Below are 140,268 nucleotides of genomic sequence, written 5' to 3'. Positions count from 1 at the left end.
CCTGAGCTTGTGCTGGCAGCAGGGCTGGTGAGCTCCAGCGCAATGTTTAATGCTGGGATGGGCCTGATGACCCTGAGCTGCTCCAGCTTCCCTGTCTCCTCTGTGACATCTTTGCCGGGTATTTCTCAGATTCTTCCCCAGCCCCTCTGACTCCGGGAACAAATAAATCCTTGAACTCCCCAAGGACTGCATTCTTGCTGCAGATGGGGGGACACAGACCCCCAAAACCTAATACCACTGTGAAAGGAGGAAACACAAATATTCAGACAGCTCCTCTGTAAGATCCCAGTCATCTTCCCAAAATATTCAGACCCCTCCTCTAAGATACAAGTCCCCTTTCCAAAATATTCAGACAGCTCCTCTGGAAGACCCAAGTCACCTTTCCCCCTGCAGTGTTTGGGATTCAGCTGCTCCAGGCACCCCCTTTCCACAGCAGCCCCTCCTTCTGCAGATAATGAGGGTTTGGGGGATTTTGAGGATTTTTAGAGCGGCTTTGACAGCTTTTCAACCTCCATCCTGCCAAACCCCACCTGCTGTGGGAGAGGCTGGATTGAATGGGCGGCACGGAGGGAAGATCCCCGGAGATTCGGGGAGCCCCCGCTGGCAGCGCCGCGGCCGGGGGAGGGTTAACAGGAGCTTTTCGCAGGCTCCGAGCCGCCGTGTGGGCTCTGCTTCTCTCTCTGCGTGTCCTTGGCGCTGAGATGAGCTCCGGCACGGCGAGCTGCGCCGCCCGGAGCATCCCCCCGGAGCATCCCCGCATCCTCCTCCTCCTCCTCCCGGCCGCGATGGGATGCCCCGCTCGGCGCTGAGCGAATGAATGAACATCCCCGGCAGCAGAGGCAGGTAAGAGCCGCGCTCCTGCTGCCCGTCCCTGCGGGAGGCACTGCCGGAGCGCCGGGAGCCGGAGAAATGAGGGGAAAATCTAAAGTACAAACCTTGGGGACCGTCCCCTGCGGAGGGTGCGGTGTGAGCCCGGTGTGGAGTTTGCTGGTAAAGCTATTAACATGGACCGAGGACACAGGCTGTGATGGGGATGAGGAATTCCGGGACTTTTTTTTTTTTTTTTTGGTTCGTCCCGCAGGGTTTCGGTGCCTCAGACAGGAGTCAGAGCATCCAAATCCTCCCAAGGCAGGGCTGGCACAGGGAGGATGGGTGTTGGGACAACTCTGATAACACAGTGGGTTTTTGGACCTCCTGGATATCTCAAACCACTCGTGCAGCTACTCAATTTCAAACCCAAACCTTTCTCTCTGCTCTCGTTTCTTAAATTCTGTGGCTTTTTTCCTCTGGTTTTCTTTCCTCGAGCAGCTTTTCTGGCTGTCAACAAGTATTCCCAGCTTCCTCATGGAAGTGATTGCCTTGGAAATAGCAGCTAGATGGGAGCTGGCAGCCTCGGGTGGGTCCAGAGCTCTCATCTGAGTTCTCAGCACAGCTTTTGCCACAAATTAGTACAAATTTGGTGTATAAATTAGTATAAATTGCCACAAATTAGTATAAATGTAGTAAAGCCAGTTGTATATGTATAGCCAGTTGTTTGTGTGCTCTCAGAACGAACTCAAATGTCTGATATAATTTGCACAAATATCGAGGGGAGGCATCACTCAGAGCAGTAAACACTTGCCAAAAATCCTGCTTGGCTGGAGCGCGGGCTGAGCTCGCCCGGGGTTTTGGCCACACGTTGATTATTCTGTGAGCACACTCAGCTCCGAATGCACACCCAGCTAATCTCATTAACAGCCATCCTCCTCAGGAGCAGCGCCGGGCCTTGAATAAAAGATGACACGGTTAATCTGGGGGGTTTGGGGCTGGGGTTCTCCGGGTGCCTGACAGAAAACCTCAGTAAAACGTGAGCGCTGTGCTGTGAACGCACGGAGGGGATGCAGGAATTGCAGAATTCCCTCACTGCTGGGATCTGGATCCAAACGTCAAACTGAAAGGAAAAGGCATGACTTGAGGGCTAGGATTTTTTTTTTCTTTTTAATCTTTCCCACAGCTTCATGTCCTGTTGCTCAGAGCAATTGCAGGCGTGCAAATGGAATGCAAGGACACTGATTGGTGACCAGAGCTTGTCTTTTCTTTATCTTAACCCAAAACCCTGTCTGATTTCATATCTAATCCATCGTGCTTCTGTGCATTTTTCATGAGAACACGCTGAGGCAAAGAGGGAAAAAGAAATTTAAGATCAATATGGAGATATCAGGTGCTGTTAGCAACATCTGCTTTTGACCTTTCCCGTAGAAGCAGCCTGAAACTATTGGGTAAATGTTAAATAAGTAAGAGCTTTCTGCAGAATTTCATTTATTTATGAATGACCCCGATCTGCATCTTGCTTTATCTGGATTAGATGAGCTCTGAATATTTATTGTTTTTCCTCTTACAACCTGGATTTTGTGAATATTAACAACAAGGCTGGAGTTTGGTCATGGAAAACCAGAAGTTTGAGCCTTGAAGCTCCTGTTGCCCTTTTTCCTCCCTAAACATGGAAGCAGCAGAGTTGAATTATTCAATTTTTAGCCTGTCCTGGAAAGAACATGGTGTCAGCTCCTCAGAGCACCAATTTTCTTTTGTGAATGGGGATATTAAAATTCATCTGCCCATTTGTCAGCTCCTGGCTAGGAAGGCAGAGATCAAGGGCTCCCAGGCAAAAGAACATCAGGAGGGAGAACAAATCCAGCTCTCGGAGGTTCTGGGTGTGCCAAGGAGCCAGGGGGAGGTCAGGGGGAATTCTTGGCAGAGAGGGTGGAGGAGGAAAATGATGGAAAAATGTGTGGATGAGGCAGCAGCAAGGACGGGAGCCTTCAAGGGGTGGAAAAATTGAATTACTTGGGAATATGTGAGGTTTTCTTCACTCACCTTCCAAACACCACCCTGTGCTGTTGGCTTAGAGTCTTCATTCCTTTTAATTTCCCAAAATAAAGAGGATTCTGATTCTCCAGTTGAGGGGCAGGAGTGTATTTTGACCCCTGATCAAGACCAGAATAACCAACAAGTGATTTTTAGAATAGTATTTTGGAAAGGTTTGGAAAGCAGCAAACACAGGAGTGATTCCCTGGTGTCTCCAAAAAAATCCTGAGGCTTGACGGAGACCCTCAGGAAGAGAAGGGAACACAGTGCGGCACCTGAGAGGGAATAATCCTGGTGTGCTTTTGCCCAACTTCCTGCAGAGCTTCCATTTATAAAAGACAAATAACTGGCAGCTGAATTGCCTGTGAATAATGTGGGTTTAGGCAGTGATGTGCACGTGTCAGAGGGGAATTTCAGCACCGAGTTCGAGTTTGATCCATTTCACAGACAACTCAAAGCATCTGTTGCTCTTTAACAACATCAGTAACTTATAAATACATCTTACTTAACAAAACTCTAATTATTCACACTCCACTGGGGTTTTGGGATGTTTTCTCAGTGATTTTTGGGTTTGGTGGGATTTGTTTGTTTGTTTGTTTGGGTGTTTGGGTTTTTTTTTTCCCAAACCGACTTTCAAGCTTTTCTCTTGGACCAAATTTGATTTATGCCATAAGGGCTGAGGTTGCTGGAGTTGTGGTTAAGGAAAAAAAACTTCAATTGGTTTGGGGATGAGCAGAAATATGAAGCAGCAAAAAGTAAAAATCACAGTAGGGAAAGAGGAGGGATAAAGCACAGACAATCCATAAGGAATTGTCACATTTTCAATGTTTTTGCCTGTCCCAAAGGGTTTGTGGTGAACGAGTTTATTCCAGAACTGCCCTGGAAGCAGAGCTGGAGCTGCAGAGTGCAATAAACATCCCATGGTAATGAGATGCAAATCAGGAACTCTCCTGTGCTTCTATGCTCTGATAAATCTTCATCGGAGCAGCAGGTGCAGAGTGAAGTTAAAAACATTGGAATTTAGTCCTGGAGTCTCTGAAATAAATGATTTTACAACAAAACTCGAGGTGCGCACTCGCTGGGCTGGTGTGGGGAATTCTCCTTCTCTTTCACACCTACAGATCAGAATAAACACACCAAGTGTTTACTTGTAATTATCTGAAGAGTTTGTTTGAAACTTTCTGGCCTTGCTCTCCCAAGCCTGGGGTATGTCTGCTGAACCCCCCTTCTGCTAGAGGGTGAGATCTGTATTTTAAACTTGTATTTAAAGATAGAATGACTAATTAGAGAGCAAAAAAAGGAGACTGGAGTTCCGTCCCTGCTCCACCACAATCAGTGACAGGAGATGGGTCATTTAGGGTCAGGCACTTGGTGATTGTGTTGGTGTTGGTTTTGGGGCTTTGTTTAGGGTCAGACACTTGGTGCTGGTGCTGGGGCAGATTTCGGGGCTATCCCAGTGCTGAATGAAGGGAGCTGTGTCTGTGGCTGCCAGCGGGGTCCTGGAGGACTCTGGAATGACAAACGCAATGTTCTGTGGTTGTAGTGGGAACCAGACTGGCTCTACAGCTCTTCCCTTCTCCTGCTCCCCTCCAGACTTCCTAAATTTGCCTGTTTCAGGCACATTCTCTCCTCCTACTTGCAGCTAAACCAAGGACAGCCTGCCAGACCTAAACCCTAAACCCTTTTCCTTACCTTTGGGTGCCTCGAGACCTCTGGCTGTGCCATCCCCGTGTCTGGCTGTGGGATTTATGGCTTGAAACCTCGATGGGAAATCCCACAGGGGTCCCGTAGCCTGTGCAGGTGCCTGCTGCTCCTTTTCAGGGAATTATTGTGTCCCAGTTTCTTTTCAGCCCTGGGTTTGTGGGTATTTCCCTGGTGCTACCCCGATGTGCCTGAGGGTTCTCCCGAGGTGCTGCATGATCCAGCTCCAGAATTCCAGCCCCAAACCCGGGGGCGGTGTGTCCCACGTGGTGTCTCCTGTCTGCAAACCCAGCAGAGCTGTTGTGTTTTTCAGCCCCTCCAGCTGCTGTGGGGGCAGAGTTTTATTTCTGTTCTCGGCTTTGTGCTGATCCCAGCGCTCCTCACACCTGCCCACGCCTCTCCGCATCCTCTTCCTCCCCTCCTCCCCAGCAGGACGGGCACGAAGGAATCGGGATTTTATAAAATCTGCTGATAGCCGGCTGTCCAAACCAGGTGAAAATGGAGTAACAGTTGTAGGGGATGGAAAATGTGCCGTGGCTGCTGCTGACAAGAGAAGTTTAAAAGTTATGGCGTATTAATTTACGGTGTATTAATTGTTTTAGCAGCTCCTCGGGGCTGGAGGGGCTGGAGGTCTCAGATCTGCTCCCAGATGAGGCACGGGGGAGAGATGGGGGAGCCCGTGCTGGGTTCTAGGTTTGGGTTCTGGGTTCTCTGGTGTTTTAGGCTTTCCTACAATGTGGAAAACGAGGTTTACTTTTTCTGGTAAGTTTTAAGAAATAGGTTTAATAAAAACCCAAGACAATTAGGAGATAGAAAAAAAAGCAAAGTACTACTAGACCAGTTGGCTTGACATTCAGCCAAGTGCACACTCTGCTTTTTTAGAGGCCTTTTTTAAATACTTTTTTTTATTGCATTAGTTTGTTGCATATTCAAACTTTTTTACAAGTTAGTTTTTATATTCTAGAAACCGTTTAGTATAGTCCTTTCTTTGGGTTCACTTCTTTAGAGCACGGGTGTTTTTTGGCTGGGTGTTTGTTATCTTATTACTGTGTATAAGCTTCGCCAATAGCAGAAATAAAAACTGCATCTTTATACATTTATAACATTCACTTTAATATTTGCAAGAAGCCGATTTAATAATATACATTTATAACACATTATATTAATACACCATAACTTTTCAACAGAACACATACAGTATTAATTTCAAGATTTGCCAATAGCCAATCATACGATGTGTATTTATAACACACAACCTCAGCCAATCATATAACATGTATTTATAACATACAACTTTAGCCTATCGTGTAATGTGTATTTATAACATACAACCTAGGCCAATCATATAATACATATTTATAACATACAACCTGAGCCAATCATATAATATGTATTTATAATATACAATCTAAGTCAAACATAAAATATCCATTTATAACACACAACCTAGGCAAATCGTATAATAAATATTTATAACATACAATCTGAGCCAGCCATATAATGTGTATTCATAACGCACAACCAACCCCCAAATTCCGAACTGCTGCCTTGAGTTTTTCCACCTCCCCTCCCTCGTGAAGCAATCCTGCTGCCGCTCGTGCCCTGTGCCCTCTATTTAGGGACGAAGGAAGGCTGGAATTTCTGTTTGGAGATAACTGTGGCCACCTCCAGCCCTTGTGTCTGCCGGGAAAAGCTGATGAGGGCGAGCAGGGTGCCCGTGGTGTGACGCTGGTGGCAGTGACACATGGCACAGAGGGAAGGGCAGCCAGCCCGGGGCTGCCGAGCCTCCCTGCCCTCCTGCCCCCCGCAGCAAGGAGGGGACACATCCACCCGGGCACGCTGCACTGATGTGACAGGGCTGCTTCCCAGGATAACTGCACGAAATGTGGAAGGCAGGACACGCAGGGGAGGAGCTTGGATCCTCCCCTGAGCTCGGCTGGACAGTGCCCAAAACTGTGGGAAATGGATTTGTACAGAATTTTTAAAGTTTGATAGAAGGCTCACACAGCCTTGTGTATTTGCAGGCAAACTTTGAGATGGAAAATGTTGACTTGGAAATGTTGTAGAACAGGACAGACGTTGTTGAGAGAGAAATGAGACTGGAAACAAGCTTTAAATGATGGCTTTGCAAATAGACTAGGTAGTTTGGAGAAATAAAACTTTGAAAGATGCATTGTAGTAAGACCTATGAGGGGTAATTTTAGATGATTAGGCCAAGAAACGCTGATCTGTCTAGAAATCCAGTTAGGGTTCTGCTCCTGAGAACTTCTATGTGTTCAGGAGAAGCATTCCTTTTAGTCAAAAAAAAACCCCAAAAAACAAACAAACAAAACCCCAACAACAACCAACACCACTAAAACAAAAATCCACTTGGGAAAACCTTTGGATCACAATGATGAGGATCAGATCCCTTCCTCAAGTGTTTGCAGGCCTCTGACTGCACACAACCACAGGTCTGCTCTATCCCAATTCTCCCTCGGTGAATAAACTGTTTATTTGAAATTCTCTCTCAATAAATAAAGTGTTTGTGCGAAGTAACCCTTGTGAGAATCTGCAGGGGGAGGTCAGGAAGGAGGGACTTGGCTCAGTTTATACACTAGGTTATGTGATGACACCACGGGAAAAACTCACTCCTGGAACTTCGTGCTGCTCTTCGTTACACTTTTAATTAACTCCGTGGGCATGGGAAATGGACAAATAGCCTCAAACACTAACAGATAATCTGTGTTGAAATAAAAGATTAATCAAGAAGCTGCTCTGGTAGAGCTGTGGAGTCCAGCTAATGACTTACTCCTTGCCTGGGGGCACGGTCCCAGGAGGGAGCACTGCCGGGTTAATATTCTTTATGTACCCAAGTGATTAACGATCTCTCAGCTCCCAGGGTTCGCTGGCGGAGCAGTTGGAAGCACCAGGAAGGGAGGGAGCTGAGTGAGGAGCGCTTATAACACCTGGAGTTCTTTCCAGAAACTCCCCCGGCACAGTTCGTTCATTATTGCAAGGGAGGGCTCGAGTTCGATTGAGTAGATGGGTCTAAATGTGGCTGCTTCTAAAACGGGATCTGAATTTCAAGGTACATGGGGTGGGTGCTCTTCCTGTGGATATAAATACCTACGGAATTTAAATATATATATACACACACACACATACCCCTATGGAATTTTTAATATATATATATATATATTATATATTCTATATTTTATATAGAATATATATTTTATATACAAATACTTATATAGAAAAGATATAACCTTTCAGTGGTGCTGCTTTGTCCTAGAATTTATGGTCCTGATGCTTTTTTAATGCATTCCCACTTTTACAGGTGAGGAAATAGGTGGAGAGGGCATTTAGTTTGTGTAATTTCATGTTAAGGGGTCCAGAGTCTGTTCTCTTTGAGATGCGTGTCCTTCTTTTTGTGGATTCTCTTGGGATTTCCCTTGTGGGGCTCTTCAGGAGCTCCCAAAAAGGAAAAAAAAAAGAAAAAGTTAATTTAGTAATTCTTACCTGCTTTAGTGAGAGTTCTGAGATTTCATTCAGGAGGGAACTGAAATGGGATTTGCTGTAGCCCCATTCTAAACCTTCAGAGCATAAATACTGGTAGCTACAGAGGGCCTAATTTAACTAAAGAGCAGGAGATTAGTGGGATTAGCAGAGATAAAAACGAGAAGCTGGGTGACAGCAGCGTGCTCCAAACCCCTGAGCCAACCCAGGCGGGTTTGCCAGCAGCCGTGCTGGGGAGAAGCTTTCAGGACGTGGTTTCAAGGCCATGGCAGGTCTTTGATCATCACCATTAGGACTGGGGGACTCTGTGCTGGAAAAAACAGGACACCTGGAAAAGTTGGGAAAGGAGGATGGAGAAAATCAGCAGCTCCTTCGTCCCAGCCATGTGAGTGTTTGCTGTTCTGTAGGGTAGCGGTAGGACTGGCCCAGCCCTAAGGAGGATCAGGGAATAATGGCTCTTTCCACAATCAGTGCCACCCTTGGTGCCGGGAAGTGGTTACAGCATAATGAGTTTCAGATCGCCAGGCTGGGAATTGCAGCTTTTATCTGGGTACAGGTTTAACGAAATGCCTTTAATCCCAGTTTGTGTCTCAACCCACGCGCCTCGCCTACCTTCCCACCCTCCACTTGAGCTGTGTTGTGACTGAAAGAAACATCCACGTAATTGTCTTGGTTCCTTTTTATTCCCTTTTTTCCCCCTGCTTCCCTCCCTGGAGACCTCCTCAAACAACTCCATTGGCTGGGTGATGTTTTATCTCATGAGTCACCCAGCTCAGATGTACACACATAAACTTTTTATCCTAACCTAATTTATCAATTTCTGCTTGACTCTTCCTGAATTTTTCTTTCTTTCTTTCTTCTGCCATTATTCTTTTCTCTACTAATATTTAACTTTCCCTGCCTCTGGGGTGCCCAGTAATTAATTAGGATTTTACACTTTGGTTTCTGAGTCTTATGAGGGGCTGGCAAGGTTAAATCAATAGTGTGGAACCAAATTCCTCAGGCTAAGGTAATTTTTGAAGCCAAATTCCTTGGTCCTGGTGGTAAATTTGGCCAGTTTCTTGTCACTTTTAGCAGCAGAACCAATTATCAAATGCGAGAACTTTTCCCTTGACTTCTGTTTTAGTCTCTACCTTTCTCTTTTACAGGACAGGGGAGCCAACATGGGACATTTCCCTTTAATCTCATCTGAACTGAACATCTGCTCTTCCTTGCCTTTGCCAGGGAAAGCTTTGGGGATCTGGGCTGGAGAGAGGAGGGGGAAATCCAATTATTTAGTCTTAGAGCGGCCCAAGTGTTGAAAGAATCCTCCCCTGTGCCACAAGGAAGGGAAAGTTGAAGGAAAGCCTGGTGTGTGCAGAGGCTCTGGGCTGCCTTGGTAGCCTGACAGAAGCTTCTAATTTTATTTTAACGAGACCTTGGGGTGCAGAGGGAGCTGGAGCTGATCTCCCCCCTAGCAAACCTGGGCGAGAGCGGAACAAGGCCGTGACCCTAAAGCTTCTGGCTCCAAACCTGTGTGAGGCAGAGCTGCTCTGGGCTGGGAATGTTCCAGCCTCTGCCCTGGTGGATCGCCTTCCACTCACGGCTTTTGGCTGATTTTGAGCCGTCTGTGCCACCTCAGATCTGGAAATGCTCCGTCCCCATCTGCACCAAGCGCTGCCCCTGAGAGAAGGAGACCTCAGGGAATTCAGGGTGACTTTGTCCACCTTTTCCAAACCTCAAAGAGCTCAGGGTGACTTTGTCCACCTTTTCCAAACCTCAAAGAGCTCAGGGGTGACTTTGTGTTCCTTTTCCACACCCTCAGAGATCTCAGGAGTCTCTGTGCTCCCTCTCCAAAACCCTCAGAGATCTCAAGGGTGACCTTGTGCTCCTTTTCCAAACTTTCAGGGAGCTCAGGGGTTTTTGTGCTCCTTTTCCAAACCCTCAGAGAGTTCAGGGACACTTTGTGCTCCCTCTCCAAGCCCTTCCCATCCCCTGGCTGGGTAAGCAGCTCAGGCCAGCTGGAAGTTTACTATTTGTGCAGATAAACCTTTTATCTCCTAACGTGCCTTTGAGGAAGGGCCAGGCTTTAAGGAGTCACTCACATCTGAAAGCGTGAGGCCCTGCCCTGGACAGGAGCTCCTTGTCACCAACCTGGCTGGTGACATCCCTGGATTAGTCACCGAGGGGGGATGGACACGAGGAATTCCCCGGGGAACAGCACATGGGAGATAAAAAGGAGCTTTTTAATCTCATTAACGGTTCTGTGCCAGGCTGTTGTGTTTTTTCCAGGGGAGTGCACTCGTAGCCGAGCACAGCAGATCTGGATTGCAGCTGGGGGGCTGCCCTGCGCCTGCATATAAATATATATAGATAGATGTTTTACAAATATATTGATATTTATAAATATAAATCAATGAATAATAACTAAATATAGAGATGTTTTATAAATAAGGGAAAAGGTTCCAGTTTCACCTCAGGACTTCTAAGGGAAGAACACCAGAAGTTTCTCTGCCCTCCTGGCAGTAATTGGCCCAATGGCAAGACAAAAGCACTGATAGGTCTCTCCAGCTCAGAAATGTAATAATTCTCTGTTGGGCTGTTCATCAAACCCCCACCTAAACCATTCAATACTTGAGGAAGAGCACGAGGCTCCTCAGCACATTTTCGATGTGTGGTAGCAGCTCTGTGGGGCCCGTCCCTACACTGTGCACGGCTTTTTGTTCTTTTGCTTTATATTATTTTCTTCTTTAATTAAAACCTTTTTGCTTTCTCAAGACACACTCGACCATAGCGTGTCACAAAGTTATTTAAGTCGTTTTCTGCGAGGTGCTGAACACCTTCAGAGGGGTTGAACCCTCGCAGAGCTGAACACATCTGGCTCTTCCAGAAATTCAATACTGGAGGACACAAATCCCACCTCCCCACTGTGGGCCTGATATTTCTGGGTCTGAGAGATTTCAGCCTGCTGGCAGCTGCTGACTTTTCCCCAAGGAAAAATTTCTCAAGAAAGCTCCTTCTCAAAACAATCCTGGCAAACAACTCTCCTTTCTCCAAAAAAATCTTTCTCAGGGTGGTGTTTTGCTGTTTCTCTAGTTTATCAATGGGATCAGAGAGGTGTCGTTCCTATTCACCAACCGTGTTAAGTCTGTATCAGAACACCTTATTAAAGGTAGTAAGAATTAGACAATAAACGCCTTTTTTCTGTGCTCTTTGCCTTCTGAAATATTTGGAGTCTCTCATCTTTCTTTCGTGTCCTACAACGACACACCACTGCTCACCACCCGAGGATTCGCTTTTTAATGTTCTCCCGCGGGGTCCTGTCCCTGCCAGGCTGGGGTTTTTGTGTGACTTTATCCTTCCATCCACTGTCTGCCCCGGCTGGAATTCCCGAAAGGGAGAGCGAGCCCAGCCCAGGTGCATTCCCGGCAGGACTTTATGGGCTGTGAAGAACAGAACGAGCGTGGGAGCCAGATAAGGGGCACGTGCCCTGCCCTGCTTCCTGCTGAAGGCAGGAATCGTTCAAAAATAGTTCTAAGTGCTGCTCCTAAGTTGAATTTATGTCAGACTTGTTGAGATGGCGGCTAACAGCGAGCAGAGCCTCTTGAATTTGGGTGTGAAAGGGGAGACAGCTCAAGGTCTGTTTAAACACTGAGTGCTCAGTTTAAACACGGATTTAGACTGGCACTGTAAGGACAGCACGAGAAACCTTCTGGATGTGGAAAACACCGATCTGGAGAGGTTTTTGCAACTATAAGGACAACACAAGAAACCTTTTGGATGTTCAAAAACACAAAAACGGAGAGGTTTTTCTAAAGCTGGTGTCCTCAAGGTACCAAGGTACCAAGTTCAAACTCCAGACCCCTGAAGCCCGTTTCTAACGCAGAGCTGCTGATCATTTCTGAACGTATCTTGGTTTCCACATTTGTTTCTGAGATCCTGCAGTGGCTGCTTGAGGCCGGTTGTGTTTCGGAGCTCTCCAAGCAGGGCTTTTGCAGCTCCCCTTGCCCCATTTATGAGGCTTTGGTGGGGAGCAGGAATGGAAGGAGTCAGCCTGTCGTTCCTCTCTGATGTTTCTTGATGCCTTTTATTTCTCCTGTTAGTCAGTGAGGGCCTAAACGAAATTATTCTGAGCTTAAGTTATTATTTGAATGCCAAGTGTAATTACAGCTGAGATGATCTGCTTACTAATGCTCTGCTCCCTCTGGAGACATCCCCTCTTCCTGAAGGGTGGGCAGGAGCTGAGATCTGCTGGAGCCCAAAACCTGTGAGCCCTGCCCACCAGGGAGTGTTTCCTTTTGCTTTTTATGAGATGTGATAAAACTTTAGATAAACGAATGACTTTATATAAAAATGAACGACATTTTTACATAAATGACTTGTGGCTGGAGGGATGTTTGGGGTCTGGCAGTAACTGAGTCTCTGGTTTTTGGCATAAACCTCGCCCACGAGGGAATGTTTTCTTTTGCTTCTTTTTTTTTTTTTTTTTTTGAGACGTGATAAAACTTTATGAAAATGAATGATATTTATGTATAAATGACTTGTGGCTGAAGGGACTGTTTGGGCTACGGCAGTAATTGAGTCTCTGATTTTTGGCATAAACCCTGCCCACCAGGGAGTGTTTTCTTCTGCTTTCTTTGAGATGTGATAAAACTTCATATAAAACTCCGTGATTTGTGGCTAAAGGGACTGTTTGGGGTATGGCAATAAAAGAGTCTCTGGTTTCTGGAATAAACCCTGCAGGAGGGCTCAGGTGAGCTCAGTGCAGCTGGGGTTTACAGCAGCAGTTTGGGAGTCAGCATCTCCTGGGTTTGCAGCAGCAGTTTGGGAGTCAGCATCTCCTGGGTTATTCCCCTCTGAAGATGAGTGCTGGTGACTGAAGGGGATGATTTTGCGCAGCTCTGGGCTCAGAGCAGACGCTGCTGGGTTCTCTTTGGGATAAAATTGTTTGATGAAATCCAGAAATTCACATCTCTGTGTCCTCTCCCTTGCTGCTGTGGCAGCTGGTGGCCTGCCAGCTCTGCTTCCTCAGTGAAAACCCCACTGTTCATAAAACCTGTGAAATGGCTTTTATTTAATGAGCGCATTTCAGTACTCATAAATCTGATGTATTAGTGCCAGGAGTGGGATTGTGCTGCCTGCAGAACTGCCAGGGAGGGTTTGAATCTGATTTCTGAGGGGGGATCGAGCATCTTCATTTGCTGCATGGGCTGGGAAGAACGAGGATGGCAAAAAAAATCTCTGTGGTGAGCAAAGAAAGCACAGGACTGCTGGGTCTGTTCTTGCAGAGCTTTAACAACTTGGCAGAGGCATCTAAAAGTCACTTCAGTGATCACCTCCAGGAATAAAAGGAGTTTCTGAAGGGCTCTGATCCTTTAGGTCTCCCCCCCATGGGTTTACACATCGCTTTCCTTTTTCCATTGGCTTCTGGCTCCCTCCAGACTCGAGAGGGAGAAGCAAAGTGATCACAGCAACATCCAAATCCATGTTAATAGTTTTACTACTATAGCATGCTCAAAGGTCTGTGCTGTGGGTGCGTGGAAATGTGAAAATAAACGAGGCAGAGTTTTGTTGGTGGCAAAAAACAAAAAAAAGAGAAAAAATAAAAAAAGCTTCTCTGAGTAACAGCTTGGGGCGTTCAAATCCAAATGTGCTGCTTCCAAAATGTCGCGAAACGTGTGTGTAGCATTTGACTGTCTGTGTGCCATCTGTGTGTTGGCTGGGAGAGCTCTGCAGAGCCTGCTAATCATCATTGTGTGTTGTTCCTTTCCTCAGCACCCTTGGACCCCAAGCAGAATTCCTCAGATGATTTTTTTTTTTACTCTTAGTTGGGGTTGGTTCAGCTGATTGTTCTGTTTTACTGGAACTCTGATCTGAGGAGGAAATGAAGTCAGGAACTCCTACACCTCCCTGAGTGTTTTGGATTGAGGAATGAGCCCCTTAAAAAAAAAAAAAAAAGCCAAAGGTTCTCATTCAAAGGGGAGAGCTCAGGTTTTACAACATGAGCAAGGAAAGATGCGAGTTCATGTATCAGCGTCAGAGGGAAATGGAAATAATGAAGTGATTGAAGGAGAGAAATGAGGAGATAACTCGGTGTGGCAGACTGGAGAAGATGGATTTGGAGCAGAACAAATAAACACTCCCATGGTCTGTCGGGGTTACTCAGGGTTGGAAATGCAGCCCTGGGGGGTGGCTGCTCCTCCTGGGCTGGAATTCTGATTGTCACTGCAAACCTGGGGACAGCGTCCCCTGCTTGTGCTCCTGAGCTGCCACCTCCGTGGTGAAAATGGCATTTTAATGGTAATTGTGCAATTGAATTATCAAATACCTGGGATTGCAGAGCTAGCCCAAGGAACATGGGCAGCAAACTGATACATTTGGAATAAAACAGGGGATTTCCCCTTAGGAGAACTGGGTGTGTCTCAGCTGTCAAAGCACTGGCTGGGAGATGAAGCTGTGCTGTACAAATCCTGTGCTTTTGACACTGGGAGGGAAAAAAAGAGGATTTTGTATCTGTATTTCTTTCCAAAGAAACATCGGAAGGTGTTCTCTGACAGCAGCGCCTTGTGTGAGGTCCCCTGCAGTGCTCAGCCCTGGGGTTTGTCCTACACACTGAATTTCACCTCGGTGAAGATTCACATTCGTGTCAACAAGTTTCCTTAAATCCTCAGGAGCAGGTGGGCACAAATACTTGGGAAAGGAATCTCCTGCTGAGGACTGGGGCGGAGTAAACAACGCTTCAATTGTCTGAAATTCTTCTCTGTTTAAAGCCACTTCATGGCTTTGAGTTTTACGAGCTCCGGGGAAAAAAAAAATAAAACGGGAAAAGGGTTTGGTGAGCAAAGTTCAGGCGAGCTGGAGAGCCTGAGACATCCCACCAGGGAAAATGTTTCTTTAACTCCTCTAAGTGTGTCAAGGAGAGGAGCACAACAGCCCAAGAGCTGGGAATGTTTTCCAGCTTCCTCTGGAGGACACTGATATCCCTCCTGCGCGTTTATCCAAAAAAAAATTAAAAAATTTAAAAAAATAAACTCCTGCGGCGCTGTGATTGGCAGGCCAAGATAAGCGAGGCTTGTTTGTGTTTGGGAGACGCGAGAGGAGCTCAGGTACCTCCTGCAGCTGCTCACAGCAGGGCTGGCTTCGGAGGGGTTTGCTTGGAATTGATTTGTCTGACAAATTCATCCCTGGGGATGACTCCAGCTCCTGATTAAAACTGTTTGTCTCAAGGAAACCAAATGCTCCACGATTTAATGCCTGGAAAGTGTAAAATCCTGAGTCTAGTTCTTGCTGTAGCAGTGCTGATCCTTAATCTAAAGCTCAGCTTTGATTCCCTTCAGGAGCATGTGGTGAAAACCAATTCTGAGTTGCTCAATGAAAAAAAAAATCCCGGAATTTTGATGGCTCTGTTCCAGGGAAATGATCATTTGCCTTTTGGGTTTGTGATAGGTTTGTTTTAACTTTGTGCAGTGGAGAATGCAGAATTTTCCAGCTGTAAATATCATATCTGGCTGGAGAGATGGGCTAAAGAACCTGGATCTGCTGATGAGACAAGGGAGGCTATTCCTGAGCCCTGGGGAGAGGGGAATTTTATAAATAAAGTGTTCTGTGAGTTAGGTTTTGGCAGGCAGCGGGGGGAATGTGAAATCAAGCCGGGCAGGAAGAGGTTTGAGAGTCGTGTGGTGTAAGCTTGCAAAAGCATGAAATAGCTGAGGTTGGAAAGCTGGAAAGGGGCAGGGCAGGAAGTTCGTGTGCCCTGGAATTCTGGTGCTGTTACGGAGAAGCTTTGCCTGACGTTAACTCCGTGGAAAAGAGGAAGAGCTCCTGTGGAGCCTGGCTGGCTGTGAGCTGAGCTCTGTGGTTTCACAATATTCCCCGAGCTCAGGGTTGTGTCCTTCAGCTGGAAGGACTCCCGTGAATCCCCAAATCCGTGTTTGGCTACGGAACCCTTTTCAGGGAAATATGACCTGAGAGAAAGAGTGGAAAAGGGAAATAGAATGGGGAGAAAAGACCGGGATTACACCACGCGTCTGTAACTCAGCACCTTTTATAACCGCACAAAATATTCCTCAGTGACAAAGCAGCCAAATGCTGCAAAAGTTCTTTTTTATTTAGCTTCTGGAAGGATTTTTCAGGCACTCCCACATCTGTTGGGACGTTTCCTGTGCTTCCCTCACCCTCACCAAAGCTTCATGAATGAAGCAGGCAGTGGCTGGGGCCGGCTGGGGAAGGGGAGCTGCAGATCACCAGCTGCTCCGATAGTCTCAATAAACCGCATTAAATAATTTGTCTGGGGTTGGTGAACTAGCAAGTGCTGATTAAGGATTAGATTTGACTCGTTTGCTGGAGGCTCCTGATCTGTTTAAATGCTTGTTTCACCATGAGAGAGCAGCATATGTTTCCCTCAGAGTGCCATTGAGGGAGCTCGGGGTAACAGCGCCAGACTGAGATGTCGAGGGTGGCTGACTCTTGGCCTCGGTGGCTTTAGCAGCATCCAACAACAACAGGCAGGGTTGCGGTTTAATCTTCTGGTTTATGCAGCAAATGGGAATTTCCAGAAGGTTCCTCTTCCAGAGCCTGCCTTTCTAACATCCCCTTAAAGAATAAATGCTGTGTTTTTCCACAGAGGCTGATCTGGTGACATTTGTAGACAAGTGGGATGAAAATTGAACACTAATATCTCAACTTCCTTTTGGAGCAGCCTGGTGTGTTTGTAAGGCTGAACCCAGTCAGGGCTGTGGGGTGAACTGACTTGTCCCAATCCCAACCCTTTTTAGCCTGGGTCACCTTTGATTTGTGCCAGGCTGCTCCCAGGTTTAGGGGAGCTGTTTGTGGGGTGTTTTAACCATGTGGGCAAGCATCTGTGGGACATTTTAGCCATGAGGGCAGGTATTTTTGGGGTATTTTAACCATGTGGGCAGATGTTTCTGGGATGTTTTAGCCACGTGGGCAGGTGTTTGTGGGGTGTTTTAGGCACTTGGCACTGCAATCACTGGCCAAAGCTGGTGCCCAGCGTGCCAGGAGCTCCCGTGCCACGAACCCTCCGTCCCAGCAGGGACCAGGCAGTGCCAGCTCTCCTGGCTGGCAGGGCTGGCACTCTGCACATTCAGCTGATGATCATCTCGTGCCTTCCCACACAAACCCTCTCCCTTCATTTCCCCTGACAGCCAGGGCTGGTTTCCATGGAGCTGCTTCATCCATACCTTTAGGAAACCTTTTTTTTTTTTTTTTTTTCTCTCTCTCTTCCCCTATAGACATAATTCGAGGTTTCTATGGCAACATCTCGGGAGGGAAGGGCTGTGATGTCTTCAGCAAGGCTGGAATGATCCCTGGAACCCCCTGTGTGAGGCTGTGTGCTCCTGACACACATGATGGCACTGTTCCCTGCCCTATTCCTTATTCTGGAATTCTGAACCCTGTCTAATATAGTGGAAAAAAAAAAGAAAAAAAAAAAGCCTGAGGGACTGCCTGGCTTAATAAAGCTCAAACTCTGAAAATCACAGCTCAAAAAGGGGGGGGAAAAAAAAAAGGAATTTCAAGATTTGAGTTTAACTGTGCCACGTGTGTAGCCATAAAGACGTTTGAGATGGAAAAGGAATGGTGTCATGAACTTCATTCAGTGGCAGTGAATATTCTAGGAGGACAGTGATTCCCTGAGATAAAAACCTTAGGGTTTTTATATTTAAAGAGCTTTGGAAGAAATATATTAAACAGAAATTGTTTTAAATATTTAAACTTGTGTATAAGTTTATATAAATTTGTATAAAACCTCCAAATGACTTTATATCTAGAGAAAAAGAGTTTAAAAGAAAAACTTCCAGTACTTTTGGGAGGAGGAAGAAAGTAAAATATTGGCTGTAAATCAACAGAATTGTGTGATTTTGGGAGAAGCAGGAGGTGGAGTTGGTTTGTGTTGGAAGCAGAGCAGAGATCAGGAAACTGGAGCTGAAATGGCAGAGTCTGATTTGAGCCTCTGAGAGCGGTGGGGTTGATCTGGAAAATCTGGCGGAAAATCTGTATTGGAGCTGATTAGAAAAGGATATTGCACATTTTTGGGAGAAAACCTGAGGGCAGGTCTTAAACTCCCTGAGACAGAGGTTGGCCACATTCCTTCTTACAACACCCAGCTGCCTGAACTTTAATTTCTACTGATTGGGGGAGAATTTGTATATTTAAAAACTTCTGAGCTCTTCCTTGTGTCACCAAAGACCAAGAGTCAAGAGCAGCCACATTCATGTTCCCACACCCTCCACATTTCCAGGGATGTTTCACTCCTCCTGATCAAGGGGACGGCAACTTTGGATGCTGGCAGGGATTTCTGAATCACATCCTGTGATTTTAACCTTCTGAAGATCCCCTGAAGAATTCTAGAGAAGGAAAATGGGGTGGGAACCCTCCCAAGGAAATCAGTCCTGCCTGTGTCACTCCAGTGATTTGGGCTTGAGAGGAAAATGGAAATGCTCTGCTAATGACTCATCAACAGAGGGGAAATTCTGTCGAGATTTGTGAGGTTTGGCTGAAGCGCTGAATTCACTGGAGTGTCTGGAGGTGGATCGTCAACTGCTGCGTTAAAGAAACGATGCGAACCTTGGAGAACGTGAGCCCTGAGCCTCCTGCTGGAAAACCGCAGCTCTTTTGTGCTCTTGTCACTCGCTTTTTCTGGAGCTGGAGGTGACTAATGTGGAGAGCGGCTCTGGAAGGGACCAGCTCAGCACTCACGTGAGGCTCTGCTGCTGGGACTGGGGACAGCCCCATCCGCTTCTTGTGTGCATTTTCATTCTCAAGTGAAGAAACTTCTGGATGTCAGGGAAATTAATCCATAAGCACCATAAATTTATGTCCAAAAGGGAGACAGAGGAGTCCTGGAACTTTTTTCCAATAAAAGGAGAGGCCATGGGGCATTTGTTGGGGTCCCTCCAATTTTTAGAGGATGCAGCCTCCTTTTTATCCCAATTTCCAGCCCCATTTCCCTCTCTCTTTCCCCACTGGCTGAGGCACTTGAGAGGTCCAGACTTCCCAAATCACCTTATACAGACTCCTCCTAATGTGTATCCCCCTTTTTCTTTTCCTTGTGTCACTCAGTGGAATTCCCATGGAATTTATGGCTCTTCCCATTGTTCCCTTCACCCCTCAGTATCCAGTTTTATTTATCCGCAGACCCACAGTTTGTCCGTAAAGACAAATTTCATTTGTCATTCCTTTCATGTAGAAGCCAAATTCCTGCTGCAGCCCCACTGAGAATTCCAGGGACGTGGGAAGAAACCCCTTTTTTAAAGTTTTTACACATCTAGTCTGATGAGCTCCTCTCACATCTCTTTATCGTCTGCCCCAAAAACAGCTGCTGCAGACACGTGGCTCCTTAGGGGAGGCACCATGTGGGGGACACATCAGGATGTCACCAGGACATTCCTGAGGCCCTCCTGGCGGCTCCTGGTGCTCCTGGCAGCTGCAGAAGGAGCAGTTGGTGCTGCAGCTGCTTTCTGAGCTCACTGAAAGGCCAGGGCAAGCCCCTGAATTTCCTGCAGATCAGGCCAGAGTTGTTAACAAATGTGAATTTTGTTGGTCACAGCCTTGTTTGCCGCCTCTGGCTCTGACACCACTCCTGGGGTGCTGCTGGGAAGGGAATCATGGAATCTCCTGCCTGGCTCTCCCGCTTTATCCAGCAGCATTTCTCATGATCTGCTGATCCTCCCATTCCCTCTCCCTCTTCTCTCTCCATCCTGGGTGTGCCTCTGTCCTGGTTTGGAAAGCCAGGTGTCTGCTGAGGAAGGCAGGAGCCTCCTTTGGAATGGAGCCTGAATTATTGTAATTCTGAAATGAGGGGCTCTCAGGCAAAGATGTGGGAATAGGAATAACAATTCTCTACTAGGAAAATTAAAAATAAAAATGTAGTAGTACAGAAAAAGCAAACAAACAAAAAAAGAAAACCCTGGCAGGGTCAGAACACGAGCTGACCCCCTGTTGGTCAGGGTGTTGGTGTCAGCCCAATCCAGTCCTCCTGCAGTGACAGATGTGGTTCTGGTGGAGCAATGATCCTGTAGGAGGGTGGAGTTTCCTCTGAAGGTCCAGTGGTGCTGAGATGGGTCCGCTCTCCCTCTGGGAATCCAGTGCACACAGGCTGTGCTGGTGTTCTGAATGCCAGGTTTGATCCAGGTGGGAATGCTGGGCTCCTCCCCCTGGGTGGAGCCTATCCCCATGGGATGATGGAATTGTGTCAGCCCTGCAATGAGCCTGGATGGCCCATGAACAGCAGATATCCCCTGGAGGGAGGATGGGTCCTGGAAGGGATGAGGAACACTGCCCCAGCTGGTTTGAACAGCGGGTCATGAAATACAAACTGCCGGTTACATCCTGCATTGCCACCCAAGACAGCCTCCCCTCCAGCACCCCCACAGCTCCCAGAGGGGCCCGGATAAATGATCCCAGAGATTTTTGGAAGAGGTTTCCCCAATGGACATGGCCAAAGGTGTCTGCCCAAGTCCTCTGCTGAGTGTTTAACCCCCTAAGTGCTGCTCCACCACGTGCATTTCACCCTGGCTGTTGGAGATGTGCGCTCTGCTGGGCGTTTATTGTGTGAAAACGGCAATTTTAGTTCAAAAACAACAACAAAAAAACCCCCAGCTACCAGAAACAAAAGTGTGAGCAGAGGATGTGCAGCAGAGCTTGTTGATTGTAACTTGAGGGGTTTTTTGTACAGAAAAAACAGCAGCTTCCTTGAAATGTTTGTGAAGGAAACTGCAATAAATGTGGAGGAGTTTGCTGCTGGAATTGGAGTGTCAGTGCTAAACAGAAAAAGAATTGCTGTGTAACGTAGGTCAGTTTTGTAAAACACTGCTCCTTGGGCAGGGCTGTGCAGAGGCAACGATGGATGTGGTTGTGCAGGTTGTAAACACCAGTCTCCAGTAGAATTATTGGAATTATAAGCATGTCAGAGGCGTTTTTATCGTCAGAAATAAGCTCAGTAGTGAGTGCTTCTTGCCACAGATGGAATTGCTCAGAAAAATGTGAAGGGATCTCTTGAATGTGGGTTCATCCGAGCCTGTTGCTTCAATTGATATTCACATCTTTCAGCTCATTAGAGGGAAATAATGGATCTTTCTCCCTTTTTATTGTATCTAGCTCAAATTTTATTCTGAATTCTTGCAGTTACTGCCCTGGGGGATAAATGTGATTTTCTGCCTTGCTTAGAGACCTCAGAGCTGTTAATAAACCCTGTGCTTTAGGTGGTTCTTATCGGCCCCCGTGAGCAGGTCACACCTGAATCACAAACCTGAATTTGGGATACCCAAACTGTGCCCTGTGAACGGGGCAGGTCAGAGTCACATCCTCTGCTGTCCCGGGTGGGAACAGCTCCCTGTGGAATGGAGCCTGTGCTCTTCCAGCTGTCCTGGCAGCTCTGGGGTCAGCTCTGGGGCTGGGGAAGGGGCTGGGAGGCATTGGCTGAGCCCCTGCCGCCCCACAAACAGCTCCAACGCCTTTCCAGGGGTTTTATGTCACGCAGAGAGGGAACACTGCACTGGTTCTGCTCTAATTTCACTTCTCCATTTGTTCCCCCCTCTGCTGATGCCCTTACTTAAGAGTGTTTTGGTATCATTTTTTTTTTTAAAGGTCCATTGAGGCAAGGAGTTCGTGATTTTCTGTTCTTCTGGTCTTCACTTTTTGGTGTAGATTCATTAGAGAAAATGATTTGTGGAAGCACCTGCTGAGAAATTGTGTTCCTACCAGGCTGCCCTGAGTAAACACCCAATTCCTGCAGTAAACATCCAATTCCTGCAGTAAACATCCAATCCCTGCAGTGAATATCCAATTCCTGCAGTGAATATCCAATTCCTGCAGTGAATATCCAATTCCTGCAGTGAATATCCAATTCCTGTAGGAAGTATCCAATCCCTGCAGTTGCCTTTGAGTCTGATGTGGGAAAAATGGGATGGAGATTCTGTGATTCCTGCAGATTCACAGGACTGGGCCGTGTGCTCACTCCCCCAGAACACAGCTGGATTTCCTGGAGCTGGGAATCTCAGCTCTCCATGAATCCCTGCTGCAGAGAGTCGGGGCTGACAGATGATGATTATTTTTATTTGTGTGACAGGAACCTTCTGGACGTCTGGAGCAGATGCTGTTGAATCCTCACTTCTTGAGGGGGAGAGACTCAGCCTGCTCATCCATCTGTCTGGGCTTCTGCCTCCTCATTAGGAGCTCTGAATTCGGGAAGAAATGGGCAGATTGTTGGGATCTGAGCTGCCTGGGGATGCATTTTCCTGCCTTAGGCACACAGCTCTTTGTATATTCAATTTGTCTGCCCATTCCTAAGCTTGGAAAAATCCTGTAACAACAACTGCACAGCACCGGATTCCACTGAGGACAAGGACCTTGTAAGAGCAATTAGTCTGATCCCCATTTTGCTTCCAGCTGGGATCAAGTTCTATCCTAAAGCCAGGACAATCCCAAAAACTTGCTGTGGCAGTGGAAATCTCTCTGAAATTTGGTGAAAGTTCTGTAAGAGCCAAGGTTTGTCTGAGCTATGACTGTGCAGGAACCAAGTCTGTGAGCACACACAAATCTCTTTCCCCTCCACGCCCCAGGTTTTTTATGTAAAAACTGGTAAAAGTATTAATTACTTTTTCCATTTAATTACCTGAATTATTAATTACGTGTGCCGTACAGGAGGGCAAAGCTTAATTCACCATCTTCAAACTCTCCCTGGGATTCTGATAATAATTCTTTGTATGGTCCGAGCAAATGCCTGAAGCTCCTGAGTTGCTTTCAACGTGGTTAAACCCAGGGATAACTCAGAAACACTCTGAGAGGTGACTGCAGAGACAATTTCACATCCTCATGTGAAGATCAAAGATGCAACAGGTCCAGTCTCTTAGGGATGAAATTTAGGATTATTCTCTTGGAGGTGGAAGAGAAAGAAAATCAACAGATCCCCCCAAAGTGAACGGATTTGCTGCTTTCTTGGTACACAAATTTATGTTTAAATATAAAAGTTTTACCTTTAAGAGCTGCCTTGAGCAATTGGGAGTCGCCCTGCTCTCAGTACCACTGTAGCTATGCCTGATTATAAATCCCATTGGTTATTTTAGACCCAAATCAGCCGCTTAGATCAGCTTCGTGCCTTAGATTTAATTATTGCGTGTTATTCACGCTGATGTGCGAGGTAATTGCCAGATTCCAGCGTATTAAAACAAGACATTTATCTGAGCTTCCACTTACTGGGGCTTTTCTTTCTGTTTAATATCAGCTTCTTTATTACAGCCTTGCAAAGGTGTCATTGTGCAGCTCAGCCCGAGGCGAAGTGACGAGAGGCGCAGGAAGATGAGTTTTTAGAAAATAATCCTGTAAATGTCATTGTTTGCTCAGATCTAATAGTGGCTGGCTGGGAAGAAGTGGGAGTGAAAGAGCACGGAGGCGAAAATGAGTGGCAGGTGTATTTATAACTAATGAAAAGATCCTGCAAGGAGCTCAGCATTCATCCCTGCAGAGGTTATTGACTCAGATCCTGAGTCTGGCCTGAATAATTCTGTAACTTAGAGTCACAACTTGGAAAACCTGAATTTGTGGCTCAAAGGTTTCGTCCCTGCCTGCCTTCCAACTCTGTTCCAAATGGAGAGGCGTCGTTTGGAATTGGCTTTTTTGCCCCTTGGTTTAAGATGGAATTTGAACATAAATTTGTGTCCTTTCATTTAGGAACTTGCCCGTGCCTGGAAATCATGGTAAACACACAGCAGCAGCCATGAAATTTGGTAGGAGCTGTGAAAAAAAGAAAAAAAGCAGAGACAGAAACTGCAGAGGTGCAATATTGAAGTAGCCAGATTGATGTTGAGCTTGAGAATATTTCCCTGTTGCCTGCAAATTGAGTTATGGTTCAGCCCGGGTAGGAGAGAAATTGCCATCATGCGTTTGTCAGAATTGGAGAATTCTGAGAATTAAAGCTCAGCAAACACTGGTGCCACCCCCCTGCCCAAATTTAATAAAGAAAAAAAAGGGCAGTGAGATTGTCAGACACATGAATTATTCATTTTCAGCAAAGCAGATTTTCCAGCTCACGAGCAGCTGGATCCCAGTGTCTGCCTTAGCTCTGATCAGGAAGGAGAAGCAAGAAGGAATTTCTTATTTTCCATTTTCCACCTTGAAATGGATGCTTGTTCTGCACTGGAGTCGCTCTGGTTGGTGACAGGACATGGAACTTTCAGCTCCCAGAACTCTGGAAATCTCCTGGACTGTACGTTCTGAGAGACTTTTGAGCTCACCACGTGCCTCATGTTCTTTCTTAAATTAAACTTGCACAGTTCCAATACATCAGGCAGCGCTTAATCTCAGCGTTAGCTGGAAGGAAATGGAGACAGAATGTGAAATGTCTTTCTCTGAAGGACAAAGGAGCAAAATGCAGGAACCCTGATATTCAGGCTCTCAGCAGGACTATAACCATACCTCCTCTGCCTGGCTTTAAGGAAAAATAAAGATTTTCTGGGGGTAGTTCTCCCCAGAAGTTACACTGGTGGCAAACCTGAATTGCTGAGATTATTTACAAGGCAGGGTAGGTTGTGTGTGGTGTTCCCTCTGACAGGTAAAACCTCTTGATGCTACTCAAACAAAACAGTTTCTGGGTGCAAATCCTGGTGTATAAAAATAGGAATTACCATTGTTTAATGTGATTTAAAACCCCAAGCAGCTGGAGAAGCATCACCTGCTGGCCTTTGTTGCTGTTTCTATGTTAAAAGGGAAGAAAAGGGAAAAAAAAAATTCTTTTGGGTGATGGTTATTAGGGAAGTTTGTAGCTCTGGGGATACTTGGAATTGAGTCCTGCTGGGCACTTCAGTGTGAGCTCCCCAGAGCTCCTGACTCTGACCTCCATCGGGATCCTCTGCAGAGTTTGACCCTGTTTTCCCCAGGAGCCTCACTGGAACACAAAAATGATAATTTTTTTGGGAAAAAAAGCAGATTTCTGGTGACACAGACAGCTGACAGCTCCAAGCCATCCCATTAAACGATGACTATTCTATTAAAAAACATCCTCAGGAACCGCTGGGATCTGGATCAGAGAGAGGCTTCGGCACTGAAGCTGTGAGTGTTTATTGAGATTATTTACAACCTGCGCCAGCAGGGGAACCCACCCCGGGCATCCTTGGCAAAGGAAAACACAGGAAAACAAAGGGAAATAATTTCTGGGAAGGTGCAGCCAGGAGGGCGGTGTTTGTTTGGGCAATAGCTGGGGTTGTGTTTAAGATATTCAGGATTCGCTGCTTTTGATTCTGGTGTTCCACACCTCCAGGTGCACACTCAGGTGAAAATTCCTGCCCCAGGAATTCAGTTCAGTGAATTCTGGTTGTACACGATAAATGTGGGATTTCCTTTGTGACAGAGCTTTTCCACTCTCCTGTAGGGTAACCTCAGCCTGGCTGGAGATCATTAATTATCTCTGGGTAGGTGCTGCAGGTGAGGGAATGCCTCACATACACTGCTATGTGGTTTATAACGTACACTTTTACAAAAATGCGGGTGTTTTTATACAAACCAGAACCACGGGGATGAGTTTTCTGTGCATATTTCACGCATCAAACGTGGGTTTTGGCATGTAACATACATCAACAGACATTTGTCTGTGTGCCGTGATAATAGAACATTAATAATTTCACATGTGATATTAACAATGTAATAGTATTACGCTGTGCATGTAATACATATCAAGAAACAGACATTTGTCTGTGTTCCATGATAATAAAACATCAATTATTTTATATGCAATAATAACAATGTAATGTTACGTTGTGCATGTAACACACATCAACAAATGGACCTTTATCTGTGTTCCATGGTAATAGAACGTTAATAGTATCACATGTGATATTAACATGTAATAATATTACGCTGTGCACAGAATACACACCGACAAACAGACATTTGTCTGTGTTCTCTGATATGAGAGCACTGGGTGGATGCTGGGGGTGGGGAGCTGCCTTTGGGTGGCTTCTTTTCCACACCACAAGTGCGGGATCAGGGGTGGGAATGGCACAGGCAGCTGCAGGAGAAGGGTTTTTTCAGTTGTCCACGGAGTAATTTTTCAAATGGATCTCGGAGGGATGGTGAGGAATGCTGACAGTTGTCCTCAGGCATTTGCTTAATTGGAGGCACAGGCTCCAGCAGCTTTGCTGCAGTTGGGGAGGTTTGAGGTGATGGACAGGAATGGAATTTATTATAAATTTATGTATATATAGTATAAAATGAGTTTACAAATCATAGGAAAGAATCTTTTCCTCTGTCTCTTTAGTGGCTCTTGGGAGTTCAGAGATAGTTTTGGTGGTTTCCACTAGGCCTTGTGCAGAATGAAACTTAAATCTTTTCCTGAAATAAAACTTAATTCCCTTCCCCCGTATTTCTGTAGGACAAAGATGTGTTCTTCCTCTTGGAATTCCACAAAGAAAGACATTTCAGGATTGGTTTTGTCTTAAACATAAGGCAAAAAGCAGAAATACTCCAGAACACTGCACTCCCAACCATGCTGTTGGTAGCAAACCATGAGCCAGAGGTAAAAGTGATTTGTTGTCTTCAGGCTCAGCTGTAGAGCCCTGGATTTCCTGGATCTGGGTTTCCTGGACCTGAATTTCCTGGACCAGCCAGGGCAGCAGCAGGGAAGGTGCAGCCAGGAACAAGTCCCAGCTCTGAGCCAGACACGAATGGAAATTGGAGTCAGGACAATCCAGCATTGCCAAAGCACCTGGTGGGTTTTGTTCTGAGCTGAAACAAAGGCTCACCTCACCCCCGGTTATGGGATGCAGGAGCTGAAATTCCACCCTCAGTTGTGCTGATCAGGGCAAGCCTCTCCAGACTGGCTGCTCTCTGTACAAACAATTTGCTGCATCTCCCTCAAATGAGAAATCAGTGATCTTGTGAGAGCCTCAGTCTCTGGCCTGGAGGGTGTCGCGTTGCAAAATCTTCCTTCTTTAACTTGGGAAGCATTTGTTTTGCCCGGGTGCTGAATGGAAGCAAAGCTGGCTGTTCCTGGCTGGTGGAGCAGGGATTTCACCTGGAGAGGGGAAATGGATTGTTCAGAGCCCTTTTTGTACTCGCAGGCTTGTCCTCCTGTGCTGTGATCCATTAGTGCTGTGCAGGGAGAGGAATTCCATGGGATTCCTTCCCACACCGCAGACCAAACCCCAGGCTCCAATGGGAATTCACTCTAATGGATCACCCTCTGTCCTGTGATGGACTGATTTTAATTAATCTTGGTCCCCTCATTAGATTTAGGAGGAGAAATGAGCTTCCTTTGCTGGCGCTCAAGCAGAATCACTTGATCAGCGTGAACAGGCAGTGCCAAATAATTCCCTTCACTCCTAAAACGTGAGGGCAGCTCAGACTGTCAAACAGGTTCAAAAACCTGCGCCCTGCTGCTGTCTCCTGATGGATCCTCACTGCCAAGCCACGACATTGATTTAATTTGTATTGTTTGCTATCTTTGGCTCCGCCGTCCCCTTGAATTTGGAGAGAGAACAGCGCCCAGAGAAATTAACTGTGAAAGTTCTGCCCTAATGCCGAGGAAACGCTCCGTGCGCTGCGCCGCTGGAATCACATCTGACAGCTCCTGGGATTCTGGGGGGGATCCGGAACATCTGGGGAGCTCGGCTGTGCGTGAGGGCAGAGCTGAAACGCCTGCTGAAGGTGGTGCTCTCCCAGCCACAATTCAAGGGCTGGAGTCTTCCACGGCTGGGCTGACGTGGGAGTTGTTCCTTGTGGAAGGGAAAGCACAAATAGATACTAATCTCTAATTAATACCTTCTGTAAATACAGAATATCTCTACAAATTAACCCCTGAGAAAGCCCCTTTTTCCATCTTTTCAAGGATGGGCAGGCACCAATAGAAGAAATATTCATCAAGTCGTGGCTCTCACAGCAGAGTCTGGGCACAAATTGTCACCCACAAGGCTGGGGATGGCCAGGCTGTGATCCCAGCGGAGCTGAGAGCTGCTGCTCCCAATTTTTCGGGCTGTGTGACCTCCTGTGATGCACTTGGGACCTGTGGGCACTGGAACTGCAGGGCCCGTAGCAACTTCTAGCAATGTTAAGTTATATTTTATTATTTTACTATTCTTTTAATGCTAAGTTCCATTAAGACCAATTTCTGTCAAATTTAAGTGCCCTTTTGTTTAAGCAAGGTAAAGTTTAAGTGTTGCTCAGTTTAAATTATTTTATTTTAAGTTCTGTTAAGTTTAGGTTAAATTTTAGTTTTGTTAAGTTTAAGTGTTGTTAAATATTACTTTAAAGTTCTGTTAAGTTTAATTTTTGTAAAGTTTAAGTGATATTAGGTTCACATTCTGTCAAAGTTTTTTTACATGTAAGTTTTATTAAGTTGACGTAGTTTATGGGCAAACATAACAAAACATTAATATGTGCACACCTGCTTTTAACTCAGCGGCCAAAACCCAGATAAATTCAAGTTCTACACCAGAAAGGATTGATACAATTCATCCAAAAACTGATTTTCCCACTGACTGGGCTTTTAATTGAAATATTTCACCAAGGAGGGGAAGAACTGAGGCGAGCACGAGCCGGAGGAATGTGTGACCCTCTCTTTGTCCCAGACTGTCTCTGGTGGTTTTTTTTTTGCCTGTGAAATTTGTGTCCTCTGCCTCCTGGCAGCAGCGCTGGGGCTCCAGAAAACAACACGTGCAGGGATCAGGTGTCACCCAGCCCAGACCAAAGGGGCTGTGACTGCTCCAGGGACAGCAGCTGCTGGCAGGGAGGGCAGGGCTGGAGGGCACTGAAATCAGAATTTACTCAGCAGGGTCTCGTCTGTCTCACTGTAATAGAACTCGTCTAATTTAATCTGCAAGGAGCAAAATATGGCAAAGTCCCTGCTTGAGATCCAGCTCCAGAGATAACGTGTGTTCTTGCAGAAGGACGTTAGAATGTGAAAATAGATGTGGATAAATGGATTGGTTTTTCATTTAAAAATCATGAAATTACTCCAGAATTTTCACGAAAACATCTCCCAATCACCACCACCACTACCGAGAAAAAAAAAACCCAAACAAACAAACAAAACCCAGAAAAAACTCCAAAAACAAAACCAAAACCCCCACCAACCCCTCCCCACACACACACAAAACAGAAACAGAAACAAAAAACCAAACCCAACAAACCAACAAACAGGAAAAACCTTAAAAGCTCCCTCCGTGTTTTTTGAACTTCAGAAAATCAGAATTTTGACTTAGCAGGGCGATGCCTGAGTTGTAGGTTCCTCACGCAGAGCCTGCCACTCTCAGCTGTGTGCACAGGAAAGGAAAGAAGCTGAAAATGATGCTGAGCTATGGGAAAAAGGGGAATTCTGCTGGGCTGTGAGTGCTCCAATCCCCCTGCCTGGCCTGGCAGAGCCTCTGCAGCCAGATGTGCATCTGAGTGACTTGGTTCACCTCCTGAGCAAGCTGTGATGGATTTCCTGTGCTTAAAAATAACTGCTTTTAATTAATAAAATTGGGGTTTTTACCCTGTACTCTCCGTGCCAGCTCCTACTCTGTATTCATCTCCCATTTTGCTATCCCTTACACCCACGGGAAAACCCTTATGGCAAAGTCTGCCAAAGAGTCTGGGCTGCCATTAGTTCACGTTCTTCCTTCAGGGAAGGGATTTGAATTTTTTATATAGGATTTTTGTCTTTCCTAATTGCTTCATTTGCAAGCCCTTTTCTGGAGAACCCCAGAACACTGGAGGAGGAGAAAGGCTGTTGATCAGCCCGAAGCCTCGACAACGCATTTGTTGCAGGAATAAATCCGTCATTAGCTGGATCATTAAACTGCAGGAGGAGTCATTAAGCGAGGCTCGGGGAGAGGGTGCTGCTGCGGCTGGGACAGAAATAATCCTTGCTCAGGCTGGAATCTCTCACCCCGGGTCAGGTGTTGGAGCTGGCTCCTCTGGCAGAGGTTTTTTTCTTCCCCAGATCATCAGGGAGGTGCCCGGCATCCCCTCTCCGGGATAAAAATGTTCCGGGGTGCAAATGAGGGGTGGTTACTAATGCCTGAGTGCCTGGAGTTAAAGGGGCAGTCACTGTGCTGCGGCCACATTCCAGAGGAGATGGACTCCCAGGGTGCAGAGAATTATTCCCTTTTCCATATTGAAAGGAGATGGGAAAAGGTCTTTCCTCCAAGTGAGCTCCACTGGAGTTCAGTGGGGATCAGGGTGAAAAACCAGCCTGGTGACAGCACCAGCTTCTCCTTGGGTGACAGAGTGGTTGGCAAAGTCTGGCCCAGAGCAGCGAGGATGAGTCTCTTGTGGATTAATTAGCTAATTGCTGTGGGCATTCTGAGGGATGGCAGTGCCCACCGTGCTGAAGGATCCCGCCGGAGTTCGAGCTCTGACCCTCGTTTGTACTTGTTGCTGCAATGAAACAAGGCTGGTGTGCAGCTGATGAAAGATTCCACGGGAGATCAAACTCGTTAATGCGTGGAGCAAACCATGACGATGATCTCCAAAGGGCTGCTCATCCCTCCCTCCCGGGGCTGGCAGGTGAATTGTGTGAAGGTTCACATTCTCTTGGTTAAAATTCCGGAGTTTGATTCCCCCATGCCCTGGGAAGGAGGTGAAATGTGAATGTTTTTGGGGATTATGAGGTAGCCGGCAATGCCTCTGACTGTGTGGTGAGGAGGTGGAAATCATGGCAAGACGTGGGAGAAAAGGGATCTGCTCCCGAGGCAGAGAAGACGCAAAGCTGCTTTTGAAACATTGGCATTTTGCCTCAACTGGAGGTTTTTATTTCTTGGACTTAAAAAGAAAACAACAAACCGCGTTTATTTGAGTTTCTCTTTTTAAGTGGGCGTGTGTGGAAGGCATTCTGTTTGTGTGTGTGCACCTGGTGCATGGATACCAAGGTGACAGATTCTCCAGAAATCCGTCTGAAGAGCTGTCAAGCTATTAACTTACAGAATGAGCAGAGCAAAAAGGACAGTGCAGAAATTAAAAATAGCACTTGAGCACTTAAACTGCTCTGTCATTTGATTGAAATGTTTCCTTCCCCCTTGTTCCTGCTGCTATAAATCTGCCTTTCCTGACACATTATCCCTGTCCTAGATGGCAGTTTCTGATGTTCAGAGTTCCTGTGAAGTTTATTTTCAAACAAAACCGAGGCAGTCCGTGCAAGAACAACTATTTTGATTTGGGTTGACAAATATTTTCTAACCTGAAGCTAATATTTTTAAAGGTCCAGGCCGTTGAACAATGAAAACTAAAGCTGTGTCAGGTTGATTTAGAGATGTTTTTGTGTTGATTTTTTTTTTTTTTTTTGAGAGAGAGCACGCTCGAAATTCACGCAGCCGAGTTTTAGTCACTGCCTTGGAGGGCTTTAATTTTACATCCCTTTTTTATCACAAGAAAAGAGGGCCTCATGCAGGATCAGTCAGCGAAATTCAGAGGGTACTGATGGAGAATCTGTCGGAACATTTTTCCCTGGTTTGATTTCGCCACCAGAACGTTGCAAGCCGTGTCCTGTGGCTGCTGCTGACCCTTCCTTGCTGGAGCTCCCTTGGGGTGTGGGATTTCGCCCCGCAGCGCCTCTGTCCCGGTGTGAAACCCGCTCTGCACGTGTCGCTGTCCTCCGTGGTGTCTCTTTGGGTTCCTGCCCCTCACGTCCTCCATCCCCCCCCCACGGGCATTTTGGAAGCAGCATCTCCCCCACGAGAACTCTTTTAAATCAGCTTTCACTGGCCGTGAAACTGAGCTAAAAGCCCCACCAGTTCTGGTGCCACCTGCTGCTGCTGCTGCTGCCGCTGCTTTTTTTGGGTTGTTCCTCAATCCCCCTCCTCCTTTGACTTCTCTGCGAGCGGTCAATGGGGACAAGAAAATAATAATAATAATAATAATAATAATAATAATAATAATAATAATAATAATAATAATAATAATAATAATAATAGTAATAATAACAGTTGTGGAAGAAGGCTAAAAGTCCAAGTTGTCTCGCTGCCTCCCTGCCGAGGTGGGCCGGCTGAGCAGGAAGGTGGGACAAAGGGGACAACCCAGCCCGAGCGGCTCCTCCGGGAGGCTCTTCCCCCTCCTTCCCCGTCCTCCGGGCGGTGCATTTGTAGCAGCAGCATATTCGGTAACACAAACCCTGCCTCTGGGGATTAGGAGCGCGGTTACACTTGCGACAGCTGCCCGGCGTGTGTCTCACCCGCTGCGGAGGCAGAATGCTGCTCCCGCTACACTTTTTCCTGATTTTTATCGAGCCTTGTTCCACCCCTCCCTCTGTTTCTCTCTCTGCCCTCCCCACAGCTCCACGCCGCTCCACTCCATGCTTGCCTCGCCTGTCGAGAAGAACCGCAGCCACAGAGTTTTCCTAGAGCAGCCCCGGGAGCCTTTTCCTTCCCTGAGCCAGCAGAAGGCAGAGGGGGGCTGGGGAGGGGAGCTGAAAGCCGGCCAAGCCCTCGCTGCCAACCCTCGTGTCAGCCCTAAACCTGCTCTGAGAGAGGCAGGGGAGGGACTTTTTTTTTTGTAGAGGAGAGAAGGAGAAAAGAAACTTGAGACCGGCTTCCCTTTGCGGCGTGTCCGTTCCCCTCCCCACCCCGCGGGCTGGTAAATGAGAGCACGTGAAGAACATGAGGTTTCCTGCTTGAGAGGAGGGACAGAGGGAGGAGGAAGGCGAGCGGTGGCTTTGTGGTGTGGTTTACACCGAGATCAGAGCTACAAGTGCCCCGGGGGTGGGAGCAGAAAGGAGAAAGGGCCGTCTGATGCCAGCTGCCAACATGACAGAAACCCTGCAGCTCCCGGCGCTGCGGGTCCCCGAGCAGCAGGTGCTGGAGGGCGGCTGGTCCAGCTCGTCCACCCCGACCCTGCGCAGGAAGCGCTTCAAGATGAGGCGGATGAAGAACGTGCAGGAGCAGAGCCTGGAGGCCGGCAGGTTCCAGGATTCTCCTTCCTCCAGCAAGGAATACCTGCAGCTCCCATCCATTGAGATCACCCCCTCCAGTGACGAGGACACCCCCTGGTCCAACTGCTCCACTCCCAGTGCCTCCCCGCGCCGCAAGCGCTTCCTCCTTCGGAAGTGGCTGCGCGTCCGAGAGAAGAAGGAGTGCAGTGAGAGCAGGTAGGTCCTCTGGCCGCTCCCCTCCCCTGCTCCCCAGGTGATGGTGTCCAAAGTAGGCTGGAAGGGTCTGGTGCTCCCCTGGATGTGCCTCTCCCCGGACTTTGTGCTCGCCTGTTGGCTGGAATGTGTCACGGTGCTGGTCGGATGTGCTGGTGCCAGAGCAAAAGGCCTGGGAGCTCTCTGGGAGCATCAGGGCAGGGCCCTGTCCTTGCTGGTGGCCCTCCAGGTGACACAGAGCCAGATTTAATTCACCAAGGTGTCCTGAGGAGACCCTGAGAGGGAGCAGTGACCTCTCTGCTGGCATTACCTGTACGTGATGATGATGATGATGATGCCAAACCTCTGCTGGGTTTTGTGGTGATGCTCGTTCCTGCCACTGAGACTTCCCTTGATATCCTCAGTTCAGTGTTGGGACAAAGAGAGAAAGCAAGCAGCCCCGTGGGTCTGTGTGTCAAGGCTCAGTCCTTGGCAGCTTTCCAGACCTGAAAGTCACACAGTCCTCTGGCTCAGAAGGGCACAAATCATTCCCAAAGGCCTCCAAGAGCCTGTCAACACGGAATTAATGCCCAGCCATTGTGTTGTGTGGCCACACGGAGATAGACCTGCGCCTTATGTAACCCTCTGCAGGGCACCCCACGCGCAGTGGAGTTAACCCTTCTGCCTTTCCTGAAGGCCCCAAATACACAAGACATGTTAAAGATTTCTCCAAGAAATTCCTGCTTTATAACTCCTCAGGCTGGCTTAGTGTGGGCCAAGCTTTCTGCCCCTGTTTGCTGCTCCCGTGCAGCTGATCCGTGGGGTTGTGCTTAAAGGATGTGCTGCACTTCCAGAAAAAGAGAAACCTTCAGCATTTCTGCACAAACCACGCTGACTCACTGCCTGCTGTGGTGCCTGAGTGTTTACAGGGCAGAGCTTTGAATGTCCACTCTGATTATGTGATAATTTCTCTTTCATCAGGTCCCTTCAGCAAGGTCAGTCTGTCAGCTTATTAATTTTTAAAGAACATTCATCAATGAATGCATGCCACTGAGGATCTGATAATCCCTCTTGGCAAGTTAACATGGAAAAACATCTCTTGGCTTGGGGAATATTTCTGATTTTCACGAAGCAGTGGTGGTGCCAGTAGGGATTCAGGCACAGCAGACAAAATGGGAAAGATAATGTGTGAGGCATGTGCTGAAGTGTCAGAATATTGAAGTTATGGTCTGAAGTTCAGAGGGTGAAGGATCCAGCCCTTCAGCTGAAGGACTTAATTTGGATTTATTGATGGTGAGTGAGTTTCAGGCAGGCCAAGACACGTTTCTTTTGGTGTGAAGGAGGAAGAAAGAATGAGTTTCCTTGTACACGTGTTATGTACAGGGCCATGCTGACAGCTTCCTGCTTATTCATCTCCAAGGGAGTTTTTGGTCATGTTTCCTAGTAAGTGCCTGGAAAAAAAAGGTGAGGTGGTGGATGGCTCAGGTGGCATCAGCATACCAAAGTTAGCCTGGCACCTCCTTCCTTCACGTGCAACAGGAATCCAGATCTGCCACGGGAAACGCGGTGGTTTCAGATGGAATTTTTCCCTCCCTAGCCCAGATGGAAAAGCCCGGTTTGGTGCTCACTGTGGGCCGGCAGAGTGCAGAGATCATCCCCGGGCTCTCACAGCTCAGCAGAAAACAGCACAGAGGAAGCAGAACCTGTGGGGAATGGCCGTGGAGAGGGTGATGAACCCTGAGGGGTTTTGTGGCATTAATTTGAAAGAGACGTGGGGTAAATTTGCTGTGCCCCGAGTGAAATGTGACTTTTTTCGGGCAAAGAAGCTGTTTTCCTGTAGAACAGCTATTGCCTGTTTGCTGCTGCTGCTTTAGCAGGGTCAGAGAGCACCTGCTCTGCCCTGCTGCTGTCCTGCTGTGCCACTGCTGCTGGTGACAGATGCTCCCAGTGTCACCTCGGTGCCACCAGTTTGTCTGAGGGCGACAGGGACAGCTGTGCTGGAGGCTGGAGGGTTTTGTGCAGCAGCTCATTCACCCAGCTTTCATTTCATTCATTCCCTCGGGGTTCAGACAGTGTCACTGGGATTCCCGAGGTGTGCCATCCTGTGCAGGTATCCCGTCAGGCGTGCAGATTCCCAAATCCCACCTGCCGAAAGGAGCGGCCATCAGGCTGCGGCTCCCTCCGCAGAAATAAAGACACTTTGCTCCCAATCGCTCAGTTTCTCTGGCTGAGATGCCGTCGAGCTGCTGGAATTTCATATTTTGGAGCCCTGGCAACTTTAATCTCCGTTCCGTGGCCAGGTACCTGTTCGGGGGCAGGGTTTTCCCAGGAAATCTGGCAGGGAGCAGGCAGGCTGTGCTCCAGCTGAGCTCTGCTCACATGGCCCCGAGCAGGAGCAGCAGCTCTGTGACCATTAGCATACACCGAGCATCCCAGTGAATAAACAAAAGGCTTTCAGCGCTCTCTCTAACGCTCCAGGTCTGCTTTTCTCACCCGGAAACTCCGAGGTGCTGGTTAGTTTTTAACAGCCGGGATAATTGTGGGCTTTGTTGACCTGCTGGGTTTCTAAAAGCTGACAGAGCAGGGGGGAGACGGTTCTTTCCCTCCCATTAAACCCCCGGGACGGCTGAGAGAGCCTTTCCTGCCCCTGACACCGCTTTGTTCAAGGTGAGAGAGCAGGAGGGCGATTCCTTGGGGGCAGGACTGTCCCTGCAACGTGTCCTTGCTCAAAGGACGATGATCCAAACCTCAAGGCTGCTGTGCAGATGATAAATGGGATGGTTTTTATCAGGGATGCAGACAGCTCCTCCTCTTCCCCTCACCCGTCATTTACCAGCCAGGTAATTAAGTTGTTTACCTTTATAAACCATGAACCCCGCACGCAGGTGGACAAATTTTATTTTTATTAAAACATGATGATGCCTCTTTCTTCAGGGGCCAACCTGGTGGCGTTTTGCTGTGCCTACAGCCTGCCTGCATTATTGATGCGGCCATAAGGCAGTTTGATCAGCTTTAATTTATTATTTACCTCTCCAAGCCACCCTTGCTTGTGATTTCAGGAGCCGTGTGTGTGATTTTTGGGGCCAGAATTGCTGAGCAGATCATTCAGGCTTCAATTTAAGGACAGCTCTCCCTCTGGCCTGAGATCAGGGCTGGTTAAGGATGAAATGTTGGTGCTGCAAAAGATGCAAAAACTTGTGGATTTTGTTGGATCGGTGGGGAGGAGCTGGGGCAGCAGCTCTTGACACTTCAGCAGATGAATTTACTCAGGTTGGTTTTCTGCTGGAAAATCTGACACTCACTGTGGAATCATCCAAAAGGAAAGACTTGTCTTAAGTCCTGAAACGCCTCTAACACATTAAAAATGAAGTGTATTATGAGAGGAATTCCATCCCAGCTCAGAGAAGTGCCTGGGCTGAGGAGCTGGAGGTTTCTTGAGCTGCCAGCCACGCACATGTGGAGGTTTTTCAGATGAAATCCTGATAACTTACCTCAAAGTGGGGAACAAATGAGGGGAGACTCCAGCACTGTTCAGCACTGAGGCTGCTTCCCTTCTTGTTCTGAGGTAGACATTCTCCTTTTTACCTTAAAAAACTTTCTCTTGGTCCCTCTATAAATCAGTTAACAGTGAACTGCTGATTTGTTGGAAATTGAGCTAAAAATATTATTTACAAATTGGTGGCCTAGCTATTTTGAATTGGCTTATAAAGGTAAACGAGCCTTTAAATTCAAGTCGCCCATAATGCTTTTGCTTTCCTTAATTAAATTGAAATTCACTCTGAGCATTTCTGGGACTAAATTATTGGTCATTCCCCTTTCTCTGACTTTGACACGTGTGAAAAATATTGTGGTGTTTTCTAGAGGAAGAAACTGCACTGATGTGATTTTTTAAAATATATTTTTCCCCTAAGAAACTGCTGACTGTGAAACCTAAAAAAACAACCCCCAAAAGCTGCAAGATTAAGGTTATAGAGCCTCTTCCATTATGAAAAAGTGATCCAAGGCTTTAGGAATATCGTGGAGGTGTTTGGTGGTGAGGAGGGAGCTGCTCCGGCCCTGGGGAGGTTTTGGTCTCTCTGTTCTGAGAAGCTGCAGAACGAGCCGCTCTAAATTTTGCATTTTTTCATTTTTTGTTTTTGCTGAACTTCCACCTTCCAGCTGTGGCCCAGAGGGGAGGAAATGGGGCTGCTCCTCTCTGAGAACCGGGAAGTGGGCGTGTGCCGGGCTCGCTCATTTCTGCTAAAATCCTTGTTAAAATCCTGTTTGTGTAAAGAACAACTTTACAGTTTTAAAGAAGTGATGCCCCCACTGGGATTCCACCCCGGAAGAGGCAAATGCTTTTGTTTCCCCCCTATTTGTGCTTGAAGCTGGAGCTGGTGAGTTGAGGATTTTTGGGAAAACAAGTGTTTGGGAAGCAGCTGCTCCCCTCTGCCTTTGGTGGCTTTGGAAATCCCATGAGCACAAACTTCCCTCTGTGTGGCGTCTCTTCCAATCTGAAGTTTGAAAACACACAAATAACGCCTGGGTAGCGACTCAGTATTAATGCAACTTTTTCCTTTTTGAACCTGCAGGTCCAAATGAGGCCTGAAATGCTTCCAAAAATGTGATTTTTTTTTTTTAAATTTGTTTTTTAGCTGCTGCATGCCTGTCTCCTGGGAGCGCTGATGTGCTCTTTGCTGCCACTGCAGATTTTTTATTTTCTTTTTTTGCCATTTGTTTCTGGTAGTCTGTGCCAAGTGGATTCCACCAGCTTTGGCTTTTTTATTTTTTATTTTTTTTTTTTTTTTGGCTGAATCTCACTGCCTTTGCGCAGTGAGTTTGTGGTTTTTCTTTCCAAATATTTGCCTTCCAGTATTTGTGTGGTTTAGGGCAACCAGTCACCCGAGAGTATCAAAATCGGAGTGATTTACAAACAGCCTGGGACTGAAATGCTGTCGATCTTATCTGGTCAGCAAATATTTGCCACTGGGCCAGCTGAGATCCTGTGCCCTGCGCTGTGCCTGCCGATGGAATTTAGCAATTAATTCCTGATGGAACTGAACAATTAATTCACGTTTTCCATAGCTCAGTGGTTTCCCAGAGGTTCTGCTAACAGGGAAAGGCTCTGCTGGTGGTTGGTAAATAAAATGTTGGTGAAAGGGCTCGGGGGGGAGGTTGGTGTTGATGTTTTTCTTTGTGAAAGGAGAGGAGAGGAGAGGAGAGGAGAGGAGAGGAGAGGAGAGGAGAGGAGAGGAGAGGAGAGGAGAGGAGAGGAGAGGAGAGGAGAGGAGAGGAGAGGAGAGGAGAGGAGAGGAGAGGAGAGGAGAGGAGAGGAGAGGAGAGGAGAGGAGAGGAGAGGAGAGGAGAGGAGAGGAGAGGAGAGGAGAGGAGAGGAGAGGAGAGGAGAGGAGAGGAGAGGAGAGGAGAGGAGAGGAGAGGAGAGGAGAGGAGAGGAGAGGAGAGGAGAGGAGAGGAGAGGAGACTTGTCTGCGCTGCCCATTTAACCCTTTGGAGAGGTGATGGTTTACTGCGGGCTCACACCGCGGCTCTCCAGCTCTGTGTGACGCTCATTGTGGAGGTCTGGGTGACATTTATAACTGTGCCTTATCCTTTTCTGATCATTTCCAATGGGTTTGGACTGCAAATGTGGCTTTACACCCTCCCCGTCAGTGAAACGGGGTTAAGATGGGAAGGTTTGGAGCAGGAAGTGTCTGTTTGGTTCTCAGGAATCTCTTGGAGACCTCAGAGCCTTTCCAGGACCTCAAGGGGGTTACGAGGCTGGAGAGGGAGATTTCACGAGGACATGGGGTGATGGGACCGGGGAAATGACACCTCACTGTCCCTTTGTGGGGTGCCACAACTGATGCCTTGGGAAGGCTGAGCTGGAGCAGAGACTGGGCAGAGCCAGAGAATAAAGCAGAGATTTATTGAAAGGCCTTTAAGGTCACCTTGGGCAGGACAAGAGCCTGGCCAGGGCTGCACCCAAGGTGGACACAAACTGGTCACAAAATGGACACAAAATGGACAAACGGTCACGAGGTCTCACACTTTTGTAAGTTTTGGTCCATTTGTATATTGGAGTTTAATTGTCCAATTCCAGCTGCAGGTCGTGAGCTCCCGTCCTTGTTTTCCCTCATTGTTGTTTGTGCTTTTGGGCCTGAAAAAAAAATAAAATTCCATGGATTAAAATTTTGCCAAACACACCTGGAGATTTAAAAGCACAGTGGGTTCATCACCCACACCTGGAGGGCACAGGAGTTCCAGAAGGCTCTTGGTGTGCAAAAATTGACCCGAGTGCCTGAACTTTGTGAAATCACGATAAATATCTCCTGCTGGGGGACCTGCTCAGCTCTGAAAGCCTGTTCATGCATAAAATCAGAGATCCTGCCTCTGCCTTATCCTTCAGAGACTGAAATCTCTAAATAAAATGAGACTTTTCTGCCTTTTTTAAATAAACAATAATAGCACAAAATCTAGTTTATAGCTCATAACTTCCCTAGTGCAAGAGAAATATCGAAATATTTAAGGCAACAACAGCAAATTCGAATTTGCTTCAAACAAAGTGTGTGGGATGAGAACACCTGGGTTTAGTCAGGAGAAAAATGGGTTTTTTTGTACTCGGGTTACCTGGGTAAATTGCTCGGTGGAGGAGTGCTGGAAGCAGAATCTTCAAGGATTTAATTGTTAAAAGGCCTGGTTAATCTGTGCTGAGGAATTTTCTAAAGTAATAACTAATGAGTTTGCATGAGAATTAAGGAAAAACCACAGGGCACAAAGCTTAAAGTATTTTTATTGTTTTAGAAATTACAGGAACAAAAGGGGCACCCTGGGCTCGTGCACCTGAAGATTTAAACCTTGTCCAAATCCAAGTTTCTCTCTGCTGAGCTTGGGGATGAGATAAGCTTGTTTTGTTGATTTCCTCAGAGTTTTATCCAGCTTTCGACCTTCTCTGTGGATACAAAATCCTGTCTGAACGCTTCTTCCCGTGTTATTCCTCAGCACAAATCCCACCTTTCTTCCTCTCCTTTCATCTTGCCGTATTTTAAATTGTCATTATATAAATTGTCATTATAGCAAAAGGAACACTTAATAGCAGGTTATCCTCCAATGGACTGAAAAACAACCATAAAGCAGCAGGCTCTGCATTTCAGCCACTCTGAGCGTTTTAGTCACTTTAACTGCTTCACTGCCTAATAACCAGAAGGTTGAAATCATTTTCTTTGGCGTGTGAAAAGCTCCCAGAGTTTTATGCAAATCACTCCCCTGGTGAGAAGCTCGTGCTGGAGGGACAGGCGGGTTAAAAAATGATTTTTCTCCGAGTGTTTAATTGCTCACAATCCCGAGCTGAGGTGTTGTATTTCAATGAGCTGCCGTGCCTGGCTCCTGTTAAATTTTAAACCCCCATTTAGAATGTGAACTTTATGGGGTGGATGAGCAGGAAGAGGTCTAAGGTTCATTTTGGCTGTCCCAAAGGGAGTTCTCACATGGTGTTCCCAGCATTGCTGGGCTGGGATAGACTGGGAATCCTCCTTGGGTAAGTTTTGGCTCCATCTGCTCCATCTGAACCGAAAAGGGAAAGTTTGGTGGGAGGGTTTTCTCTGCAGAAAGGAGAAATTGCAGAAACAATCCCTGCAGTGCTCGCTCTGATCAAAAGGGGGGATTCCTTTGGCAGAGGAGGGTAAACGTGGTTCCCTCTGTGCTCTTTCCCAGTGCACTGGGCCGTAATTCAGCTCAGAAGTGCAAGAAAAAGGTTTATTTGCTTTCAGGAATGTGTTGTTCTTACCCAGCTGTCGATTTACAGCTTGGGGCCAATACAGAATTCTTCCTCCCTTATTGCTGGAGCTCCGTGGTTTCCTATCAGCCCCAGAGGCTGATCTCTGTGTTGGTTTGCCAAGGATTTTTTTTCTAACTATTGATCACTAATTACCTTTTCTGAAGGCTTCAGCCTGCTCTCCTCTCTCTGATAACAGAAACATCGTTCTGTCTCACGCTCTGGAGAGGCAGAAATGGGGCACAGTGCCAGGCGGTGTCACCCAAGTGCTGAAGGCGTCCCCAAGGCAGGTGCTGTGCTCTCAGAAAGGTCGTGTTCATTATCACCTTGATGGCCTCAGAGAGGCAGCTGGTCAAAGTGAAGACGGTTGAGGACTGAAATTGGGATTCACCGGCTTTTTATTCTTTGCAGAAAACTGCAAATTCTTTGCCAAAAGTACTCTTACCAGGAGGGAGAGGAGAAAGCCCATCCCTTTATTTTAACTCTCAAGTATTCTTCATGGAAATGTGCTATTTGCAGTTTTGGTACCATTTCCCCTAAAATAGATGTCACTGGATAAAAAATTGCTCTTTAGAATGAAAATATGTAATTTGGTGGAGGGGTTTTTTTTAATCCCATATTTGTATTTCTGTGCCTCTGCACAGTGTGATGTGTCCAGTGCAGCAGAGCTGTGACTGCAAGCAGGTGCTGCACACTTAAACTGGTTTGATTTAATGATTTAGATCCTTCCCAACAGAGAAATTTATCCTGTTCTGAGTTTGTTGCATTTTATCTTCTTTTTGCCAGAGCTGGGATTAAATGCTCGAGATGGTGTTTCTTGTCTGGACTCAGGTGTTTATTAATTCTTATCTATGTTCCAGTCTCACAAGCTGTGAGTTCTACAGCACTTGTAGCTAACAAACTAAAAATGGACCCATCTCTCTCTCTCTCTCTACAAGGCCTTTTAAGGATAAACCGTCCAATTATGAAATGACACCTCAATTATTTTGACTTTTAACCCAATAACCAACCACCCGTGGCCGCAATGTAGATTTTTCTCTCCAATTACAAAACACCACCCAGAGCCATGGAGAAGAAGGGGAAAAAGAAGGACTCAGCCTCTGCTCTAAATCCTCCATCTTGCTTTATATAGATAAATTATTCTAAACCCTTAAACTCTAATTTTTCACCCTGTGATCTCACACACTTCTATCCAAACTCCACACCCACAATCCCAGCGCTGTCACTCCATTTTGGGAGCCTTTTCCACGGCCTCAGGTCAATGCAGTGTTTGCCTGGGGGTCAGTGCCTGTGAGCACAGAAAGCCTGGAATTCTCAGTGCCCAGGGCTCCAACAGGAGTTCCCAGACCAATTTGTGCTGGTTTGCCATGATTCCGGAGGCAGTGGTAGGCAGCAGAGCCGATTAAATCCCTCCCAGGAGCCCCTCCAGCCTCACCTGGAGGCAGAATCAGCTCTGCCCGTGCCCAGCAGGAGCTGCGGCCAGGAAATGAAGCTGTAGCAGGAATCCTGAGCAGCCCCTGGAGCTGCCAGAGGGGGATCCAGGTGAACTCCGCAGGATAAACGCGCAGGAAATGCAATGCTCGCCCACCAAACACCCATCGCAGGGGGGACAGTGACATCTTGTGGGCTCAGCTTGCAAGTCTCACCAGAAGTTCAGCGCTGGCCGCGTCAAAAGTTGGTTTTTAATGCTCTTTTCTACCTCTGCCTGGGACTGGGGAGGGTATAAACACCCAGCAGCTCCGTGTTGGAATGTTTGGAAGTAAGGAATTATGAGATGCAGCCCGGGTGATGTGCAAAGTCGCTTTTATGCTTCAGAAAGTTCTCAAGGAAGTGTCACAAAGTGAAATTGAAAGACTCCAAGCCGTCGTGCTCGTTGTGAATCAGAAATAAACTCAATGCCTCCTGTTGTTTCCTCTCTTCAACCCCAAATGTGGAGCGTGAACCTTGAGTTCGCTTCCACCTGAACTTAAAACTGAGTGTTCCAGAGGTCACAAAGATGTTTTCCTCAATCTGGATTTCAAACTAAATGTTCCAGAGGTCACACAGATCTGTTTTCTGTAATCTAGATTTAAAGCTGAGTGTTCCAAAGGAGGTCAAACAGCTCTGTCTGTGTTTTCCTTGATCTGAATTTAAGCTGAGTGTTCCAGAGGAGGTCAAACAGATCTGTTTTTCTCAGTCTGGATTTAAGCTGAGTGTTTTAGAGGAGGTTCCCCAGCTCTGTCTGTGTTTTCCTCCATCTGGATTTAAGGTGACTATTCCAAAGGTCACAAAGATGTTTTCTGTAATTTGGATTTAAAGATGAGTGTTCCAAAGGTCACAAAGATCTGTTTTCCGTAATCTGGATTTAAGGTGAGCGTTCCAGAGGTCACAAAGATGTTTTCTGCAATTTAGATTTAAAGATGAGGGTTCCAGAGGTCACAAAGATGTTTTCTGTAATTTAGATTTAAAGATGAGGATTCCAGAGGTCAAACTGATCTGTCTTCCTCAATCTGGATTTAAAGCTGAGTGTTCCAGAGGTCATAAAGATATTTTCTGTGTTCTGGATTTAAGCGGAGTGTTCCAGAGGAGGTGAAGCAGATCTGTTTTCCTCGATCTGGATTTATTCCGAGTGCTCCAGAGGAGGTTCCCAGCCCTGACTGTGCCTGTCTGTGTTGCAGCAGCCAGCAGAGCAGCCAGCAGAGCAGCCACGACGATGACTCTGCGCGGTTCCTGAGCCCCTTCACGCGTGAGGACGGGTGAGTCCGAGCTGCTCCAGGCCCTGATTTATTTCCCTTTTACTTCTCAGAGCTGTTTAACAAAAAAAAAAAGTGATTTAAATTGGTCATATCGATGTCTAAAAAGCTGTGTTTTTCATCACCTTGACGGTGGGACAATGCATCCAGCCCTTGAAATAGCCAGAATTCTCTTTTGAGGTTCACTCCCCAAACTCCAGCTGCTGCAGCAGCTTCACCAGAGGTGCTGCGTGTGGGCAACTAGCTCCTCTGAGATTTAAAAACTCACAGATGGAATTTCCTGGCTGGATCCTGTCCTCAGCAAAGACACCTCTGAGCTTGGCTGTTTTAGTCACTTTTGGTGTGTTGTGGCAGTCCCAAAGTCCAGAACTCGTGTGCAGCACCTGGGGCAAAACTGCTGGGAAGTTCCAGAAGAAACTTTTAATTTGGGTTGATTAATGACCGTTTCAAATTGCAGCACTGGCACAAAAGCTGTTGAAAACTGATTTTTTGCTGTTTATTTCGGTGCATGATTTATGAATGTTGCTTTGCTCAGAGCCACATGATGAGGAGTTGTTTTGCTGCATCTTGTAGGTCAACTTCTGAGCCTGAATCTGCTGAGCTTTCTCGCACTGGGCATGAACTGTGAGCCCTGAGTGATCACTGATTTCTTTTCCTTGCACATCCCAGAGACATCTAAAAAGCAATGTGATTTATGTCGGTCTCAGTAGTGTTTAAAAAGCTGCGTTTTTCATCAACTTGAAAGTGGGAAAATGCATGCAGCCCCCGAAATAGCAGGAATTGGCTCACTTGAGAGTGACCCTAAGGAGCCAATTAATATCCCACGAGGGTTTTTGGCTCGGAATCAGCACTTGGGAGTTGTGGCTCACCTTTTCCTCCACCTTTCACTCCAATTATCCATCTCCCCATGGCTGTGGAGTCCGGACTAATTAACAAAACACCCCTAATTGATTGACAGGTTTGCAGCTGGGAAATAAAGAGTGGGACAGCAGAGCAGGGATGTTCTGAGGACATCACCTTAGTGTGAGGTGCTGTCATTCCAGTTCAGCTGGAATTCCACAGCTTCAACAGGGTTAGGATTTGTTCATGAATTTCTGGGAATCCTTTGGGAATGCTGCCTGTTTCAGATGGGTTTTGTAGGGAGCATTTAGGTTGGTGCTGACAACACTCTCCTGGCTGGAAGGGGCAGGTTTCAGCAGCACAGGCTGATCTCAAAACTGTTTCTGCAAAGCCAGAGCAATGCTGAGCCTACTGACCTCTTATATTTAGGACCAGCAACGTTCCTGCCGCCTAAATTTAATTACAATTAACTTCTCTTTTGGCGGATCCTAAAATTATCCGTGTGAGGGATAGTAAAATACCTTTTCTACTGGTGTCTTTTGGTCTCATTTGCTGAGGTAATTCCCTCAGCCTCCACTGGTGCAATCTTCCTTTGGGTATTGGTGGTTTGTGCTCATGAAACTGCGCCAAAAAAATAACTCAAACACACCTTTTAATGTAAGCTGGACAGGAAGTGGTGAGAAGGCTGACAGAGCCTTTGAGAGCTTGCCGTCTGCTATTATAAATAACACAGATGAAGGTTGTTTCTGAGGCATCTTGAATCTTTTAGACCCCCCCAGAAACTGAACGAGGAGGATTTATTTTTGCTGCTTTTAGGTGGTATTTCTTTTTTTTACTCTTTTTAACAGAGTCCACCAAGCACAGCTAAGAACTCCAAGGCAGTTCTGGTCACTTATCCACTGACTATTGTACATCGGCTCTTAAAAAAACCCCTCAAAACCCCACAGCCACGCAGGATTTTGTCAGAGCTGCAGGATGTGAGCAGGAGGGAGGGCAGGGAGCCAGGTGCTGTGCCCTGGAAAGTGCACCTTGCCTTGGGCACGCTGCCCTGGCATTCCAGAGCAGGGCAGGAGCAGAAGGAGCAAGAGATGCTCAGAGCAGGGCACGAGCTGCACCCACCTCAGGACAGCTGGGAAAGTGCTGAAAGAAGCTGTCCCAGCCAAAAACAAAGAGCTGCTGAGCTGATTCTGGGATGAAAAAAACCGAGGAACACAGAGCTGAGGATGGCTGGAATCCTCCCAGGCAGGATCTTCACCGAGGGCACTGCTGGTGGAGTTCCCTTCTCAGCATTTCCAAGGGCCACGCTCCAGCTCCTGGAGGTTTTGGGAGCAGCCTGAACATTTCCCCCCTGCTCTGGCTGCATTTGGGGCTCTCTGGCAATCCTTTCCCCGGAGGTTGTGAGTTCTGCTGCTGGCTGGAGGGCTGGGGAGCGCTGCCATGGTGCAGAAGCCGTGCCCTGGCGCAGCGTCCTGCGGCACAGCGGCCGGGCACGTCTGCCACCCCTGCGTCACCTCCCTGAGGAAAAAACTCTCCCTCTGCAAATCCCTGTGAGTTATCCCGCCTCTGCCGTGCCTGGGGGATGCTGAGGGGGAGCCACACATCATCTCGGGACAGCGGTGTCCTTCGTGGGTATTTTTGGGAGGCAGGATCGGGTGGGATGTGCTGGCAGGAGGTTTGGTGTGGGTTTAGGGCTCGGTTCTTTGCTTGCTGCTTGCCTGGGTGAGTCACTTCGTGTCGCTGTTTGTGAAATCAGAGTTCCTTTTTTACCTCACAGGGAAGCAGGGGTGGTGAATTAAGTCTGAGTGGCTCAGATGCTGAAACACCACTTCTGTGTAGGTACAAATCCAGGCAGGGCTGAGGTAGAGGGTCCGAATTTGCGCTTGACTTAAAATAATTCCGGGGGTGGGTAAGGCTGGGATGGAGCCACAGATTTGGATGAGATGTGTGGACATGAGAGACCCCATAATCACTGGAAGGAGAAAAAGTTATGCATGAATTACCTTGAATTTTCACCAAGTTAACCCCAAATTCATGAGCCTGTCCCTGCTTGATCCAAGGATTTGTTTTTTATCACAACACTGAGGCACCCGTCAGCTTTAAGGGTGCAAAATGTGTTTAAATTAAAAGTTAAGCTACTGAAGCAGAGGAAAAATCAGTCCTTAGACTCAGCCTAAGGAGGAGACAAACTGCTGAAGAGAGGAGAGCGTGGAAAGCAAGGTTGGAAATGGAGGAGAGGGAAGTGAGTGGCAGTTTACAGGAGATAATAAAAAACCTATTTACACAAAAACCCCAAATAAATCAGAATTATTTACATTTGCACTGCTGTAAATCCAAATGATTTACACAGAGATCATATTTAATGGGGAAGCACAGTTAACTTTAAGATCTCTGCCTTTGATATATCCTGCATCTCATCTTAGTTCCTTAATCTGGGCAGCTCCTAATTCTGCAGCCCCAGGGCTGCAGGGCTGGCTTTTGCTCTGAGCAATGTCATAAAGATTTCTCAAGCAGTGAATCAAAATTCACCAGACAGCTTTCCAGGGAATTAGGGAAAAGCTCACCACAGAGACAAGCTGAAGAAATTCTGTTGGATGCTTGAATTTTCCCAGGAAGTTATGGGAGGAGCAGAAAGGAGGTCAAAGTCTGAAAATGGATAAATTCCGTATTATTTATGTTCTTAGGGCGTGTTTATTCTGCATATTTCTCCCTCTTTCCTTTTCCCTTTGGCACAATGTTCTGAGCCCCTTTTGCTGCAAAGGCCCAGCACAGACCCTTGGTAGGAAGGGTCCCGATCCACTCAGATCAGGAACATGAGGAGGAGGTGCAGAGGTGTTTAGTGTCCCTCTTTTTCCTTCTCCCAGACCCTGGGCAGGCTCCTCACCCTCCCTTCCTGTTCCCAGAGCAGAAGTTTGTTGTGTGACCACACTTCACTTCCAGTGATGGTCACCCCATCAGCTCTGTGTCCTCGGAACGCTGGGATTCTCGGAATACTGTGGTGGAGAAGAGGCTGGGAGGGTTTCTGGGGCCTGGAACTTGGTGTGAGTGACCCAAAGGTGTTTCCCTGTGCTCCTCCAGGTGTAACTCAGCTGCTTGGCAGTGCCCAGGCTTGCCCACACCTGAGCCCTGCCGCGAGGCAGTGCCCACAGTACAGAATGGTTCACTGCAGCCCTGGTTCCGTGCCTGAGGTGTTCTGGTTTTCAGAAATCCTTTTCTCAGGGAATTTTCTGTAAACAGGAGAAATGTTTCTGTAACTGTACCTTTGTTATTCATTCCTTTTCCCAGGAGGGACTTCTCCTTGCTGTCCCTCTGCTCTGACCAATGTGAGTGAAGAGGTTTTGCCTTTGTGTCACCGATCCGATTGGTCTGTGTGAAATAGTATAAAAGGGAGACACATCCCAAAAATCAAGGAGTCATTTTCAGCCCTCTGAAGCTCAGAGTCTGTGTCGTAGTGGTGTAAAACAGCATCAGTTCACATTTTAGCTTTGTTCTGCTGCTCCCATGCCCAGCTCAGGGCTTGTTTCCCAAGCAGCCCTTGCTGTGAGGTGCCAACTGGCTGTGGAGAGCAGGGCTGCTCGCTGAGGGATTAATTCAGATTTGTTCTGCTCGCTCCTCCTTCCGTCCGGGCCCATTCTGAGAGGGGATGTGGGGCCACTCAGCCTGATTGAGGCTCTCTGAGATTGTCTGAAAACGGTCCAATTGTTGCCCTAATCAAGGGCAAGACCAGCAAGGAGAGACAAGGCCATTGTGGGCTCCTGGTGCAGCACTGAAACGTCAGTTCTGCTATAAAATCAACCACCAGAGAGTCTCACAGAACTCAGCTGGTCCCAGCCCCTCCCAGGCAGAGCTGGGGCTGTCAAAAATGCACGGAAGGGAGGGTTTATTGGGCAGCCTGAGGTTAATTCTCTTTGTGTGGCCGGGGAGCGGCCGCTTTGGGGTTGGCATTGCAGACTTGGCTTTAAATCTCGAGGTCAGGGTTGCCCATCTCCTCTCACGGCGGTGCCTTTCTAAGCTGGGCTGCGTGGGATGCATTTAAGGGTTTATAACTGTCCTTCCAATCTCACTGGATGTGCCCAAACCCAAAGGATTTGGGAATTTTAGCTGTGCCAGTCATGCTGACAGAATGAACGGATGCTGGCAATGAGCGCAGGGTCCCCTGAGGAGAAGCAGAGTGTGGGCAACACCTCTTTGTCTGCCTGTCACAGGAGCCCACCTTCCTCCGTGCTGGGAACATCTCAGCTGGGCTGGCATCACAGAGCAAGGCGTGAGTCATGCCGTGAGTGTGCCTGCTGCTCCTCCTGCAAAAAATGAAAAGCTCTGGGAGTGCATTTGTCCCTTGCTTCCACCCTGCGTGGGGCAACTGTGACACAAAGGTGGTTTCAAGTTAAATGGGGTGGGATGGGGTGCAGCTCTTCAGGAATCCTTTTTTTTTTAATTTCCTGACATCTTTTCCTTGTGAATCATTGCAAATCCGGTTTGCTGTCGTGACAGAAAAGGTTTTGTAAACAGTATTTGCCTGTAGAATTTTCTAGGGGATGTTCTGGGACCTGGTGTGCTGTTCAAGGGGAAGTAAAAAGTGATCTTAGACACACAGAACTCCACCTGTGGGTCTAACCAACGGAGAAGACAAATGATATGTGAGAATGCATGTAACAAAACGTGTCCCTCAGCTTCTTCGCAGCCAAAATCCAGTTTAGAAGGGGAGTTTCCCATTTCAGAAGGCTTCCTGGGAGGTGGGAATGTGTATTCACTTTTAATAAAAATCTCAAACATGATGTCAGACATCCGATCTGCACCTCAGAGTGTCTCCTCTTGTGCTGAAGAGTTGAGTTAGCAGATGGAGCTGCTGGAGCTGCTGGTGTCTGTGAGGAGTAAATCCCATCTTTTCCCCCCTTTTTAACAGAGATTTTTAACTCCGAGCAGTGGGTGGAAAGGTTGGCTCAAGGTAGGAGCTCCTTGGGTTGTTACGGCTTTATTCTGCTTCTGCTTGGAGTGAAATCTCCAAGATTTCAAGCTTCACTTAATCTTGGGGATGAGATGGGGCAAAATCTCTGAATTTATAGTGACTTGGCTGATGCACAGTGGGCAGAGGAAGGATAAACGCACAGGTGAGGAGAGACAGTGCAGGGATGAGTGAGACAAAACCCGCTTGTGGAGGCAATCCACTGGAGGGCAGAAACAGGTTCCTTTGTGCATCCTACCCCCCAGCAGCAGTGCATCTGGCTAAAGGCTTCAAGGCAGCTGCTCCTTTAAAACCGAATTGCCTGTGATGGGAGAAATCTGAGAGCAGAGCCGGGTGCCTCCTGCGCAGCTCGGCTCGGGCTCCGTGGAGCTCCCTGCAGGGCTCTGCCCTCTCATCAGCCTCGTCACCGCTGCTTCCTCTGGGGCCAGCCTGCAGTGGCCGCAGCAGCCCCCCAAAAAGCCATCCCAGGGCTGCCTCCATGGCAGCACTGCATCCTTCCACGCTGGACTCCGAGGTCACGGCTCTGTGCTGCTTTTCCCCCTGCCCCACTGTGCGTGTGTAACCCGGCTGGGATTTTATCCTCTTTGACTGCAGCGGTGTTTCCTCCCCTGCTGCTGAGGGGAGGCTCCCTCAGGTTGCTGGGAGCTGGCCTGGGACAGGCTCCCCCCCTCCTGCCGATGACTGTAACCGTGTGAGTGCTCGCTGACCTCTTTCTGCTTCTTTCCCTGCCCATCCATGGCCTGTGCAGAGCATTTGGTGTGTGTTTGGGGATGTGGTGGCGTGTGTGGAACGAGGTCAGGCGCTGGGATGGCACCAGCCAAGCCCTGTCCTTGAGCCCCTCTGCTTTTCTCCCCTCCAGCTTTAACCGAATGCTTTTCCTTAAGCTTTCCCCTCTGCCTGCTTTCCTTTCCCTTGATGAGCCCTGCCCCAAACCTTTGGCAGCTGAACCGCTTCCTGGGCCTGCCTGGGGGTCTGGCAAAGCCTCCAGCACTGCAAGATTTCATTATTTCTGTGCTCTGGAGAAGGATCTTTGCTCCAGGCTTAGACTTCTTTACGTGAGTTTGCGTTTTGTGCAGCACCTGCCATCCATCAGTGCCCTGAGAAAGCGGGATTGAGGCTGGGTACCCCGAGGGAGTGTGGCTCTGTGGGGAAGGGGCATCCTCTGCCCTCTGTTCCTGTTGCCAACCTTTGTTCTGGCCTGTTGTTGATGCCGCTGTCCCTGGGAGAGCCCCTGAGCGTGCAGGAGGGGCTGGGGGAGGCTTTCAGTGCTGCCCTGAAATGCCTCTCCGCAGCCTCAAGTTGTGTTCTTTGGCTGCTTCCTTCTGTCTCAGGTTTCGGAAATGAAGGATTCAGGATCTTTCTCCTGCTCTGCAGTCATCCCTCCAGTGCCTTTTATTCTTAAAGCCAAAAAAATATCGTAGTGTGGGTTTTTCACCGCTCCACCTGAAACTGGAGGTTATTTTTTAATAGGATATTGCAGGAGACAGCCCACAGATCCAGCTGGAACAGAAGGCTGGGTTTCTCCAGTGTCTCCCTGGATGATCCCTCAGGCAGTGCCAGCCCAGGGACTCCAGGCTGTTGGACTGCATATAAAGATTTAATTTGATGGACTGGAAAGACTTCAGTTCCAACAGGCCTAAAGGCTTCAGGCATTTAAAAGCACTCCGATTTGGGGAGTCTGCGTGTTCAGCACTCTGCTGAGTGAAAATCTCGTCCTGTTCAGGTGTTGGGCTGTGGTGTGATGGGAATTATTTCAGGCCGTGAGATAATTCAGAATTTCCTTGTCTCGAAGTGCAAAAACCATCAGGCCACAATATTTCTGCCCGAGGCAGTGACGTCTTGCTGCCTTCTCACAGTGGCTGCAAGTTCCTGGCAGTGAAGACAAAAATTAGGAAACGACTTTCCTTTGAATTGGCCAGAAAATGAGCAGGGGGATTTCTCTCTGAGGCAATGCCATGAGTCACAGAGTTCTCTGTTACCCAGCTTTGCTGAGTGCCCGAGCCTCTCCCGGGCTGGGAGAGGTTACTGCACCACCTCAGGCAAAGGGAAGGTTGCGTTCAAACAGGCAGGACAATGAGGGCAGGGAGAGAGCCAAAATTCAGCGTGAGAGCAGGATTTTTTTTAATTCTAATATTGCCCAAGAAAGCAGCAGTTACAGTCTGAATCATCCCAGCCTCTCTGCCTTCCTGGTGCTGCCCCTCGTTCTCCCGACACAAATGTTCTTCCTGCTCCCAAGTCTCTCTGGGGAATTGTTTTTCTCCTGTTGATGGAGGGGTGTTTTTCTCCGACTAGCTGAAGGTGCTGTGCTGCTGCTCCACTGTTCTCTCCCTCCCAGGACCTGAGGCTGCTGAGGACGGAGGCTGCAGTCACAGCTCAGAAATGGCTCTGACACTCTGAACTACAGCTCCCATCATGCCCAGAGAGAGACAGAAATGCATTTTGATTTTTTTTTTTTTTTCCTGGAAATGAAGCCTCATGTGACTTCCCAGCTGCTGCAGCACAGAGGGAGTCCCTGCTGAGGATTTTTCCCAGGGAGATGGAGGTGTGCCCTAGCTGGCAGATGCTGTGATGGCATCTGTACGGCTGCAGATCACTGCTGACTTCGGGAAGGACTCGGGATTTTACCCACCCGCCACATTTTCCTGGGGATCTGTACACCTGTAACCGAGGTGCATACCCATTAAACTCTCTCCTCCTTCCATCCTGACGTTCTCTGTAGCAGTTCTTCCTCTCTCCCCGTAACGTTTCCTGATTTGTTTCTAATTTCCCCTCCCACCCGTTCTGTCACTAACAGGCTTTGTTTTGCATGCGTTTCACAGACCCACAGAGGGTTTGGTTTTTTTTTTTTTCGGTGCTTCCTTAACTCCTGAAGCCTTTTCTTCCTCTTTATTTACCATATGGGAAAATCACAGTGTGGCTGAAGTGGTGCCTCGCAGGCAGCAGGTTGAATTCTCTGCCTGCAGGTCATGCACCTTTCCTGGCAAATTAATCTGTCTGAGCCTCCTCAGCCCTTTGTTTGCACTGCGTGGGCACTTGAAGAAGGGAATTTTTGAGTCCCTGGGAGTCTTGGAGAGGTGAGGCTGCTCTGGGGAACGTGAAGCCATACAGAGGATGCCCTGCTGGCTGTGTGGTGTGACTGTTTGGAGGGTAGCACTTACAGAAAGCAACATTTTCTGATTTCTAAGATATCCTTTTGGAGGCAGTTAGGAGCTGGAACCCCGGGCTAACAGGACCGTGGCTGGGGCTATTTATAGAGCCTGGAATTCCTACCCAGAGCTCAGGCATTTCACAGTGGGCTGTTCCCTTCCGAACACTGCACTTCCTCAGGAGATGTTTCCTGTTTGCTTTCAAGTCCAGGAGCTGCTGCAGCCACAGGGAGCCTCTGCTGTAACCAGGCTGAAACGTGGAGATTCCACTTTTTCTGAATAGCAGATTCATGATTTTTTAGCTCAGGATTTGCTGAAATGATGAGTCTTTAGCTCAGGATTTGTCCTTCATGAAGCTGTTGTGGGGTTTTTGTTGGTTTGGTTTGGTTTGGTTGTTTTTTTAGGTTTTTTTTTTCCCTTCTCATGCTGCTGTGAACTTGGAGGAAATCACAGAGGTAGAAATGTCATTTAGGGACATGAGTGGCCTCATGGAAGAGGGATTGAGGAGCAGATTGTCCCCCGTGTGTGGATTTGCAGTTTGTGGATCTCTGTGTCTGCACTGGATGCCTTAGGAGGTTGAAATAAGTGTTCAGGAGAGGGGCTGTGTGTCCCTGATAAGGCTGTATTTCATGGAGTCATGGAATGGTTTGGGATGGGAGGAACCTTAAACCCATCCAGTGCCACCCCTGCCATGGGCAGGGACACCTTCCACCATCCCAGGCTGCTCCAAGCCCTGTCCAACCCAGCCGTGGGCACTTCCAGGGATCCAGGGGCAGCCCCAGCTGCTCTGGGCGCCCTGTGCCAGGGCCTGCCCACCCTCCCAGGGGAGAATTCCTCCCCAAAATCCCATCCCAACCTCCCCTGTCCCCGAGGATTTGTGTATTCTGAGCACAGAGGAACAGTGTGCCAGCTGGGCTTTGTGCAGGCATGCGTGAAGGCGTCACAGCACAAACACATGGCAAAACTCACATTTTCTGTGTGCCAAGCCAGGAGCCTTCTCTGTGCTGATGGCCCTTTCCAGGGGTGGTTTTGTTTGTAAAAAAAACCCGGATTGCTGCCTGTTCCCAGCCTGCTGGACCCTCTGCAGGAGGGGAATGTCTGTCCCATTTCTCTCCAGCACAGGCTGAGGGCAGGGCTGGAAAATATTCAGATTTACTGAACCCTCATGGGTCTGCCAGGGCTGGAAAATACTGAATATACTAAACCCTCGTGGGTCTATAAAATACTGAATATACTAAACCCTCGTGGGTCTATAAAATACTGAATATACCAAACCCCCACGGTCTGCTAGGGGTATAAAATACTGAATATACTAAACTGCCATGGGTCTGCCAGGGCTGGAAAATACTGAATACACTAAGCCCTCATGGGTCTACCAGGGGTGTAAAACACTGAATATACCAAACCCCCCTAGGTCTGCAAGGGATGTAAAATACTGAATATACTAAACCCCCTGGTTCTTCCAGGGCTGGAAAATACTGAATATACTAAACCCTCGTGGGTCTGCGAGGGGTATAAATTACTGATTATACTAAACCCCCGTGGCTCTGCCAGGACTGTAAAATATTGAACATACTAACCCCTCGTGGGTCTGCCAGGGGTGTAAAATATTGAACATACTAACCCCTCGTGGGTCTGCCAGGGGTGTAAAATATTGAATATACTAAGCCCTCGTGGGTCTAGCCGGGCAGTAAAATGCTGAATATACTAAACCCCCGTGGTTCTGCAAGGGGTGTAAAACAGTGAATATAGTAAACCCCGCGGCTCTGCTCCCTGGGGGTGAGCGTGTGACCCCGCCCGTGCCCAGGGGAGCAGCGGCGCAGTGCTTTTGCCGAGGCTGAGCTGCCCTTTGGTGCGTTCAAACCCTCCGGTGTGTTCAAACCCTGCTGTAAATCGGCCTGCGGGTCTCTGCACGCTCCTGCTGCGCGCCTGAGCACCGGGGGGGGGGGATGAATAAGCACTTTGAGGCGGTGATGCTCCTCGCCCTCCGAGCCTCTCCATCCGCCCCGGCTCTGCAGTGTTCTCCCTGCCTCCCTCGCAGCCAGCTCGGTGCCAGGGCGCTCCGGGGAGCTCCGGGGCTGCCTCACGGGCTCCAGGCTGATTTCCCGGAGCAAAGTAAGGCGGGAGGGCCGGCCGGGAGAAGCCGGGGGAGGATGAGTGTGGCGGCATGAAGTCAGCGTGCTGCGCCAATCCGGGCAGGGCCACGCAGCTACGGGTGCCTCTGGATGCTGGCACCGAGCGCGCCTCTCGCCGGGGCTTTGGTGCCTCCAGCCCCGGCTCGGCGCGCAGCAAAGAGTTACCAGGGCAGGCCCAATCGTTTGTGAGCGCTCTGTGAGGTGAGTGCGCTCAGGGCAATGCGGCGGAGCCGCCCGCAGCCCGCGCTCCGCTGCGCACCTTTCAGTGTCCCCGGGCGCGGTGTCTGGTACGGCTGCTGTGCCCCATGGCTGCTTCACCTGCCCTGCCTGCCCCTCCTCACTCTTCTCTTTCCTCCCCCCCGTGTCTGAGCGCTCCTCCCGTACCTGTGCACTGCCCAGAACCATCCTGCTTTCTTCCTTTCCTCCTGGCTCCTCGAATGCCCACTCGGGGTGGGGTGGGTGGGGTGGGTGACTTTCCCTTCCCGAAGAGGGAGAGGGAGGATGAGCAGCTGCCTGGAAGCTGGGATGTTCCCCTGCTGCAAGCTGGGTTATTTAATTTCCCTGCTCACTGGGAGCTGGATTGTTCCCTGATTTCTGGGAGCTGGGTTGTTCCCTGATTTCTGGGGGCTGGGTTGTTCCCCTGCTCCCTGCAGGAGCTCAGCCTAGAAAGGAAGCTAGGAGGAGAAGGAGCAGGGTCCTCTCTGTCCCTCAGCATCCTGCTCGACCCCTGGGTGGTGGCAGGGGGGAGGACCTGGGGCCATGGCAGTGACTCAGGTCTTGGTGCCAGGCTCCAAACGAGTTCCTAACCTGGGGCCATCTGCTTGAGGTGCTTTTCCTGCCCTTCTCAGGGGGGGCAGAAGCTCGGGACTAACCCCTGAGCGACTCACTGTCCTCAGCCTCCTGTCAAGTTGTTTGCCTGTTGTTCTTCATCCTCTTTTGACTGTCCCTTTCTCTCCCCTCCCTCCCTCCCCTCTCCCCCGATGCTCTGTCCGCTGCTAGGCCAAGCAGAAAGCATGGAGACGTCTGATATGGCGACAGCAAAGGTAGGATGGAAATGCTGCCGGCCTCACTGTGCGTAAGTGGTTTCGCTTGGCACCTTCTTACTCTGCCCCGCGACCTTTTCACTGCCCCCTGCCCACCCACCCTGCCCAGGGCTGGCCTCAGGAGGGCTTTGAACCCCGGGAGGATGGTACAGTCGTGAGGTTGGAGGAAATGCTGGAGTGTTGGGGCTGGCAGGGAGGGAAACTGGGGGGCTTGTGGCCCCTCCGTGGCGTCTGAGGTGGGGACAGGGATGCTGGCAGGGGCTGCTCGGCTGCTGGATGAGGGAGTGACACTAGATGGTGCTTTAGGGGCAGCTTTCCACTCCCAGGGATGGTTGTGTGAGGAGAAATTCCTTCTGGCAGCCTCTTCTCTATTTTTTTTTTTTTTTTTTTTTTTTTTTTCTGGAAAGGATGTGGGGGGAGTGTCAAGCGAGAAAGTAATTCGAGTTTATGGATGCATCCACCCTTTTTCTGTGAGGCTTCTCTGTTGCCTGTGCCTGCTTTCACCGGGCTGTGGGTTCTGCTTTCCTGTGGGCTGGCAGCCTGGAAATCTGGGAGTGGAACTGGGTGGATCCAGTCGGGTTTGCCAGGTGGGAATGGCTGGGAGGGCTGGGAAGCCCCGCTGAGTGGCTGAACATGGTGCCACGGTGCCTTTAGAGCCAAGGTTCGCTTTCCTGGCCACCAAAAGGACTCTCCTTGGGATCAGAGCAGGGTTAAAGTGAGGGGGATGTGTCTGCAAAACGTGTTGGAGGCTTTGTCTCCCAAAGTGATGAAGCTCAGCGTGGCTGGAGAGAGCCAAGGCTTGCAAAGAGTGGGGAAGGGCACGAAGAGTTATAAATCCCTGCTTTGGAGGCTGCTTTTTACAGAAAGGGTGATGAAGTACTGGAATGCTCTGCCCGGGGAGTGGTGGAGTCGCCATCCCTGGGTGTGTTTAAGGACAGACTGGATGTGGCACTCGGGGCCAGGGTTTAGTTGAGGTGTCAGGGCTGGGTTGGACTCGATGATCTTGGAGGTCTCTTCCAACCTGGTGGTTCTGATTCTGATTCTGCTCTGGCTGGATCCTCGAGTGTGGCCTGCTGTATTCCAGGGACAAACTCCTTCCTGGGCACAGAATTCCATGGTTAAACCTCCCCAGTTCTCCATGGTTAAACCTTGGTGCTGCTCACTGATTGCAGGGCTCATGTCTCAGCTTGAGTCCAGGCTGGGTTTTCCCTGTCACATTGATTCCAGCTGGAACCCTCCATCCTTCTCAATTCCACTTTCCCAGGAGCCTGGCTGATGCTGGGGAAGGTTTTGCCCTGGGGCTGAGTTGCTCCTTGATGCAGCTTTTGAGGTTTTGAAGTGTTTGTCAATAAATTGTCTGGTGTGCTTCTGGATAAACATTGCTTTATAGAGGTGAACTCGTCCTCACTCTCGTATTTGCTGAAACCTCAACCTTCTTCAAGCTGTAGGGCTTGAGAGAAAAAAAAAAATAATCCCACTGAGGATGCTGAAGGCTCTGTGGCATTTCAGCTGAAGTTGTGGTGGCGTTTTGGGGAACTCAGTTTTTTCTCTGGGTTGAAAACCAGGCATTTTCCATGACGGAAACAACAGAGTCACTGGAAAATTGTTCTTCTCTGTACCTGTTTTTGGTAGGTTTTGGTTTGAGTTAAAGGGAAATGTGGCCTACGGTGCTAAGGCATCATCTTAGCATGAATGTACTGGAAAAAAAATCTAATTATCTTTTTGGAGAAATGGAAAACTGAGTTGAGTTTGAGCCTTCTAAAACAGATACAACTTGGGAATTAGTTATGTAGACATTCCTGGGATGGGCACAGATTTATTTGGACTTAACCTTGGCGAGTGCTGATGTTCAGTCCCCAGTTCTTTATTTAAAACCCCCCAAATTCTGTTTACTTTGCTGACTTTGAGCCAGTTACCCCTGTAAGGAGTCTGGAACATTAAAGGGATGTTGTTAGTTTTGTTTGATTTCTGCTGGGGTCAGTCTGGAAGAACTTCTGAGGAGGTTGAAGAGATTTGTTTCCTCCTGCTGGAAGGCTCTAAAAATGGCCAGGGGCTGGGATGTCAGGATGTTCTGGTCCCTCCCCCCAAAATTTTTTTAAAATAAAGGGGAAGTGCAGTTTAAATCCATCATTCATCCTCCTCTTGGGGCTTTTCAGAGCTGTTGGTGGGTTGGAGAGCTGCTGTGGGACAGAGACACGGGGCTGTGTCACCTCCAGCTGTGCTTGGCCCGCTGAAAGTGAAACCTCTGGATTGTCCCATCCCTGCTCCTTGCTGGGGAAAACAAAGCAAAATAAACTCTTGGAGAAGGGGGGGAAATCAGGTCAGTGAGAAAGCAGGGGTGACTTCCCAGGTGAAATGAAGATGGTAAAATCAGTGACGCTGACACTGCAGGGTTTTTCTGCTGCTCTGCCCTGCAAACCCACACGTGGAAATCCGAATTTTAGGATGTTGTGGGAGATGTTTAAGCTGATTTACTTGTTCCGTCTCGAGGGAAACGTGCTCCTCTCCTGAGCTGTAAGGGGCTGATGTATAAAAGCAGCCAAGGTGCCTTTTTACAGCGTCACAGGGGTTTTTAGAGATGATTTCCTTGGCTTTTAGCCGGGATTGCTTGGAGAAGTGTCAGAGAGGGGAGAAGGACAAAACAGCTGTGTGTGAATAAAACAGTAAAAAATGTTTAAAAATACTAAATATTATAATAATAAAAATACATAGTAGTACAATATTTAATATTTACTAATATTGCAACAGTACTATTATAAATAGCAGTAACGTTTAATAAATAATAAAATATTGTTTAATAAATATTAAAATTAATATTTAATTAATATTAACAATCCGGTGCAAAAATTGTCCTTTTTTTTTTTTCCCCTCCAGCACCAAGCCCTAATTCCTGCCTGTCCTTTTGTGCAGATGTTCCTGCCTCTGCAGAGGCCACGCACAGCCCTGTTTTACCATCCAGTATTTCTTTCATCCAAGTAGGGGGCCAGGAAAAAACAAACAAACAAAAAAACCCCAAACTCTGGTTTTGTGTATTCCAGACCCAACTTTTTAAAATTCATGAGGCCTTGACAGTTTGTACTTACAGGTCAGCAAAACATCCGCTCTTCTTTTCCAACCCTCTTTTTATTTATATTTTTTTTTCTGCTGTTCCTGATCTCCCAAGTTTTTTTCTTCAGTTTGAGAAAGTTCTGCCTGATTTCAGTTTTGTTGCTGTTTTTAGTGTTTGTGTGTGTGCTGCTGCTGCTGCTTGATTTCCTCCTCCTGGCTGGTGCTGGAAGCAACCAGGAGCCCCAAGGGAGGTTTTATTAATGGAATTCTTGATCTGGACCAGGAATACTCCAAATGTTACTGGCACGAGGCCAGGATCCAAATTATCCTAATTCTTTTTGAAGTTTATGAGAATTTTTTATTTTTTTTTTTCCTGGGAAAAAGGACAGGGATGGGGCAGGACAACACAACCACGGGAACTTGTCTTATTATTATTTATAGTTTGTGCTGAACCGATGATGCATCTAATTTTTTCTAAAAAAATGATATTCCCTCCCCCAAACAATCCAAATGGCATTCCAATAAAATCATTGGATTTACAGCCTTTGTGGCTGTGTGAACCAAATGAACCTCTGGTCTAACATCCTGTATGAAAATGGTGAAAATCTGTATTTATGGCTCTGTGAGGGCACCTGCACATCTTTCAGAGCTGCTGCTCAGCTCAGCTATTATGTTTATTTTCACAAAACATCAAAACAAACTCTGAGGAAACCCAGTGTTTACCCTTTAATGCCTATTTTTAATTTTTCGTATGGAAAAGGAATTTTTACCAAAATACCAATGCCTTGGGAAAGCTCCTTTGAACTCAAAACATGATCACAAAAGAGATTTGCCACTTAAATTGACATTTATACAGATGAGAACAATATATCAACGACGCTTTCTACAACCATTTTCTGAATTACCACCTGCAGTTGCACAGAGCAGCGAGAAGCCAGGGATTTTTAGGGCTTCCCTTCCCAAAAGAAATGGGTTTGGACCCCTCCAGCCACAGCCCTGGCTGGTTTTTTTTTCCATTTTCCCCTTTAGTGGGATGGAGTAGGTAGATAATTAATCTGGAATTCATCTTGCATGTGACTGACAGGTATTCTTAGCTCTGAGGAGGTGGCTGTGCACAGCCCATCCCTCCTGATACCCGCAGCTGCTTTTGGCTTGCCTCATTTCCATTTTAATACCTTTTCTTTTTTTCCATCTTTTTCCCCCACTGGAACAGTTAAGTGCAGAGGAGGTGGGGGGGGAAAGTGAAGGGTTTGTCTATGCCAGGATCTGGGATCGGGAATACCTGAGTGGGGGTGACCCACACTCCCTCCAAGACTCCTGCTGGGAGGATTTTGGGCATTCCAGAGGTGGCCAGCCAGACATTTAAACAAACACCTTCCCAGCCATCTCTTTCCTTGGATAATCTCCCCACCCCTCACATTATTTGGATAAAAAAAAACCCCAAAAGTGCATGACTGCTTATCTCTTAATACCTTTCTTGCCTGAGCTTTGATTTCCAAACATGTGACTCTGCAGCATTAGTCTGTCCTAGATTTGCCAAAGCTTGCAGGTCTCCTGACCCATTTTCCAGCATTTGTGATTTGCCTCCCTCCTTGACAACCTGCAGGCCACAGCTGCAGAGCTTCTCCTGGAGAAAAGCCCAGCCCAAAGCCCGGCCCAAGCTGGCGTAGGTGGGACCTAAGAAGGGCTGAGCCTGGGATTAAGTGGGGTGAGATTTGAAGGTGTTTTTCCCATGCTGTTTGTCGTGGGGAAAGGGCTGTGCCTGACTTTTTGGTTAAACGAGTGCTTTTTGTCTAGAAATGAACAAAAAATGCGTTGCAAAGTTGTTGTTGGAGCGAATTCCCAAAGCAAGGATTTGGGATCTCCCCACCTGCCCTGGGGCTCTCCTGCAGCATTCTCCATTTCAGTGTTGCTTCCTCAATTTCTCAAACTTCAGCCCAAGATGCTGTTTCATTTCAGCTGCCCTGAAACGATCCGAGCCCTCCTAAAGTGACTTTTTGCTGAATTCAGGACTGGAACTTTGCTGCTCTTCATCTCTTCATGGTTTGGGAGAATGAGAAAAAAAACCCAAAAACAACTTCGTTGTTATTAGGCACGGTAGGAAAGCAGAGAACCACATTTGTTACTTTCCCAAGGGGATGTGGGGAGTGTGAGTGCAAAAAAATAATTGAAAAAATACCATTTAAAGCCCTTCAGGAGAGCAGAATCTTTATTTACACACAGCTGCCTGCTCTCTTTCCTCAACCACCCCTAAAACTCTTTAATTCCTGCAGGATTTATAACCCAGACTGTTCCTACCCCAGGACCAAACCCCTTCAGAACTCTCTGTGTGGAATAAGAGTCTGGATGTCCATCCCTTAACGCTGCCAGGCTTCATTTTTGAAGCGCTTTACGAAGAAATAATGAAATTATAAATAATTTTAAATTTGCTGCCCCACTCCCTACCAACCTGCGTGCAGGAGCAGCGGGCTGGGCTGGCATCCTCTGGGATGAGCAGAAGAATTCCAGGGAAAAGCACCGTGTATTGCAGGAAATGAGGGTGGGAATGCAAGAATTGGCACTTTTCCCTCCAGGCCAGGCCTTGCCCCGGGGGTGTGGGGGGGGCAGAGCTCTGCTTCTGCCCTGATAAGAGATAAGAGATGGTGCAACAACGGCTCTGCTGCTCCCCCGGTGCCAGAGCTGCCAGAAAAAATCCCCCTGCCTCAGCTCCAGGGCAGGCACTCGGCCCCTGCCTCGATGAGGAGTTTGGTTTTCCATTAGGAAATTCGGTTTTCCATCAGGAAATTCGGTTTTCTATTAGGAAAATCAGGTTTCCATCAGGAAATTTGGTTTTCCATTAGAAAATTCAATTCTCCATTAGGGAATTTGGTTTTCCATCAGGAAATTCGGTTTTCCATTAGAGAATTCGGTTTCCCATTAGGAAATTCAGTTTTCTATTAGGAAATTTGGTTTTCCATTAGGAAAATCAGTTTTATATCAGGAAATTCAGTTTTCCATTAGGAAATTTGGTTTTCCATCAGGAAATTCAGTTTTCCATTAGGAAAATCAGTTTTGTATTAGGAAATTCGGTTTTCCATTAGAAAATTTGGTTTTCCATTGGGAAAATCAGTTTTCCTTTTGTTTTCACAGCCCTCAGGTGAGCCTGGGGGGGGCTGACTCTTCCCTTCAGGAAGCTGCAGAGGGGACCTTCCTCAGGAGCTGGTGATAGGACAGGGAGAAATGGGTACAAACTGGAAGAGGGGAAATTCAGGTTACGTGTCCCAGCTTCCAGAGCATCACCAGGGATGGAATTCTCCTTTTTGGCCTGGACCATCAGCTCATCCCTGCTCTGGGACGGTCAGGGCATTGGAGTGGTGGTTTGGCAAATCCCCCCACGAGCATCAGCTACCAAATATTGCAGCACTGGCAGAGGGAGGAGAGGGCTGGGGCTCGCTCTGCCTCTTCCTACATGGACAGGACCTTGAGCTGGAAGAGAAGAGCAGACAAACCTCTTGCTGCAGAAGAAAGGCCAAAGGAACACAACCCTGTGTGTGAGGGGCCTTCAAAACGCCCATGTGTTCTTGCTGGCCCCAGAAACTGATTTCACATGTGGGGGAGTATGGCCAGGACTGAGGGGAGTCTGCAAGGGAGATGGAGAGGGGCTTTTAGGAGAGCATGGAGTGACAGGGCAAGATGGGATAGCTTCACGCTGGCAGAAAGTAGGGTTAAGATGGATAACAGGGAATATTCTTTACTGTGAGGGATATGGAGTGATAGGGCAAGGGGCAATGGCTTCACAGTGACAGAGAGGAAGTTTAGATTAGATAATAGGGAATATTCCTTACTTTGAGGGGTACGGAGTGACAGGGCAAGAGGGGATGGCATCACACTGACAGAGAGTAGGGTTAGATTAGGTAATAGGAAATATTCTTTACTGTGAGGGGCACGGAGTGATGGCGAGGGGAGATGGCATCACACTGACAGAGAGGAGATTTAGATAACAGGAAATATTCTTTACTGCGAGGGGCATGAGACCCCGGAACCGAGAAGCCGGTGCCCCATCCCTGGCAGTGTCCAAGGCTGCCCAGAGCAGCCCGGCCGCGCTGTCCCTGCCCTTGGCACGGGGGGGCCGGGACGAGCCGACCCTGCCTGTCCATCCATCCATCCATCCCTCCATCCATCCATCCATCCATCCATCCATCCATCCATCCATCCATCCATCCCTCCCTCCCTCCATCCCTCCATCCCTCCATCCATGCATGCATCCATCCGCCCGCACAGCCCGCGCTCCCCGGGGAGGGGCTGGCTGCGGGCTCCGGGGGCGGCCGGCGGAGCCGTGCCCGTGTGCGAGCGGCGCTGCCATGGCATGCCGCGGTCCCGCCGCTGCTGCACATGCTCAGCGCAGAGCGGGCCGGCTCAGCCCCAGCCCCCGGCGCTGCTGCTGCCGCTGCTGCGGGGAGCCCTGCGCGCCTCGCCGCGGCTCCGGGGGCGCGGGGGGCGGCCGTGCCCCGGCTCGGCGCATGGGGCTGGGCGCTCCCCGCGGGACGCTGGCCGGCCGGGGCTGCTCCAATATGTGCTGGCACCTCTGGAGCTCTCAGCGGGCAGACAAGGGCACGGGCAGCGGATTATCGTGGCTGTACTAATGAAAGGGTTCAAGCTCGCCTGGTAAGAGCGCGGTGAGCGGGGGGGAAAGGGAGGTGAGGGGCTGGGGAGGGGTGGGGGGGAGATGCTGTGGCCCCTTTCCCCGGAATGGAATTAAAATTAAAAAAAAAAGGGGATGCGCTCCGCCAAGTTGGCGGCGCGGGCGCTGCGGCACGGCCGGGGGGATGGATGTGGGTGCGGGATGCGGAGAGGGAGGCACCGGGAGAGGCTCCGGCGGGGGATGCGGCGCTGGGCCGCTGCTGCCCGGGCAGCTCCGCATCCCCGCCGCGATGCCCCGAGCCTCCCCGAGCTCTGCCTGCACCGCCCTACCCTGCCTTGGGCACGAACCGCATCGCCCGGGCTCGGCGGCTGCTTCATCACACGGCGAAATAACCACGGGCGGGTTTTGCCCGAGGAAAGATGAGGGGATATAAAAGTGTTTTGGATGCTGCGTGAGTGGAATGGCTCCTGCTCGGCTCGTCCTTTAAATAGCGGCTTTTGGGGATGCTCCTCAGCGGCGCGGTGCTGTGAGAACACAGCAGAGTTCCAGGGAGCCCAGAGCTGCCTGCAAGGTAGCCCGGTGCTCCTTCATTCTTCCATCGTTCCTGGGTGTTTTGGGGGGAAACTCGCCAGGTTTGGCTAAGCGGGCAGTGAAAGAAAACATTGTGTGGGTGAAAGGCGATTGACAAAGCTCTCTGTGTGTGTGTGTGCGTGTCTAAAACATTCGCACGTAGATGTTTTGTTGGTGGAGTTTGTATTTCACAGGGGTAGGTAAATACATATATATGTAACAGAGGCTATAATGATGTATCTCTATATAAATATAAACTTGGCCACCAAAGGCTTACGTAGAACCCCGAGCATCTCAAAACTATTTAAAATTTCCAATATGTCAAAACCACTTAGCTGGAATAAATAGGCTTTGAATTACGATGATGAAATTGATTTAACCAGAACTTTATCAGATGGGAACGGTTCCACGGTTAACAGTGGAATGTGACTTCGTAATTTGGGTTGAATTGGATGACAAGAGCAAAGGGAAGGCCTGTTTCTTTTCCTTAATCCTTTTTTTTTTTTTTTTTCTGGGATGAAAAAGGAAGTAATCATAGGAATAACAGCCTCTCTCAAGTGCACTGGTTTGCATCAGGATGAATGTGGTGCTTTGAAATCCTCCCCTGTAAAGTGTGAGAAAACAGCAAAGTTATTTTGCATTTGTTATTTTACTTATTGTTGCTATTTTAATTTTATCTCTTTCTTTTTTTTTTTTTTTTCTGTGTAAAAAATAAAAGCACTACAGTATAAAATCTTGTACTGGGCCCCAGGGGACAGACCCGAGCCAGGGATGACTCAATAGGTCATCTCTTTTTCTAATTTCTCTAATTCTGTCCTTTTATTTAATTACACCGAGAGCCTTTGAGTTTTCCCTGTGTTTACATCACTCTGTCTCACATGCTCTGACAAACGATATGGATATTAGCATTTGAAAATATGACAATTATTTTTTTTTTTTTGGATGTAAAAAAAAGCCCTTCTCTTGCAGCGATCTGCTGCCTTCTGTGCTGTGCAGTTGGGCTGAGGAGTTGCATAATAGCTCCGTGTACTACTGGGAGAGCAAAGCATGTGCTGGAAATGCAGGAAAGGCTGGGATGGAGCGGATCTGCAGTGACACTGCATCCCCGTCCCTGCCTCCCCTCAAACCCAGCAGGGAGATCTGGGGAGTTTTGGCGTTCCCAGTTTCTCCCTGGCAGCTCACGTTGGAGCATCCTGGGGATGGTGCAGGCCGGGAGCTGAGCGGGGAGGTGCTGGAGGGACATAAGCAGATTACAGCGCTGGAGGAAGCGCTGGCCCGGCTTCAGTAGGTGACGCTCTTCCCTCTCCGTTGCTCGGGCTCCGGGCAGGGCCTCGGGGGCTCCGGGCAGCCCTGGGCCCCTTTGTTCTGCTGGGATGCCGTGAGGATCCCCATCAGCCCCCCTGGAATCACTGAAGTGCTACCCGAGCCCTGCCTCTTCAGCGTCCCCCTTCATCCCAATCCCAAACCCAAATATTCTGATTGCTCCCCTTATTTAATTACACGGCAGTCTGGAGCTCTGCAGCTGTCACTGTGTTCCCCCCAGGATATTTACAGGCAGTTCTGTTTGTTTGGCTGGGCTGCAATATGCAGGCACAGGAGGCCGAGTTAGGGATGTTATTCCAGGTCCTGCTTTGCCCAAATCTGTTTGGCCCTGCTGGATTGACTGGAGGAGCACAGATTTAAGGACAGCATGAAGGCAGGGTTCTCTGGACTTGCCCGGGGTGTTTAATGTGGCCTGGACAGCCTTGATATGAGCTGAGTTGATAGGGTTAGCATTTCCATAAAGAAAAACCATCCAGCGCATGGGATGCAAACAAATCCTCTGGTCCTTGGTGCAGGCACTGCTGGGGTTAACCCAGATTTCCTCAGGGAGCTCAGAGAGACACATGATTTCTGTCTGTACCAGGGAGGGACAGAAAGCTGCCAGCAGGAGCTGACCCTTAGGGACAGGAGGGTTTTCCCACTTTTTTTTCCCCCCGTTTTCCCACTTTCCAGGCCCCACGTCCATCCCGTGCTGTGTGACCACACCAAATCCCACCGGGTGTGATATCAGGGAAACCTCTGGCCACCCCTGGGCCTGTCCTGGCCCTGCATTTCTTGCATCACGCCACCTCATCCTGCCCAAAATGACCTCATCGCCGTCTGGCCGCAGCTCCCGGGGCTCTGCAGCACCGGGGGACAGCCAGAGGGGCTGGGTGACATCACAGGGTGACAGTGGCATGAGGCAAGGAGCTGCCGTGCCATCACACGGCGTGCCGGTGGCAGGAATGATGCTGCAGCCCCCCGAGGACGCTGTTAGGACAGACGACAACAGCGATTTGCCTCATTCAGTGCCTGGTGTCTTGGTTTAATCAGTCACTTTTGTGCTTTAATGCTTTATGTCTCCATCTTTATGTTGTGACCTGGTATTGTGAGAGAGAGCTTTTGGCTCCAGGCTGACATCACTGTTATCTCACAGCTCCTCGGGGACTGCAATCAGCCAGGCCTCGAGCTTTGAATCTCAGGAAGCCAAAATCCACAGCAGCCTTTCCCTCCCCTTCCATCTCAGGCTGTGCTGCTCGCCCTGCTCTTCCTTCTTAGGAGTTTCGGGGAGTTCATGATCCTGCAGAGATGGAAACTAATTTAGATCTTTGATGAAAAATGAGAATCTAATGCCAGAAGAGGATTGTAGGGACAAAAACAAGCTGGTAGCTGAACTTGATGTCCCATAAATGGGATACTGAGGAAAACTCTGCTCGTCTGATTTTCCTTCTTTTTTGTGGCTCCTTCTGCATTGCTTGTGCTGCCGTGTTGGTTGGGATAGTTCTGAGCTGCAGCACCTGTGATCTGGAATCTGCAGAGAAAATAAGGGCCAAAGGCTCCACCAAAAATAAATCTGTAATTCATTCTTTCTGCTAGTGCCTGTGGGTGAGAAAAAAGAAAGAAAGAAAAAAAAAACAACCAACCTCTCAATGTTCCAACACCCTACTTATCTGAGGGAAGGATCTATTATGTAGTTGTGGGGGTGGGATGGGAACTAGGTAGGGTTACAGAACAGCAGAGCTAAAATTAGAAGTTGTTTGATGTCAGGGAGCAGTGAAGATTGACTTGAGGCAGTTTCAGTTCTGCATTCTGGAGGCTGCGGCTGCGGGGGCCCCGGTACCTCCACCAGGCTGACCCCTGGCTCTGGAAACTCGACCCCTGCCCTTCCCCGGCTCTGGAAATCCACGTCCCGGGTGTGGGAGAGGGGAGGGAGAGGTTCCTGAGCTGTCACACTCGTCCCACCCAGCTCGGCTCTTCCAGCCTCGCCGCTTCTTTGAGGTGTAAAATTAACGGGTTGGTGAGACAGGGACAGGAGGGGTGGTTCTGTCCTCGCTCCCAGGCATGGCTGTGACACACAGGGTGACAAACGTGGGTGTTTGGCTCCTTGATCACCCAGGGAAGTGATGAAGCTGCTTAAATCACTTCCAATTTCGTGTTGAAGCCGCAGAGCCTTAAAGAACTGCTGCGTGCAGCGACGATGAGCTCCGTCCTGTGGCGCTGCAAATGATCCCCAATGAAACTGGATTTCCAAATCCGTTCTTCCCCAATATTTTTTGGAGAAGCCTCGCAAAATAGTTCTGTTAAAGTTACATAATTGTGCTGCTGTGCCCACCGTGCTGCTCGACCTTCACATTTCGGGTTCGAATGTTGCATTTTCGGTCTTTCCTGTCTTCATTGATTCCTCTGCGCCTCTGCATCTCCCTTTGTGCCTTTTATTCAGGGGGAAGAAATAGGTGCTGATAATCCTCGGCTGGAAACCACCAGAGCTGACCCACATGCATATAAACATGGCTCTGGTGTTTGGGAAGGGTGAGGCCACAGCTCCTTGTGAATTCTGCAGATGGATCTGAGGAATCAGAACGTTCCCGTTCGCTGGAAGGGCAAACCTCATTAATGGGTCACTCGTCTTCCCCTGCATCCAGAACATTCTGGCCTGGCCACACGTCCTGAACATCTTGGCTGTCCATAAAGTGCAGTTTTTAATCCTTTCTCCAGCAAGAAGATGTGGTGCCAGGTGCCTGGAAGGACAGCTTGGGGCAGCCTTGGCAGGTTTATTTTGTGGATGGTTCCGTGGCATGCAGTCACTAAGGGGTTATTAGCAGGTTTTGTGCTAATTTCTCCGGCCTTGGTGTTATTTTTCCTGCCCTTTTCTGCAGTGGGGAGCCCTAGGAAGCAGTGAGGAGCCCAATCTCAGTGCACTAAAGTCAAGGAAAAGCTTTGCACACAATTCCCTTGGCCAGGCTGTGCTCGTGGGCACCAAGAGAGGCAGAAATAGAAGCAGGATCAGCCCCAGCACCAATTTTTGTCCTGGGCTGCACAGTGCCACGCTGGATTAATACCTGCAGTGGCAACAGGCTGTGAAGCATCACTTTTATTGTAGCAAAAAGATGAAATTACACTGGAAGGAGACCATTTGAAACGAAACCAAGGCATTTTGAAGCCCTTGATGTGAGGCTGGGTTTGCTGTGTGATGATAGACTGGCAAAAGCCATCCCTTTAATATTTTTGTTTCTTGTGTGGTTGGCTTTTGGCATCAAGTTTTGGGTTAAATTTGGATAAACATCTGTAATTTTGTTCTCTAATATATATGTACAAATTGAAACCTCTCTGAGGACAGCCAGACAGGGCAGGGTTTTTTTATGTAGGCCATGAAGAAGCTGCACTTTGCAGGGTTTGCTGCCGGCACCCAGAATCTCTCCCCCAGATCTCTCCTTGGGCTGCAGATTATTTTGGCTAATTGAATCCTGACCGTTTGTTTTGCTGGGAAATTGCCTTCCCGTCTTGTCAGATGGCAAGATCACCTTGCTCTCTGCCTCCAGCCCTTCAGCAGCCTCAGAAATGTCAAGTGAAGGGCAAACTGCTGGGAATGGCTCTGGAATTCTGCAGCCTTTGCTCACCCGGGGCCCGGAGCTGAGGCAGCAGTGGGGCTGTTCCAAAGATCCTTTTCCCCACTACAAAGCCTGAAATCCAGTCAAGATGAGATGAAACGTGGAGCTGAGGCTGCTGGGCGCTGTTTGACTGCTCAGAGGGAGGGAAGGTGCTGGCCACGAGGGGCCCTGATGGTGCCTGGATCTGTCATTGACCATTTTTGTCCTGCTGTGGCCTCTGCCCCGCTTTCCCTGCCTGCAAAATGAGGCAAACCAGTCTCCCCTTCCTTCTCCCTCTGCCTGGGGCAGAGATTTTCAAGGGACAAGCGCTGGAAGGAGATGTTAGACAGAAATCACTCTCCTCTTCCTTCTCCCTGTGCCTGGAGTAGAGATTTTCATGGGACAAAAGCTGGAAGGAGGAGCTGGACAGGAATAATTCTTCTTCTCTTTCTCCCTCTGCCTGGAGCAGAGATTTTCATGGGACAAGTGCTGGAAGGAGGTTTTGGACAGTCTCCCACGTTTTCAAGTGTCTGATTCACCCCGTGTGCGTTGATAGTTGTGTTGGGCTGAAGAGAAGCACTTACATAGCTGGAATTTCTGCCTCATTTCTTCTCTGCAAGCGGGCAGGGGCAAGGCCTGAAAGAGGCAAAAATTGCCATCAGAACCCTTGTGGCTCTCCCTGACAGAATCACTGTGTCCCGGGCAGAGCTGCTTCTGCTTTCTCCAGCTGAAATTCCAGATTCCTCTCTGTTGTAACCAGTCCATGGTATTCCTTTGGTTGATTGAGCAGCTGCTGTGTTTCTGCTTGAACCTTCCCCTGAACACCTCTGAGTTCAGGCCTGGTTAGAAAGTGCATCTTAATGCCATTATTGTTTTAATTGATGCTTATTATGACTGGTAACTACTAAATTCAGGATTTGGAGCCTGTTTAAAGTAAATTATATGAGTTGCAATATAGCAGCAATAATGTATCCAAGGATAGAATATCCAGGCTGAGGAAATGGAGACACCAAACCCAAGCTGCTGCACAGAATTCATTTTCCTTCCGAGTGCCCATGCAGAGCCACGTGCTGAATACAAGACGCTGGAATGTTCTCTGAGCTTCTCCTTTCCTGAAGTTTTCCTTTTTGGCCAGATTTAGGCCTGTGCTGTTGGTTATATTTTACATTTTCCAGTGGTTTATTCCCCTGTAACCATTTTTTTTCCAGGACAGAATGCTCTCTGTGGTCACAGCCAAGTGATCTGGGGGCAGATGCTCTGCTTTTTTTTTCCTTTTTCCCGACTAAAAAAAGATGCAAAATGCTGCCACTCTCCTTTGCCAATGTCACAGTCACCCCATGCATGTGGCAGAGGAGCAGAGAAAGAGGAATTTGTGGCTCTTTTTTTGGAGGTTCATATATTTGAGATATATATTTTGAATAATTTTCAAACCACTCGGAATAGCAGGTTTGGTAGAACGTGGTTTGCACCACAGCTAATTTCAGGCCTTGGAATTGAAAAAGGAGAAAAATTGAGGAGAAAATGAGTGGAGTGATAAAGACTTTGGGGGGAGGGGGAAAGGAGGAGTAGCAAGGATTTGGTAACAGAAGAAATGTCCAGATATGCATGTAAAATTAGAACAAATTAGCTGGAGGGGGAACACACAACTTGTTTAGTTCAAGAACAGCTCCCTCTAATTAGAGTCGTTCCCTTAATGAAATAGTGAGCAAATCGGGCTGTGTTTAAAGGCCAGGAGAAGGATTGCAGAGATCATTTGCAGGGTCTCAGCCCTGGTGCAGTGAGGACACACGAGGGGCTGGGAATGAAAAGGTTTTTGCACTGCAGACAGAGGGGTTGTAGAGAGCTGCTGGAGAGGCAGAGCTGTAATTCTGGTGTATTTCTGACCCCTCAGGACCAGCAATAAAGCAGCTCTGGGGATGTGGAAGAAGTGCCCTTTGCTCGTGAGGAGATTGAGGGCTCTGTGGAGCCCTCAGAGCTGGAATTCATTTTTTTTTCAGGGCTGTCAGCTGGTAGAGAAATGTGTTGCACAACCTGATGCACATTTTGGGAATGAGGTTTGGGAGGCGAGCCCGTGCTTAGCTGCAGGCCGTGAAAGAAGGATGTGTCTGGAGGCCAGGGCTCACAGAACCTGGGCAATATTCACTGGCTGCTCCAGGGCACTAAAGCTGCATCATGGCCTCAAATACCTGCTGTATTATTTTTTCCAGCAGGAAGAATAAGTTCCCCGTGGATTCTTTTCTGTTTTAAAGGCGGCTGATAGCACAGCTGATCTGGGAAATGGAGCTGTTTCTAAAATGGTGTTGTTTTACAGCAAAAGAGGCTCTTGAAAGAAGAGATTTGCTGTGCTGGGAGGTTTTCAGTGCCCCACCTCCAGTTTGGAGGAAGAGATTCCATCCTAAATAGTCAAGATGGGCAGAGGGTAGAAGAAAGGAAGTGGAATTAGTCCTGGTTTGCAGATGAGGCACTTGGAGACTAAAGGTGTTTTTCCTTTAAATGTGTTTATTAATAGCTGTGTATTAATTCCCTGCTGGAAGCTGGGCTTAGGAGAGCAAAGAAATAGTTAAGAGTTTAAACAATTCTCTAAAGAGAGCAAACTCTACTGAAGTAAGAGCCAGGATGGGAAATGCAAACATCCATCCCTGTCCCTGCACTTCTCACAGGGGACTTGCCCAAAGCCACAAACTGAATCCTTATGGTTGTCCCAAAACAACCTGTGCCTTGCTCGTGTTTGGACATCCCATAATTATCCTGAGGACATCTGTTCTTTCAAGGATCACAGGCCAGATTAGGCACTCGGGATGATTTGGATGTCACTTTGCAAGATTTCCCACGTGGAGCTCCAGACCACATGGTTGTCTGTGTGTTCGTCCTGGAAGTTTTGGGGACAAAAAAATGCAGCAAGTCAAAACAATCCTTGAAATTGTAACGCTCAGCCAGCCCTAACACCAAACATTGATCATTGCAAACCTTTAGAGCTCTGCATTTCTTTAAAAAAATGGAAATATTGGAAAGCAGAAGTAGAGACTGAAAAAAGTGTGATATTCTTGAGGTGTTGATCCATGCTCCTCCCAGTGGGGTGTCCTGTACCGAGCCAGGAGCTGGACTTCAATAATCCTTGTGGGTTCCTTCCAGCTCAGGATATTCTGTGGTTCTGCGATCCTGTTTTGTCTTTATTAACAGTTACCTATTGCTGTTTATGAGCGTGACAAGTGAACGAGTTTATTCCACTTCTCTCCTGCTCCTGGCTGTGAGGATTTGACTGCAGCCTTGTTTCTTTCCCACAATTTCCTATGATCCCATTGTTCAGAAAAAAAACCCAACAACCCCAAAAAACAAACCCCCAAAGCTTTTAATGCAGCTTCTCTTTCTCTTCAATATTTACATTCTTCAAATATTTGTTGACCACTCCAGTGTGTTTACCCTTCAAGTTTGTTTTCACAAACGAGCCTCATGAGTGCCGGGATGTTTTTGTTGCTTTCCTTTGAACTCGGTTATTGCTCTGCAAGAAAATCTGTCTGGTTGTTTGCCACCCTTCTAAACGTGTTCCTGCTTGGGATTAACTGATCATACAGAGCAAATATTTCATCATTCCATGAGGTGAGACTGATCGGCTTCCAGTCACATCAGTGCTCCCTGCTCCTATATCATGGTGCGGGAACATTTTTCAGTTGCTTTCTGCTCTTCCCCTGCTCATCTGTGCTGCTTTCTTGCTTTCTAAATTCTTTAAATTGCTGCTCGTGGCGTTGTTTCCTCTCTTGCACCTGCCTGGAGTAGGTACAAACCCAAGGGCAGCAGCAGGGTTGTGTTCCTGCTTTTCCCCGACGGGAATCAGGCACAGGCTCTGTTTATTTTTCCCCAGACAGGTTTTTTAAGTGTGTTTATACACACTTTCAAGATGAGTCACATTGTTACCTTCTGCGTTGTAGAACCCTCCGTGCAGAAGGTGGCCTTTCCCAGAGTTCCAACTTGGAAATGCCCGAGCGTTGAAGGCAAATATTTTTATTTATTTTAAGCATTTCCTGTTGCTGCCTGCTGTTCTAGCGGGGAAATCGATGGTTTGCGTTGCTGATAAGGTTTAGGAGGGCGCGCAGCCCCTCAGGGTGAAAAGCCAGAGCTTTGTGGGAGCTGAGGAAGTGGAATTTCGAGGTAATTGGAGGGATGTTTATGTCCACGCTGACTGCCCTGCTCCTTTGTCGTCACAGAAGTGCTCCCTGGTGGTTTGCACGGCGGGGAGGACGGGGATGTTTAATAAAGCTCCCCTCGGGATGCCGGGGCCGTGCAGCAGCCCCGAATATTTAATAAAGCTCCGCTCGGGATGCCAGGGCTGTGCAGCAGCGCAGAGAGGCTGCACCAGGGCAGGAGAACAGATGGGTAAGAGCAGGAGAGGAGCAGAAATCCTGGGATTTCTCCTCGGCGGCGGCAGCCAGGAGCAGCCAGGGTTAACCGGGCGATGCGGGACATCCTTAAAGCCACAGCGGGAGCTTTTCTCCCCAGTGGGCAGCGGCCGGCTCGGATGCCAGAGCCGGGCAGCGCATTGCAAAGGCGGCTTTGTTCCAGCCATGCCAAGCCCTTATCAGAGCGGGGAATCTTTTTGTCAGACCCCTTCGGCGGCCGGGAGATGCCTCGGAGCAGCAGCAGCAGCAGCAGCAGCGAGGTTCCCGGGCGGTTCCATGGTGCGTCCCCCGGCAGAACCGCTGCGGGCCGCGGGGAGCTGGCGGAGGAGCGGGGAGGAACCTCCCGGGAAGGGCGATGCGCTGACAGGTGGCCGTGGAATCGTTTAATTCCTCGTTTTTCGTCTCCCAGGCAGGCGGGGGAGTCGTTCCTTGGTGTGTGTGTGTGTGTGTGTGTGTGCTGGGAGGTCAGGCGGCTCCTCAGGGAAAAGGATGCGGGGCTGGGATGGGGGAATCTCAGTGGGGGTGGGAGGGAGATGGGGGGAAAAGACTTAAGGTGGAGAAATATTCTGTCGTCTGGGAGCTGAGCAGCTCTGTTAGTGTTTTTGGTGAGTTTCAGAGTGGTGAGTTTCAGAGCGAGCCCAGCAGATTTCAGGAATCTGGAGGGAAGGGCCAAGCAAAGTTAAGGAAGTCAGTGGGAGCAGGGATGAATCCACTCGGGTTGGGATTGGGATTGCAAATCCGAGGAGGCACAGGGCAGGTCTGAAGGCAGAGACTGGGGCAGCGCTTTGCAGGAGGCTGCAGGAGGCTGCTGTCTGCCTGGATAAACAGATTGGGACAGCTGGGAGGAACGGAGAAGCTGGAATGGCCATAACAGAAAAACACAATGCGGAGGCACACACTGCACCCGCCAGTGCTGGAGGAAGAGATCGGACCACGGACCGTTTTAGGACTATTAGGACAATTTTCCTTCTCCTCATGAACGAGCTGTGAGCTATTCCAGCTCAGTGGAGCAGGGGGAATGGGGGCAGAGGGGTGCTGGGGCTGTCTGTACCAGGAGGCTGCTGCAGCCCAGCCCCTGGCACAGCTCCGTGGGCGCTCACTCTGCTCTCCCCACTGGCAGCTATTGAGGCTGGCAGCTGTCAGGGAGCTCTCCCTTTGTGCTGGGCCTGCACAGGAGCAGCACGGCTGAGGGCTGCTGCTCGGTTCCTGGGAGCAGAGGAGGGGGTGGATGTCTCGTATTCCCAGTGGCATCCCAAGAACTCCTTTGTTTGTGTTGGGTTTGAGGTGAAATTTTGGTGCCGCTTTGTCCCTTCTGGCTGCCTCTGCAGTGTCACTGGAAGTACAGTGGCATAACATTTAACTCTGTCCTGAGGGGAGAAAAGAAGGATAAATAATGGAGGCACTGCTGTGATGATTTCCCAGGGACCTGTAATTAGTGTGAGCTCCTGTTCCTGTTCTTTTTCTCTGTGTGTAGGGCAGCCTTCCCTGGTCGACCTGCTTTCCCCTTCATCCTCCCTGAAACTGGGAGCTGATCCTGCTGGGATGCACTCGGGCCTGTGTCTGCCTGATCTTCCCAGCCCTCAGCACGGTGCTCTAACCCAAATAAACGCAGGAGTTCCTTTTATCAGTGCTCCATCTCAGAGACATCTGTTGGCGTTATTGATGTGCCTGATAATCTTCATTTTCGAGCGCACTGCCTGCTGGATCCATTATCTGTCAGTGCACAGCAAGGGCTGCTGGGGTAAAACATGCACCAGTGCAGGAGAACAGAGCATGCAGTGGATCCACAGGAAAAACAAAAACAAAACAAAAAACACAACAGATGGATTTAGCACCAAGCAGAAGCTGACAGGGAACTTAAAGTGTGTGAGTGTCTTTGCAACACGTGGTCAGGAATTCCAGGCAGGGGATTTGTGGCTGGGCAGCTCAGCCAGCCTTTCCCACTGCATCATTCCAAACTGGAGGCTCCCAGGTGGGATCTGCTACCTGGCCGTGTGCTCTCCGTTTATGCTGGTGTTTATCCTGCTGTGCCTGTCCGTGTTGGGATGGGATTCTCTTGGCCTCAACCTACAGGGAAAAAAACTGCTTTGCCTTGTGCTACTCCTCCTCCTCGTTTTCAGAGATCACATTGGTTTAAAGAATGCCAGAACCGCACTGAACATCCTCACTGACATCACTATTTGTGAACTGATAGCTGTGCTTCCCTCAGGGATTTGGGGCACTCCACGGCAGTGGCTGATGAGGAAACTGTCTAAGACAGATTCTGGCCGTGCTACAAATGCTTCTCCTGGCTGGTGGAGGCTCCAGCTCTCCCTCCAGCACTTGTTGATGCTGAACCTCCCCGGAGCCTTTTTCCCTGCCATCCATCCCTGCCCCTCTCCCGCTCCTGGCTCTCCACGTGCTCATTGTCTGATCCTGGTGTTGGGGACAACAGGTGGGGCTGTGTTTCCTGGGTGAGGTGGGACCTGCTGCTGCTGAATGTCTTTAATTCTGTGTGGTTCCCTTTGTGCAATTAAGGAGAGCTAATTAGCTCCTTTTAGTGCAGTCTCCTTGCAGAGGTAGCTGACCTCTTGTTAATCCTGGATTAAGTTCTTACTAAGAACTGGCTCTTTGTGTGTCCCAGTTAAGATGTTGACACTTTGTTCTCTCTCTCCCCTTGTTCTCCTCCTCCCCCTCTTCCTCCCCATGCCTGTGAGCACATGATTCCCTGCCTCCTCCAGCCCCCACTGCCGTAGGAATCCACGCACTCCGTGAAAATGCCACTGCAGGCTCAGAAATGTCTTGCTTGGTCTGGCACCTGTCTAGGAGCCCGTTTTCCACAAGAGAAAAAGGGAGAGTGCTTCTTGTTGCTTGACAGGGTGTGAATCCTGTGGGGTTTGAGGAGTAGCGCCCATGGGCTGAGCAGGAGTTGTCAAACAGCACCAATATCCCAGCCAGAGAACTGCCCCTGGCCCATGCTGAGCAGTCAAGAGTCCACCCATTCATCCCTAAAGAGGGTGAATGGCAAGAAAAGCAGCTGTGGGACGAGCAAAAAGCAAATTAAACACGTGCAAAATGCTAATTGCCACCCAGTTACCCGCTAGTGCTCATCCTGCTCGCACATGCTGAGGTTGTTGCACTGAGTTTTCCCTCAAGACTTTTTTTTTTTTTTTTTTTTTTTTTTTTGACATTTCTGTTGTGTCTCTTTCAAAGACAAGGCTGGAAACACAATCAAAGGGTGACCCCCTGGTTCTGTCTGAACTCAGCTGACAAGCAGAGATCTTGGGGAGCAGCTGTCCCGGTGGATCTAAGTTTTCAAACCAGGTCATATTAAAGGCGGACAAAGAATTATGGGGGGGGGAAACGAGAAACCCTCGGCGTTTTCCAATCCAGGGGCTCATTGTCGCCTGACGTTTTGCAGACAGACTTTTAAAGGCTCCTTTTTGTTCTGCACAACCGGTGTGGTTTACAGGGAGGGTAGGATTGCTCTGGCCGGCTGGAGAGCTGATCCCAGCCCCACCTGATGCTCTGCAGGCCCGGACACCCGGGCCCAGCTCTGTCCCACGGATCTGTCATCAGCCCCGGGCTTTAATTACTCGGACAGTGCCTCATTTCCTCGGGGCTGGGAGATGCAATATGCATGAGAGTGCTTGTGTTACAGGCGGCGGGACAGCCCTGCAGGCACCCAGGGGGCAGTTTGGGGAAGGAGAAGGCGCTGCCTGCCTGGACGCTGAGGAGCCTGGCACAGGCGTGCCCGAAATTGGAGCATCCTCGGAGGGAGGGATCCCCAGATGTGCCTCTGGTCCTCCTGCAGGGCCTGGCAGAGCTGTGGTGTGTGACCATGTCCTGCTCGCGTTGTCCTTCACACATGAAATAAAGTCCTTACCTTGAGCCTTGAACACCAGACTGGTGTAAGCGACCCCAGCTGACATAAAATGCATTCTTGCAGCTCTTGAACAGGGCAGGAACTTGCCACTTTATGTCCAGAAGAGCTTCCTTAAAGGCTCCTAAAGATCCTCTCCCAGTGCAGTATTATCTAACTTATCACCATGGAATGAGCTCAGTGCCAGGGATGGTGCTGCAGAAATGCAAAAACTGTTTGTCCTCCCAAGAGTTTGGGGTGAAACTTTGCCGATCTGTCGAAGTTTGTAAAGCTTTTGAGGCGCTGTGTGGTTTTCCAAACTCCCCATAACTTTGCCCCTTGCACACCACACCAGATAACTTAAGAAGCTTTTCTCTAAGTAAGTCTTGCATTCTTACTACTGGTCTTAAAGTGTTTTTGGAAGCAGGATTTTGTTTGATTCGTCTTCTCTCCTGACAGTCTGAAGGGTGGGTTAGACTTAACCTCGTGTCCATCCTGCCACTCCATGACCTGCTTTGAGCCTTTGTGTGTTCCAGGTGTGAAGTAGCCGTTATATAGAATTTATCACAGCATTTGGGTGAGTGTAACTCACTTGACTATTGAAAAATATCTATTCAAACCTTAATAGTCATCCAGACTAAATATATCAAAATTTATGGAGGCTAAGAATTATGTTCTCACTTTTTGGAAGAGAATGAAACACTGGAAAGATCCGTAGGCTGTTAAACAAAATGGGACCATTCAGATATCTCATTCCAAGTCCTGTTGAATGCAGAGCGTGAGGCTTGAATTGATTCTGGTTCGAGGTACAGAACAGTGTTTGGGAGAACACAAACCCTTGCATAATAATGTCTGCCACAGATGGGCAATTGAGCCTTGAATTAGTTACAGTGGTTAGTTTTGTTTGCTTCCCAAAATAGGTTTCTCTTGTCTAGTCAGGGTTCATCCAGCTTCAGCTTCCAGCACTTCCAGCTGATCCCCAGTGGGATCAAACCTGGATTCCAGGTGAGCATTTAAATCTTGCCGTTCCTTGGCAAGGACTCAGTGCCGCTGCCTTTAGTGCTGGTTGCTCTCATCCGAGTTTATCCAGGTTATCCACTCACTGAACCTGGATACAATCCCGGACATGGTGTTTCAGTGGGAGTCACACCATCCTTGGGCACGGGGAGCGGGGAAAATTGAAGGTAAAATGTCATTTCCTTGAAGTAAATTTCTAGTTCTCCAGCCGGCAAACTTTGGGAAGCATTTCAAACAACAAAATTGGCATCAGGCTGATGGATGCCATGAACTTTCCAGAACAGTGGCACATAAACAGTGAATTGATGTGCACCTGGGTGTAATCTCTGAGTAGTACGAAGGTGGTGGTTGTGGTGTCCATACAAAGGTGTGTATGGTGGTGCTGCTTTCAGCTTGAAATCCTTTGAATCACGCTGGTCTGAGCCTCCTGCAGCACCTGCTGCTCCCACTGGTTTTGATGATAGAGAAATGATGGATAATCAGCCTTGTGGGAAGGTGCTCCTCTGGGAATCAGCACTCAAGGCTGGGACTGATTGTAAAGAGGAGCGAAAATGCTCAGCTGTGGTTATGGAAGGGGCAAAATGCAACCGAAGCAGGCAAAGGGCAGAGCGATCAGTGTTTCCAGCATTCAGGAACAGCGCCCTGTGTTGTCAGTGTGGCCCTGAGGGGTCACTCACAGCACCCTGAGTCCAATAATTCAGTGTAATTCCACACTTGTGCTTGGATCAAGGGTGTTAGTACAGTTCCAGTTCAGTTCTACACCATTTCCTTGCACACACAAGGCCTGATCTCATAGACTGGGAGCTAAAGTGCAAGCTGGGTGATTGTTTTACTCTCTTATCATCCTTCAGCATAATTTTTGTTGTACCAAGGGGGATTTATTATCCCTTATTTATTGTAATGGAAGGGACTGAAATCCATCTCCTTATTCTGGAATAAAGATGCCCCCCAGCAGGTTTGGAGGGGATACAGCGTCCCCAAAAGAAACACCACGTGCTAATGCTGAGAACGCTGTAAACTTTGCTTGATAATGTTTCTTTAAAAATCCTCGGCCTGTTTACACATGGATAAGCACTGCAAAAGAAAAAAAAAAAAAAAAAGGGAAAAAAACTCCCACAAATTAGGTTCCTAGACGGAGCTGGCTAAATTGAGTCGAGGTCACCTTAAACTCTGAATGAGCGTTGTTTAATTCAGCTCAGATAATCCACGCGGCCGCTTAATTAGGGTTTAATTTTCCTGCCTGTTCCTGCTTACACGCTTTGAAACTTTCTCCCCGCAGCGCGTGTGCGGCAGGGAGGACAAAACACGATGTTTCCAACCTGTCGGGGTTTAACTCCCGGTGTTTGTTGAAGCCCTTGGCAAGAGTTTAGGGTCGGTTTTTTGGGTTCCTCGGGGGAGATGCGAGCGGGGCACGCAGGGAGGGAGGCGGTGGGTGCATTATGTAAAACGCTGGGAGGACAAACACAGCATTTCCAACCTGTCGGATTTGAACTCCTCGGGTTGTTTAAATCCTTGAAAAGCATTTGGGGTGTCTGGCATTAGCGGAGACGCGAGCGGGGCGGGCAGGGGTGGGCGCGTTGTTTAATGCTCTGCACACACAGAGAGGACAAACACAGTGTTTCCAACCTGTCGGATTTTAACTCCTAGGCTTGTTTAAATTCTCTAAAAGTGTTTGAGGCTTTCTTTTGCATTAGGGGGAGACTCAAGCCGGGTGGGTGCATTACTTAATGCTCTGCACACACACAGAGGACAAACACATTTCCAACCTGTCGGATTTTAACTCCTCGGGTTGTTTAAATCCTCGAAAAGCGTCTGGGGGTCTCTTTGGCACGCGAGCGGGGCGGGCAGGGGTGGGCGCATTATGCAAAGCGCTGCGCACGCAGAGAGGACAAACAAAACATTTCCAACCTGTCGGATTTTTAACTCCCGGGGTTGTTTAAACCCTCTAAAAGCGTTCGGGGGGTCCGTTTGGCGTTAGGGGAGAGGCGAGCGGGGCGGGCAGGGGTGGGCGCATTATGTAAAGCGCTGCGCAGGCGTGTGCGCGGAGCGTGTGCGGCCGCACCGGGCAGCATCACCGGGGGGACGGGCATGGGCATGGCCGGGGCCGGGGCGGCGTGTCCGGCTGCGGCCGCACGGAGCCCCTGAGAGCCCCGGGGAAGGGCCGTGCCATGCTGCAGGAGGTGAGTAACCCTCCCGGCTGGCCGCTGCCGAGTGCATGAATGAATGAACCCCCAATGAATGCCGAGCGATCCCGAGTGAATTCCTAGCTGCTGCTGCTGCTGCCGGTGCTGCTCTGCGCGCCCGCTCCACGCTCCCGAATGGCTGCCAGGTTAGTGCTGTCGCTGTCCCCGCTGGCTGTCACACACGTGTGGCACACGCAGGGCTCGGCTCCGTCGCACACAGGCAGATTAAAGCTGGAGTCCATGTTGGTTGCTGCTGCTGCTGCTCTCCGTGCGGGGGGCTGGAAAGCAGGCGGCGTGACATCATGGTGCGGAGATGCTTCGTTCCTCTTCCTTTCCGCCGGGCTGATCCCTTCATTTTATTTCATTTCATTTCATTTTATTATTTATTCTGTTTTCTCTCTCCCTGTTCTCCCCCCCCCCCCACGCACGTGCCCTGCCTCTCCTGCGGGGCGGAATTGCTCAAACAGCCTTTTCGATTGTTCAAAACAATGGGCAAATCTGATTGTTTGCGGTTTGGTTTGTTGTTTTTTTTTTTTTTTTTTCTCCCCTGCAGCTTTCATCCCCCTCACCCCTCCTGGTTTCCCCTTCACGGCCTGCTGTGTCCCCCATCCCCCATCCCCACGGGGACAGTTATTCCTGCCGTAACATCTGGGTCCGGGGGAAGAGAGACAGGCAGGAGGGGGTCGGAGCTGGCTGCGTCACGGAGCTGCTGCAGGGATATGGTTGGGTTTGTTTGCCCATGTGCTCCCTTGCCTCTACAAGGGCTCGTGGTTCCGCTCTGCCTTCCTCCGCCGGTGTTTGTGTGTTTGCACTGATGGGGAGAGGCAGGATTTGGTTTGTGCAGCTTTTTCAGGCTGTGCAGTCTATACAGGTGGCTTTTTAAAATTATTTATTTTTTTTATTTTGGCTAGGGAGAACAGTAGGAAGTGGGGATCCATCACACTATGTGTGTTCGCAGACAGGGAGAATCTGCTGAAGGCCCCCCAAATTCGCATTTTCTTAGATTACTGGTGGCTGGCATTGTCCTGTGCATCATGGAAATGCTGGTTTAGAAAAGAGTACGTATCCCTGTTCCTTGCTCCATTAAATCACATGCGTCTGCAGGAGAAGCTGGTAAATTTAGGATGGAGCTTGTGATTTTGACTCAGTAGGATGGAAACTTCAGGTCAGATCTTCGGGGTGTCTTTTACAGCAGTGCCGTGACTCGGAACCCCCAACATTCTCTTGGAGAAGCCCCCAGCTGATAAAGGGCTGGATGAAGAAAGAGAAAATCTCTTGCAGGAGGGGCAAGGTTGGGCCAGGTCCTCAGGACAAAGGGCAGTTTGTGACTCTTGGACTGGAGGGGTCTTGACCCTCTCTGTTTTTAACTGGGAGCTGGCCAGTGCTGCTGCATGGCTGGAGCAAAGCAGGGGGAAATCAACCAGGAATTGTCGCGTTGTTATTTTCAGAAAGGTAAAGGGAGGAAACGTCAGGGGCTGAACAAAGGGAAGTCGCTTTGATCCCAGCTTTGAAGATCACAACATCTTCCATTAACTTGTGACGGCTGACGAGCTGTGGGAGTGAGTGGGAAGATGCAGAGCTCCAGCTTTGTCTCCTGCTCCTGATGCACAATATCCCTGTCCGCCCCCGCGCTGCCTGCGAGGCGTGCCCAGAGCCTTCCTCACAGCCTTCCTCACTTCTTTAGAGCCCTGCTCAGAGCCTTCCTTAGAGCCCTGCTCAGAGCCTTCCTCAGGGTCTTCCTCAGAGCCTTCCTCTGTTCCTCAGAGCCCTCCTCAGGGTCTTCCTCAGGCCCACTGTGGGCTGAGCTTTGTGGAACCCCTGCCACAAGGCTGGGATGTGCCCAAGGGGACAGTGCTGTGCCAGGGGTAAAGTCCGGGAAGCCTCGCTGGAGTTACAGCAGGGAAAAGTGCCTGAGCTCCTCTGGAGGGAATCTGGGACTGGTGTCACACCTACATCGCCACCCAAAAGTGGGCCTGGGTGTTTATCACCAGCTCTGTTGCTTTACCTCGCTCTCCCTTGAAATGAAGCACATGTGACAGCAGCATTGCATCCCCAAACCACTGAAGGATTCTGATGTTAGCTTGGATACGACGAGGATTAAAATAAACAGGCTCAGATTTATTTTAATTTTTATTTTTGTCCTTTGAGCTGTCAGGTTTTCAAAACTTTTCCTCACATCAAAGGTGGTTTACCAGTGTCTGTTGTTGTTTTGTTTGTTTTTTTTCAACAAGGCTTGCGAGCTCTCTTCTGCCCCAAGTTCCAGGCTTGGAGATGTTGATGGAAGCATCAGACATTGCAGCTCTTGCTGTTGTCAACAACAAGAGGTGTTGACTTTGTGGTGGGGAGGGGAGGAAAACAAAGCCTGGATCTGCTCCTCCTCGGGAAGCGCAGCTGTAGAGTGGGTGACCTGCAGGTGACAGTCCTGGGGCCGTGTCTGTCGCCTTCGGGGTGGGATGTGAAATTCTTACTTGGTGCTGTTTCCCCTTCACTGCTTCCCAGATTCCTTTGTATTATCCATCGTGCTTTGTTTTATGTGGCCTGCCTCCCTTTGGAGCATTGGAATTATAATAATTTGTGACTGAGGGAGGGGATTAGGGTGTGATTTACAACCCGTGGTGGTTCCCTGCGCGTTACTGACCCTTTCCAAGTCGTGACTGGTGCATTATTTGACTTCATTATTAAGATCTATCTTGCTGTATTTCAGAAACATTTTCCAGCTTTTCCTCGGGATTTTTGCAGCCACTCCAAGCAGGAAGGGAGAGGTTTCGTGGGGAGTTTCTGTGAGAGATGAGGCCGATTGTCCATGGGTCTGTCTCCAGTGGTAACCGGGATCGGGTGATCCACGGGGACAATGACATGGTTAATAATGCATCTGCCCATCCTCGCACTGCTGGCTGTGGGCAGAAGGCAAATTCCTTCCTAATGCTTGCAGTGATTTGCTAATCCTCTGAGGCATAATAATTGCATTAATTTTATTTCATGAATATGTAAACATGTGATTGGATGTCATGGGAGGACAGCATTCTGCAAAATGTCAGAATAAATCTTAAACAAGCCTGGACTTTTCTGCTAAAAAAAACCGCGCAGAAGGCAGACTATTTTTATGATTCTTTCCAAAGCACTTGTCGTGAAACTCTCCTTGGTTTCTGCACAGCCCTGCAGGTGTCATCGCTTTTTTGACTTATTGCTTTCTCTTTTGTCTCTCTTGCTGGGAGGGAGATGTAATAGAAATATAACATTTTGTTATTGCTTGTAGAGCACTGGTGGGCCCAGGGAATTGCTCCAGGATCCGTGCAGGTTTTCATTCTTGGATTATCACTTTGAAGGGAGTGTAGGTTGGTGATCAAAAGTTGTTACCATCTGCTTGCTGTTTGGGAGACTGCATAATGAGCTTCTGAATCTCCTCGTTTTCCACTGATGTCAGACTGGATGGCAGAGAAGTATCTTTGTAGGCGTGTAATTAACCCCTCTAATAGCTGTTTCTGAGAAGAATTAACTCTTTTCAACGCTCCAACCAGGCCTGAGGTGCCTCCTTGACCTTGCTGCTCTTTTCCAGACTATCAGCACAGTTCTGTGTTGTCGTCCTCGAGGATCTCCTCTGGTCTTGTTCAGGAGAGTGTAGGCACAGCCTTGACTTAGCACAGCCCTTAGATTTCAGACAGAGAGGGTTCAATATGTGCTTCAATATGTGCTTCTTCGCTGCTTTGGGGACATATTGCTCAGCACTTCCCGAATTCAGCTCAAATTGCAGAACAAGCCCCAATCCTGGGCCTGGAAGAGCTCGTTAGCAGGTCGGTGCTGCAGGGAGAAGTGAGTAATTGCAGGATGACTCTGGGAAAGTGAATTCTTTAAAAACTGACTGAAGACTTGGAGGCCTTTGAGCTTTCCAGATCAGGACTTCCTTGAGGAAATCCAAGGGGTCGAGAAATGCTCTGCAGGGAAAGGTGTCCCTGGTGTTTTCCCTGCAGGGAACGGTGTCCCTGGTGTTTTCCCTGCAGGGAACGGTGTCCCTCGTGTTTTCCCTGCAGGGAACGGTGTCCCTCGTGTTTTCCCTGCAGGGAACGGTGTCCCTGGCGTTTTTCTGCCCCCTGAGGAGCTGGTGGTGGTCACACCAAAGGTGATGAATGCTGTGTACCCGGGACTCCTCCTTGTTTAGCTGAGCTGCTCTAGTTGCAAAATTCTGTGGTCCTTTTTCTGCTTCTTGCTGAATTCTGCTTCGTACCCTGCAAGTGGCAGAGCCAAAGGGATTTGCTGTGTCAATCTGTGTCACAGGTGCTGTGACAATGCCCTGCTGGAGGTGGCTGCTGGCTCTTGGGGCCCCTGTGATTTGGGAAGGAGCTGCTGCAAGGGTGCCTGTGTCAGTCGGTGATTTCAGACCTGCTGGGATGGACAGACTTCTGTGTCACTTCGGGGCTGCCCGGGTGTCATTCCTGCAGAATTCATTCAACAGACTGCAGCGAAGTCAGGTCTCTTGTGGAGTTCTCCATTGTAAAGAGCTCCTTTGTAGTTTTAAGAACACCAAACTTAACTTGTGGAATACTTTTCCCAAAAATGACTGCTTGGTGAAGCTCTGCTCATCACCTGCTTCAGATCCTTACAGGGAATACTCTGTTGGAGGCGGGAATTTGGCCTTTCTGTGTCTTGCCTGGCGTCTCAGGGCAGGGTTGGCCAGGGGCTGGTCCGTGCATTGCCAAATGTTCTTTTTCACCAGCTCAAGGGAAGCTTGTGGGATCCCAGAATGGTTTGGGTTGGAAAGGCCCTTAAACATCATCTGTCCCATGGGCAGGGACACCTTCCCCTCTCCCAGGTTGTTCCAATCCCCATCCTTGGGATTCCAGGGACAGAGCAGAAACAGCTTCTCCGGGCACCCTCTGCCAGGGCCTGCCCACCCTCACAGGGAAGAATTCCTTCCATTTATCCCACCTAAATTTCCCCTCGTTCAGTCTGAATCTCCTACTCCTTGTCCTATCACTACAATTTCTGCTAAAACAGACAAGATGCTGGCAGGCTGCAGGTTCTTCACTGGCACTGCTGCAGGTGTTGATGCTTTTCCTCCACGTCTGAGCCGAGTTTGGCCCCTTCCCATCCACGCCAGGCTTGCTGATGGTGTTTTGATGAGGTTTCTCCTTTAGGGACGTAAACCGAGGGGACAAACTCAGCCTTCTGTGCTCTGAAAATGCTCCTTGCAGGGGTTTTCACCTCGGAGCAAAGGGGCTGCTGCTTAGGTGGGCTTGTTTGTGTTCTGTCCCTCACTTAATGTGTCTCATCTACTGAAGGCCACTCTGCGGGGGGATGTGAGGCCCTGAATGAGCTCCGGGCAATTAGGTCTCTAAAGCGTCATTTATTACAATTATTTTTTTTTTCAAAGTGGGTCAAGCCGTTTTGGCATTTCAGGCGTTGATTCCTGGTTCAATTGCAGGCCCTGGTCGCCATGGCAACTGCAGAAAGCGTTCGTCATGGCTGTGCCTTGGGCTGGATTCAAGCTCCAGGGAAGGAGCAGGAGCGGGGCGAGTTTAGAGGGGCTCAGGGCAGGGGCAGCCCCGTGCTTTCTGTGCCCGTCCACAGTTCAGTTAACAGACTCGTCGTTTCCTCCGTCCGTGGAGTCCCTCGTGTGAGAAATGTTCAGCTTTTCCCAGTCATCAGAGAGCAGGAGGGGAATTCAGCCCTCCTGGGTTTGGTATTCGTGCCACCGACTCCAGGGAGAGCCAAAGAAAGCCTGGGTGTTATTTTTGCCCCCCCCCATTTCTGCGAAGGTGAGAATCCACACACACCTAACATGATATATGTGGATGGATTTACTTTTTTGAGCTAAAAAAACAAGCTTGGAAGACAGAATCTTGCCCAAGGTCGTGCTTGGCAGAGCTGGCACCAAAATGTGTGGCCATGGCAGTGTGAGCTGGGCAAAAATAAAATTGCCGGCTCTGAGCAAGTCAGTGCTGATGCTGCTCCTGTGCAGCTTGCTGGGCTGTGACTGAAAAACCCACCTTGAGGAGCTTTGTGAAGCCACAAAAAGACTAAAACAGCCCCAAACTTGCCAGCATTTTTCATCTTGAGTTTCACCTGCACGTGATGGCAGCTGCACCCCCGGGTTTTGAGCTGCTCATTCTGAGCTTTAATTGAGCAGCAGCAAAATCTCACAGCTGCAAACTGAAAGCAAACAGAGCCTGGACTGAATTTGGCTTGGGCTTTACAGAGCTGCTCCAAACTCAAGCTCAGAGTGAAACTGTGAACTCACATGAACCGAAAATGAGACGGAGGTTGTGCGTGGTAAACTCAGGTTTTGTGGAGCTGTAGGGGAAAAAGGAGTTCGTCTGTTCAGAGGGGTTTAGCCCAGTGATGTGCCAGCCAGGGGAAATGCCTTCAAATTCTTGCCTTGTGTTTTTGGGCACCTCTCACACAAACCAGCTTGTGTTGCCTCAAGCACGCTGGGGGCAGGCAGGACCAACACAGCCTCAGAATTCAGAGGTTTTAACAAGAAGTCTGCTTTTTCTACAGTCTGTGAAAATGGCAGTTCAGAACCGTGTCCATCTCTGGCGCCGCTGCTGATCAACTTGGAGTCACTAATACAGCTCTGCTGGGCTGCTAAAACTGAGTTTAGCAAGAAAAGGAGCAGCAGGAGCAGAGACAGCTGAAAATCTCTGAAGGAACCTGATGTTCTTTTAAATACTTCAATAAACTAAGAGATCCCTGATAATTTCACTTCATGTTATACCTAAACTGCTGCAGGCAGTGCTGCTGGGAGGATGGTCCAGATCAGTTTTTTGATTTGTCTTTTGCTTCAATTATTATTTGGGGGAGATTAAATCTTGCATATTGCTACAGTTCTTGGTGCGCTGGTTTAGCATTCAATATTCCCGTGCCTTGTCCAGGGAAAAGGAGGGCACAGGACGAGATGACGTGACAATATTTCACTTGGGGGTGTGCCATTGCTGCTTGGGAAGAGCCCCAAGCCAAGGGGGAATTGCTCTGGGGCTGCCTTGGGGTTTAGGTGATATTTGGGCAGGTTTTTGTTGGTCTGTATCTATATTTCTCATCCTCCTGAATAGAAGTAGGTAACAGAACAGAGTTTAGCCTGATCCACCTTCCTGCCTACAGAACGTTTTGCAAACCCGTTTTCCCGAGCCTGTTCGTTGTCTCTATGAAATCCCACGCTTTGTAGTGGTGGAAGCATCTTCTCAGGGGCTCCTGTGAAGCTCCGTGCTGCTGTTCCTGCCCCGTGCCGGCTCCTGGGAAATCTGATTCTGGCCCTGTTTGCGTAAGCAGCTCGGCTGTGTGCTTCCTGCAGGCTGTCCAGGGAAAGTTTCATCACTTGTGCGCTGACAACAGCGGTGAGCAAATAAAGGATCATGTACGAGACCAGTTCATCCAAAACCAAACCAAGCCAAACCTGGTGGTGACTGCTGCGGGAGTGTGTTGTGCTGGCTGCTCACGTCTGGCTAATGCTTGTGCAATGGCTTTGGCATCTTCAGAGCTAAGGAGGGATGGGTATGGCTTTTCTCTGGGAATTAATGGAACCTCAGGCACGTGTTCAGCTCTTCTAGATTTTCAGGGAGGAAATGACCCTTTTGGAGTTCCTTCATTGTGATTGCTGTATCTAATTTGTCTTAAATCATGGCCCTAAAGAGTCTGATTGTAAAACTTCTTCGATTCAGTCCCTTGCAGCTGTAATTCCTCCATCCTTTTCCTGCTGCCTCTGTCAGATGTGGCCTGTTTGGTGTTGCTCGTGAGCTAACAGGCTCCTGGAGAAGTTAACCCAGATCCAGTCCTTGCATCAGCCCGGGCTCCTCTGTAACCTGCTGGCTTGAGCAGGGCCAGCTGGAAAAGCCTCGAGGATGTCTGGACTGGTCAGAAATAGATTTGACTCCTGAAGGAAATGAGTGACTGAGGGGAAAAAATGGGTGTAGTGTGTGGTGTTTGGAAGAGTCTGGCAGGAAGGAGAGGCATCAAAAGAGAAGGAGCAGTGAGGAAATCTGAGTTTTCCTGTTCTGTGTTAGTGTGTACGTTGCTGGCTTGCTGATCTAGGTGTTGGGGCATTTGCTGAGGAAAGAGGATGAGAAGTTCCATTCCCCTCATCATTTCTGCAAAACTCTGAAAGGCCTTGCTTTTCTGATGAAAGAGGAATTTTATTTTATTTTATTTTATTTTATTTTATTTTATTTTATTTTATTTTATTTTATTTTATTTTATTTTATTTTATTTTATTTTATTTTATTTTATTTTATTTTTTAAGAAGAGGCTTTTAGGTCACGGCAAACCATTTTCATGCCCGTTTCACGCGGGAAAGGATGGTTCTGCGCAGGAAATGCTGCATTGAATGTCATCATGACTCCCCTCCCTGAGCCCCAGCATTTCTGATGCTCTTTGATGGGGTGTTTTCTGAAAGATGTGACCCTGTTTTCATGCATCCTGTTGAGAAGAGCTGCACTAACAGAGGAGGGGCAGAGTGAGGCTGCATTGAGAACACACCGAGAGGAGAACACACCTTCTTGGGTGCACATTTGACTTTTCTGAGCTCAGGTCACCATTTGGAGCTCCGGGAGCCCACAGCAGTCAACGAATTCGTTCTTGTGGGCACTGCTCTGTGATCTGAGGGGTTGAAGGGTGGGTGGAGAAAGGCCCTGCCAGCAGTTCCTCTGCCTCTGCTAAACCAGAGCCGCCTCAATCCACCGGGGGCGACTGCTCAGGAAGCGGCTCTGCCTGCTGTGCCTGGGGGAGCCCCGCGGGCGCTGCACAGCTCGGGGTGCAGCAGCTGTTTCACTCTGGGCATGGTTTAACCCTGCTCTCCTTCTCCCTTCCTCTCTCCCCGCAGTACTGCCAGTAACTCCAACCGCAGCACGCCCGCCTGCTCCCCGATCCTGCGCAAACGCTCGCGCTCGCCCACGCCGCAGGACGCCCCGGGGGACGCCATGGTGGAGAAGGGCTCCGACCACTCCTCGGACAAGTCCCCGTCCACGCCGGAGCAGGGGGTCCAGAGGAGCTGCTCCTCCCAGTCCGGCCGCAGCGGGGCCAAGAACTCCAAGGTGAGGGGCGAGCAGAGGGCTGGTGTCCCACGTGTCCGTGGTGCTGGGCTTGTGCTGCGCTGCCTTTGTCCTCTGCCCTTTCTATCTCTGACTTCCCTCCCTCCCTCTTCCCCCACGGTATTTCTGAAGGTTCTCCTAACCTGGAGTCCTGGGTCAGCACAGCTTTCTGTAGTCAACTTTTTTCTGTAGGATCATTATGGATGTCAGGATAATTCTTTTTTTTTTTTTTTTTTGTGTGTGGTAGAGTTTAAAGAAGAACCTGCAGAGCTCCCTCATAGAGGACCCTCGATTCGAGGGAATTCAAATGTGAGGAGGGAAAAAAAAATTAGTTCCTGCAACGAATGCAGCAGAGTCAAGGTCCTGTTCTCTGGGAGGCTCTGTGGTTTTGAGAAAGGCCTTGAAAAATCAGCTGTTGCAATCACTTTTTACCACCTGGATCATGAAGGGGCATGAAATAAATAAAGTTTCCCCTGTGAAGGGCCTGTGCATTTCCCCAGTCCTGTCCAAGCCCTCTGAGGTCAGTTCAAACGGCACAGAATGAGTTTTCCAGCCCTCTGCCCATTCCTTCCATGGCTGCAGTGTTATGACTTGCCCAGGGTAGCTGATATTTTCCCCAGGCAGGTTTTGTGCCTTTGGACCGTGTCAGGACCAGCCTTGTCTTTGCTGTGCAGCGGAAGAGGGTTTCAGGTTTGGCTCTAGGTTTTTTTGGAAGCACTGGGGCCTGGTTAAACACACACGAGAGCCTGGGGTGCCAAACACACCTTTGGTTATAACCCTGGTATCAGTGATAGCATGTAGATAAATATAACACTGTTAGCTGCCAGGAGCACTTGTGTTGGCCCAGATTTTGGAAGTGAGCTGTTTCAGCCTGGATTATTTCACAGGCAGAACTCTGATGGCCCGTGTAAAGTGAATTGTTAGATCTTTGCCTGGTTTATTGCTGGACTGTGTCACAGAGAAGAAATCTTCATCCCCTCCCCTTCGTGGCCACTCAGCAGAGGGAACAGGACTCAGTGGCCCACATTCTGATCTCTCACCACTGTGGGGGCAGTCTGTGAGCTCCAAAGAGGGGGGGAAAGGGTTTTTCAAGCTGAATCATTGGCGTTCTGAGGTTGCCCTGGAGGTCAGCCTGGCTTCCTGTGCACACAGTGACCTACAAACCCCGTCCCAGGGCTGGTGACGCCCTCAGCACGGGGTTGCCAGCACTGTGCTCCCAAAGGGAAGCCGTGGGATGGGAGGCAGGCAGGATGTGCTTGCAGCCACGCTGGGGATGCTCACAGGGAAATGGGCTCCCTGGGAAGGGGGAACCACAGGGAGGAAGGAGTTGCATCGCCCTGCCCCTCAAAATGCTGCGAGTTCAGGTCATGGGAGTGAGATTTTTACCAACAAGGTGGCTGCTAAAGCTTAACTTCAACTCCTGGTGCTTTCCGCAAGGAAGAAGGGGGTACAATGCTCTCCGTTGGGTGTGTGGGTTTTCCTTCTCTTGATCTGCGAGGTAATTTTTTTCTTCTTTCCCTAATTTCTCTCTTTTCATTCCTGCATGCTTTCTCTCCGATTAAGTCACACAAGCGCCTCTCCAAAGTAAGCCTTCTTTTTTCTCTCCTGTCCCCCACTGTAGAGCTGTCTCACCACTCAGGAACCCTCCCCGTGGTGCTGAGTGCTGACCCCAGTCAGGCATTCTCCTGCTGTGGCCGTGAGAATGCCAGCAAGAGCTCAGCCCCGTGCCTGTAGCTGGAAGCTGGGTTCACTTACATCACTGGCATCTCGCTGGGATTTGCTCACACAGACTGAGAACTGGCCTGTTCATCACGGCCGCTCCCAAATCAGCCTTTGAGTTCTGCTTGCCCCTCTCCCTTGGAGTGAGCTGCTGCCTTTGCCAGGGAGAAATCCTCTGGGGTTGAACAGGACCGTGATCCCTCCTCTTTCCTGTCTTCTTCCTCCATGATTTCAGGAACAGGAGTTGTTCTCCATGACTTCTTCCCTGCTTTTCATGATGAATAGCGTTTTTGTGGCCAGTGATCTCGGCTTACTGCCCTTGCACGCTCTCCTGTGTGATGTAAATACGAAAGATCAGTGATTTCAAATGAACCCAGCTTGAACCTGGTAGAACAGACCTGTCCCAAATGAATTGTGAGAATTCATGGGCTCGCTCTGAGAGGTGATAAGTGGAAGATCCCTCTGTGGGTGCTTGAATTGGAGATAAGATCATTTGGGGTTTGATCTCACACCTCCGTGCCACCCTCCGAAGAGTGGGAAAACCAGAAACGCAGGTGGGACGTGGTTTGGGGGAAGTGCCAGGCTGTTGGCATTTCCGCTCCATGAAAGCAGAATGGCTTGGATGGCTTCACAAAAATCCACAAAATCCTTGTCTTGGCCTTTCCCCAGCCTCAGGTTTTCCTTCTTAGGCAAGTTCTCAGAGAGCAGTGCTGGCTCGGTGTCTTCCCTTGGTCGTGGTCCTTGTGACCGGCCCGACCTTGCATGACGTGCTGGTGTCTGCTGGAAGCTTCTTGACGTCTTTTCTTTAGACAGATTGTCTTGTGCTTGGTATCTGTAGCTGGGATAACTGCAGAGGAGCACTGTGGGACTCAAAAGTCTCAAGGTGAGGTGTGAAAGAAGTGCTGTGGAAGGTCTGGAGTAGCAGAGCCCTGACAGGATTGCTGGTGAGTAGAGGTGTGTGAGCCAGGACAGGCTGTGGTAAGCTGCAGGTGCGGAGGGTTTTTAGGAGAGGGATTGGTGGGAATGAGCCTGGAACAGAGGGATGTGTGTGTAAAATGTGTGTGCAGAGGTGCTGGGAGGTGCCTGCAGCCAGCCCCTGCTTCTCTGAGAGGGGAAAAGCCCAACCACGGTGAGGCAGCTGGAGAAACTGGAGGGAAGTGGAGCCCAGAGGGAAGGGGATCCCAGGCAGGACCCCCAGCAGCCTGTCAGAGCCTCCTGCCCTGCTCACACAGAATATTCTGAGCTGGATCCACGAGGATCATGGAGTGTGCAGCCTGGAGCTCTGCTCTGTGCTCCACAAGCTGCTTCCTCTGGCACAAACGCAGAATTTTCAGGCATTAAACCCCCTGCTCCTCGCCGCGCAGACGATTCTGTTGTCTGCTCGTACAGGGAGAGGTTAGGAACAAAAGAACTCGAGGGGCAAAGATCTTAAACTCTCCTTTCTCAGCCTCTTCTCCTCTCCCCACCCATCTCCTGCAGGAAGAATGGTTTGGTTTCCCAGCCTGTCTGGCTAAGGAGGTGGAACAGCTTGAGCCCATGAGTTTGCTGCTGTGTCGGTACAATCGCTGACAGATCTGCTTGAGTTCCCTGCCCTCTTTTGTCTGTGGTGTTCTGTCGTGCTGCAGCGCTGCCGTCAGAGGGAGTGCTCCTCCAGGAGTTTTTAAGCACTGGAATTGTCGGAGGCAGTGCTCCTCCAGGAGTTTTTAAGCACTGGAATTGTCAGAGGCAGTGCTCCTCCAGGAGTTTTTAAGCACTGGAATTGTCGGAGGCAGTGCTCCTCCAGGAGTTTTTAAGCACTGGAATTGTCGGAGGCAGTGCTCCTCCAAGGAGTTTTTAAGCACTGGAATTTTATCCCAAGGGAATCTTTCCTGGAGCTCTCTTTTCCACCCTGACACCACCACAGTGCCACAGACTGAGTCAGCTTTAGGCTTTTCTGGAGCAGCTTCCCAAGCTCAGGAAAAAACCCATCTTTTTGCTAGTAGCCACCAATGAAATATGTATTTTTCAACTATTTTGCTCTTGCCCGAGAATAAAAGTGATTTTCCTTCAGATCCTTCCCAATGCCTGTAGCTAACGGCGAATGCTGAGGATTAATATTAAAGTTAGGAGGAAAATGCCAATTTTGGTGCAGGTGTGCTGGTGGTTGTAGAACAGTTTAGAACAATTCAGGTCGGGAGGAATCTCAGGTCTCTCCCCCAAGCCGCTGTTCAAAGCAGGCTTAAATCGCCTTGCTCTAAAGCCTTGTCCAGCCACATTTTGCAGCTCTCCAAGGCTGGAGATCCCCCAGCCTGGCCAGGCCCCTGCTCCAGTGCTTAACCGACTCTTGTGAACAGCCTTTTTCCTCCTCTCCAAATAGAACTTCCCCTCCTGCAGCTTATGACTGTTGCACCCCGTCCCTCCAGTGTGCCAGGATGAGAAGGGCTTGGCCGTGTCTTCTCATTCACCCCTCCCACCGGGTGGGACAAACCCCCTTTAGGTAGCAGGTCATGAAATCCTGATCATTTGGGGCTGGGGGAAGGGTTTGGGGAATAAATCCCATCATTTCCCTCGGGTTGTGGCCGTTTAGAAGCCGGGTGGGCAGAGCAGCTTTTGCAGGTGCACGGATCAGGAGAGAGGGCTCTGGAATCTGTCCCGAGCTCTGGTTCTGTGCCTCTGCCTCCCCAGAGGGATTTAAGGATGCTCCTGGAGCTCTGTGGCCCGTCATTCACGTGGCACGAGGTTTCTGTTCCCCTGGCAGCAGCAAGGAGTGAGTTGTGCTGCTGCTGCCGGTGATGCTGAGAGGCAGAAACTCTGTCTGGGTGGAGTTCTCAGGGTGAGGTTTAATGTGTGAGCTGTGTGCTGGTCCCGTGACCTTCCCTAGCGGCGCACACGCACGGGAGGTCACTGAATCATCACTATTTAGAGGCGACAATTGAAGGCTTAGAGAAAAGATTCCATTTTTCACATCCCTCCAAAGCTCTTCCTGGTTACAGCCCCCTTGTAACCACGAGCTCTGCTCTGTGCTCCTGTAGCATCATCTCTGCAAAGCAGCCCCATCTTCCCCCTGTCTGTGTGCAGCCCCCTCCTTCTGTCACTCATTTATTTTCTCTTTTCAGTTCTAATGCTTACGGTTTCTTTTTCCAGTATGACAGACTTAACCTGCTCAAAGTAAGAATATGTTTTTTTCCTTTTTCTTTCTTTTTACCCCCCCTCCCCTCTTCATTTTACCGTCTCTTGATTTTCGCAGTTTGCACTTCCCTCTCAGAGAGTTTTAAAAAAAAAAAGATAAAATAGAAGAGAGATTTAAGGGCTGAGGTTGTTTGGATTTTGAACAAATCTGTTGAGCTTGGTGGAGGCAAAAGATGAGGTTTGAGTGTTGGTATCATTAAGGACGTTGGTAAAATTACAGAGGTCAGTGTAATTATGGATGCCAGGATAATTTTTTTTTTGCGTGGAAGAGCTTAAAGAAGAACCTGCAGAGCTCCCTTACAGAGGACCCTTGACTGGGGGAAATTCAAATGTGAGGAGGGAAAAGAAAATACAATTCCTGCAATGAATGCAGCAGAGGGGCCTGAGATCCTGTTGGGCTGTGCTGGCACCACAGCACGGGCACCCTGATTGAGAAGGCACAGTGACAGCAGTGCCTCTGCTGCGTGTGTGTGCCAATTACAGTTCGATTGTGAGGGGTTCGGTGGCGTTTTTTTTTCCTTTTCCCCAGGAATTTCTCAATTACGCCTTTTTTGCTCATTAAGGCAGACAGATGGCAAAACAAATCTGCAGGAAAATCAGATTCATCTCAGGCCCTGTGCTCCTGAGGACAAGGTGCTGTGTGCATGGTTCAGATTAATTACCCTGGTTCTTTTTTTAGTGTACACTGGGTTGCATAAGGCTCTTTTTTTTTTTTTCCACGTCCTACTTGCAGGCAGGGATGACTTCAACCCTGTCCTTTATGAATGGATCAGGTATGGCCAAGTATGGCAGAGAGTGGGAAGTAAGAGGAAATTCCTCTGGTTGGAGGAACGCGTGTGAGATAAGAGCCACACTCTGTGTTCAGTGCCTCAGCTCCTCTCCTTTCCCCAGGATTTGGGGGGAAAAAAGGGGTGTTCCTCTTTTTAATGCCAGTTTTTTGTATTTTAGCCTGTGTACTGTGTTACTGCGAGGCTTTTCATTAGAGACTGGGAGCTCTGCACTGGATCCTTCAGAACTGTTGGCTCCAGGAGTGGGATGCAGTGAGGTTTTGTGGCTGGAGTGGCGCGCAGGAAACCTGGAGCAGGAAGATCCAGGGCTGGGAACAGAGCAGCCCCTGGTGCAGTCTGACCTCATGAACACTTCTCCTCCTTTCCTGTGGCAGAACACCCCGTGTGTGCCTGCTGGGCAGGCAGTGTCTGTGTCCCTGCGAACATTCCAGGGAATTCCCAGTGAAACTCCCACAGCCACAGAATGTTTCCCTTCCTATTCCAAACCAGCTGCAAAGCCTGGGAAATCCTCCAAGGTCAGCAGCAAGATGGCTTCAGAGGAGGAAAGGCAGTGAGGTTGTGCTTCTGTCCTGGTGTGTTGTCCTCAGCTCCCATGGATGGAAGTGTTTGGGAGAGGGCAACGGCACAGCTGGAGCTGCCCACCCTCGGTGGGGAAGGCTCCAGTGCCCCCAGGCTTCACTGCCATGAGGGAAATCCCCCCCAAATGGGGATTCCTGTGTATCCTGGCAGCTCTGCTCAGTGTCCTGCCCGTTGGAAAGCCAGCCTGGCTGGAGTGGAAGGGGGAAGCTCATTTCTTCCTCTCCCTGTGCAAGATAAATCTCACCTCCAGCTGAAAATTGCTGAGCGTGACTTTCCAAGCTGAGCCAGCTCTTCTGTGTGCTCCAGTGTGTGTGGCCTGTCCTCTCCAACCATCTGAAATGCCATGATAAGGACGAAAAAAAAAAAAATAAATCACTTGTGCAGATGATGCAAAACACTGTGCACTGAAATGCTGAAAAAAAAATAAAATCCCAGCTTTTTTTTTTTTTTTTTTTTTTTTCTCTTGCTTAGCTTTTCTAGTGATTTTCTACAGCACCTTTCCTGGCTCTGTTTGTGTGTGTGTGTGTCTCCCTTTTAAAATTCAAAATACCCTCGGAACATTTGCCTTTTGGGAGCAAAGCTGTGTCCCTGCCCTTAGCGGTGCTGCCAGGGCTGCTCAGTGAGTTTTGCCACCTGGCCAGTGGAAGAATGAAGCCCCTGAAGAGGTGGTTGGCAGTGATGATGATGATGATGATGATGATGAGCTCCTCTGTTGCTGGCTGGCACTGCTGGTCTGCAGACAAGGCGGCAGCATGTCTGTGTGTGTGTGTGTGCATGTGGACATGCACACCTTGGCCTGAACTGTCTCCTGTTCCAGACTCCTGCTGCTGGATTTGTCCCTTGCTCCTGTAACTGGGGATAGCTGTGTTAGACCACACCGTGAAATCCATTGAAATCTTCTGTTTAATCCCACTTTCACTCCACTAATGATCCAAACCAGATCGGACCTGCTTCCTCTGCCCCTCTTTCCTTTTGATCCTAAGATCTCTGTGCTAACTAATGCTTCTCTTTTATTTTGTTCTTACAGAAAAGCCAGAGTTGGTATAATGTAAGTACTCCCGTTTCTCTTGTCCCTGGGTGGCTCTGGGCTGGGCGGGGGGAAGGTGCAAAGGGGCTTTGCAGTGGCACCGGGGCACTCTGACCATTTCCAGCAGGACGAGAGGTGGAAATGGCTCAGCGCTGGCAAAGGAGGGCTGACATCCCCAGGAAAGGGATGCCAGAGGCACACAGAGCAGGAGCTTTGTCCCTTTGGTCACCCTCATGGCGCTCCCCACATCCTGCACCTCTGGTTTCCCAGCTGGGGGGGCCGGGCTGTGGTGACCCGTGGTGGTGACACGGGGACAAGCAGAGCTGCCACCCTGCAAACCCTTTGCGTCTCTCAGGGCGCCGCGGGGGCGACAGAGGAATCGTTTTCTCCCGACCCCAGAGAAACACCGACCCCCCCCTTTGCTTCTGCCTTGGTGTTGTTCTGGTTGTGCCAGCACGAGTGGCCCTGGCCTGGGCACAAAGGCGGTGTCACCTTTGCACGGTGGGGCCCCCACCCTGGAGGCTCTGGAGTGGCCATGGGCAAACGCAGCAGCCGCAGCTCCTGCCCTCCTGCAGCAGCCGCAGCTCCTGCCCTCCTGCAGCAGCCGCAGCTCCTGCCCTCCTGCAGCAGCCGCAGCTCCTGCCCTCCTGCAGCAGCCGCAGCTCCTGCCCTCCTGCAGCAGCCGCAGCTCCTGCCCTCCTGCAGCAGCCGCAGCTCCTGCCCTCCTGCAGCAGCCGCAGCTCCTGCCCTCCCGCTGCCATTCCAGCCAGAGCAGAGGTGTGATTTTGGCTGGGACAGCGGGGTCAGGTCTGACAGAGGGCAGAGGCAGAGTGAGGAACCTGCTGGGTGTGAGCAGCATCGGGCAGGAAGAGATCGCAGAGGCAGAGAGGGCCTGAGGCAGTGGCTTTGGGAATAAAATACAAACCAGAGTGGGCCAAACTGGTGGAGAAGCGGCAGATAAAGACTGTGAGCAATGCCCCAGCCTGACCTGGCTGCTGCCAAACCCTGACTCTGTCACCAGGCTAGAGGTGACTTTGGCTCTTACTGCTTCTGCCTGTAGCTGCTGAGCTCCACTCCCTGCTGCATGATGCTTTGCTGTGCTCTGCTTCTGTGGGTCTCTTGTGTTTTCATGTCCTCTCTATCTTATCTTTCTGTTCTCTTGTTTTTCCTCCATATATTTTCAGCATGAGAGACAGTACATCCGGAGAGTAAGCACTGGCTGCATTTTTTTGTGGTTTTCCCCACCCCACCCCGTTATTTTCCTTCGTAAACAAAACGAAACAAACCCGTTTTCTAGTTAGCAGAGACATTCTGGCCGGATAAAAGCAGCAGTGTGAAAATATGGATGAGCCACAGACTCCAGGAGTCAGTCAGTCCTACTTGGCAGTGTTATTTCCATTAAAAATTTGCTAATGCATCTCCCTGATAGAGTCTCCCTTCTTTGCCAGCTCCTTCCAGGCAGGATTTTTCTGCCATTTGGACCATTCTGATTCCTCCTTTCCTCTCCCCTCTGAGAGCAGCTCTAGAAATGAACCTGTGGAATCTTCCTCTTCGTGAAACCTCACAATTTCCTTCGCTCACTTTCCCCCACTCTCATTTTACACAAACCCCACCGTGCCCAGGGCACCCTCCACATTGTTCTGGGTGCCAGCTCAGCAGCCCTGGGTGCCAACCCAGCCCAAAAAATAATCCCTGCCTCAAAGAACACGTGGCCCTCAAAGATCCTCAGGGCATCACCAGTTTTCTTCTTTTTCTTGCTGCTTTTACCTGGTCTTTTTGTCCCTGGAGCACTGCCTTCCTCTTGGCCAGTTGGAACCCTCCCTTTCCCCTCTCCTGGAGTCCTTTATCTCTAATTTTTTTTTTCCTTAGATGCCACCAACTTCTCCTGCCTTGTGTGTTCTCCTTTCGATCCCACCAGTGCTTTTTTTTTGGGATTGCCATCCCTGCCCCCTGGAGAAGTGGGAGGAGAGGGGTGAAGTGAGCTCATGGGTTGGGTTGGCAGACCTGCCCTTCTCTCTCTCTCTCTCTAGTTGTGCTTTCTCTGCTTGGCTGTGCAGAGTGGTGCAGGTGCACTGTGAGATTGAGAAGAGATCATTCTCAATTCCAGTTTGGGAATAAATGCGCCCAGACTTTTGGGGTTTGCTCTGTGTTCTTGTCCTCGTGGTGGAAGAGCACAAGGTCGGTGGAAAGGAAAAGTCCCTGAGGTGTTTCGGATGTCTTTAATGAGGAATTGTGCACGTGGAGACTTTGGTTTGGGAATATTGTGGGTTTTAGGGGAGAAAAAAAAATCCGTTGGTCGCTTGTGGTTTAACCATCAGTTGGGTCTGCTTTGGGTTGTGTGTCTGCACGGTGAATTACTGTTGATTAATTTATTATTTTAAAATAATTCCTAAAAATAGACCTCAGACCTAGAAACGAAACTTCCTGTGTAGTTTTGTTGGCTGAAACAGAGATGTGCCTTACTGTGCACTCCTGAGGTGCCCAGAGAGGTGGGAAATGTGTGTTTCACTTCCCTGAGGACACCGAGGAGGAGCTGCTCTGTCTGTGGGGGTGTCAGAAGCTCGACACTTGGGAGCAGGCATTTGTCATCCACTCTCATTAAAATGAGAGACAAACTGGAGATGTTTTGCTGCCAGGGATAAAATCTCTCTCCTTCTCTCTGCGTTTTGGGCAAAGGGCCCCATTTCTGAGCTCTCATTTCTGTGTCACAGTTGAGGCCCTCTGCCTGGCAAACCTGCCACGCTTTTCCTGCCTCACTCCGTCTCACTTGGGCTGTGAATCCTTCTGCTTCCCTGTTCCTAACTGAGGGTTCGTGTCTCAGTACCCTGCAGCGTTCCTGCTGCTCTAGGGCAAGGCTTGCTTCTTAAATTCAGCACCAGGCAGCAAGAGGACCCAGAGGATGCTCTGGAAAAGAGAGTGGATAAGATGATCTTGAAAAGCTGCAGAAAACACATTTGACACCAAGGAAGAGGTGAGATTTAAATCCATGAGGTTTTCACTTCAGCATTTACATCCCAAGATCTGTCTTGCCCTGTATTCCTTTATTTTTTATCTATCACACGCCTGGATATTTTTCTTCTTCCTTTAACTGAGCAGTGAAAAGACACCAATTGTCTTGTTCAGGTGTTGCTAAGTGTTAAAATATTAGAAATATTTGCTGCCCCAGTCACCCTGGGCAGGTCAGTAGGAGCCCAGTCCTTCCCACCTGTGTTTGGGAGAGCAAAGTCTGCCCTGAGGATTGCAGGGAGTGGGACAGGAGCCCTGCTCCTGCAGCTCTGCAAACAGATTTGTGCACACAGGGCAGCCCTCAGCCTGGCAGGAGCTCAGAGTCTCAAAAAGAAACCCCAAAATGCCAGCGGGGAGGCAGGTAATGGGGAGAGCCCAGAGTTTTCCTTGGGGGAAAAGTGCAGGGAAAGGCTGCGCAGGAGGAGCTGGCTGAGGATCTGTCGTGGGTTGTGATGCTGCAAAGGGCCTTTGTGGGGAACTCCGAGCGGCTTCTGAGGAATAACCAGACATCACAAGACTGCTCAGAATCCGGCCCTGGCTGCTCTCAGAGGGCTGTGTCTTTTCTTGGAGACCTCGTGGATGCCACAGTGGAGAGGAAACTCAGCTGCTGGGAAGAGTAAAACGTTCCCCATAAAGGCAGAGGGGAATTTTGTCTCATTTTAGGGAGAGCATCAGGAGCACCTTTCCCAGAGGCTGAGCTGAGCCTCCCTCAGCAGCAGCAATCACGTGAAGAGAGTTTAAATAAAAAATCCATGAGCGAGCAAGGTGTTGGAGAGCCCTTTTCTCTGCAAATCGGCACAATCATCTTTTAACTCCCAGCAACCGTTTCATCAAATTATTCCTGCAGCAGTGTTAACTCCCTGCCTTTCAGGTGTTTTTCACCCTGGCAGATTTTCCGCGACTTTCAGCGCGTGGTTTGCTCAGCCTGGCTGAGTTGCTGGGTTGTAGAGGCACTAGATCAGCAGTGAACTTTTGGTGCAGGCTCGTGTGGTGACGATGAACTCGGGTCCGTTTTCCAGCCCAGATGGCCAGTGATTAGTTTGAGGGATCTTCCTTTGCTTTTTCATTCAGTTTTACAGGGAGAAAAAGGAAAAAGCTGGAAAATCTGAGCACCCAGAGTGGGTTTAGAGGAGATGCTGTGGGACAGGTGGTTTCTTTGCTGGTTTTTCATACCAGCCCTGCTGTCAGTGGGGTCTGAACTCTCCCCCACGAGTAGTGAACGTGTTCTGTTTATTCCAGTAATTTTCTAGAAGCAATGTAAATCATGGAAATCCATCAGGCATGAAAACGGGATGAGGTTTTCCTTCCCCCTCTCCTCTGCACCTCCTGCCATCCCTGCTCCCTGTTTCCTGTGCTCTCCAAGGCTCAGCATGCCCCAGGTTTTGTGTTCTCAGGCCTGCCTGTCCTGCCCCCATCCCCAGCAGTGTTTGAATTCCCCTGGAGGATTTGTGTGTGAGGGGGCGATGTCACCACGGGCAGTGTCCCTTGTGTCCCCAGGCCCCTCACCTTGGCAGCGCCATCCCGTCCCATCGCTGTGTTTGCAGTGCAGTTAATGTTTGCTGCCCGCAGCTCCACGCCAGCTCTCCCAGCACTGCTGGCGCTCAGAGGCGGGTGGCTGGGGGTGGGTTTTATTTTTCGATTCTGTCCCGTTTGGAGTTTCCAGCCAAGAGAGCCATTCAGCAAAGCAGTGCAGGTGGCTGTAAGGCCAGTTCTTTGTCCCCCACAGCTACAGAATCCTGCTTTGTAAATCGTTCCCTCACCCTGGGGTGCAGATGGATGCAGTGGTGAATGGGGACACCTCTGTGCAGTGATTTTGGGGTGCAGCTGAGCAGACAGAGCTTGTCAGTGAGCAGACTGCAGCCCTGGCCTGCAGCAGGGCAGTGACTCTGCAGGGCTGGCTGGTTCCTTGGGGCTTTACTGAAGATCTCTGTGCCCACGTCTGGAAGGGTGAGGGGTTTATTTCGGTGTTTGCTCACAGCTGAGCAGATCTAGGGCGTTTACCTGGACACCTGAGCGGGGAGATGGAGAGGCTGGGACTTGGGGCAGTGGGGCACAGGGATTGCCAGCACCCCAAAAAATCTGCACCTGCAGGGAGTTCATTCCCTGGAGGAAGCCCTTCATTTCCAAAGTGACCTGACTAATTAATGGATCCTAGAGAGTCCTATTTTTGGGGAGAGAAGAGTGGGCTCAGAGATGCACCCAGGAGTGGTGCAGCCCCTCAGATTTCTGCCTGGGTGGGTCTCCCGTGGCTGGTTCCTCCCAGCCACATCCTTTATTCTTACCTAATTATCTATATCCATTTATTTATCTATCTATCTATCTATCTATCTATCTATCTATCTATCCATCTATTATCTGTTATTTATTTATTATCTATTATTTATTTATCTATTGTTAATCTATTTATTTATCTCTTTATCTATATTTTATCTAATTATCTTTATTCATTTAATAGCCCTCTATTATTTATCTATTTATCTATTATTTATCTATTTATCCATTTATCTTTATCCACCACTACACTATCGCGCGCCTGAATATTTTTCTTCTTCCTTTAACTGACCCGAGCAGTGAAAAGACACCAATTGTCTCTTTCAGGTGTTGCTAAATATTAGAATATTAGAAGTATTTGCTGTCCCAGTCAGCCTGGGCAGTCAGGAGGAGCTCAGTCCCTCTCACCTGTGTTTGGGAGAGCGGAGTGTGCGTGGGACGGGGGCCCACGTCCCAGCCTCCCCTGGCTCCCCTCAGCCAGCACACTCTGTCCAGCAACTTTCCATGACAGGAAACATCTGCTGGAGGCAGGGCCGGGTTACTGCGGGGCATTGGCCGGCAGAATTCCCCGGCTCCAGTGACTCCAATGTGTGAGAGTCGTTTTGGGATCTTCCCCACCCACCCCTGCCATGAGAAACGGCGACTGAGGCTGCCTTTGAGAGCAGGGAGGGACTGCAGGGGAGAGCCCGGGGCAGGCACTGAGGAGTCAGAATCGCTGCTTTTCTGCTTCCAAAGAGCTTTCCAGCTTCCAGAGAGGGGGGAAAAGCTGAGCTGGAGCTGTTTGCCTTCCTGTCGGGTCCTGGAAGCCGCGTGAGGCGCGGCGGGGCCGGAGCGGTTTGGGGCCGGATCCGCCGCTCGTGGACTGTGGCTGGGCAGCGCAGGTGCCCTGCACACACCTGCCAGGGCTCCTGCAGGGGATGCCCGCTGCCACAACCTGCTGAGGCTGCAGCAGGAGGGCTCGGGGGCTGCCTGCCAGCACAGCCACCCCGATGAGGCTCTTCGGGAAAAGTCCTGTGGAGGGCAGATCCTCGCTCAGATCCTGGGCCGAGCTGGATGTGGGCAGGAGAGCGGGCGAGGGCACCTCGACTCCTGCCAGGCTGCTGCACCTCTCTCGACTTTGGACATAAACAAGTGGGAGCAGGAAGAGCAGAGTGTGTGTGGACACGGGGAGCTGTGCCAGTGCCGAGGGAAGGAGATGGATTCCCTGCTGGAGTGTGGCTCCCTCTGGGATCTTTTCCTGGATCAAGAGCTGCCGTGGCTGCGGTGGGATCTGGAGGGGCTTGTGGACTTGTCTCGAGGAAATGCCAGCCCTGGATCTGATGAAATCCCGGCTGTGAGTGTCTCTGAGCTGATCTGCTGCTGGGGCTGAGCGGAGCCTCTGCTAGGACGGGTTTAACTCCTGCTGGGTTGGGCTGCGCTGAGCCCAAAGCTCAGCCCTGCAGGGATTATCATCCCTTTCCCCCTCTCCGTCCCCATCCTGTCTGCTTGTTCCTAGAAATCTTGGGCTTGGGCTCTTGCTGGAGCCCATCTCAGACCAAGATCTTTTCCAGATGTTCAGGCTGGGAGTTGGGTAAGTGAAAATTCCCATTTCTGTCCTCAGCTGGTTGGCAGGCTTTCCTCAGAGTGAGATCCCTTCCTCTGGGCCCACGGGGCTGCAGCAAGGCTCGGGAGTGCTGAGCTGACCTTGGGATATTCTGTTTCCAGCCCACTGAGTCGCTGTGAGGAACGGGGAACGCTTCTGGGGGCGAGGGGTTGTCTGTGGTTTGCCAACCAGCACCGAATCTGCTGTGATCTGACAGCTTTTGGCAGCGCTGTGAGGATAATTCGAAATAAACTCTGTATTCCTCCCACCCCTGCGACTGCACCACCGTTCTTGAGCAGGAACTGCCTTCTCTAATCTCAGGATTTTGGTGCCCTTGCTGGGAGACTCCCACGTTTCTGCCCGAGGAGATCAGTGCCTCTGGAGGAGGATTGTTGGATAAAGAGGGAAAAGGTTTTACCCCAGGTGGCTTCTTCTCTGCATCTGTGGGAGAAGGAACACTGCAGGTTCTCTGGGAGGTGTGAATTTGCACCTGCTCTGTGCTGAAGCCTTCGGAGGGTGCTGTGGCTGTCGGGAGCAGCTGGCACAGGGTGTGGGAGGTGTGGAGTCACGTCTCAAACCCCAGAGAGGAGCCTGGTGTCCCTGCAGCCACCAGCCCCGTGTTCCCTGAGCTTTTCCTGGGGCTGGGACACCGGACAAGTGCAGGACACAGTCCCTGGGAGAGCCTTTTTGGGCCCTCCTGGAGTGTCCTCACCATCGCAGCTCGTGGCTGTGTTTGCTTGGTGGGGAGAGGGGTGGGCACGGGGAATCCTGAGCCGTCGGTGACAGTGTTTGCTCAAGCTCCTCTGGCAGGGCCAAATCCCCATTTTCTGGGGTGAATCCCCCCTTTTCTGTGCTCAATCCCCCATTTTCTGGGGCAAATCCCCCATTTTCTGGGCTGAATCACCCCTTTTCTGGGGTAGATCCTCTGTTTTCCGGGGTAGATCCTCTGTTTTCTGGGGTGAATCCCGTGTTCTCTGGGGTGAATCCTGTGTTCTCTGGGATGAATCCCGTGTTCTCTGGGGTGAATCCCGTGTTCTCTGGGGTGAATCCCGTGTTCTCTGGGATCAATCCCGTGTTCTCTGGGGTGAATCCCGTGTTCTCTGGGATCAATCCCGTATTCTCTGGGATCAATCCCGTGTTCTCTGGGATCAATCCCGTGTTCTCTGGGGTGAATCCCGTGTTCTCTGGGGTGAATCCCATGTTCTCTGGGATGAATCCCATGTTCTCTGGGGTGAATCCCATGTTCTCCGGGGTGAATCCCGTGTTCTCTGGGGTGAATCCCGTGTTCTCTGGGGTGAATCCCGTGTTTTCTGTTGTGAATCCCGTGTTTTCTGGGCTAGCTGCACCGTTCCCGGGCCCTGGCAGGTGACTGCTGCCCGCAGAGCACACGCCGTGCCTTGCCCAGTGTAGGATTGCAGGCAGAGCGAATTCCTCTGCAGCCACAGCTTCTGCAGGCGGGGCTGCAGCCTTTCCAGCCGGGATCTGCCCTTCCAAGCCAGGTTCTCCTCTTCCTCTCCCTCCCTGCCCTGAAGCCCAAACGCTCCCATCGCTGGGCTGTGATGGGAGCTCCCGGCCCCAGGCTCTGTGAGTGCATCTGTCCCCCCTTCTCCTCCTGTCCCCCAGGTGCTCCCGTTTTTCCCACTCCGTGTCCCTGCTCCCCTGGCTGCCCCTCCTCTTCACCAGGGCCCCTTTTTCTTTTTTCCTTTGCAGGTGTTGAGTCCCACCTACAAACAGCGGAACGAGGATTTCAGGAAACTCTTCAAGCAGCTCCCGGACACGGAGCGCCTCATCGTAGGTAAGGCCGGTGCTGTGCCCTGGGGAGGAGAGCAGCACGTATCCGTCCAGATTTTAATTCTTGGCAGGAAAATTAATGCACAAACACCAGAGATTTATGTCCAGAGAGGAGACAGAGGAGTCCTGGAACTCTATTCCAATAAAGGGAGAGGCCGTGGGGCTTTGCTTTACGTTTTTAGAGGATGCAGCCTCCTCTTTATCCCAATTTCCCAGCCACATTTCCGTCTCTCTTTCCCCACTGGCTGAGGTACTTGAGAGGTCCAGACTTCCCAAATCACCAAATACAGACCCCTTCTAATGTGTATCCCTCTTTTTTCTTTTCCTTGTGCCACTCAATGGAATTTCTGGTTCTTCCCATTGTTCCTTTCATCTCTCAGTATCCAGTTTTATTTATCAGCAGACCCACAGTTTGTCTGTGAAGGCAAATCTCTCTCATTCCTTTCACCAATCAGTGGGATCCTTCCCATTGTTTCCTTTCTCTCTCAGCGCTGGTTTTATCTCCCAGCAGCCCCACAGTTTGTTTGGGAAGAGAAATCCCTCATTCCTTCCATTCTCCTGTCATTCTCTCGCTGACAACAAGCCTGTTTTGTCTGCCTGGAGCACAGGCAGAGCCCCGTTTCCGATGGGTTTTGCATTTTCTGTTGGGTTTTCCTCATTTGTTGGGGGATGATGTGATTTTTCCCTCCCTTTTCCCCAACATCCCTGCTCACACACCTCCCAGCTGGTGAGATGCATTTGCTCCTGTGTCTTACACAACTGCTGATCCCCTCCTGTGCCCCACGCTGGTGAAAGCTGCCGAGGGCTGGAAATCCTTAGGGATGCTTAAACTGGGGGGAGCGGGGGAGGGAAGCACACAATGACTCCGGGGAGGCAGAAAGGAAAAGACAGATTAAATCTGGAAATAGCACGTGGGATGGTGCAGAGTGACCAGCTGATGAGGCAGAGCATCAGTCAGGGGGAGAGATTGGCTGTGACGTGCCCTTGGAGCAGACAGCCCCGTGGGCAGGGCAGCAGCTGGGGCCCAGCTCTGTGTTGAGTGCCTTCCCCTAATGCTGCTCCTCATCGTCACCTTCAGGCTGGCCTGGTGCCTTTTCTCGGGCTCACCTAGAAACAGAGGCCAGACAAAAGTTAAAAGCATGGATTTATTAAGTGGATATGTTTAATGAAGGGGCTTCAGGTGGATTTAGGGCAGATGGAGCCTCCCCAAGTGTGGAGGATTGAGAGATCTGAAGACTGATTCGCTGATCAGAATTTGTTTTTACTGAGATTTCCAAATGCTATTCTAGGAAGACTAGTAATTTTTTACCACAGTGATTGGGTTCAACATCACACAGACAAAACTCATACGTTTTACAGCATCTCTTGCTTGCTTTGATTCAATCTTCTTTTCCCGTCCCCCAGACTTGGTCCAATCTTGTAATCTTCAAAGCTCTGTTTATTCTTGCCAAGGCATCTTGGTTATCAAACTAGCTGTGCTAATTAAATCCACAGTGTCCTATGTACACCCAAGGGGCTACACCCCAAAAGGACAATGGCCACGAGTTTTTCACACAATTATAAGTTTGGTCCATTTGCATATCAGGGCTTAATCCTCCAATTACAACTTCAGGTAATGAAGTCATTTATCCCTCAGTTTTCTCCTCCCCAATTCACTTGTTTATAATTTTGGGGCCTGAGGTTTTTGGGTGCCCTTGGTTTCCAGGCCCAGAGGGATTGTTTTGTCTGACCAAAATGTGAAGAGCTAACTAAACACTTTATATGGAGTTTAGAGTTATGCACTGATGCAGCGCAGGATTTGAAAAATACAAAGGCAAAATCAGGCATCAGTGGCATTTTGTGTTTTCCGTGCTCCTCACTGAGCACGTGCTGTCCTCCCACAGATTACTCATGTGCTCTCCAGAGGGACATTCTCCTGCAGGGCCGCCTCTACCTCTCCGAGAACTGGATCTGCTTCTACAGCAACATCTTCCGCTGGGAGACACTGGTGAGGCTCTCCCTGTGCTGTGCTCGCATTTCCTTTGGGACCTGTTATAAATACACATTACAAAGCTGGCTTTTCACAAATATGAAGATGAATGCCGTATGTATAATGCCAAAACGACTTTGCTTTTATTCCTGCTGTTAACAAAAATTTAGTAGTGACAGTAGCTGATGTAATTATGAGTGAGCTGTCTGTTTAGTCAAGGCAGCATCCGAGAAACCAATAAAATCCAATAAAATGAAGACCCTGCTATTGATATGCTAACTATCAATATCTGCTGTCTGAAAAAAGTGTAGACCACAGCCCAGACTAGAAATGATAATAAAACCGTGTGTGCTCTAAAAAAGCAGGCCCAAGGAGGGGCCGTGCTAAACAGTTCTTAGAAAAACATGAATATACATAACAGTCTATAAATATGCAACGGGCTGATGCAATAGGAAAGGTATTTCAGGAATTTCTCCCAGACAGTAGGTGTGGTCTTGGCTGAGTGCCAAGTACCTGTTTTAACCCTTTATTTCTGCCTCCTATTGTCTTTTTATTATTAAACTTTTTAAATTTTACCAAGAAAGCAAACCTCGTTTTCCACAGCAGGGCTCTCCCTGCTGCCTTTCTCACCAGTCTCTCCCTTTGCTGGTGTTTTTCCCTCCCTGCTGCAGCTGACAGTTCGCTTGAAGGACATCTGCTCCATGACCAAGGAGAAGACAGCCCGGCTCATTCCCAATGCCATCCAAGTTTGCACTGACACTGAAAAGGTACTGAGGCCACCCCTGCCTGGTGCCGGGGCACTCAGGGTGGGTGTGGAGGGGTTTCCAAACCGGGAAAAGGGCTGAGGACAGGGTTTGTGCTGAGCTGGGCTGAGGCTGGAGCTCAGATGAGGGGCCAGGTGAAATATCCAGGATTTCCAGCAACACATCTCTAACAGAGCTGTTTTAGTTCTCACTCCCTGGTGAGAGCCCCTGGCCGCTCCATGAGCTCTCTCTGTGCTCTGTGGATGGCTCACTCCAGCTGGAAAGAGACCCCAGACCAGCCTTGTTGTGTTCTTTCCCTGCTTTTTGGCTTTTCCTGACCTGATTTTTCTCTCCCTCTCTCCCCCATCCAGCACTTTTTTACTTCCTTTGGGGCTCGGGACAGGACGTACATGATGATGTTCAGACTGTGGCAGAATGCTCTGCTTGACAAGGTACAGAGAGAGACCTCAGGGCTGGGCTGGGGTGGAAGGGTGGGGATGGACGTGGGCAGGAGCATCACTTCTGGCTGAAAAAAGCCACCTGGGGACAGCAAACACGAGTGTTCGGGCAGAGCAGGCTCATGACTGCAGATGCAGTTCCCTCTTCTTGCAGGGAATTTTTTTGCTGGGGTTAATGGGGTACATTTTCTGGGATAAATCACCTGTTTTCTGGGGCTAATCACTCATTTTCTGGGGTAAATCACCTGTTTCCTGGGGTTAATCTCCCATTTTCTGGGGTAAATCACCAGGTAAATCCCCCATTTCCTGGGGTAAATCACGCACAGTCGGTGCCACTCTGCCCCTGCTGAGGAATTAGGGTCTCAGGGGGGGATTTTTGTGGTTTTTTTGGAAGTCTGTAATTCCACAATGGAACAGCCCTCAAGAGAGCAGTTCAGAAAGCAGCAGGAATAACTCACTGTGCAGGCAGAGCTCTCAGTGAGTCTGTGCTCCAGGAGGTCCAGACAGGACAGAAAGTGAGTGTTCAGGGCATCCCAAATCCAAGTGAGAGCAGCTGTGGGTGCAGGGTGCACTGGGTGAGGGCTCAGTGAGTTGGATCTTAAAATAAATCTGCTCCTGCTGTGCCGGAGGCCCTGTAAATCCTAAATTTGATCCAGCATCTGCTCCACAGTGTGCAGGGTATTTCTGCCCTCCCTGCAGCAGCCAGCCTGATGTTACAGAGCTCCCAGAATTTCGGGGTGTCCTGGCTGGAATTCAGACCACGCTGCAGGAATGAGACACCAGGAATACCCTGTCCCAAAAAATCCGAGTGGGATTTAGGAGGAGAAAGGATCACCTTGCCTGGGGCAGCCTGGGCTGTTATCCACGGGCTGTAACCTGAGCAGCCTTTTGAAATTCCCGACGAAAATTCAGCGCCCTTGGTCTCAAGGTCAAGGCAAAAGGGAACTGACAGAGTGATAAACACAGGAAGCACTTCCAGAGCTCTTTTTGGGATCCGTGGCTGGCAGGAAAAGGGGAGAAAGAGCTGAGTCCAGTGTTCCTGATAAGACAGGGATGGGAGTTAATTAATGTGTGTGGGAAGGAGGTGGAACAGTCAGTTTTTTGGATGAAAGTTCCTCATTAGAGGCTTTTTTTTTCCCCCCATGCTTTTGGTTGCTGCTGTAGGGAGCTAGATTAAAAAATTCCTGCCTTATCCCCTGCAGTTACTGTGGGAAGAAATTCAAGCCAGCAGCTCAGGAAAAAGTTCACTGGATTTGTTTCCCCTCACTACCAAGAAATCTTTGTCGTTGGTCATAAGTTTCTTATGGGTGAAAATCCCCTTTCGCCCCTGTGCCACATCTTTAACTCACAAGTTTTCCTGCCCCGTTTTTCAGAGCCTCATGTCACAGTCATGTCGTGATCACTGACCTGCATCCCTAAAATCTGGGTTTTTTTCAATGGTCTGAATAATTAATTTTCTCTTTTTTGCCTTTTTTTTTTTTACTTTTCACAGGGGTATCCGGTGACACAAACTCCTTTTTGATTCCAAACTGCAGCAGGAAATGTTTTCCTTTGTTGCTGTTTCAGATAATTTTCCCTGCAGCTGGGATTTTTCAGCCAGCTTTAATTTAAACAAAGTTGAAGGGGGGGAGAATAAAATAAACCTCGTAAGGTCTTGGGGTTTGGTGGAGCAGCAGAGATTAAAGATGGAGGCACAGCAGAAGAGGTGGGGAAAGCATCTGTGGAGGGAAATGCAGGTTTAATGCTTCCATTGCTACATTCCAGCAGTTTAGTGGGAAATCTCATCCGTGTGCTGCTTTCTGATCTTTTTTAAGGAACAGGAGATCATGGGATGGAAAAAATCACAGTGGCAGATTTTGGGGCGGAACCTGGGTTGATGGTGGAGGATTATTGCTGCCAGGGCCTGTTTGTGCTCAATGAGGGCAATCTCTAGGCCAGAGATTAAATAAGTAATAAAATACAATAATAAACAAATAATAATATAATAAAACATTGCATATAATCACATATTTATATACTATTATATATTATAATATGTAAGATTTTATATTATAGAAAACATTTTATAAGATATCTATAATATATATTATATATGTATATGTGTATGTATACATAATATTATATCTATAAATAATATTATATGTGCTTATATGTGTGTATATGTATAATATATACACATATGTATATATAAAAATAAATATATATATATAAACATGTAAATTTCCATTATTTATATAAAAACATGGAGTTCCATGTAATGGCATTTATCAGTATTTATTTATTTATAAAATGTTTATTTATATATAAAATTATTATTAAAATTATGTATTATAATAAATAAATAATAGATAATTTTATTTATTAAAAAGTCAATAATAATAAACTCCTTAAAAAGGAATTTCAAAGAGCTGAGCCCACGGAAAGGCTCTCACCTCAAGTATCAAAATCTCTCCCTTCTCCTTTCAGGGCGAGGAATGCCCTCCTGGCAGTGCTAATTCCAGACTTTCCCTGTATTTTGGTCTTTTTGGCTGCCCGTAAGTGATGTTCTATATCCCCTGTTGCAGCCTCTGTGTCCAAAGGAGCTCTGGCACTTTGTCCACCAGTGTTACGGGAACGAGCTGGGGCTGACCAGTGACGATGAAGACTACGTGCCTCCTGATGACGACTTCAACACCATGGGGTGAGTGGGGCTGGCTGAGCCCTGCCTGGGGGGAGCAGGGTGTGCTGCATGCCCCAAAGTGCTGCTGCTCCTGACACACCCTGGGCTCTGGCCCTTGCGTGTGTGATGCCTAAAGAGCTGGAAGTGTAGCATTTCCTCATGGAGTGAAATGCCTGCTGAGCCAGCTGAGCAATTCCAGAAATGCTGAAGCACGTGGCCGGCCGGGTGTCGCCAGACGGACACCAAAAACCACGCTCACGCTCTTGAGTTGTGCAAGCGAGCAAAAAAGAAGGGAGTTTATTTGGGATTTTGACTTACACGGTCTTTGGAGTTTGATCAGGGATTGGGGGACGAGGTTGACACTCCTTTGACCCCACTGGTCAACTTAGAAGTCTGTTAATTTGTCCTTCCTTCAGGAAGGAATGCACAGTTTACAAACCAACACTTTTTGTTTGTGTTACAATGCATGAGAACTCCAGAACAGAAAAGTAAAACATCCGAAGGCTGAAAAAATCAGGGCGACAGCCAGGCAGAGCTGCATGGCCAGAAAACGCTGATGCTTGTCAGTCCCTGTGTAAACACCCCAAAAATCGGGGCTTGCTCTCCCCTGCACTGAGCCATTCCTGCCTCTGGACAGCGTGGAGACTTCATAGAAACGTTCTCACTTGCTCTGTGTGTGCAGCTGTAGCTGTTGTGAGAGGGGTAACCATAAAAACCTGTGTTCTCTGTGGCGTCCCAGCTACTGCGAAGAAATCCCCGTGGAGGAGAACGAGGTCAACGACAGCTCCTCCAAGAGCAGCATGGAGGCCAAGCCAGAGGCCAGCCCTCAGCTGCCAAAGAAATCTGTCACTGCCAGCACCCTGACCTCCACAGGCAGCAGTGAAGCCCCAGCCTCGGTGAGTTTTCTCCCTCCCTGTAGTCCTGGCTTCCTGCCTGAGGTGTTTTGGTTTCCTGAAATTCTTTCCTCAGAGGATTTTCTGTAAACAAGAGAAATTGATGCTGTTTTACACCACAAGGACACAAGGATTCCATTCAGAAGGCTGAAAATGACTCCTTTACTTTTGGGATGTGTCTCCCTTTTTATACTATTCTACACAGACCGATGTGGTTGGTGACAAGAAGACAAACCTCTTCGATCACTTTGGTCAGAGCAGAGGGACATCAAGAGGAAATCCCTCCTAGGGAAAAAATGTAAACCAAGATTACAGTTACCAAAACATGTCTCTTGTTTACCGAACAAACCAGGGCTACAAGAAATGGTTTTGTAACTGTATTTATGTTATTTATTTTTTTCCTTGATGTCCCTCTGGTCTGACCAATGTGAGTGGAAAGGTTTGCCTTTTTTTCACCAATCAAATTGGTCTGTGTAAAATAGTATAAAAGGGAGACACGTCCCCCCCAAAAAAAAGAAGTCATTTTCAGCCTTCTAAATCTCAAAGTCTATATCATTGTAGTACAAAACAGCGTCACCTCCCCTGGGAGCAGGGATTTGTATTCCCTGAAATCCAGCACCCCCTGGATCATATGAGGTTTGTTTGTCCTCCAGCTTTTGCTTCACTGCTGCTCATTTCAGTCCTTGCTCAGTGATTTTGTCACTGGGACTCTTCAGCAGCAAGAGCATTTTCCTTTCTGTGCTTCTGGATGAAAAGTCTTGGACATGCAAGGGTGATAATCTCTTCCCTGCCTTCAGTTCTTCCCTGGAAAACAGTGTGTACCCTCCTGGTGTTAGGCAGAGCAGACCTTGTTCAGATATTACCTCAGGTTCTTTTAGCTTGTTCAGGAGCAAAACCAGCATTGGACAATATTGTGTTTGTCTGAACAGAAAACCTGGTGCTGCTCAAAGCTTGAGCACTGAATTTTTGAGAGGAGGTTTTACAAACACTGCCTGGCAATTGTCCTCCTCTCTCTGTTTGATTTCTGTATATGTCAAGGCCACATACTCAGAAATTGGCTCAGCTATGCGAGGTTTTGTGAAGCAAAGCCCATTTCCAGGTGCTGATCTTGCCCCTGTTGTGCCCTGTCCTTGCTGCAGTTCGATGGAGTGCTCCCAGAGGAGGAGGAGGCGGTGGCAGAGAGCCCCGTGGAGAAGGACCTTGGCATTGCCAACATCATGGGGGAGAAAATCGACATCATTGGCCCCGTGAACTCCCCCTCCCTGGACTTCAATGACAACGAAGACATTCCCACTGAGCTCAGTGACTCCTCAGACACACACGATGAGGGTACGTGGGCAAAGGCCATTCCAGCAGGGGTGTTTCCACCCTTATCCCATCCTTCCCCAGGAGGAAATGGAGTGATGACTGCTGAAATCCTTTTCTGCACCCTGAAGATGCAAGGAATTCCCGTTGTGGGCTGCAGAAAGTGAATGTGTTTAAATTTTAGGGTGTGCCTAAAAATTTTAGGATGTCCCTAAATAAGCTATATAATGAATTATCCCTTCTGACGTCCCAACTCCTGCCCTGGGATCAGTGCAGAGAAAGGGTTGAAGTTCCTCCTTTAGGTTCCTTCTGAAATATTGGGGTCCTGGTGTATGGGGTTTTATCTTCTTTTCTGTCAGAGCTGGGATTAAATGCTCGAGAGATGGATTTCGTGTTCGGGCTCAGATGTTTATTAATTCTTATCTATGTTACAGTCTCACAAGTTGTGAGTTCCAGCTAACAAAGTGAAAAATGGCTCTGTTTCTGTCTCTTCACAAGGTCTTTTAAGAACAAACTGCCCAATTATGAAGTGACAACTAAATTATTTTTACTTTCAACCCAATAACCAACCACCCGTGGCCCACAATGCGGATTTTTCTCTCCAATTACAAAACACTACCCAGAGCCATGGAGAAGAAGGTGAAAAAGGACTCAGCCTGGGCCCTAAAACCTCCATCTTGCTTTATAGATATATTACTGTATTCTAAGCCCTTAAACTCTTAAGTTTTGCACCCTGTGACACACACTTCTATCCAAATCCCGCACCCACAATCCCTGTGCTGTCACTCCATTTTGGGAGCCTTTTCCACGGCCTCAGGTCAGGTCAGTGTTTGCTGAGCACAGAAAGACTGAAACTCTCAGTGCCCAGGGCTCCAACACTGGTGCTGTGAAGCACATTTTCCATCACCCTGGAGGGTCTTGGCTGCACTTTGAGGGTCTGTGTCCCCACAGGGGAAGTCCAAGCCTTTTACGAGGACCTGAACGGCCGCCAGTACGTGAACGAGGTGTTCAACTTCAGCGTGGACAAGCTCTACGACCTGCTCTTCACTGACTCCCAGTTCCAGAGGGACTTCATGGAGCAGCGCCGCTTCTCTGGTGAGCTGCAGGGGCTGCAGGGCTCTGCCTTGGAGGTACAATTTTGTCTGCTCGGGTGACACTCTGAGCAGATTTTGGGGCAGTTTGGCCCATGCTGGCAGTGACCAAAAGCAGGCAGGACCTGTGTGCCCATCTGGTTTCAATTTCTAACAGCTGGAACGGATTTTTTTGTGGAAAAAGCAGATTTTTTGAATTTTATTTTTTATCATCACCTAAGGCCTGATCCTCTGTTCAAGGCTTAGCACTGTGAGGGAAAAGCTTTTCTAGCTCCATACCTGACACTGGCACGGACAGAGCTGCAGAGAGAATGCCTTGGCATGTCACAGTCCTCCTTTCCCTGTAAACGTAGGTTTGCTGGAGGAGATAAATCCTGAGCCTCTCCCCCTTTCCCTGCACTTGAAAGAGGGGAAAATATTCCCATTTAGCCCAGGAGCCCTTTGGTTCACACTCAGCTGAGCTCTCGAGCAGCCAGGCTCCCCAAAGGGAAGGAGATCCCATCCCCAGCTTGGTGTTTATGGTTATCCCTTTCCCCAGGGGACTGACCAGAGATCCCTCCCCAGTTACTTGACCGGAATGTTGCTTTGTCCCCTCAGATATTATCTTTCACCCCTGGAAGAAGGAGGAAAATGGCAATCAGACCAGAGTGATCCTGTACACCATCACCCTCACCAACCCTCTGGCCCCCAAAACTGCCACGGTCACTGAGACTCAGGTAAGTGGCCGTGGAGCAGGGCTGGAATGCTTGGTAGAAACTGCTCTGAGAGCTATTTTCTCGTCCTGAGCGTGTTTTCATTGTCCCTGTCCATTTTCCTGTTCACATTCCCTTGATTTAACTTGCAGCCATGAGGAGTTAATCTTACCCCGGATTTTAATGAAAGCATCACAAATTTCCCAGCAAAAGCAGCGGAGTTTGTGAACAAGGCAGGACGTCTTAACACCTGGGTTTTTTTCTCACCCAAACTGGTGGTTTTTGAGCTGTGAAAGATGCACATGGGGTAAAATAATCAGTGATTGGTGTTAGAAGTATCAGCAGCATTGTGTGGCAAAAGCTGATAGGCTGAGAAGCATTGTAAGGTATTATAACAAAGAAATAGTTGGGCTTCTGATCGAATGGGTTGAGTTTTACGCCTCTTGTGTCTCACCCTTCTACGAGATCGATAATGGAATAAAATCTTTTAAAAACCCCTCTCAGCTGCCCCGTCTCTGCAGAGCTGGGTTTTCCCGGCAGCACTCTCTCAGAGCCGTGTCCTGAGCACACTCAGAGCTGCCTTGCCCGCTGTTTTCCCTGCAGACAATGTACAAAGCCAGCCAGGAGAGCGAGTGCTACGTCATAGACGCCGAGGTGCTAACTCACGACGTCCCCTACCACGATTATTTCTACACCATCAACCGCTACACGTTGACTCGTGTTGCCAGGAACAAAAGCCGACTCAGGTACCTCTCCTGGGCAGTGGGTGATGAGCCAAAAGCACCTTTGGGAGGGAGTTTTGGGTGTTTGGGTGGGTTAGGAAGGGTTGAGGGGGTTATTTCTTTGTCCTGTTCCTGGGACATTCCTGCCATGAAGAGTAGGGGCAGGATTTTCACTTGCTGGATGGGCATCAATGCAGAGGAGTTACGGTTGCATCAGGGAGAGGATTTACAGATTTTTCTTGCTTCTCTCTTGGGTGCAGGGGTTTGCAGAGCCTGTTATCACTGCAGACTCTGAGTGGACGATGAGCAAAAGGCACTTTTGGGAGGGAGTTTCGGGTGTTTGAGTGGGTTAGGAGGGGTTGAGGGGGTTACTTTATTCCTGTCACGAAGAGTAGGGGCAGGATGTTCACCTGCTGGGTTGGCATCAATGCAGAGAAGTTAGAGCTGCATCAAGGAGAGGATTTACAGATTTTTCTTGCCTCTCTCTTGGATGCGGGGGTTTGCAGAGCCTGTTATCACTGCATTCTCTGATAAGCAACAGGATGAACTTCCTGGGGCTGTGCCTGGGGGGAGAAGCCAAGGAATTGGGCAAAGCTGTATCCGTGTGACTCTGTGTGACCTCAGTAATGATAATCCAAATGGCTGTGGAAGTACTCCTGGGAGAGGCTCTTCCTGCCTTTGGAAGGACTTTTCCAGCAGTACTTCTCCTCTGGAAACATGAAGGGCTGAGGTCATTCCAGAAATAACAGTGTACATGATTATTTCCTGGATTTCCACTGACAAAGATGGTGAATTGACATCACCCCCAGGAAGCGAAAGCAGGGGAACGACTGCCCTTTGTCTCCTCACAGGGTTTCCACAGAATTACGCTACAGGAAACAGCCTTGGGGGCTGGTGAAGTCCTTCATTGAGAAGAATTTTTGGAGTGGCCTGGAAGATTATTTCCGTCATTTGGGTAAGAGTGGCAATGCCGGTGGCACCCGTGTCTCCCTGGGAGCGGGCAGCATGATCCAACCTTCAGGTGGTTTATAAAAGGGGCCACCACAGCCAGAGTATCTGCTGGAATTAATCAGGGCATCAAATCCTGCTCCCTGTCAGGCAGTTTGGGGTCAGATTTTGGTAAAAGGGGCGAGGAATGTGGAGCACAAATCTCACAAAATCTGCCAGCTTCTTTGGCCCAGCCGATACCTTTTTCAGGGCTTACCTAAAAACAGAAAAATGAAGACAAAATAAAGAGAATAAAAGCAGTTCTGTTTATTGAAGGGCCTTCAGGTACATTCAGGGCAGACAAACCCCCCAGGGGCTGCACCCAAACTGGACAATGGGCACGGCTTTGCACACTTTGATCAGTTTGGTCCATTTGCACATTGGGGGTTCATCTTCCAATTCCAGCTCCAGCTAATGAAGTCATTGACCCCAAGTTTGCTGCCCCCAACTGACTTTTGTTCCCATCTCTGGGGCCTGAGGCAGTGAGGTGTCCTTGACTGCCAGGCCTGGAGAGGAATTGTTCTGTCTGCCCAAAGTGGGGAAGCAGCAGCTCCCACTGTGTGTGGAGTTTGGAGTTCTACACTAAAGAACTGCAGGATTACAGAGAGATGGAAAACAGAAACGCTCAAATCCTAAAGCATCACAGCAGAGGGGTTAAACCTCTCTCCCCATTTGCAAAACCACGCCTCTAACCCTCCCCCTTGGTGCTGCAGAGAGCGAGCTGACCAAAACAGAGAGCACGTACCTGGCCGAGGTGCACAGACAATCCCCCAAGGAGAAGGTGAGCAAGCAATCGACGGTGCGGCGGCGGAAACGCGCGCACACCCACCTGCGGGTGCCACACCTGGAGGAGGTGCTCAGCCCCGTCACCACCCCCACGGACGAGGAGGTTGCCCATCGAATCAAGCACGTGGCAGGTGAGCAGCTGCCAGCCCCACAGCCCCGGGCATGGGGACAAACAGGGGCTTTGTCACTGAGGGGCGGGGTAGCTTTTTGTCTTCTTTTTCTGCCAGAGTCGGGATTAAACGCACCAGACAGTGTTTCTTGTCCGGACTCAGATGTTTATTAGTTCTTATCTATAGCACAGTCTCGCAGACTGTGAGTTCTACAGCTCTGCTAGCTAACAAACTAAAAATGGCCCCTATCTCTGTCTCTGCAAGGCCTTTTAAGCACAAACTGTCCAATTAAGAAATGACACCTGAATTATTTTTACTTTTAACCCAATAACCAACCACCCATGGCCCGCAATGCGGATTTTTATACCCAATGGCAAAACACCACCCAGAGCCATGAAGGAGAAGGTGAAGAAGAAGGACTCAGCCTGGGCCCTAAAACCTCCATCTCGTTTTATATCTATATTACTATATTCTAAGCCCTTAAACTCTTAAGTTTTGCACCCTGTGATATCCCACACTTCTATCCAAACCCCACACCCACAATCCCAGCGCTGTCACTCAATTTTGGGAGCCTTTCCACGGCCTCAGGTCAAATGCAGTGTTTGCCTGGGGGTCAGTGCCTGGAATTCCCAGTCCCCAGGGCCCCAACAGGGTGGGGAGGATGTGTTGGGGTTGTTTGGGTGAGGTGGAGGGGTGGTTAGAGGATCAGGGCTTGCCCTTCCCTGTTCCCCATCCCAAATACATCCCATCTCCTCAGGTTCCACTCAGACACGGCACATCCCTGAGGAGAGCCCCAGTGGCTTCCACCTGCAGAGTGTCTCCAAGCTGCTCCTTGTCATCAGCTTTGTGTAAGTGAGGATTTTTTTCTGCTTTCCTTCCCAGTCAGCTTTAACCACCTTTGGTTTATCTGTGTTCCTGGAGTTCTGTGCTCCCTTCTCTCCTTTGCCCTCAGTTTTGCCCTTGTTTGAGCCAAACATAGGCTTTGTTCTGGGAGTCCTGAGGCAGGTCTGGGACCTGTCTGGGACAGTGACAATCAGGACAGAGGCAGCTGTGCAAGAAGAGAGGAGTCAATACCTACAAGAGAAGAAATCCAACAAGTATAAGCATTTTAGTTTGGTTTTTTTTTTTAACTTCAGGGACGCAGTTTACAGATTTTTAATGGCACATAGAAACTGTGTGTGGGGGGGGTAATTTAAAACAAGTGATTTAATTGCTGACACACGAGCTGCTGTCGTGGACAATGACTGTGCAAAGCTCTCTGGGAGTCACTAGGCTGCCACAACAGGGCTCAGTGTCTGAGGATCTGTCACATCTTCCCTCTGGCCTGGCAAAACCTTCCCCTGTCTGGTGCTGGGCAGCGATTTTGGTGAGAGGCACAGCCAGAAAGCAGCTGGAGCCTTTAGAGGTGATTTCTGCACAATAAGTGAAGAAACACCTGAAGCACGAGAGATTGGTGTGATTTCATCAGCCCAGCAGCAGGAACTGTTTGGTTTGGGTGTCTTTCCTGCCACACCTTTCAGGATTGGTGGTGTTGGACTGGGATGTGCTCTCCAGTGAGCTGGGAATGGGCCCCTCACATCCCTGTGGCTCAGTTTAGTTCCTAAACTCACTGTTTTTACTGTTCCTCTGCCCTTGGGCTGACAGCAGGCTGCATTTAGTGCTGGGCAGGTGCTGTGGAGCAGAACAGCTTAAAGCAGCGATCCAGGCTTTTCTGACTTGTGCTCAGCTTTTCCTTAAGCTCCACCCGACTTCTAGAGAGGTGTGGAGAAGCTGGGATTTCAGGACTGAGATTACAGCCCCAGCTGAGCTCCTGTCTGTGTTTCCTGGTCCCAGAGGGGGCACAGATGCAGAGGTTTGCAGCAGCACCCACCCAGTGATAAATGAGTGGTGTAAGGTGCTGTCGTGGTGAGAACATGGCACGGAGGTACCAAAGCTTTGTGCCAGTGTCTCCTGGCAGCTTCACTGGGGTCACAGAGCCCTCTGTGATGTTTCCAGAATATTCCTCTGGCCAGTTGCCATCCTCCTGACTGAACTGGTCATAGTGGGCCATTCTTCCAGCAAAATAACTGCACTGTTCAGAGCCAGGCACCAGGCTGGCAGTTCGGAATCTCCTCCTGGGGAGGAGCAGAAATGCCCCTGTGTGGTGAGGGGTGAGAGGAGCTGGGCAGGGCATGGCTGGGGTGTGTTCCCAGCGCCGGGGGTGGGAGTGGGGAAGGCTGGCTGTGAGCACTGTGTGTGTGTGTGTGTGTCACACAGTGCCTGCATGGCCACCTGCTGTCCCCAGGAGCTCAGCTGTGCTGAGGGAGCTCCGCCAGCAGTGCAGGCACACGGATCCCTGTCTGTCCTTCCTGCCTCTCTTCCTTCTGCTCCTTTGTCCTGGCCCCTGTCTGAGCCTCCTCCTCCTCCCAGCCCAGTTTGTGTCAGTCCGTTTCTAACCTGCGGCTGCTCCGTCTTTTCTCTTCCCTGCTCCCATTAGGATCTGTTTCAGGTACTGTCTCTCTCTTTTTTGACCTCTTTACTCTCCCATTTCCCTCCCTTTCTCTGCATTCAGCCCATCCACTCACCCAGCCTGTTCCGTCTGAGCTGTCTGTCTGTCTGTCCTGGCTCACACATTTCTTCCACGAGGTGAAGTTTTGGTTGCTCACTCAGATGAAATCCCCACACTCACAGCATGGGCCGGGCCTCAGCCACCTTCCCAAAGGCCTGGGCGTTGTCCCCGGTGTTCCTGGCGCGCAGTGAGCTGTGAAATGCTCCTAAACCGGCTGTTTTCCTGCTTCCTTTGCAGTCTGGTGCTGCTGGTCATCCTCAACATGATGCTGTTCTACAAGCTCTGGATGTTGGAGTACACCACGCAGACGCTCACGGCGTGGCAGGGCCTGAGGCTGCAGGAGAGGTACAGCCACACTGCTGGCTCTCTCCTTTTTCTTTGTGCGTGTCAGAGCCTCTCCCATCACACCAGAGCTCTGGGCTCTCATTTCTGTGTAAAGCAGGTGAAGCTGAAGGGCTGTGTGCATTTCCCCTGCAGCTGAAGAGCAGAGTTAAGGCGTTCATTGCGAATTGACACCACTCCCAGGCGGCAGAGGCAGGGGAATGAGCGACCTTCGTCTCCTCAGAGGATGCTCTGTGAATAAATGTCCAGCAGTTTCGGGCTGGGGTGGTCACTTCCTCCCCTTTGATGGCCAGACTTCCCTCTGCATGCAGCAGCATCTTAGAATGATCCCTTTGTACTCCGAGGAGAGTCTGGGCCTGGGACACACGGCCTGTTAGGTTTGTGGTTTGGAAGGTGTGGATCCAGATACCAGCCATCTGTCCTGCCTGGGTGGTCTCTGGTCTATTTTTAGAGGCTGAGAACACCCTGCACCCACTTTTCTGAGGTGTTTTTGTCCCCTTGTGTCCCTTTTTTGGAGGCCCAGTTGCTCCTTTGCTACACTGGGTTTAACTTCAAGCATTCACAGCCATGTGCTACCACTGTGTTGGAATTTTTTTTCCCTATTTGTGTCATTTCTCCTCGATAGGAAAGGGAATTATTAACTTCTCCATAACAGCCCTGCTACTTCCCCACAGATAGACACTTTAGGTGATTAGAGACACTTTAGGTGACTTTATCTTTCCCTGGTGCTCTTGCTGCTTTTTTAGACTACTACAGTGGTATTGAAGTACAGAACTTACATCCTGTTTGCACAGTGTGATGATGTGCAAGTGCTGGGATTATCTGGGTGGCTCCACATGGGTAATTTTTATGTTGCAGCCCCGATTGCTGTGGAAACATCTGAATCCATCCAAGCACCTGGAATGCTCCCACCTGTCCCGATTCCCCTCAGTTCTGTTTTGGGGGTTTAAATGGGCCTGGAGGGAAGGGATTGGGAAAAAGAGCCAGTGCAGCTATTCCTCACAATAAAGAGAAATCTTTATTTAATGACTCCGGGCTGTGTTTCTGTGGCAGGTTACCCCAGTCTCAGACAGAGTGGGCCCAGCTGCTGGAGTCCCAGCAGAAGTACCACGACTCCGAGCTGCAGAAATGGCGCGAGATCATCAAATCCTCCGTGATGCTTCTGGACCAGGTGAGGCTGCCCAGCTGCAGGCAGGGCTGTGACCAGGCTGTCCCTGTGTCCTCCCAGCCCTCAGCACCTCCTGCTTCCCCCACAGCCCCTCTAGGTGGGCAGGCTCCTTCAGATCCCTCTCCTGCTGGAGCTGGGTCCCACAAGGGCTGTCACAGGGGGCTGCTCTCTCCCATCAGAGAGGTCCGTGCACGTCAAGGAGAAAACCCTAAAATCTGATATTGGCACATTTGGGGTCTAATAATCTCTGTCACCCCAGTTTGGAGAGCAAACTGGTTTTAGCTGAGCCCTGGATTTCCGTGCAGCTTTCAGGGAGGAAGGGGACGCCCTCGCAGCACAAAGCCAGGAGTTTCAGGGTGTGCTCCCTAAAAAGCACACAGGGCTGCTGGGAGCACAGCCCAGGAATGAGAGCTGCTTCCTCGTAAGTCCCTAAATGTGAACTGCTTTCCCCTGAGGAGAGAGAACTCCCTGCGCTCTGCTCACCCCTTCTCTTGGAGAGTGGTGCCTCACATTCCCAGTCCCCATTCGTACATCCCAAAGCCACAGTTATGGTGTCAATACTTTGCAGGGAAAAAGGAAACCCCCCAAGTTCTGTCCTCTAGGGCAGCACCACAGTGGAGAAATGTCACGATAGGACACGAAGTAAAGATGTTTGACTCCAGTCAGGAGGCAGCAGAAATCAGAAGGTTTATTTACAATTCATTCAGCCCTTTTATAACACACTGTGCTAAAAGTCACGTTATTGGTCCATAGGGCTGACACCTCTGCCATTGGTGAAATAGCAAACAACACCTGTTATAAAAAAGGAACATTGTTTACACAGGGTTGTTTTGGGAAAAAGAAGAACTGTTGAAAAGTTTCCCTTGAGAAGAGCTAGCTCTTCTCAAGCTCAGAAACTATCGAGTCCACAGAGAAATCTCTTGTCTTGCAGATGAAGGATTCACTAATAAATCTCCAGAATGGCATCGGGTCCCGGGACTTCGGGTCAGACCCAGAGGAGAAACGGAAACGTTTCCATTAACAGGCAGGAATGCAGGAGGCCAGAGGACGGTGTGCAATACGTGTAAATAGGATATATAAATATATATATAAATATATATATATATATACAGATATAAATATATATATTATATACAGATTTTAAGAGAAAAAAAAAAAACAAGAAAAAAGAAAAAAAAAAAAAGCCTAAAGAGGGGAAGGAGTGACCTCCAACACTGGCTGAACTGGAGCGTCTCTGGGGTGTGTGTGTGTGTGGGAGGGCTGTGCTCTCCCAGCACTGAGGTGTGCTTAGGGCCGTGCCCAGCTCTGCTCCCTGGGCCCGTGCACTGCTCCTCTGTAATATTCCTGTCCGTCTGTCTGTCTGTCTGTCCTGGTTCTGTTGTCTCAAAGGGAAGCATCAGCGTGAGTGCCCCCCCTGCCCGTCCCCGTCCCCTCCCTGCGCATGGAGGTCCCTGCCTCGCTCTGTTTATCTCTCACGGGGGACACTGTCACCTCCCTCACCTTGCTGGCATCAGGGCACAGAGGTTTTGGCAGTGGCAGTCAATCCCTCGCAGAGCTGCTTTGGGGAGGAGGGGGAGCTGCTGTGGGTCTGTGCAGGGCAGATCCCCCCGCAGGCCCCTCCTGGGGGGCAGAGATTTGCTGTCAGGGCGGCCAGGCTGGCTCAGAGGGCAAAGCACAGAGCTGCAATCCCTTCCACAAACCCCTGTTTGCTGCCTCCTGCTGTGGATGCTGCAGGGACAGCCGGGGGGGTGTCTGCCTCCAAGGTGTGTGGGAGGGGAGAGCCCCACACCTGTGACAGTGTCCCCTTTGCCTGTTCTCTGCTTTTCTCTGTGCCCCTGCCATGAGCCGTCCCTGTGCTGCAGGTCTGCGTCGGTGCTGGAATCACCGCGGTGGGGGCACCCAAATTTAAACACAAAAACCAAAATTAGGATTGATTTGCAACCACTCCCACTACCCAGCTTCAGCAAATCTCTCTCCTGTTTGTTCACCCAGCCCTTGTCTTGTAAAATCTGTGGGAAAATGGGGAAAAGAAAAAAACCTACATCTTCCTTTCCTTGCCTGGGATAAATTTACATAATTGTATCTATGCAGCAACAGCCATCACTGTGGGTATTCATGTGACTGCATCTGTAGAGCAACAAGGCTTCCGAAAATCCAGGAGAGGTCAGGAAGGATCACAGGGACCAAGGGAGGAAAGGAAAAAGGGCCCATCAGAGGGTGGAGGGCAGAGCTGGGTGTGAGGCACTGGGGGGTGTCTCCATCAGCTGGGCAGTGCAGCCCTGGGAGTCAGCCAGCTGGTCGAGCTGCACTAGAGGAAAGCCAGTGTGCATTTGCAGTCGTTCTGGGGGATAATTCCAGGCTCCATTAGCAGCCAGATGGGGAAGAGGGGCAGCTTGGCTGTGCCGTGCCATGCACAAACTCCACGGGGACTGGGGGGGGTGCAGGCTGCTTCTTGGAGTGTTTAGTAAATGCTTTGGCCTCTTCCCCAGCCAGGTAGGTCAGGGGATTGTGAGTCCCACTTTGGCCAACGCTGGGGTTTTTCCACCTTCTGGCTGGCAGGAGGGAGGCAGCTGCACGTTCCAGTTCGGGAATGGCGCAGTTGTGGCTCCTCCTTTGCCTCCAGGATCAATTACTGGTCTCACACAGAATGTCCTCAGTGCAGTCTGAGGAAAACCCTCTCAAGCTCCCACTTTCCAGTTAGGGCGAGGCAGTGGATGCAGGAATAAGCTGCTGATTTCTCCCAGGCTGCCTGCAATCCCCATGCCCCACACAAGACTCGCATGTGCAGGAGCGTGGATGAAGCCAGGCTGTCAAAAGGACATTTCAGACTGTGAAAGCGAGGTCCAGCTGGGGAGAACCAGAGAGCAATGTGTATTTATGACTATTTATTTAATTTAATGCTGCTGACTACTGTACTGCTCCCTGGCTTTTTCCCAGGGAGGCTGCTGAAATGAAATGGCTGCTGTACCATGAAATTGAGGTGCTAAGGCCTGGGAAGGGCTTTCTGTGGCTCATTTTCCCCACTGTGACTTGCCAGACTGTCCCAGAGTCCCTTTTCCCCTCTTAGTCACCCCCACAATTAGTAAGCACACAGAATTCCCCTGCTGCTGGAATTTCCCTCTGCTAGAATTTTATTTCAAGCACCAAGCAGGACGGCACAGAGCCAGGAAAGAGAAAGAACTCACTGTGAAAGAGGGGCCTGGAATGTGGGGTCTCCTCCACTTGGAGACAGAGAAATCGGAGGGGCTCACAGATAAATGCTGCTGATCAGTATTTGTTGCTCACCAATATCACGTTCTCTCTGTTAGGGAGGCAAGGAACTCTTTTTTTCCTCAATTTTTCCTGAATCCTTTCTCCTGTGCAGATTTCCAGCTGCAGGCTCGGGGTGTCCCCCCGAGACAGAACTGCCCAAGCTCTGTTAGGCCAGGCAGCTGCAGCAGTCTCAACACTAATATTTGCCCTACCTGCACATTAAAGTGGTTTTTTAACCTGTTTGACACCTGTCCTGACACTCAGCAATGTGAAATCCTTCAGTAAGAGCACGAGGGCACCAAGCAGGACCTGGAGCTGCAGTGTCCTTCACACTGAGGGAGGTTTCTCTTTGAGGCTGTAGGGTTTTGGTTTTTTCCCAGTTTTTTCTTTTTCCCACCTGGCAGCCAGCCTGGTTGGGAGTTGGATGGGATTCACAATCTTTTTTTTTTTTTTTTTCTTGTTAATCTCTCACAGTTGTAATAAAAAGGGGAAAAGCAAGGTCTTAAGGCACTAAGGGTGAGGGTTTAAACAAAACCTCGGAGTATTTTCACTTCCTCTGGAAGGCTGGGGTAGGAATCAGCTGCCCCTGACCAGTCCCAGCTGACAGGTTAAGTCCTCCTGGAGCCAGAGATGACTTTGGATTACATTTCCTGGAGGGATCAGTAACACTTTCTAGGAGTGAGAGGCCTGAGTAGTGTTTCAGAGGGTGGTGCTTCCCCCAGCACTCACAGCCGAGCCTGCCTTCCACCATCCGGGCTTTGCTTCTCCCCTGTGCCAGAAATCCCCCTGGATTCTTGTCACAGCAGGTGCATTCCCCCTCCCAGTCTGACCCTTCCACCTGCACATCTGCTGGGCTTTGATTTGCAGGATTTGAACAACCACAAAACCAGGGATTTTTGGGTTTTTTTAAAGGCTTTTCTGCAGCCAAGCATGCAGAGGTAATGCCAACAGCTAAATCCTGCCAAGGAAGATGCTTCCTATTAGGAGGAAGGAGAAGGGAGAGCGGGAGTCTCTGACCCACCAGTTTATGACATCCTCACTGATCTGATCTTGGCACAGCCTCGCCTCTGATAAACACACACCTTGCAGTGCTTATCTTAGGGCAGTTCTGGCAGCTGGGATGAGTGGATTTGTGTCCTGGATAACTGCTGTGCAGCCAGGCATTCCCAGGGTAGCTACCAGAGGTTTCTGCAGCAGCAGAAAGTCTCTGCAGGACCAAAAACCAGGTTATTCCAGGTGGTGAGCTGCCCAAGGTGGGGGCACTGCACATTCCAGATAGTAAATATGGGAGAATAAAAGCTAGGAAGGCACTTGCAGTGAAGGAGTTGGCTGTGGGTTAACAGGATAATGTTTAACAGGATTCTGGGTGCTCTGCACTGCAGGCACTCTCCAGGCAGAAAACTGTGACATTAACTCACACTAACTGGTAGTGACTTCTGCCTAAACCCTTCTGGCTCCCTCGTCCTTTGGGAGAAGAAAGGCACATGATGACTTTGATGTCCCCTGAGCTGCCTGTTCTGCTGTGGCACAGGGGCTGCCTTTACCACTCTGGCTGCTGGGTGACACCTGACCCTGCCTGGATGCTTCTGATCCTAAAACCACAAACCTTAGGGACAGGAAACATCCTTAGTGTGATATGACCCTGGAGTGGAAGAGGAAAGGTCTCAAAGCACAAGGCTTTGCTGGATTTGGAGCCCTGGAGGCAGAGAAGTGCCTCTGAAATAACGGGGCATGTGTTGGGAGATCCCCTCTAGGAATGCCAGTCCTGGAACGCCAATCCCTGTCCTTATCAGTTTCAGCAGCTCACCTGGGTGTAAATAAGGACAGACTTTTCAGCCTCCTTGGCTCCTCAACACTGCCCTGGTGGCCACATAGGAGCTTTTTCTTACCTTTATGCAAGAAGGTAGAAAATTTTTTTTCCAGAGAGTGAGTGGAGACACTTTTGGGTACTTGAGAGCTTTTGGCTTTGCTCTGGTGTGCTGCAGCAGCTGCTCTCCCCAGGAGCACTGTCAGGCAGCATCTGCTCTTCCCCACGAGCACAGAAACAAACTCCTGATTTACACCTGGAACTGTCTGGTTCCACATTACACAGAAAAGTCGGTCTTAAAATCACTGTTTAGAGCAACAGTGCCTGGCTCAGGGGAGGCAGCTCTGTCCTGCCTGCCCAGGCAGCTGCTGCCGGGTCAGTGCTTTCTGCACTGCCTGCTCAGCTCCAAGGGGCTCTCCCACGGGATCTGTGCCAGGCTGCCACCGACACGGACCATGGCACAGCCACCTGGGCTCTGGCTTCATCTTCTCAGTCTCAGCACCGCTGAAAATACCTGCCAGGGGCTTGCTCAAAGCACAGCTCAGAACAGAGGCTCTGGAAGCAAAGCCCCCGAGGGAAGCTGCTCACAGAACACCTGTGCCAGTGTGGTTCCTGTGCTGATTTTCCAGCCCGTTTCCCCCTGGACACGCTGTGATCTCTGTGCTTTGCAGTCTCTCCAGCACGAGTCTGTCTGTGCCATAAAACCTCTCTTTTCCCTGATGTGCACACTGGCCAAATAATCTCGTGTCTTGGGCGACTGCTGGTCGAGGCCATTCCCTGATCTAGGCAGACAGCATGGGCTTCTCTTAGCATGGATCCGTGGCATGCCGTGCCCTCCTCCTCTCCCACACGTTTTGCAGTGCTTGCTATGGCTTTTCCCTGTCCCCTCCCACCTCTGCTGCTGGACAATCATTACCTGTGTCATAGATGCTCTGACCTGGTGCTGTCCCTGCCTGCCTTCCCCTCCTGCGGTCTGTATGCTCTTCAAGTGAATGTGGTTTATTTTATTTTATTTTTTGGTTTTATTTTATTTTTGGTTTTTTTCAGTAGGGAAAAGGACTTCCTTCCGCTGAAGGAATTATATTTGCACATGGCTCGGGGAGGTTCCTCCTCCTCTGGCCGTTTCTGTTACCTCACTCATTTAGGCCAATTCCATTGCTAACGTTCAAGGCCACCTTCCCTGACCCAAACCCCGAGAGTAGGTAGGGAACAAACCCCAGTAGGGAATAAATCCCAGTAGGGAATAAACCCCAGTAGGGAACAAACCCCGACGTGCAGCTCAGGCTCTGGAGCCACGTGGAATCAGGATTTGGAAGAGAATGTTACAGCTCCATCCAGCAGGGAGCTGCAGCCTGTGCCGTGCACATCATCCCTATCTCCACGTTCCCACCTCCCGGGAAATGGCCCTTGGAGAGCAGGACGGGAGCACCCACCTGGCTCTGGGCTGGACACGCAGGGAGGGAAGAGCAGCAGAGCAGTGGCAGCGTCACAACCTCCCAACGAGTGGCCGTGGCACCTCTGGGACATCACCATTCCAGTGGGAATTCATCTCCCACCACGTGCTCCAGGGCTGGAGAAAGCTGCTAAAACCCTGGGGCGTGTTCTCCCCACCTGGATCCTGCAATTCCTGTGCACAACAACTGACGATGAACGAGGGTCTGCTCTGCTCAGCACGGCACAGGAGCGGGTCCTCCAACCACCACAGGCACGTGCTTCCCTCCTGGAATCCCCTCCAGAGCCCGGGAAGCAGGGGACTGATGGCTGAGGGTGACTCTGGGGTGGGTGGGGGAAGGATTGTGGGTTTGTTTGTAGGAGTTGTCCCGACTGTCAGAAACTTTGCGCTGTGCGCAAAAGAAAAAAAAAAAAACAAAAACACAGAAAAAAAAAACCCAACCCGCGGTTAAAACTCGATACTGGAACGTGCTGGAATGTAGGAATTGTACAGGCTCTGCAGCCAAACTCCGTGTAAGTAGTTAGTACCATGGAAGTACGGTATCAATTAAAAAATCTATCCAACAACCAGCGTGGCTCTTGGTTCTTTTTATTATCCTGCCTGCTCTGGAGTCTCCTCTCTCATTCCAAACACACACACACACAGAGTCTTTGCCAGGACCATCTCTTCCAGGTCTTGAAAAATCACCAGTTTTTTAAAATTATTATTCTTTTTTTCCCCTGCGAGATTCTTGAGCAGAACTTTGCACCCCGTTTCCACCTGCTTGGAACACCTTGTGGTAGTGGTCACCTCTGTCTGCAGGAACTGGAAAAGTGAAAGATTTGTCCAAAACCAAAAAGAGCATCCGCAGGAGATGCCTGTGGGGTACGGGGAGGTGCAGGACAAGGGGACGGCCCTTCTTTACCACCTGAGGTAGCTCTCAAGAAGTTCTTGGGTTCACTCTTTCTTTGATTTAACAGTAGGACACCAGAGGGTTATTCCGTGGTTCACAGGGACTGAGGAGTAGAGCTGAAATGGGAGAGAGGTGTCCTAAAATTCACCCTCAATGCCGTGGGCAGTGCTGAAAACTCCAGAGTCACAACCCAGTCCCTCCTCTCTTGAGTTCAGGATTCTGCCAGGCAAACTGGGATAGGGAAAAAGATGACGTCCAGCTGAATTCAAAGAGGAGCTGCTTGGATATTCTTTTGGGTATCCCAGTTTTTCGGGAACTGGTGCCCAGACTACGAGTGTGCTTCATCTGGAAAACGTGCTCCCCTTGCCAGGCTTGGCTCTGGATTTGGGAGCAATCCTACTACCAAGACTGCACTGGAGTAGTTTACTGAAGTTGACACCCACTCTAAAAAAAGGGTTTTGAACAAGTGCCAGTTGGAAATCTGGCCTGGGCCTGACTTACAGATGGGATAATCTCCGTGATTTTTAGCAAACACATAAAAAGCAGCAGAACAAAGCCGAGGGGATTCCGTGGGTGGGGAGCATGCCTGGAGTCACGAGCACTTTGGAACTACTTGCAAGCAGTCAGTGGAGCAGAATTTGTCAGCTCTGGCAAAACAGCACAGGCTCCATTGCAGCAGGGAGGTCACAACTCTGCCAAACAACAAACCCAAACCCTTCCCCACCTGGTTTTACCGCACAATTCCAATGTTCCTGCCTTTTCCCCTTTTCCAATCCAGCTGTCGAGCTCAACCGGTCAGCTCTGAAGGTCAGAAAACAATTTTTACTCTGTTAACCCTCAGAAAAGGTGAATTTGCATAGGAAAGATGGAATTTCCAGGGAGATTCCTGGGCAGCAGAGGATCGTTTAGGATGAATCCAGACTCTTTATACTGGTGATTAATTACCTCAAGAGAGAATTAGGATTAACTGGGAAAAGTGGGTGTTTTCTGTCTATCCCTCTAGATGGTGCTGCTACAGCACCAGAGAACCATCAGCGTTATAAAACTGCAACCATTTTACTAAGCTGCCATCCTGTGAGGGCTTTGCGTTTTATTCATTTCTCCTGCCTACCAGCATGAGGCTGCCTTCCTTTTCGGGGTTTCCCAGGAAAAGCTGGATGCTGTACCTTGTCCTGCTGCCCTGCCAGCTGCTGCAGGACGTGGCTCTGCAGGTTCCTCCTCCCGCTGTACTCCAGGAGCAAACCTGCTGTGCCAGGCAGGTGGAAGGGGGTGAGGGTTTTGACGCTTGATAAATGAGAGGGACACCGGGGATTCTTGTACTGACATCGTCCTGCTTCCCTTCAGGATCTGAATTTTCAGTTCCCTCCAGAAGAAAGCATGAACATGGCACAGGGACCTGTCCCTCCTACTATACATTTCCAGTTTTAGTGCATTACAGTCCTAACTCTACTCTGCTTGTGCATGGACAGTCTAAAATTCAGAGTGACTTCATCAATTAATGAAATCCTTCCTGTTTTAACACCAAGAAAGCTGCTTGGGCCACAGTACGTGGTGGAATAACCCCCTAAGAGAGCCTTGCCCACAGTCCTGCAGCTCAGAGCAGCGTGCCATACATACCCTTAACCTCGGCAATGGAGAAGCAGCACGTTTAGCAAATAAAGGTGGCGGTGAGAGCAGCTGAGAAGTGACAGGTAACATTTACAAAGCCATTGAGGTGATGATGGAACAGAAACTGGGGGAGGAGCCGTGCTGCCCACGCCCCTGTGCTGTTTGCTCAGCATGCTTCCACACAGGAGTCCCTCAGCACTGGGCTGGCAGCTCAGGTGGGCTCGTGGGGCCGGAGTCAAGGCTGTACAGAGTCCGAGGCAAATGGAAGAGAATTTACACTTCCCCGTGCTCCTCCCGACGGTGCAGAGCTCCCCCTCAAAGCTGGCTGGAGTGGCGTGGTCCTTCAGAGCCCCTGCAAGGGAGACAATTCCTCTTGGAGCTCGCAGGAGCGAGGGTGGCACCAGAGTCAGCACCCGAACTGACGGGAGGTGAACCAGGGAGTGAAAGATCCAGACTAATCTTTAGCACACAAACTCCTTCCTAGAGCGTGTGTCCTTTGGAGATGGAGCCCTGACAGGCCTCGTGGGCACAGCTGCCCTCGTGCAGGGGAAAGTGAAGATTCCCAACTCCACAGCAATGGGCAAAGGAGGCATAAATACATCACGGCATGTGTTGGTTTGGGGGTTCAAGCAATACAAGGACACCCCACACCTAAAGACACTTGTATGGCTTCTAAGGTGGCTGGGGAAGCTCCAGAGGAGCACGGGCACGCTCCAGGAGTCCCCAGCCCCACCAGAAGGAAGCCGAGGGGTGGACAGACACAAGGAGTGACCACTTCTTCACGACCCACCTCGGTGCCGTTCGCTCCGCTGCCTCCTCCCTGCTACTCCTCCACAGGCACAGCACAGTTCTCCTTGTTTTCCGACGGAATCGCAAGGTAGTCTGTCCTGTAGTGGGAGGGAAGGAGCAAAGCACACAGTGTAAAGCCCAGCTGGGGTAAACTCACCTCTGCTGAGTGCCTGGAAGCATCTCTGAGGTAACAAGCATCACCTGGAGATGCTCACAGTAGGAAACTCTTTGGCATAGGCAGGAGCAAACACCGAGTCTTCCCTGCTCTAAAATCCTCCCCACACAGCCTTCCTGTGTACAAAGAGTGCCCTAATCCAAGCCAAGCGTGTGGAAAGGTGGGAATGGGCCAGGATGAAACCAGACCTTCCAGGAGAGCATCTGCACATGGTCCAAACCAGGCCACCCTGGGATGCTGTTCACTCCCAGCCTGGTGTGCGGTGTAAGGGGCACAGCTTGGCGCTCCTGAACACTGCAAGGACTTTGGACGGAGCAAACACCAACCAGGCCATGGCATAGCGAAGTTCAGTCCTCCTGCAGTCTGCTCTGGGACAGGGGAAGAGCTCTGGCAGGACAGATCTGACCTCCAGGGGTTCCACACTTACGCGTTTTCCTGGGCGGCCTCCTCTGCCTTGGACACCTTCCTGTAGCAATAGACCATCTCAATCAGCAGCCACAGCGTGAGGAACACCAGCAGAATGTACATCATGATTTCTGAGATGACGGAGGTGAAGTCTTCTCCAGCTGTGAATAAAACCAAACAACCCCTGATCATTTCCGTGCAGCTCCACGGACACTTCCCACCCTTGTGTCATCCTCCCTAACGCGCCTTGCCAGAACCTCCAGGTGCCTTTGGGGCTGTGAGGGGGCAGAAGAGAGGGACGTGCAACAGGCAGGGATGGATCCCAGAGCGTGTCTCCAGCGGGATCCAGCTCGCACAGCCCTGCCTGCGCCTCCCCCACAGGCTGCTCACCTAGCTCATCTTCACGCTCTGTTTCCTCCCCGTGCCCTGCTCGCCGGTGTTACTGGGCTCTGTCGTGCCGCCGGTGATTTGTAAAGGATCAAAACACCGAGGTGCCCGTGGGGGAGAGGGAGGGGAAAGGGCAGACAAAAGGGCTGAAAGCTGCCGGCCCTCTCTGGAGAGAGCAGCAGGATCCCCGCTGCTCTGTGACATGCCGGGATTTCAGCGCTGAGCCCAGCAACACGCAGGGCTCAGGAGCACCACAGAGGGAAGGAGGAGAAGCAGCAGGCTGGTATCAAAATGGAGAACGAGTCCTTGCTCCAGGAGGGAGGGGGCGGCAGCAAGGAAAGGCTGCGGTTCCCTGGGAAAGGCTTTGCTGTAACATCGCGGAGCCGCCACGGGAGGAGCTGGAAACCTCTGCTGGCGCCTGCCCAGCTGTGCCCAGCTGTGCCCGGCTCACTCTGCCTTCCCACACTCACACACCACCGGCCTGCGCCCAGAAAGAGCCTCCAGCCAGCAAACAAGGGACAGGTTTGTTCATCACTGACAAACCCAGAGCCCTCTCCCGCGGCGCGGTGACAAACTCCATCCCCGGGTGACACCACCCACGGCCAGCGCCAGCACCGAGCAGCCTCTGGCTGCCCCTCCTACCCTCCTCCACCACGGTGAGGTGGATCAGCCGCGAGCTCTGGAAGAGGGGCCGGTGGATCTCGAACTCGAACTCGCGGGTGATGTTGCAGGTGTAGATGCCCGAGTCGTTCAGGGTGACGTTCAGCACGGTGATGGACACGTCCTGCATGTCTTTGCTGCCATTCCACTGTATTCGCCCGCTGAAGCGGCTGGGGAACTCGTGGTTGGTTTTTCTGTACTCGTAGATCTGTGAGGAAACACAAAGGGATGATCTCTGCCTCTGGACAACAGCATGGCACGAGGCAGGGACAGCATCCCCCTCCAGCTATGCTCAGGGAGGTTCTGAGCTCCCTTGGTAACAGCAGCTATTCATATTCCATCTTCCTTCGCCTCAAAGTATCAGGTGACTTCACAAAAGACAGGAAAATGAGTGATCAGGAATCCAGTATCTCCATCAGAGAGGCAGGAAAATTAAGGCACAGCAAAACACGGACGCACGTGGACGTGAAAAATCAGCAACGGAACAGAAACCCGGGATTCTTCATGCCTAACGATGTGCCTGACAGTCAGTGCATGTGAGACCACCTGAGGAAAGAACCACAGAATATCCACAGAGAAGACAAACAGCCCTTTTTGGGAAGCCCTGGGATGTTCAGCGGGGACAGGAGTGCTGCAGGACAAATATCAGTGTGACATTCTGGCTGACCCTGCCCGCCCCAGCTCACTTTGGTTGGTGTTCCTTGGGTTGCCACTGGCCAATGGATCCCCCAGGGCACTGGAAGTGAATTCCCATCTCATTCCTTAGCCTGGTCCCTTTAGTTCTCACAAATTAGGAGAATATTTGTCATCCTGCCTGGCCCTGCTCAATCACAGCCACTGATTTAATGCTTCAGACTCAGATAAAACAGATAGAAAGAAATGTGCTCTCAGCCTTTATCTTGTTCTCCATTTCACCATTCTCGCTTGAATCCCAGCTGCCCCTCATCTGTCCAATTTCCATTTGGATTCACTCTGAAAATCAATTTTACCTTTTCCTGACAGGGATCCAAAGCAACTCCCAGAGATCCTCCCACAGCCGGGATAACACTGCTTTCCCTGAGGCAAATAGAAGTAAATCCTGCCCTGCACATTTATTGGACGCCAATTTCACCTCCAAAAGGACAGCTTTGGGATTCAGAACTGATCCAGACAAGGGCACCAAGTGTCAGCCATATTTGACATCCTCAGATACTGGGTTTGAGGCATTGAGGGAATGGGGCTGGAAATTGGCATTGATCAATCTACAACCCAAATGTTTGAACTCAACAACTGATTCCAGCTTTTCCTGCTGGGAGTTCGTGCTGTGCCCAGGAAATGGGATAAGAAAGGAAAGAAATGGGAAGGACTCAGATCGCAGACACACTTACAGGCTCATCCTTTCCCCCCTCAGGCCTGTAGAACCATTCCACCACCGTGCTGGCCGTCACCTCTTCCCTCTTCATGCAGGAGATGCAGAGCAGCTTCATGTCTGTCCCTTGGACAGCCTCTGTCTCAGATGGGACTTCCACACACACTGAGGAGCAAAATCCAGCTGGGCCAGAGGAGCAGCACAGAAAGAAGGGTTAAGACAGAATTAGAGAAATATCAGTTATTCACATCTTGGCGTTAATCTCCCCAATGGAAAACAGTTTGATTTATTACTAGTGCTGCCTAAAAACAGATTAAGTCTCAAACGTCAAATTTCACCAAGCTTCCTTCTCCTGAGATATTAATAATTCATAATAATTAACAGAGGGTGATCACTTCACACAGATTCACCTCTCCAGCATCTGCTTTGCCACAACTTTCATCTTTCCCTGGTAATTAATGCCACTTTAAAGGCATTGTTCATTCTCTCCCATGCGTGCTGGGCATGCTCCTGTTAGAGCAGCAATTAGTCTGGGATGAGGGGAAGCCCAGAATTCCAGAGTGGAGGAACAGCCAGCTCTTTGTGCTACGTTGGAAGGTCTGGGCGCTTTAATTCAGCAAAACTGGGAGGGTCCAGCACCCTTCCTGACCCTGGGCTCTGTGGGCACTACTGGGAACCAAGGGGCTTGGACGGGAGTGAATTTGGCAGCAGGAGGAGTTATTGATTTCCCAGGTATTCTTGCTCAAAACGCTTCCAATCAGGGCTGTGCTAACGCTGGCAACTCTCAAATCCTGCTCTTGCAAAGAGGACGGGGATGGTTGCATGTGAAGCCACACGCTGGAGCAGAAAGGGATCGTTTCAGCACGACATCCCCGACCAAATCCCTGCTGACATTTGTCCCCTGGGCTAAACAATCCCGGGCTCTGTCTGTCCAAGGCTGTCTCCAGAGCACAGACGCTGACTTTGCTGGCTGCTCCCTCCTCCCCAGCCTCTGAGGCACCATTAACCCACTCTCTCAAGCAACATATTATCCCGGGACTATTCCTGGAAGCAGCCTGGTTCCAATTCTCCCCTACTACCAGCTCCATGGACAGCAGCGGCTTTCAGGGGGAAATAAGGAAAAGCTCCTGGATCCTGCTTTATTCTGAGAAACGAGATCTGTGCACACAGACAGGCACCCACACACAGGGCTGAGGGCACACGCACATCCAATGTGGCACAACCACCCAGCCTCTTCTCGCGGCAGGGGTCAAACTGCAGCTGCAATCGATTGATTAACTCCGGTTTACACAGCCTGCACGGGAAACCGGCACTAAAGCACCGCTTAATGGGCTGCACACCCTCCCCGAGGCAACCCGATGTTAAATCACACTGCAAAGCCCAGAGCAGCAGCCAGCAGTCAGGGACCGGCACATGCTTTGTGCTCGGCACTGAGGGGTTTCCTCCGCTCGCATTCACTCCCGCACGCTCACACCAACTCTGCACGAGCGCAATCCCCTTTTCCCGACAACAAAAAAACCCGCTGGGAGGGCAGGCGTGAAGGGAGCATCCTCCCTTCCTTCCAGCGGCAAGAGGCGCTGGGGCGGGAGAGGGAATGGCAGCACCTACCCCAGAGCAGCAGGGCCAGCGCGGACGCGCAGAGCATCCGCGGCAGCGCAGCCATTGTTCCCCGCCGGGCCGGCGCTCAGGCTCCTCGGCACGATGCTCTTCCCCTTCTCCTCGCTCGCCCTTCGTGCTCCCGGCGCAACAGGATGCCGAGCGAGGAGCGGCCGGGGCGGGCGCGGTCCGGGGGCTGCGCTCGGCCGCGGGGGCGGCAGCACCACGGACAGAGCCCGCACGGAGCCGAGCCCGGACAGCTCCGCCGGCTCCTCCGCCTCCTGCGGCCCCGGGGCTCCGCGGGCGCGGCCGGCGCTGCGCAGGGCGCGGGCGGAGCGGAGCGGGAGCAGCGCTGGATCAGCGGCAGCGGCAGCAGCAGGTGCCCCGCTCCGGGAGCGGCTCCGCGGGGCGCGGCCGCCGCGCTTTTGTTGCGCGGGCTGCGGGGAGCAGCGGCCGGCGGGGAGGATGCCGAGGAGGATGCCGAGGAGGATGCTGAGCAGGATGCCGAGGATGCCGGAGGAGCCCGGGCGGGGGGCACGGCCGGCACATGCGCGGCCGCCTCCCCCCGGCCCCGGGCGCGCCGGGCTCCTCCCGGCTCAGCGCAAGCAGCCTGGGGCTCTGGTGGTCCCGCGGGCAGCGCCCAGCTCGGCTGCAGACATCACAGAGAGGATATCACACAGTCACGGAGTGTTAAGGCGTTGGAATGGACCTCAAAGCTCAGGCAGTCCCACCCCCTGCCATGTGCGGGGACAACTCCCACCGAGCCACATCCAAGCTTCGGGCACGTCCAGGGATGGGGCAGCCACCACCTCTCTGGACACCCTGGCACCGCCCTCACAGCAAAGCATTCCTTCCCAAAATCGGAATTTGCCCTCTTTCCATTTGTACCCCTCGCTCCCGGTCCTGTCTCTCCAGATCCACACCACAGATCAGCAGCACTGTCCTGCCTCCAAACCAAGCCAGGGGCTGGCGGGGGGGAAATGGGGGGAGTTATCCCTGCGGGGTCACAGAAAGGCCTCTGCTGCTAATAAGTTTAATACTAACATTTGCACGGCTCTGAAGGTCACAGTTGGAAATACTGGGAAATCCTCTCGCCTCATGTCCCTGCCTGATTCCAGGGAATTTAATGCCAGCAGCAGGCTGGGCTTTCTCTCCTTGGACGGGGGCCACCGTGCCCTGGAGGGCTCCTCCAGCTTTGAAGGTCACAGTAGACAGAGAGAGGGAAATGAAGCGTTTGTTACATGTGTTCCTTTTAAAGCCCCCGCAGCTCGATGCACAGCACAATCTATGGAGTTAAACCGGAGCAGCCCCACCGGAGGATGACACCGGAGTGGCTGGCAGTGCCAAAACTCAGCGTGCAGGTGGCCAGGCACACCCAGAGAGGTTTGCAGCCAGCAGAAAAATCAGCTCCAGCTGCACTCGGGCTCTCAGCTGGGCACACGCTGCTGGTGGTGGCCACTGCCACAGCTCTGTGGCCACCCAGGCGTGGACAAAGCAGGGCACAAGTGAGACCAGGTCCCTGCACTGCCGGAGGGAGGCAGGCACAGAACAAAGCCAACACTTTTCCTAGACATCACCTAATTGTGTTTGTGTCAGCAGGCTGCATTCATCATCTGCCAATGGCCACACGGAGCAGCTGCCTGCACGTCACCCTGCACAGGCTCCGGTGACTGCTCCGAGAAATTCCCAGCTAAGGACACCCTCCTGCTGCCTCCTCCTGCCTCCCTGTGCTGACTGCACTGCTTGCTCTGCCCTGCTCCAGCCCACAGCTGACTGGGATTCCTGAAAACTGAAGTATTCCAGCAGGGACTGGCCAGAGCCACACACTGGTTTTCCGGTTGTCCTCACTGTCCCCTCGGCTCCCAGGCTTCTTTGAGCTCCTGTGCACTGTTCCAGCAACTCACTACAAGAAATTAAACCTATTTAATGGACCTGCTGGAGCCGGGTGTGACCAGGGAGAACAACAGTTTGCAGGTTGCTGATGCCAGCACCACAATTCCAATTCCCTACCCCTTAGAAGACATCCACCGTGGGTATAGAAACCTCAAAATCTGATTTCCTCCCTGGGAAGACAGAGCAGCAAACCTGACACCCAGAGCTGCATGAAGGACATTGAGCCATTTCTTTTGCCCCCATTGCCCCTCGTTATCACCACGACAGCACAAAGGGAAGGGCAGGTTAAGGCACAAGGGTTTGCTCCTGACCCTTCTGGAACAATCCACCCCACGCACAGCAGACGAGTGCTGGGGGTGGGCTTTTTATAGCCACAGGAGCTGCTGGATAACGTGCCTGGCTCTGTCGTTTGACAACCACCTGTTCCACCCAGCACCATGGAAATCAGAGCTGTTCCCAGGCAGGCAGGTGCCCTGCCAGAACGCCGAGCAGGGATCAGCAGGGCTGCACTGTTTGTGCTGCCGCCGCTCTAATTACATCTATTACAGACAATCCTGCCAGGGAGGAGACTCCGGGGCCAAGAGGATTAAGAGGAAGCAGCGGCTCCACCACACTGACTCAGAGTGACTGACTGACCCCCCCCTCCAGCCCTCTTTGCTGCTGCAGTTTCCCCAGGTAGGAACAGGAGCCTTTTCTCCTCTAACCCCAGGCACCCCAGAACCTGCCTGCTGAACAATCCAAATTACAGCGGCAAACAAACATCCTGAAAAAGTAATGAGTTTTCCCCTCAGAATCACTCATGTACCAGCCTCAATTACTTCATTCCAGACCAGCGTTGTAGCTGCTATTTAAAGAAGGGGAATGGGGCCCTGAGGGGAGGAAAACCTCTGGTGAAATTGGCCTTGGATTTGGGTGGATTTTGAGATGAAAGATTACAGGTCAGGGAGGTCACACCCTATTCCCCAGCTCTGGATAAATTTATTCTTCACCTGTGATTCTTCACCTCGAGCCTGCCTCGTGTACCACAGCCAAGATCCAAGGTGATTTGGAATAAACACCTGTAGGCCATGCAGTTCCTTCACCTCCCATGAGCTGTTCTGGGTTTTGCCTTCAAAGCAAACTTCTCTGGGCTCGCTCAGAGAGACTGAATGGAAGGAGAAGATCATTTCACTCCTGCTACAACCCAGGCTTAGCTGGGAACCACTCCAATTGTCACCCCGTGCCTGCTTAGGACAAGCCACAAACACCTCCCTGCCCCTCTCCTGGAAAACTTGCAAATAATCGGGATGTCACACTGGAAACATGTTTCAGTTCTGAGCCCTGCACTAGGGATGGAGAGCCAGAGATCCTTCCAAGCCCATCCCACGCCAGGATGATGCACAAGCTGCTCCTTCCTGCCCTGACCCAGCCCTGGTGCCTCCAGTGAGCTTTTAGGGCACCACAGAGGGCACTGGCACTCCAAGGGGAATGGGGAAAGGGGTGCAATGTTGAGAGAGACAGAGAAATCTTGACTGTTGAGGGAGAAATCTCTGCAAGAGGCAGCCCAACTTATCATGCGGGGGTTGCTATGGCAACCCACCCAGTTAATGCTTCACAGGAGGAAAAAAAAAAAGGGAAAAAAAAAAAGGCTGAAAAGGCTGGCACTTGTGCACAGGCACAACAAGACGAGGAGATAAAAATAATTTCAGCACCCTGCCCCCACTAATCCCTCACTGTCATGGTCCCTGAGGCTGGGACAGGGCAGTGGGAGCAGAGCCCGGCGTGTCTGGCCACGTCGGCAGCTTCCTCTGCCATCCCCAGCACACTCTGCCACCCCCAGCACACTCTGCCATCCCCGTCACATCCTCCGGGCCCCTCCTGGCTGCCAGCAGCAGGAGCAGAGCCATCGGCTGCTCCCAGACTGCCAGCCCAGCCCTGCAGGGCTCCGAGAGCCAGCCCTGCAACCCCCGAGCCTCCAACCCGAGACACCCCCTTTGTGTTCTCACTCTGCTCCCCCCCTGGGCAGCCTGCAGCCGGGATGAAACGAGCAGGGCTGTGCAGAGGAGCCCCACAGCATCCTGAACACCAATTCAGAGATGTTGGGTTTAATGGATGTAGGCACCCTTCCCACACACGCCAGCAGCCGTGCCACACAGATCCGTGGCGAGGGAGGGCTGCTCTGGCTGATTTCACAGGGTGCCCGGGGGCTTAGAAAGGCTCCTTCAGGTTTCTCTCTTCACGGTCGAGGTTTAAAATGAGTTCCCAGTGTACCTGCCAACACCCGGATCCTCTGATTGTTCTAAACTGGAGACAGCTCCAGCTTTGCTCTTCACACACCTTTGCACGCACAGATCCACAGCTGCGGGC

General features: G+C 49.8%; 2 protein-coding genes across 11 annotated transcripts; one reads left to right on the top strand and one right to left on the bottom strand.

Moving 5' to 3' along the window:
* Nucleotides 1-32,530: 32,530 nt before the first annotated feature.
* On the top strand, nt 32,531-128,622 carry GRAMD1B (GRAM domain containing 1B). Of its 10 annotated transcripts, XM_066203467.1 has the most exons (20): nt 32,573-33,091; nt 43,475-43,552; nt 89,046-89,256; nt 96,535-96,555; nt 105,104-105,188; nt 107,068-107,171; nt 107,825-107,920; nt 108,268-108,348; nt 110,919-111,034; nt 111,753-111,909; nt 113,046-113,235; nt 114,163-114,306; nt 114,900-115,018; nt 115,598-115,740; nt 116,568-116,671; nt 117,417-117,620; nt 118,357-118,447; nt 120,385-120,492; nt 121,543-121,660; nt 122,589-128,622. In XM_066203467.1, the coding sequence occupies exons 1-20, from the start codon at nt 32,736-32,738 to the stop codon at nt 122,676-122,678; spliced, it is 2,616 nt and encodes an 871-aa protein (XP_066059564.1). In that variant the 5' UTR covers nt 32,573-32,735; the 3' UTR covers nt 122,679-128,622. The 10 variants fall into 10 exon arrangements, with proteins under 10 accessions (XP_066059572.1, XP_066059573.1, XP_066059564.1 ...); XM_066203468.1 differs by lacking the exon at nt 96,535-96,555; XM_066203472.1 differs by lacking the exons at nt 32,573-33,091; nt 43,475-43,552 and adding an exon at nt 51,941-52,018.
* A 118-nt stretch (nt 128,623-128,740) lies between these two features.
* Nucleotides 128,741-136,292, bottom strand: SCN3B (sodium voltage-gated channel beta subunit 3). Its single transcript, XM_066203477.1, has 6 exons — nt 136,042-136,292; nt 134,453-134,616; nt 133,068-133,293; nt 132,061-132,199; nt 131,460-131,556; nt 128,741-131,021 (listed from the first exon to the last, which is right to left on the bottom strand). The coding sequence occupies exons 1-5, from the start codon at nt 136,094-136,096 to the stop codon at nt 131,493-131,495; spliced, it is 648 nt and encodes a 215-aa protein (XP_066059574.1). The 5' UTR covers nt 136,097-136,292; the 3' UTR covers nt 128,741-131,021; nt 131,460-131,492.
* Nucleotides 136,293-140,268: the final 3,976 nt, after the last annotated feature.

This window comes from Chamaea fasciata, unplaced genomic scaffold, assembly GCF_029207755.1.
Source record: "Chamaea fasciata isolate MVZ Bird 193981 ecotype frontalis unplaced genomic scaffold, bChaFas1.0.hap1 SCAF_24, whole genome shotgun sequence".
NCBI classification, from domain to species: domain Eukaryota; kingdom Metazoa; phylum Chordata; class Aves; order Passeriformes; family Sylviidae; genus Chamaea; species Chamaea fasciata.
Note: the sequence above shows the minus strand (reverse complement) of the source record. Positions and strands in the feature narration are given on the sequence as shown.

Bases quoted from the DNA above. Each gene is read 5' to 3' on its own strand.
- GRAMD1B (XM_066203467.1), top strand. From the start codon at position 32,736: ATGCCAGCTGCCAACATGACAGAAACCCTGCAGCTCCCGGCGCTGCGG. The intron at 111,910-113,045 runs GTGAGTTTTCTC...TCCTTGCTGCAG, and splicing joins GCAGTGAAGCCCCAGCCTCG to TTCGATGGAGTGCTCCCAGA. The intron at 117,621-118,356 runs GTGAGCAGCTGC...CCATCTCCTCAG, and splicing joins TCGAATCAAGCACGTGGCAG to GTTCCACTCAGACACGGCAC.
- SCN3B (XM_066203477.1), bottom strand. From the start codon at position 136,096: ATGGCTGCGCTGCCGCGGATGCTCTGCGCGTCCGCGCTGGCCCTGCTG. The intron at 133,294-134,452 runs GTAAGTGTGTCT...GTTTCCTCACAG, and splicing joins AGGGGGGAAAGGATGAGCCT to ATCTACGAGTACAGAAAAAC. The intron at 131,557-132,060 runs GTAAGTGTGGAA...CTCCCACTACAG, and splicing joins GAGGCCGCCCAGGAAAACGC to GACAGACTACCTTGCGATTC.